A 137,639-nucleotide genomic window follows, 5' to 3' on the forward strand; every position below is an offset into this window, starting at 1 on the left:
CTGTGTTTTCTAGGGGGAGATGCTGTAGGACTCTTGCAGGAGGAAGCGAGTGTGAGTAATAACAGAGTTGCTTATGTAATAGGAAACCACACTGTCTAGGCACACGGACTTCTCTGGGATCCAGGGAGCCAGAATCCCAAGGTTCTCTTCCAAGTTCACCCACACTTGGGGCTGTCTTTTTGAGCAAGTCACCTCCCCTTCTCCAGTTTCCTGCTGTGCAGCCTTGACACAGTGATGTTCTTTTTCACCCTTTTCCATGATGAGACCCCCCAAAGAATGACTGTGCATAGCGACCACTGGAGCTGCATGGCACTCTGAGCAACATCCTTTGGTTTCTACCCCCAGCCAATGCCCCTCTCACCTCCAGGTGCTCACTTTTCTACGGCATCCCTCTGGGGACATGACCCCCATTTATCTCTCAAATGTCTTCAGCCTTCTTTGATATGCCTAAGACGATTTCTCCCTGCAACCCCCCCAAGGGGCCCAGTGAGGTTATCATGGCTTCTAACTGTCTAGTTGTGAACAGAGGAGAGACACTGGCAGCTTCTACTTAAAATAAAATGTCTCAGCCTGTATGCCTGTTTTCCATTTCCACTCCTTCCACTAATGATATCTGTGTTCTGAGAATGTCATTGACCTCTCTGGACCACAGTCTTTTCCTTTGTAACAAAAGGGGACTGAACCAGATGTCTCCAGGAATCTTGTAGTTTCCTGATTTTGAACCCCGTACATCCTTTCATTTCATCATCTTAAAAATGACAAGGCTCAACAGGTTTATTGAAATGGACACATGGAAATGTGTACACAAATCCAGGCCCTTCCCAACCATGCACCTAGTTAGACCCCTAGTGTGGGTTCTCTGAGACGCAGCATTCCAGCCACTGCAGTCAGGAGGTGTCTTCAACTAGGGCTCTGTTCTCTCCCCGACCCTTGCACCTTCTCCCTGGCACACAGTCCTCTGTCCCAGTCCAGCCCAGTGAGGGTTCCCTCTGCATAGCAGGTGGCTGCCCACCAGCCAGTCCCTCTTGGAAGCTGGAAGGGCCAAGCTGTACGAGAAGACATTTTCCTTACCCCAGCCACCCGCATCCCAGCCTCAGGACAGTTTTGCTCTGCTCCACACGCCCTGCGTGGGTTGGCTCCTGTTGCTAGGAGAACCTGACCATTTGCATTTCCTGCTGTTTTTATTTTAGATTAGCAGCCGCACTGCTGCAGGAACACAGGGTATTTTAAGAAAGACAAAAAAGGGAAGGGTGAGGGGAGAGCCTAGCATGGGCCCTCCTTCCCACAGGCCCCCAAAACACTCAGACCAAGGTGACAACCATCCCAGACCCTGTCCCCGCCCAGGCCTCTTGCCTCCTCTTCCCTGAATGGCACCGTCACCCAGTCCTGACACTTTCACAAACACCTTCAATCCATACAGGAACAAATGGCCCAGTCTTCTTACACAAAAAGCAGATGAAGGTCAAGTCTTCAAATTGACCTAACACACACACAGCACCAGCTTCCCCATGTTTTAAAAAAAACCCAACAAATAGAAATACTCCCAGATTCCCATGTGGATTATCCAACCCCAAAACACCTGATCTCCAGAGATGACTCCTGCTTTTTCCTTTGTCCTTGCCCTTTCTTTGCCTTAAAGATAGGGATGTGACTTTTCCTTCAAAGCCTTAGCACAAATCAGCATCACCTTCCCAGAACCCCTCGGTTCTGTTAATCTCTCCCTCCCCTGTTCTAAAGATCCCTGTACCTTATCATGGTTACCGTTTTATCAGATCCGTAATCTACACATCTATCTCCCCCACTAGACTGCGAACTCCTAGAAGCCAGTGTCTTCATCATTTTTTTTCATCATTTTTTTCATCTTTTTTTTTTTTGAAACAAGGTCTCACTCTGTTGCCCAGGCTGGAGTGGAGTGGTGTGATCATAGCTTACTGCAGTCTCGACCTTCTGGGCTCAAGTGATCCTCCTGCCTCAGCCTCCCGAGTAGCTGAGACTACAGGCATGTGCCGTGATGCTCATTTAATTTTTAATTTTTTGTGTAGAGGTGGAGTCTCATTATGTTGCCCAGGCTGCTCTCGAACTCCAGGACTCAAGCGATCCTCCCACTTCAGTCTCCCAAAGTGCTGGGATTACAGGCATGAGCCACCATGCCTGACTGTCTTTGTCATTTTTAATGTTAATCCCCTTCTTATCTCCAGTGCATTTTGCTCACAGCAGATGTTCATTAACACTTTGTAAAGTTTGCTCATCCCCATCGAACACTTTGCAAGTCATATGCCATAGATGGTCCAAAACATTTTCTACCATGAAGGAGCTCTTAGCGCTGTGGAGGAAAGCAAGTCGATAGTTTTAAACGATGTGACAGGTGTGGTTGTGAAGATCACAGAGGATTACAGAATCACAAGAAGGTTCCTGGGGCAGGGGTGGGGGATAGAGAGAATGGTCAAGAAAAATAGGAATAGCTTCATGGACCTGACTCTTAGAGAGGGATTAAGAGTCCACCAATGGGTAACCATTCCAATCAGATGGAACAGCTTGTGCAAAGGCTCAAAGATCTAAGAGAAATGGACTGAGGAAAATATACCATCCAAGTCCCAAACAAGCAGAATCTCAGACTGGCCCAGCTCACCCCTCCCACACCCACACCCCAGAGCCTTCCTCACTTCATCTTTCCTTAAGAAGCGAGAATGTCTTCCCTCTCCTCAGCCACCTGTTCCAGGCTGTAGGGAGCAAAGTATTGCCAGGAAGAAGATAATTATCAGAGACCAAACAAAACTGTTCCCACGCATATGCTGCAAAGCCCCCCACAAGGCTATGGTCCTCAATGGAACAAGCATCTCCTTTTTAGCCTCCTTTCTAATAACCAAGCCCTGGTCAGAGAATAACTCTGCCAACCTCACTCAGGAGAACCAGTTTCTGAGGACCAATTGTGAGCTTAGGAATCCATACCAAGGTAGGCATTTGCATGGTAGGCTTTTTCCTCCAGTCAGCTTTGTCTGAGCAGTGGGCACAGAGACCCTTGAGAGATGGTAGCATCTCCTCCCCCAAATCCGAGGTTCTTGACCTTTTGTGAGACAGACACTGCAGCAGAAATTCCTAGTTGTCTACCATTCTCTCCTTTTCTTTCCTACAAACACAAACACTGCTATTACATGGAGATGTCCCATGTCAGCGAAACTATCATATTTTCCCAGCCTCTCTTGCAGGTAGGTATGGACAGTAAGATGGAAATGGATTTCTAAGAAAGCTCTTTAAAAGAGGGACAGAAAACTAGAGTGGAACTTTTTGGTCTTTCCTGCCCACCAACTTTTTCCTGCTTCCTGCCTAGAATCTAGGTGTTCAGCTGAGGCTCCAGCAGCCATCTCAAACCATAAGCTGACCTCATAGTGGCACCACATGCTGAGGATGACACTGTGGATCACATACCAGCCCTGCTGGAAACTCTGTCTCCAAAAAAACTGGTGATGTGCACAGGAACAGTTTTGCAAACAACTCCCAGGTTTGATGAGCCCCGAAACCAATGCACAGACCCAAGATTAAGAACTCAATCTTAGGGAAGTGGGGAGACCCAGCCCTACCTCAACTTCTTAGGTGATTATTGTTAAAGTGGGAAGAGCTTAGGATTGTGCCGTGATGGTGTCCTCTGTGACTGGATATGTCCTGTCTTCCCTCTGGAATCCCAGCACAAACACCTTCCTTGCCTAATCAGTCTTAATAGTTCTGACGCAGGGCTGCTGCCACTGCCACCCATCTCTCCCTGCTGCCTCTCCTCCCCTCTCCCCAGCTATTCCCCCTGCGCTGCCAATCCCACTCCAAAGTCACTTTCTACAGGGGAGGAAATTAGCATTTGTGTTGGGACAGAAAGTGACACTGCTCAGCTCTCACTGTCATTCTGCTCTTAATTAATATTTAACCTCAGAGAGATTGTGTAGCAGACGGAAGTGGCTGATGGGAGAACAAAGCCCTGGCTGGCTCTCCTTTTCAACACTGCCTCCCCTACTTGCAGCTCCTCCCCCTGCACCTTCAGGCCCTGAAGGACCCAGAGGCCCGGGGGGAATAGAGGGGAGTGGAAGGGGACACCCCTGGGGACCCCTGACTGTACTGTATGGATTTTCTCCTTCGGACCTCTTGACTAGAGAGCGCTTCTGCAGCAAAATGAGAGCAGCCAGTGCCCGGAACCTGATTCCCAGTGCCTAGAGTGAGACCTGGGCCTGGCCTGCCAGGAAGGATGAAGAGATAGGCGAGGGGGAAAGAAAAGCAATGCAAATGTGCCCCTCAACAGATTATATTTAATGCACTATTTTTAGTTGCCTTCAATCCCTCGGGGCTGTCAGGGCGGTTGCAGCCCCACTCCCCCGGGAGAGGAAATGACAGGCATTATTACCCAGCCCAGGAACACTGGTGCAGTGCGTGGTGGGTGGGGGAGGTGCTGCCTTGCCAGCTCCAAAATTTGGGAACTTAACTTCCAACGGGAAATCGAGGACACAGAGAAAGATGCAGCCTCAGGACCTCCTCCTCCCTTCCCAGCCAGTCAGCCAGATCACCCCACATGCACGTCCACTGGGCTCAGACCAGGCGTGTGGGAGTCTCCTCAGTCCCCAAGTTGTCTCAAAAACTAGGTTATACAACATCCTTCACTGCCAAGTTCTTCCTTCTCTCTAATCTTAGCCCTGCCTTCGGTCTAAGCCCATTTCCCCTTGCTCTGCAAGCAGAGGCAAAGGAGGACAGCTGGCCATCATCTCCCAGCAAGAGAGCCCTTCTTTGTCTTGGAAATGATTCAGTTTCCTCTCGGTCTTCTCTTCTCCAACCTGAGTCATTCCCGTTCCGTGAACCTTTCCACACATCGTGTTTTTTTAGTTCATCTTGTTGTGACTCCTGTAACCTTGCTCTGAATATATCCCCAGTTCCTCCTTGCAACCCCAAACAGACACTGGACTTTGGCCAGGAAGCACCTGAGCATCGATTTGAGTGGAAGAACTTACTATGTATCATCTGAAAGAGGTTTTCTAATGATCTTGATTGTCTTGCCTCTCCATAAGACCAAACACTTTGTACAGACTGTGTCCTCTACGTTGCGAACTTCCCTCGCCCTCACCCAGTCCAGTGCAAGGCTGATAAGAAGTGGCACATAACTTTCCATGGTGTTTAGGTTTAAATGAGATTAATACATAAAATTTGTTGGCCAAGTACCTATAATTTACTTTGTAAATTATGCAATGGCATCTAAATGGTAGTTTTTTTTACTACTGTGGTGCATACCAGATCTTTGGAGAATGCTTGTTTTCTTAACCATAGCATTGTAAATTATATAAACCATAGCATTATATTATATTCATTCATTCATTAAATATTTATGGAGCTCCTACCATGTGTCAGACACTATGCTAGATGCTGGGATGTCAAAATGAAAGGACAGGCTGGGCGCGGTGGCTCATGCCTGTAATCGCAGCACTTTGGGAGGCCGAGGCAGGTGGATCACCTGAGGTCAGGAGTTCAAGACCAGTATAGCCTACAGAGTGAAACCCTGTCTCTACTAAAAATACAAAAAATTAGCCAGGCATAGTGGCAGGTGTCTGTAGTCCCAGCTACTTAGGAGGCTGAGGCAGGAAAACTGCTTGAACTGGGAGGCAGAGGTTGCGGTGAGTCGAGATCGCACTGTTGCACTGCAGCCTGGGCAACAGAGCAAGACTCCATCTCAAAAAAAAAAAAGGAAGGCCAAATCCTGGTTCTACAGGCAGTCACAGCCTAATGAGGAAGGTAAGACAGAAATGACAAGGTAGTGTCACAGCTGCCAATAAGGCACCCACTTAGCAAGAGGGCATATAGGGAAAGGGGGAGCTGATCACAGCTCTTTACTCTGGAATGACTGTGCCTTGCTAGGCGTCAACATGGCCATGTTTTTGACTGCCAGGGTCCCTTCATGGGGCTGGCTCACCCCTCCCCCAGTGTGTGTGCTCCTGGAGTGTTTGTCAGTAACATAAGCAAATGCCCAAGAGAGGTTGCTTAGAGCCCTTTCACAAAATTTTATATACAGATACACAGAGAGAGACAGTTTCTTTTTCTCTTGAGAGTTTGGAGATGATAATAACCTTCCTTTCTCCACCACCATAAAAGGCCAGTCTGAGGGTAAATCTAACACAGAGAGACCCTGAGGGAGGCACTGCTGAAAAATGGAAAGGGAGACAGAAACCTGACGGCATTGTTCTAAGCCCCTGGTCCAGCCACGTCAGCCCAGTTAAGTGGCTTCATAACATCCCCAGTTTTGTTTGAGCTAGTTATTCCAGAAGAAAGCAGAACCCTGGGAGAGCCCTCAGTGCCAAAATGACCTTTCACAGAGGGGAGCAGAGCGGGAGAATGTTGCTTAATATGCAAATTTAGTCTTCTGTCTTAATGGCTTCATCACTCTAAGTAAGATACACAGATTGAGGAGAAATTCATCCAGGCAGGAGAGGTGGCCAAATAGTGGGGACAGCTTTGGAGTCAAACAGACTTGAATAGAAGCCCAGCTTTACTGCCTACCAGCTGTATGGCCTTGTTCAAGTTACTTAACCTTTCTTTTCCCCGTATATGTATATTTTTTACCTATAAAACATGGGGAATGGTATTTCTTCACCAATGGCATTTGCTCAGATTATTGTGGGCATGACACAACATAAGGTATTGAGATGCATGTGCATTCTTTAGTCATCCAGTCCAAAACACCCTTTTCTTTTGTGGAACTGCTCTTCCCCCACTCTTACCAAATGGTTCTGCAGGGCCCTGCCAGTTACAGAATCCAGTTGGCCACACGGTTGTGCCACAGGCTGGGTCAATTATAATACTTCCCTCACCTAGCCACAAGGGTTGGTGCTAGGCTAGGCATAAGGCTCAAATCTGGTTTATCAGCGATCTCCTCTGGGAATTTTACAATTACTATTAATGAGGTTGGAATTGAAGAATTCTATTTCTTCCTTGGTCCCAAGGCTATAATGGCTTAAGTTCAGAGCTGCCTGCAGCCACCGTTCCAGCATTATGGAAATGTCAGCATTATGCAGAAGGAAGCAGAAACAAGAAACATAAAGGGAGGAAGAGAGTCTTAATAAGATTTTACATTCCTGGAACTCCACCTCTGCCCTTTCAGTGAGTCAGTGCTTATGTTAATGTAAGTTGAGTTTCTATCCTTTTCCACCCAAAGAGTCTTGATCAATACAGTATGTAATGCACTTAGTATAAAGCAGATGGCACATAATAAATGCTCATAATAAAGATTTGGCACAGAAAGTGCTTCCCGGAAAATGGTTTAAGACCTTCTAAATTTGTAGAATCTGCTTTAGTTTAAGATAAATTATTTTTATTTTTCTATTTTTAGAGGCAGGGTCTCACTCTGTTGCCCAGGCTAGAATGCAGTGGTGTGATCCTAGCTCACTGCAGCCTTGAACTTTTGGGCTCAAGCCATCCTCCTGCTGCAGCCTTCTGAGTAGCTGGGATTACAGGCGTGTGCCACCATGCCCAGCTAACTTTTTCATTTTTTGTAAAGACAGGGTCTCACTTTGTTGCCCAGGCTGATCTGGAACTCCTGGGCTGAAGCGATTCTTCCACCTTGCCCTCCCAAAGTGCTGGGATTACAAGCGTGAGCCACAGTGCCCAGCCTAAGATAAATTTTTATGCCCTTGTATATATGTATATATACATTGGTTGACAATAATAAAAATGTATAATAAAAAGAAGTGCCCTACCAGTGTCCCAGAGGTTTCTGCTTGTCAGTATATGCCATTTCCATCTAATAATTAAAAGTAAGTAATACTCATTTTAAGGGAGACAAGAACTTTCAGTGAGTCCTTGTGCTAAGGGTATCTAATTAATCTTTCAGAATATCCGAAAAACTAGATTGGCAACTGTTATGGACTACCGAGTGCTGTCTGCAGGAATGGCAGGGAGCCACCCACTGAAGGAGCTCCAAAGGCTGCACAAATGAGGGACTCTAGATGAACATTCACTCTGTCTTTAACTGATCTTCTCCCAGTGCTAACCTTGGAGGGTTTTGTTTTTATTGAAAGAGATGAGAAGTTTCCTCATTGGGTTGTCTGACGCGGTTGATTCTAATTCCCTTGACAACGTTCGTGGGTTAATGACTACTGCCTACCAGGCCAAACCAGTGGCCAGCTGGGTGGAATGAGGACCAGCCATTCACTGCCATTCATAAGGGAGTAAGGGCCTACCACTTATCACTTTTTTAAAACCAATATACGCCAGGTGCGGTGGCTCAAGCCTGTAATCCCAGCACTTTGGGAGGCCGAGGCGGGCGGATCACGAGGTCAGGAGATCGAGACCATCCTGGCTAGCACCGTGAAACCACATCTCTACTAAAAATACAAAAAATTAGCCGGGTGTGGTTGTGGGCGTCTGTAGTGCCGGCTACTCAGAAGGCCGAGGCAGGACAATGGCCTGAACTCAGGAAGCGGAGCTTGCAGTGAGCCACCATCGCGCCACTGCACTCCCGCCTGGGTGACAGAGCAAGACTCCATCTAAAAAAAAAAAACCAATATACATCGGCCATTTGGCTAAGAGATAAAATGCCTAAACCCATCCAGTTCTCATCTATCTCCGGGTCCTCATCTTTGTCTTAAAGGAATTTCCTTAGTTACTAGTAATTCAAATTATAGCAAGCCCATACTCCAGACATGGGACCACTGGGAGACGTTGACATGATAGAAATAATGAGACAGACCGGGGGACAAAAGCTTGAGTGTGACTACGGGAACAACAAACAGTCACTTGGAATCCTGCAATGGTTCTTTCAGCTAAGCAAAGCCAAGCTAGAAAAACCCATTAGGAAATCAAGGTTGCACAAGATTGCATAAATTTATGTCTGAATTACAAAGTGTCCCAACTTAGACATTTCAGGGTCTGTTATCAAAGAATCCTTGGAAACAACTTCCACATGCTGTCCTATCTTGTCAAAAACATAGGTGCATTGATCTGATGCATTCGAACATCTCTTGTATTATTGTGGCATATTAGGGAGTCATTCACAGAAATCTGTGCTTTGTTTCTTTGAGACAGTCTCGCTTTCTCTCCCAGGCTGGAGGGCAGTGGCACAGTCTCAGCTTGCTGCAAACTTTGCCTCCTGGGTTCAAGCGATTCTCCTGCCTCAGCCTCCTGAGTAGCTGGGATTACAAGCACCTGCCACCACACCTGGCTAATTTTTCTATTTTTATTAGAGACAAGGGTTTCACCATGTTGGCCAGACTGGTCTTGAACTCCTGACCTCAAGCGATTTGCCTGCCTCAGCCTCCCAAGTGCTGGGATTACAGGGGTGAGCCACCAAGTCCAGCCTCATTCATATAAATGTTATAGAAAGACTGAATGATAGTGGCTTAAGTCTATAGGATTATGAGGGGTTCTTCCTCATGATGTTATCATATTGACATTTTGCTTCATGGTCATAAGACAGCTGATACAGCTCCAGACTTCAGCTCTGTATTGAGGGAATAAGAAACAGAGACTGGTAATACCATGTGCCCTCTCCTATCTGGGAAGTAGGAGCTTTTTCAGATTTCTCAGCAGAAATCAGCTTGTATATCACTGGCTATATCTGTGTCTCGTGACTAGCCCTAAACAGGCTTAGACTATGGCCCATTGTCACGTCTGGATCCATAACCACCCCAACAAAACTGCAGTTGTGTTATCAAGCAAGAACAGGGAGTGCATGGATATTGACTAGGTAAGCAACAGTGTCTGCCATGATGGTTTCATTAAGGTCTATACAACCCCACTTATTATCCAAAGTGCAGGACCTTCTTGTTGTCATGATCTGACATGTGTTTAGCAAATAGTAAAGTAGCATAGCTCCACCATCCTGTGGAGTGGAGTGGAACAGAAAGTGTTTTCTCTTCTTCAGGCTGGGCGCAGTGGCTCACACCTGTAAGAGGCTGAGGCAAGTGGATCACTTGAGGTCAGGAATTCAAGACCAGCCTGAAACATGGCGAAACGCCGTCTCTACTAAAAATACAAAAATGAGCCAGGAGTGGTGGCAGGTGACTGTAGTCCCAGCTATTTAGGAGGCTGAGGCAGGAGAATCGCTTGAAGCTGGGAGGCAGAGGTTGCAGTGAGCTGAGATCTCACCACTGCACTCCAACCTGAGTGACAGAGTGAGACTTCAGATTAAAAGAAAAAAAAGGAAGTATTGTCTCTCCTTTAAGGATCAAGCTTTATATTCTTCCTCTTTTGAAGAACATCTACTAGATAGGATTGTGTCCAGTACAAACCTTTGACTCTCTCTACTAGGTATATACGAAAGCTGAACATCTATGGAAGAGTTATCTTAAGACCCCAGGGTCAAAAGGAAGTGTAGTTTTTACTTTCATTTCCTTCTCTCTAAACATGCCTTTTCTCTAAGCAGAGAGAACATTTCCACTAACAACCCAATCCAAAAACAGCTCACGTTCCAGCTCTCCCCTCAGTCACCCCACTCCAACACACAATCCCATGAAGACAAAGCAAAAATAACACAAATACAGCAACCCAAATAACTATCAGTACCTATCTCATTAAACTTAAATGTCCCACCCAAACTACAGAATAACAAAAACTTGTAGTTAATAATCCTTTACCTTTCAGTGCTTCAGTCTGACCAAAAAGAAGAAAAAAAGTCAAAACAATCATCACTTTCCAGGATTAGAGCCAGGGTTTATCTGGGTAAGAGAACTCTCATTTTTACATCAAGAAAGACATTTGTTCATATGACCAATTCCTGTGTCATGATCCAAGTCCAGGGTATGTGAAGTATCTTTCACTTTGGGAATACCCTTGAAGACGCTTTGGCTTGCACATGGCCTGCTACCAAGGCCTTGCAAAGGCTGACTTCTAATATCTGCTCATCTATATCTTGGCCATAGTGGATGACAGTCCACTGGAACAATCCTGTCAATGTCTTCTTTCTTCTGAAGTCCAAAACTTCAGAACATGCCAACACTTACTATGAGAAGCTCATATGAAAACTCAGTGAAGATGACTATTGGTAACACCATCTTCACCCAGATGGCTGACTTGGATTGGTTTAGAGAAGATGATAGGTGTTAGGCCCTTAATTCCTTATAAACAGCAGTGAAAATGTGGTCTTCGTCTACTCAACAGGCTGCTGCTTTGACCTGGTAGGCAGAAGTCATTAGCCTATGAGCTTATTTAAGCAATTGGGATCTGCTATGTCAGACCACCCAATGAAAGAAATATTTCATCTTTTTAAATAAAAATAAAACCCTCCAAGATTAGCACTGGAAACAAATCTCCACATGCAACAGGACACTAAGGCCACGAAGGCTGAAAGTCGCTTCCTCTTGTGATGCCTCCATAAAGACTGCTGCCACCAGGCTGACTGCCCCACCCTGGCCTCTCTGGCCCAAGGCCAAGTATATAACTCTTCTTTGAATGTCCCCTAGCACAGCTAAGACAAAGTAGAATGGCTTAACCAAGTTAAAGAAAGGAAATAACAAAATGGAACTAGACAGAGAGTGACATTAAACTAGACACATTGGAACAGACGTGGCTCCTTCCTGGCTTTCAGGCTGGTCTTGTTCTGTCTCCCAAATGCTCCCCAAAAGAGGCCACCTCAGCATCAACTTTCTGTCTGTCTCCGCTCCTCAAAATGGAAGCGTCAACACCAAATCTCAGAGAGATGAAGAGTTACCTCCCTATTTAAAGCCTAACTCTGAGTTCTTGCTGAAGACATACCTGGACCTCTAAGAGAATCATGGCCTGCTACAAAGAAGGTCATGCCTGACCACAGCAATATACTTTTCTTTACTGCTTGCTTTCTCTGACATATATTCATTCATTCTCCTGCTTATTCATTCAATTATCCAAAAACTGTTTATTGAGTATCCACTATGTTCTGGATATTGTGCTAAGGCTACAGTGGTAAAGACAACATCTCTAATCTCTTTCCTTATTTTTTCTCTACATTTTTGTATTTTTCTTTCTTCCTTTCTTTCTTTTTTTTTGACAGAGTCTTTCTCTATCAGGCTAGAGTGCAGTGGCACAATCAGCCTTGACTTCCCAGGCTCAGGTGACCCTCCACCTCAGCCACCCAAGTAGCTGAGACTACAGGCATGCACCACCATGCCTGGCTAATTTTTGCATTTTTTTTAGAGATGGGGTTTCACCATGTTGCCCAGGTTGGTCTCAAACTCCTGGGCTCAGTTGATCTGCCTGCCTCAGCCTCCCAAAGTGCTGGGATTACAGGCATGAGCCACCATGCCCAGCCTTCATTTTATATTTTTCAAGCTTTATTGAGGTATAATTGACAAATAAAAATTATATATATTCAAAATGTACAGTGGGATGATTTGAAATACGTATACATTGTGAAATGATTACCACATCAAATTAGTTAACACATCCATCACTACACAGAGGTGCCATTTTTGGTGTACGTGTGTGTGGTGAGCACACTTAAGATCTACTCTCCTAGCAAATTTCGAGTAAACAATATAGTATTATTAACTGTAGCTGCCATATTGTACATTGGAGCCTCAGAATCTAATCTGTTTCCCCGCAGAACTTATATAAGGCTAATGAACAGATGCTTTAAAAATAAGTATGGAAGTGTCCTTATTTTTCAGAGAGACGTACTTAGATATGTATCAATGAAATGATAATGGGGGAATCGGAAGGCATATGAATTAAAGAAGTTTGATGATAAGTTGAGAATTATTGAATGTGGATGATGTGTACAGGGGAGTTCATTACTTTATTTAATTTTGCCTACGTTTAAGTTTTTCTAACATAAAAAAAGTTTTTTAAGTGTTAATATGAAGCAATAAATACTAGATGTCAAATTAATGACATAGCCATAGCCAGTGGATCCAGATTAGAACCATCAGTCCAAGCTGTCAGACCAGAGAGCATCAGCATGGAAAAGCGTGAGCCTGGGATGCTGACCAGATACACGCAGGCAAGAGCCACTCATTCTGGATGATTTTACGAAGGTATCCCTGTCCTGGATAAGAGTGCCCCCTTCCTTCTACCTAGAGGTAGACAATGATGGGGAGAATGGCCTGAACCTCACTTGGTCCAGCGGGCATGCATTGCTGGTTAAACCAGGAACTTCTTGTATCTGACTATCCAGCAGAACCACAAAAGGAGCAAACATCCTTAAATGGACTAGGAAATAAGGTAAAAACTACATCTCATGTAAGTCTTTTTGCAGAAATCAATTAAAACAGGCCTTTGTCTGGACCAACACTGAAATGCTTATTATTAGGTTTGTTCTAGAATTTGTTCTTCAAATGGTTGGTGCCTTGTTATTAAAAAGTTGTGCTGGTCTAATGCTTGCAGGCAAGATGTGCAGGCCCAGCAGGGACACACATTGCTTAGCCATCAGGAGCTTTCACACATTAGGAGAGGTGGGGAAGCAGGCTGAGGAAAGGGAGGTGGAAAGATAAGAACAAGTAGGTATTTGGAGCAAAATAGGAATAAGGAGCTAACACATCCAGGGCTTTGAACTACATCTGAGGCCTAGAAAAAATAGGATGAAGGCAGAGGAGCCAGACACCTGGCACTTCTATAGAAGCAAGGGGCAGGTGTGCATTAGAGCTCTGAGGAAGAGCAGGGCTATGGTACTATAGATGAATTCAGAGCACTGAGCTTTGGACATAAAACCCTGGGTGAGAGGAAAGAGACTGGGACTGCTGTCCTCAGGGCCCTTCTGGGCTGGGGTGGCATGCACTCACAAGGACACTAAGTGTGGTGCATGGCTCACATTTGCTCCTGCCTCAAATGCTCTTCTGCCCACTACTGGCCCTCTTCACTTATCTACATCGTATTTTTGTGTAAGCCAAAAATAAAATTCTAAGGCCCCCCCATCCATCTGAACAAGCGCCTCCTTTCAACCAAGGGCATTCCAAAGTTAACCTGACTAGTTCAGGCCATGATGGGAAGGCAGTGGGTCTGACATGCTTCATTATACCCTCCTCTCTTTTGGAATTCAGGAACAGCCGACCAGCATTAACATCAACACAGATCTTAAGTCTGATAAGAAACATTTACCATCTATGCTCTCTGCAGCCTGCTACCTGGAGGCTTTGTCTGCATGATAAAACTCTGCTTATCAATGTAAGCCAGACATTTCCTTTCTATTGATTCCAAGTCTTTAGATAATAACTCTTTCAACTGATTGCCAATCAGAAAAATTTTAAATCTACCTATAACTCAGTAGCCACCACCCTCCACCATAGCTTCAAGTTGTCCCATCTCTCCAGATCAAACCAATGTACATCTTACAAGTATTGATTGATGTATTATGTCTTCCTAAAAAGTATAAAAGCAAGCTGTACCCCTTGTACAAGCTTGTAAAGCAAGCTTATACCCAACTACCTTGGGCACACATCATCTGCACCTCTTGAGGATATGTCAACAGGTGCTTCCTTAACTTGGCAAAATGAACTCTCCAAATTGATTGATAACTGTCTCAGATACTTTTGGATTCACATTTGCTTCAAACCATCATCCAGGAGCCTTCCTTGACCATTCAAATTCTCAGTCATTTCTCCCACACCTCAACTCGCATAACATGTACTGCCAGCTTAATTCCTTTGGTATCTATCATTCATTACTTTATTTTACACACACACATGCACACACATATGTACTTTTTCCATCAGATTACAACATCCAAGAGAAAAGAGATTATGTCTGATTTGTTTAGCATATGCTAGGAGCACTGTAGAGGAGAAACACAGAATTCGAAGTCAGAGCTCCTGGGTTTTAGTCCTAGTTCTGCATTTCACCAGAGATCTAATGCTGGACAAATAGCAAGCCACTTAACCTCTCCCAGCCTCAGTTTCCTCCTCAGAAAAAGAGGTTAGAAATAACAGTACCTCCTAGACTGGGCATGGTGGCTCACTCCTGTAATCCCAGCACTTTGGGAGGCTGAGGCAGGCAGATCACTTGAGACCAAGAGTTCGAGACGAACCTGGCAAACATGACAAAACCCCCTCTCTACTAAAAGTACAAAAAAATTAACCAGGCGTTGTGGTGGGCGCCTGTAATCCCAGCTACTCAGGAGGCTGAGGCAGGAGAATCACTTGAACCTGGGAGGTGGAGGTTGATTAAGACTGTGCCACTGCACTCCAACATGGGTGACGGCGTGTGACTCTGTCTCAGAAAAAAAAAGAAGAAAGAGAAAGAAGAGAAAGAAAAGAAAGAAAAGAAAAAGAAAGAAAGAAAGGAAGGAAGGAAGGAAGGAAGGAAGGAAGGAAGACTAATACCTCCTCACACTGTTCTCAAGAACACCACTTTAAATAATGGATGTGGTAGCACTTTGTAAAGTGCTATTCAGATTTAGCCTAGAACTCACTCTGGAATAGTGGTTCTTTCCCCATCTTAGCAAATATATTATATCAAGCCTTCCATATTGCCTCCCTAGCAGCACCCTGAACATATCAGAAGTTCAATAAATATTTACTCCTCTTGATAATGCCAGTAACAATCATGATGCTGACAATGACTGAACAAAATGACTACTGGTGAAAATGACTTAACGGTCACCTAATGTCCAGCAAACCTGATTTCTACCTTTGAATGGACCCCTTAAACCACGTGTTTTCTCCCCCTCTCCTTTCTGACATGTGGGGTGAGGGTGGGAAGAGGCCTCCAGCCTGGCAGAGGCCCCTTTAAAAATGTACCCGGGCTCCTCCTCTGCCAACCAGGTTGCTAAAAATACTACAACAGCAAAAGCTGAAATATTTGCAGAGAAAACTGAATTTCCTGCTACCTCCACCTCCTCCACTCAAATGGGTAAAATCCTGACCTAAGAAGCCCCCAGATCAGCTCCACCAAAGGCACAGGCCTCTTACTTTCTAGCCCCCTTTTGATTATGAGTCCCTCCATGGGCTTGAGCCGGGATGTGATGTTCAGAAGGTGCCCACTCCGAGAAGGGGAAGCCACAAGTTATTGGCAAATAGATTGTCACATGCCTTGGCTTTTCTCCCTGCTCACTAGGACCAACCCTCTCCAAATCTCCTTCCATCTGTCCCAGGAAGAATCTGTATTGGACCACAGGAGCTTCCCGCTAATCCACCTTTTATCCTCTCTTTCGTCTATCCCTCACCTACCCCTCTCACCTCCATGCTTCCTGCTGGTTCCATCCCATGGCACCCAACAACATGCCCCAGCTGCCTCTCTAACCTGACCCTTCCCTTCCAGAGCTCATCTAGGCCAGCAGTTCTCCTTCAGTAGCTATGGGGGCTGCACACTGTAGATGAGAAGCTTTAAAATTCGAAAAATCAAGAACAACTACGAGTCGAAGCCCATCTGGCCAGTAGGTCATACTCCAAATGTTGACCAGTGGCACCCAGGCCCTAAGCCAGGCAGGTTACCATGGGGAGTATAACTTGGCATCATTCTGCCAAAGACCAGAGCCTGCAGAGGCAGACCCAGCCATCCCTTACTGCATCTGTCCTTTCTCCTAGCTCATCTATTTGAGTATCACAGGCTGAGTCCTACCAGTCCACCTTGCTGACAAACCCCAGCCACCTAGAGGCTCAGAGGAGGACTTTTCACTAGGGCTAGTGGATGCCCCGGCCCCACAGTGGTTAAGGGGCCCACGCTGAGCATGTCTTTGGATGTCAGTGGGTGACAACGCGTGCAGGGTGTGTGTCTCTGGGTGTGTGGGCAGTGTGTGTGTCTGCATCTGTGGGTCTGTGTGTGTGTGTAATTTCTATGAGGCCATATGTGTTGCTGCTCCTGGTATCCGAGTTTGTGAGTATCTGTCTTCTCATCTCAGGCTCTGCCTTCCTCTCTGTCTTTTCTTCACCTCAGAGCCTTCTTCCCATCCCCCAGGGCCAGCACTGTGGCCAGTTCTGCGTAGGCGCCCTGAGTGGGCTGTTGCTGAAATGGTTGCTTTGCGGATGGAACTGACAGTTGCCGTATTTGTTCTCCTATGGGCCCTCCAGTGTTCAGAGACACCCTCACCCCACACAAAGGTGTCCTTCAGGAAGAGGGAAGGGCTGTGTTGCCTGTGTGGGAGTTGGTGGGGGGGGGTGTTGTAAAGATACCCCCCCTTCAGTTCTGACCAGCAGGAGGAAGGGCCCAGAGGCAGTGCAGTCTGCAGAGGGATGTTGCCTAGCAACTTGGGAGACTTTACTGCAAACTCACCAAATCCCGAATTCCTCAGCTCTAATTTGGGAAGAGAAAAGCACAGAGTCTAGGCCTGGTATCCACTCTGTCCCCTAATTTCCCCCTTTCCTCTCCTCTCTGGATTCTGGAGTTGAAGTCCAGCAGGAATTGGCACAACCTAAGGTCACAGATGTGCCCATCATTTAGGCAAGGGCCTGAGTTCCCAGGACATCTGGCTATTTGGTGGAGGTGGGGAGATGGAGGATGTGCCAGAGACAGATTGGGGAACAGATTTTTCATTACAAAAGTGGGTGGGTCCCAAACATGCTGGGAGAGACACCCCTACACCCCAAGCCCTGGAATCCCGGCTAGCATCCAGCTCAGCCTGGGACCGCAAGCTGGCTAAACTTATCCCCACCCTGAATGGACACAGGCATTTCCCTCCCACTCATTTTTCCCTTGGCAAGCAGAGCCTCGGGCCCAAACATCTAGGTGGGAAGGAAGCATGTCACTGCCATGTGGTTCCTGGTCATGGCCAGGGGCTGGGGATGCACAGTAGACCTGTCTCAGGATCTGCTGTCCCACCCGAAGCCACAGGGCATTTCCCACCTTTGCTCCCAGCAGCAGCCATCCTTTCCTCCTTCCCTTCCCTGGGACCTTAGCTGAGAAAGACTTTCTAGTTTTCTCAGAGAAGGCCTACCCTACCCACATAACAAGCCACACTGCCAGCTCTTGTACCCTGCCGAGTTGGGGGAGGCTGACGACCACAACAGTGGCAGGCTGTCCCTCCCAGATGCTCTTTCCATAGCTCCCCTTCCCAGCCTCTCACGAAGCCCACATCCTGCCTCATCTTGGACCCAAGAGCCAATTACTTCGAATTCTCTATACTTGGGTTTAGGGTATTTTTCTTCTTCCCAGGAGCAAGGGCGAGTATGGCCAGCTTTTGTCTTATTCTGAGGCAGTAGATCAAAAGGTTAGGCCGAGTCTGGTATGAAAGGGAGGAGGATACTTCTTCCAAGTCGGTTCCCATATATAAATGCATAAAAAATAGGTGTTGTGCATATATGATTTTGTTTGCTGCAGCTCATATAGACAGATCAATAATAGATATGTCATGCTGACAGCTTGAGTTGGGTGACTGTCCGTGTGTGTGCGTGAGCGCGCGGGCGCCCACAACAGGGTGTTCACATTTACCTGAAACTGAAGGGCTGCGTAGTTATTTTTGCAGGTTGTGTCTGCAGTGTCTGTATGTTGGAAGAAGGCCTGGGAAAATCATATGTGGACATGTGGGGCTTGTGAGCCTTTGTGTGGACGCATGCCCATCGCCAGGTTGTACCAACAGGTTTCTCCGTCTGTAGCAGGAGTGATGATGAGACCTTTTTACCGCACGTCTTAGGGAGCCTTTCTTTGCGGACTGAGGGGGAGTGAAGTTAGAGGGAGCCATATTTGGGACTCCTGCTAGGTTGTGGAAGTGTGGTGGGGTGGGTGAGGGGTGCGTGGTTTTCTATAAGCGGGAGGGGGTGCTGTACCCAGATGTGGGTGTTTGTGCTCGGGGTGTCGGGGTCCTGCTTCTGCCTACTCCGGCGTACATCTGCCTGGCAGTCTGCCGCCTAGCAAGCCAGGGGATTGCGCCCGGGAGGATGGAGTGTGTAGGAGGCTTGGATACAAGCGTGTAGGCGGAGGGGCTGGGGCAGGAGCGGGAGCGCGGCGGAGACAGCCGCGAGAGGGCGTGGTCCTCCCTCCACTTTTCCCCGCCCACCCTGCCGGAGGCTGCTCCTGATTGGCTTCCCGGCCGCGGGGCTCAGGTTACATTCGCGAGCGGAGCCGAGCGCGGGAGACCGGACCCGAGAGCTGAGCTGCAGGTTCGGCGCGGGTCGGCTGGCGGCCGACTGCCCCAGAGCCCCCACCCGGCACCACACAGACCCCACCCCCGCCCTGCGCCAGCCTTCGTCCCCGCCGAGGACCCCAGACACCAGCATGGACTGCTGCACCGTAAGTTAGAGGGCCCGGGGGAGGGGCACTTGGCGGGGTCTGCTGCGAGAGGCGCCTGAGAAAGCCCTGAAGGGCGAGTGAGGAATGGAAGTGGATGCGAAAGACCTAGGAGCAAAAAGAAAAGGGGTCCTTGCCGAGACGTGGGTGGTGGATGGTGGAAGGCGCCCGCCCGACTTGGAAGCCGTAGGAAAAATGCTCCTCAACTCGCGGGGGCGTCTGAGCGCCCATCCGCCAGGCAGCCTAGGCTGGACTGGGAGCTCGGCAGGGCTCTGCAACAGGGGAACTGCAGGTTGGGTGACAGGAGGAACTTCCTCCCCAGTGGAACGCCGGAAACCATCGCCTGGAGACACTGCGGCGACTCCTTTCTCCTGTCATTTGGCCCCCAACCCGTTCCCCATCCCCTGCCGCCGTCGGTGGGCGGACAGGCTGATTCTCATGACCCTCCAACGATCGCCTAAGCTCCCTGTGCAGCGCAGGCTGGTCCATATTGGTTAGTGATGCTTGCTGCAAAGAGCCTAGTCAGGGTGGTTCTAGGGAGGGGTTGTCCCGGCCCCCAAGGCCTTCTCGCTCGGAAGGGGCTGGGTGAAGTGACCGCGAGAGAGCCCTGCTGGCGAGGGAAGGAAGTGTCTGCAATTTGTCAGCGCCCACGCGGAAACCGGGGTACTGCGAGTGCCCAGCGCCCGAGAGGGTTGCTGTTAAGGTGACTCGGTATGAAAGCGCCTGGCACAGGCCCTGGCTCCTGCCTCACTGGAAGAGTACAGTGATCATACGTATATGAAATTTATTTGTTTGCGTATTTCTTTTTTGCCTCTGCACTCGGAGAAAGACTATTCCAAAGTCCTTGTATTTTCAGTCATTCAGCCAACCAGCTAATAATACACGAGGTTACTGACTTTGCCACCTTATGGCACAGTAAAGGGAAAAAAAGTGAGCTTTGGAAGGAAAGGATAGCCCAGTACTATAATAAATGAGACTTTCCCATGTCCGGGTACAAAGAGGCAGAGAAAACTTAGGGGCAAGTGGTGGTTGCTGCGATTTTAACTCCTATCAGTTTCAATAATAGTTGCCAGTTTGTGGACGCCTGCCCTGTAGTCAGCACTTTATATTTAATCATCGCAACAACGCTATGAGGTGGGTATTATTTCACAGATATGCCAACTGAGGTTTAGAAAGTTAGATTTTTCCAAGGAAGCATGACTCCTAAGTGTGGAGGCAGGATTCAAACATAGCCCTGTCTTCGAAGAGCTGTGCTTTAACCTCTCCTCTGAACATTTAATTGATTATAAAAGTAACCTGCTCATAACAGAAAACGTAAAAACTAGAGAAAAGTATGAAACAGAAGTATGTCAGTCACCTACCGTCCCACCCCCTGAAGAACACCCCGATAACATATCTCCTTCCAGCCTTTTCCCTCTGCTTGTTATTCTACAGGAAGCAATTTTTGGGTTGTGAAGGGAGAAATGGGCTCCTCATGGAGGTTCCTGGGCTCCACTGAGGAAGAGCCCCTCCTCCCAGCAGTGTTGTGTAAAGTAGAGAAGATAAATGGATGGTGGGTTCTGGGAAATGAGCTGGGGGGAGGGGAGAGGTGAGGATGAGAGGGGAGTGTTGCTGGGAAAGGGGAAGTGGGAGACATGGTCACTGGAAAGAGGTGAGTAAACAAAGAATCCAAGAGGCCAGGGAAGGAATGGAATTGGTCTCCTCTGTGTCTGCAGTAGTAATTAGAGTAGGATGTGGGGGTCCCTTCCTGGAACTATTGCTCTTGAGTGCCCAGGGAACCATACTGAAGGATTAGTAGACATGGTTCGAGTCAGTGTCCCTTAAAAAAGGAAAGGCTACCCACCCAAAAGATAAAGAAGAAGCAGATACACAATTATCTCCATGGCCCAGGGCCTGGGGCACCTCCTCCAGTGCACCCTGTACAAAGGAGCCTTCCCAAGTCATGCCCTGTCCTAGAGATCTGCAGGGCTTAGGGCTGAGCAAGAGAGAGCACCAATATCAGACTGTGCAGGAGGACAGGAAGAAGAAGAAAGGGTGATGGATGGAGGGTTGGGGAAGGGCAGGGCTTGGGGGGGGGCATTTTCTTCCCCTTTCTGTGGAGGGCGGAACTCAGTGCTGGGAGGGAGCTGAGATGTGTAGGAAGAACAGCACACCTCCTGGGGTCTAGAGGCAGGTCCCTCTTCCTCTTTGATTCTGGAGCTCTCCTCACTGACCGCATCACCTGGTGTTTGGGAAGAATCTAGTCCTGCCTTATTCTCATTTCTCCTTGGTACAGAGGCTCAAATAGAAATGAGGAAGAAGAAAACAGATCTGCCTATTTTTTTTAAGAGACAGAGGAATGGTTTTTTATTCCTGTTGATTCAAATATTGCAGTTGCTGATTTACATAGCCATATATATATGACTTTCCCTGCATTCACTGCGCATGAAAAAGCACATGAGCTAAACATTTTTTTTTTGATCCTACTCATTTCTTTTGCTTAGTCTAGTTGGCTTGGCCCTGCTGAATTCATAGAAATAATTACCTGCCCTGAGGCAATGGCTAGCAGCAGAGGCTACTGAATCGATCACTTCACTATTTGTCAACTGAGTGACCTTAGGTAAGTTACAAAATGTCTCAGAGGCTGTTTCCTGACTTCTCAAAATGGGGATTAAATGAGGTAATATGTGCAAAGCACTTAGTACAGGGCCTGACATACAACAAGCAGCAAGCAGGGGAAATCCTTAAAGCTATTCGGATTTGGGAGCTGAAGGAGACTTTATTCATTAGTTGTGGCTGAAGAAAATGAGACTCTCAGAAATGTGCCCAGTTGGGACTAGAAGCCTTGGCTCCTGCTTTGCTGACCAGGGCCCCTTCCATCTCCTCCTCCCTCCCAGAAGTCCCTAGTTCCTACGGAACTCTCAGGCACACACCAACAACCGTAGCTTTGAAAGGCACCAGCCAGACACCATGACCAATGAACCTCTTCCCAGGTCCTTTTAATCCCCTTCCTCTTCCACCTGTGGACTGCCAACCTGGCAGCTCTGTCCTGAAACTTCAGCTGAAGGAGAGGGAGCTGCTTCTGGGGCGGAACATGGAGTGTCGGGGGTGGCTTTGCCTGCTGTTCCAGGTTTCCATTCTGGATCCAGCTGGGGCGGGTGGTGACAGCAGGTCGGGTCTAGCGTGGTTGGAGACAGATATCCCTTCCTCCACTCAACCTTCCCACTCCTCCACAGCTGCGAGGCCAAGGAGGAGAGGTAGGTCAGGAATGCTTTTTTATGGTTGTCACCCTCTTTTGAGAAGAAGCCTTACTGTTCCCTGAGGATATCCCAAGAAAGACTTGAGCTCTAAGAATAAAACATTCCAAAGGAGTCTTATCTGAGCACTCTAGACCTGTGTTGGGCCCCTCCACAACCATACCTGCCTTTTTGTAACTTTTGTTTTTTTGGCTCTTCTACCAAAATGTAACTCCTTTTACCTGTGTTTAAATCGACTGTGGGCATCTTGAGCACAAATGGAAGAATGTGAAGCCCAGGAAATGAGGCTAACCTGGGGAAACATGGCGAGGGGAGCCATTTTTAAGCCGGGGCTTGGGCATCTGGAGTTTAATCTTGTGCCCCTGGGGCAGAATCTGGCTAGGACAGTGATCACTGAAGCCTTGCTCATATCCTGTCCACTTCTATGAACTGGATGGATAATGGCAGGGAGAGCAAATGTGCAGAACTGAATTACCATTATTATGTGAAACCTTGGTCATCTCGTGTCCTAGAAGAAAAAGATAGTCAAAGCAGTGGAAGACTTCATGAAAAAAAGAAGAAGAAGAAGGAGGAGGCAAATTCCTAGAAGCCAGAGAGCCAGATCAAAGAAGAAATGTCCTTCCAACGTCATAGTAACCATCCCCATCCTGACCCACGCTAATACTGCAAGTAATGTTAAGCAACAAAGGGGCTCAGAGGCTGAATTCTTCTCCATTCCGTAGCCTTTCTTCTGCAATCTATACCATCAATCCCCCAACCCCTTCTACTTTCAGCCAGGGCAGGCTCTCAGAGAAACAGAAACCTAGTTTGAAGCATAGAGGTGGGCCTAATTATTAGTAGGTTGAACCATATGAAATTGTTATTATATGACCACTTTTGGCCTGCAAAAACAACGATTTCACATTAACTTAATGTTATCTTTAAGACAATCATAAGAGCTACCATTTATTGAGCAGCTAGGTTGTGCAAGACACTTTATGCATATCATGCTGTTTATTCTTCCCCACAACCCATAGAGGTGGATAATATTATCCTGATATTTTAGAGGAAGGAGCTGAGATAGGAAACGATGAGATAACTTGCCGAAGGCCACACACCTATAGCAAATGGTAGACCTTGGTTGGTTGACTGGGCTGCATTTGCTTGTCCTAAAAAGTAGGGGTAAAAATATATTCTGGACTCTGAAATACAAAGGTTTGAATCTTGGGTCCACTGGTAACTGTCTGTATGACCCAGGTAGGTTTTTAAACAGTCTAATCATTAGTTTTATTAGGGGTAATCATAAAAAGGTACGTAATAGCTTTATTTTGAGGGACTAAATAAAATAATGCCTGTAAAACACTGTTACTGCACCTGGAACAAGATAAGTGCTTAAGTGGTAGTTACCACCATAATTCCTTTCTTCGTCAGAAGCACACCCTGGGAAGGGCTTCTTGCTCCTGCTGGTCTTTTCCTTTCCTTTCCTTTTCTTTTCTTTCTTTCTTTTTTTTTTTTCTTGGAGTGAAGACTTTTCTCTATCACTTCATCCAAATCATCTCCTATCTCCTGTGTCTGAGTTCATCCTTGGGCAGTGGAAAATCAAGAGTCAATAGGAAAACAATCTCTGGGCCTCTAGTCTTAGGTCGGGGGAGGCTGACTCACTGACTAGTATCCCCAACTTCTCCCTAATTCCAGCTGTGAGATTCCTGCATTTCTACTGGGGAGAGGGCTGGCGGACTGAGGCTTCTCCACCCTCTCCATGGAAAACCCTGGACTCAGACTGGGTCCTTCTGAGCTGGAGTTACCCTCTGAGAGCAGGGGGACAGGCGGCCACTCCAGGAGTGCCTGCCGCTGTTTTCCTTGCTCCTCCAAACCACTCTCCAATCAGCTCTGCAGACCCCTAACTCGGTGCTGGTGATGGGCCTGGCTCTTCCGCACCCAGTCCTGCCTGCACTTCTCTTTCCTGAATTAAGACACAACTGTCCACCTGGCTCTGAACCTTCTTCGCCTGTCGCTGCCCATGCCCCAATGCGTGTCCCTGCCATAGCCCTGCTCCAGGCTCGACACCCCTCTCTGCACCTCCCACCCCCGTATCGCCATAGTCCCAGTCCCTCAGGGCTCTTCCTACCCCACTCCCGCGGATCAAGACACAGTGACCCCACAAGAACCCTCCTGCTCCGCCCCCAGGAGAACGCCTGCTCCAAGCCGGACGACGACATTCTAGACATCCCGCTGGACGATCCCGGCGCCAACGCGGCCGCCGCCAAAATCCAGGCGAGTTTTCGGGGCCACATGGCTCGGAAGAAGATAAAGAGCGGAGAGCGCGGCCGGAAGGGCCCGGGCCCTGGGGGGCCTGGCGGAGCTGGGGTGGCCCGGGGAGGCGCGGGCGGCGGCCCCAGCGGAGACTAGGCCAGGTGAGGCGGGCGGCGCGCCGGCAGGCTGACAGCTGCCCTTCCCAGCCCTCCCCAGAAGGAGCAGGGGGAGAATAAGGGCGGGCTGGGGGTGCAGGAGGCGTGGAGGGAGCCAAGGGTTGGGGGATAGAAATCCGAGATGGGAGGTGGGTGGGTGGTTAGAGGCTGAGGGTTGGGCGGATTCCAGGAGCTCACCTGTTTCTCCCTCTGTATCCTCCTTTCTGCCCCGCCCTGGACCGAAGAAGAACTGAGCATTTTCAAAGGTAATGAACACGGCCCCTAGGCGGCGGGGTGGGACACATGAGTAGGAGAAAAGGATCGAATCCCAAGCCCTTTCCTCTGCCCGTCCTCAGCCCTCCCAGCCGGGGAAAATGCACCCTGCCCCTGCAGGTTTTCTGATACATCCAGACCCCTGAGGCTGCGACGGGGACATACATATGCAAAACCCCATTTGGCTGCACAAGCCCGGCCGAGGGGCCGAAATACAACGCGGCTCGCACACGTACCTGCCGCGGGGCTCATTTCAGCGCTTTGACTCGGGGTGGGGGGTTCTGGGTGACTGAGGCCCCCTGGCACTCCCCGCCCAAAGAATCCTGGTACTGAAAGGGGAAAAGGAGGCGGAAGAGGAAGTGGCGGGAGAGGGCAGGTTCTCAGACCTTTTCTCTCCTCAGTTCTCGAGGAGAGATGGATGCCGCGTTCCCTTCGCAGCGACGAGACTTCCCTGCCGTGTTTGTGACCCCCTCCTGCCCAGCAACCTGCCAGCTACAGGAGCCCCCTGCGTCCCAGAGACTCCCTCACCCAGGCAGGCTCCGTCGCGGAGTCGCTGAGTCCGTGCCCTTTTAGTTAGTTCTGCAGTCTAGTATGGTCCCCATTTGCCCTTCCACTCCACCCCACCCTAAACCATGCGTTCCCAAATCTTCCTTCTTTTGCTTCTCGCCCACCTCTCCCCGCACCCAGCATGCAGCTCTGCCTCCGCAGCCTCAGTGCGCTTTCCTGCGCGCACTGCGGAGGGCGCCCTAAGCGTCACCCAAGTACACTCACTTAAAGAAAAAACAAGTTCTTTCGTTCTGTGCGCAGCTAAAAGGGGCGCCCTACATCTCCATGCCACTCCCGCCCCAGCCTAGCCTCAGGACTTTGGATCTGGGGTGAGATGAAGGGAAAGTGTTTTTATGGTTTCGGACGCCCCTTGCTCTGACCGGAAGAGAAGTCCCTATCCCACACCTGCCTGTCACGTTCCCTCCCCTTTCCCCAGCGCACTGTTGAGGGCAGCCTCTCCAGCTCTCTTGTTTATGCAAACGCCGAGCGCCTGGGAGGCTCGGTAGGAGGAGTCTTCCACGGCCCCGCCCCGCCCCTGTCGGCCCCGCCCCCCGCCACCCCCCCCCCCCCCCCACCGCCGGGCTCCTGGGGCTGTGGCCGAAAGGTTTTTAATCTCCGTGTGTGCATGTGACTGTGCTGGTTGGAATGTGAACAATAAAGAGGAATGTCCAAGTGTTCAGAGGGTGCCGGGGGAGGGAGTTTGGGTGCACAAGGCCTCCGCGTGGAACTTTTACAGGTCTCCTTGGGCCAAACCAAAAATTGGGAGCTGGTGGGGGGAAGTGGAGAGGCACCTAGGTTGAAACCTACCCCTTTGACCCAACCAAACTTCCTGCCTACCTTTTCTCGGACTTCAAGCCCATTCCTTCTCTTACTGTTAATACTCTTTGAGCCGCCTAGAGGAATTCGCCATACCAGCAGAAAGAAGGAGACAGTATGGTACCATAGGCTTTAATTATTGATATTCCCCCTCACCGCCCTCCCAGGGATCGGGAGAAGTCACACAATCATAGGGAGCTTGGACTTGGTGGTTGTCACGGTGCTGGCAGACGAGGGTCTTTCCAGGAACCCCTTGCTAGAATCAGCCCTCATAGAAGTGTGCTCAGAGATCCCAGGAGCGATGGCATCCTCCCTGATGGGTATAGACAAGTTCTTGGTGAAGAGCAGAAGCCTCCTGCAGAGGAGGGCCATCCTCTAACCTGGGGACTTTTAGATTTCACTGTGCTTGAGAATCATCTGCGGAACTTTGGTTAAAATGAAGTTTCTGGGCCTCATCACTCCCTAACACACAGCTCTAGGAAGGCTAGGAGTGGCCTGAATCCGAATGTGTAACTAGTTCCCGGTGATTTCTGTCCAGGTAATCTGAGGACTCCACCTGGAGAAACATTGCTCTGATCTCTATCCTAGACCCTGACGGGCAGCTAAAGTGGATGACAGAGGCAGCTTCTCCTCCCCTTTCCTGATTTCCTCCACAGAAGAACTGAACTCAGCTGACTGCTCAGGACAAATTCAGCTCCCGGCATCTACAAGCCACTACTACTCCCAGGTGGTTCAGAACAGAAAAGTAAACTTGGTTAAATATGAGGAGGGGCAGGGCAGTCCTGCAAACTGAGCTTCCCTGCCACAGCTTTTACCAGCCACTCCACCCTGTGCTGCTTGCCTGCACCCTCAAATACACAGGTTATACTGCTGCCACCAGCAAATCCCAGGGCCGAACAACACCTCCTACCCCTAAACACACTGAACGATGTTGGAGTTTGAGGACTGCAGGCACCTGCTTTTAACCCAAGCCCCTTCCTCCCTCCTTGCACCATCCCCCAGCCCTCCTGCTCACCGAAGGTCACTACCCCCATATGTCTCCTTGGGCTTCTTTCCCCTCTCTTTGTGGAACCTGATCAGACAGAACGCAGCAACTGACAGCAGCAGCATGACCAGGAGCACCCCAATCAGAGCTCCGGCCACTCGGCCTTGGGAGGGTTCTAAGGAGATACAGGACCTTCAGAGTTGCAGGCTTTCCTCGGCCCACCAGCCAACAGTTTCCCCAACACAAGGCTGCTGGCCTGGCCTCCACCCAGCATCCCTACCGGTCACAGAGAGGGTCAGCTCACAGGATGCACTGCCCATCTGGTTGGTGGCCACACAGCGGTAGGTGCCCGAGGAGGTCAGGGAGAGGTTGGTGAGAATGAGCTGGCCAGACACCTCATCTAGAGGATGAAGAGGAAGTGTTCCACGGCCCATTCAACTCAGTGAGCACCTCTATGAGGACAGCACATTTCATTTCATCCTTACAACAATCCTGTCAGGGAGGAACTCATATTTTTTTATTGGTGGGGAAACCAGTTCAGAAAAAGGAAGTAGTGTATCTGAGGAGACCCAGAGAGGAATTCCAAAGCTGCTACAACTTACCTGTTCTTTCCACCCTACATAGCTGCCTTTTTGGGAGGAGGAGGACTGTACACTCATGAAGGATTCAGAAACTGGCAATGGAGTCAGGGTGGGGTGCTTACTAGCTGATGTCAGGTTCCTGGTTTGGGGTAAAAGGCTTGATTGCTAGAAACTGCATCCTGTAGGGTGGCTCTAAGCGGGCACAAATGCTTTTCTAAACTGTTTACCTTTGCCTGAGAAGGCAAAGCACATACCAGGAGGTGATCTGGGGGTGGGTCATTCGTTTCTGGATTGATAAAGGAGTTTGCTGGGGCTGGAGAGAACAACTGAATCCAGGAAGAGGAAGCTGAGAAACAGGCTCCTCCAAAGAAACTGGTTAAAAGATTCAAGACAGTCCGTGCTACTCGGCCTCAGTTTCCTCTCTAGGAAGTTTGGAAGTGATCCATGACCCTTAGGAAACCTAAAAGAAATCTCCCCAAGGCAGATGGGTGGGCACCAACAGAATGCTCCCTGCCCTCTACTTTCTTCCAGGATATCAGTAATATATTCAGCTTGAGAAATACTCCCAGGATCACCCAGCCACACACTGTGCAGGAAGACAGGCAGGAGGGAATAATACAGGAAGCCAAGGAAGAGGCAGATTTGCCCAGGTCTCCCATCCCCTCTTCCTAATGCCCTGGGCCCTTACCTTGAACCATGCTGCCAGGAAAAGGTGTAGGAAAAGATCCAAGACGCACCCAGTTGTACACTGGCTTAGGAGCCCCCTCAGAAGAGCTGCATCTCAGTGCAGTAGAGCCTCCCACAGAGGTCCGTCCACTCTGACTGCATAAGGGATTACTGGGGGGAACTGCAAAAAACAGAAAGTTCCTCAGCAATCTTCCAACCCCACTCCCAACTTCATTAGGTGCTACATTCTCTACTTCAATACCCCTATCTAACAGTGGTCCTCCTGTGTCCACACACCACTGCATCCCCAGGAACTGAGAGATTTCCACTATTGGAAATTCTGATTGTTAGAGAAAACTCTTCCTCATGTTGAGCCAAAATGTGTGTTAACATAATATCCACCCATTGGTTTCAGTTCCTGCCCTTTGGGCCCACAAAGAGAAATTAAAATCTCTCCTCCACATGACAGCCCTTCAGATAGTTGAATCCAGCAGTCATATACCCATCCTAGGCCTTCTCTTTTCCATCTAAACACTGCCAGCCTCTGATAGTTTGTGTGGTTGCTCATCTCTGAACAGGCTCTAGTTTGGGGTGAGACAGAAGCACTGAGCACAAAGTTGCTGCTCAGTAATATCGGCCGTTGTTCCTTTGATGGCCACTCCCCTTCTCTGCCACTGACCTTGGGAGGGACAGAATCCAGCTACCAGTGAGAGGCTCCCCCATGCTGGAGCTTCTGAGAGCAGACTCAGATCCCCACGTACGGGAAGGGCTTTCTCTCCCCCACTCTGGTATTAGGCTCTGATGGAGGAGATGCTCTCAGTGGAGGGTGGAATTGGAGTATGACCATCTGGATTAGAAGACTGAAAGAGAGAGTATTTTCGCTTGGGGCCCCCAGTGCAGTTGTGTGCTTGGGCCAAAAGTCAGAAACCAGAGATTTAGCAGGACCAGTGCAAACCCCCCAAGTGTGTGAAAGGGTATGTGGCTCGTGGATCCCCAGCCTGGCTTACCCAGCACAGTAAGGTTGATTAGCCCCAACCCATTGGTGTAGAAATCTGGTGGGTTGTTGACTTGGCAGAGGTAGGTTCCCGTATCTGACGGGTGGACGTCAGTCAGTTTCAGTGTGGCCACCCCCGCTGTGGGGGGGTTCTGAAGCAGGCTGACCCGCTTTGACTTAGAACCAGTTGGATATAGTTGGCCATTGGTGAAGTACAGGATCTGGGGAGAGGCAGAAGACACACATATGTGCCTTTTTCTGCCTGGCATCAACTCTACAGTCCTTCCTCATCAAAGTGGGTATAAGAGGCCCCTGACTTACATCAGCCAGGGAGCTGACACCCTGTAGCTGGAACCTCAAAGGTCTCTCTGTTCCCAAACACCACCCCCTTTTAAGTGCTAAATGAACCTGATCCATTGGTCTCTCTCCACCCCCCCAACAGAGAGGCAGCATATTATCTTAGTATCAGTCACAACACCTTAGTGTCAATGGATACACTAAAGCAGGGGAGTTGGAAATAGGATCTATGGGAGAGGAAAGGAAGATACAGGGTCAGGCAGACTGCAGCTCTGAAAAGATCTTGGGAGAGCCCACTTACCTTTTCATCCAAGTATACTGATCCCCAAACGCCCCCTCCCGACCCCATGCCCTCTTCCTGGGCTCCTGTCCCTCCAGGCCAACCCAGCTTCATGCAGTTGCTCATAGCTCACTGGATGGGACTCAGAGATGGGCTTCCCAGGCTGCACAAAGCTCCACTCCAGGGCGAAGCTGTCTCCCACCGACGTGCTGTAGGTGCAGGTCAGCTCGGCTGTCTTCCCCAGGGGCGTGCTCAGCGGCTCCGTGGGTACCTTCACCTCCACGGCCAGCCCTGGGGCCGGGGACCAGAGGGAGGTAGCAACCCCAATTCCAGTGATCTGGAGGGTCGGGCCCACCCCGGGGCATCTACATTGGAAGCTGGGGGCTCCCTCCCCAGAGCACAACGCTCTCCCCTCAATCCAACCCCTCCCTTCCCAAAACCTGAGGTTTCCGGGAGGGGCCGGGTCTCTGTGGGTAAAAGAGCCGGAACCGGGCCAGGTAAGACGGTGTGTGTGTTTAGCAGAGAAAGGAAAACACTAACCCTTCGGTGGGGGTGGTTCAGGCCTGTGCCGCGGAGAGGCCGAACTCGCCCGCCGGCCTGGGGGCCTCTTTCCTCCCCACTCTGGGCCTTCGACACCCCCTCCCCGGCCTCACCCCAGGCGCCTTAGGGCCCCTGAGGCCCACGGCGGCCTCATCTGGCCGGGCGGGGACAGAGTGGGTCCCAAGGAGCCCGGGAAGCCAGGCCTATGCCCCCCAGTTCTCGCCGTGGTCATGCCTGGCCCCTCCTCACCACTCAGGCACAGGAAGCCTAGCAGGGCCCCGCAGAGAAAGGGCCCCGGGAGCTCGGCCATGGCCGCGTCCATCCGTCCTGTCCTGCTCCTGCCAGGTGGGCGATCAAGGTCGGTCTGGGTGTCGGGGAGGGAAGGGAGCACCCAAGGGTAGCCGCCCGGGCTGGGCAGGAGCGAGACTGGTATCTCAGAGCAAACAGGGGAGAGGCCGGCCCCGCAGGTTAAAAAACAAAACAAACAAAAAAAAAAGTGGGCCTCCCTCCTCTCCTCCAGCCCCAATTCTGCAATCTCTCTATCCCTGCTCCCTCCTTCCTTCCTCTTCTCCCCAAAGTCTGAAGCTGTCAGGCCTTGGGAAAAGGGCTGGGCTTGGTGTGGGCCTTCTGCAGAGAAGGGCTCAGCACTGGAGCTCAGGGAGGAAAGCTGACTTTGGAAGGTGTCCTGATACCCCAGAGCTGGCAAGTGGGGTCCCCACCTCGGAGCCTCACTATCAGTGTGAGCCCCAGGCCGCAGACCCTTTCTGTCCACACCCCTTTTCATTTCACCACTTACTGAGGTAGGAGTCTCTGTGGAAATGAGCACCTCTCCATTTCCACAGCCACTCCATTTTAGGGGCAGAGAAACTGAGACCTAAAGGAGACCCCACCCTTGGTAGGAAAAAACATGGCAGAATTTGGACACAGACCTGCACCCCATACTATGCCGAGCTCTCCCTCACTAACAACAGAGATCTCTTCCAGATGGGCAAGAAGTGTTTTTGTTAAGAATTCCGTGGTGTGGGAGAGGAGCCCTCCTGAGCTTCCTCTCCCCTGTCCCTGAAGAGGAAGCAGATGAGGTACACACACCCCCTAGCTGGGAGCACTCAAGCTCCAGCAGAAAGCTACCAGCTCCATCCCTCTGCTGTTCAGAGTAGCTCAGAGTCTCCTCCTCTTCTCCACGTGACAAACAAGGACCCTTCTAAACTAGAAGAGCTGCTCTGAGCCTGTGGGGAGAAGCCCTCCCGGGTACACAGCTTGGGAAGGGGTCCGCTTTGCATGCTCCTGAAGCTTAATTTCTAGAATTCTTAGTTTGAAAAGGCAACTTGTGTCTTACCCCATACGTACATTACGTGTCTTTATTGAAATTTGCAAATGAAAACAACACATATTTCATGTTAGTTTTAAAAATACATTCCCTATCCTCTACCCCAGTAAAACCTAACCAAGCCAGCCTGACAGGTTATATCAATACAGGGAGCTGGAGTGGGAGCAAAGGGTGGTGTTAGATAGGGGTGGGGTACAGATCAAGGGGGCCTGGGACTCAGTGACTGGAAGTCTCTGCCACTCACTCTTGGTGAGTAGTTAATTTCAGCAGCTGGCTTCACAGGAGGAGTCAGGGGTGGGTGGAAGCTCCTCCAATTCCAGATCCACTTCCTCTTCTTCTATCTCCTGGACACTTAGGTCTTACTGAGACAGTTTTCCCACAGTAAAGAGAGGTGGGGGCAGAGTACTAAGGGTCTGGAGTGTGATTACTCTCCCATGACTCAGGCCTCTGTGCTAGAGGTGACCCCTACAGGAAGGAGAGACTCCAAATCCTTTAGCCAATGAGTGGCGGGGTCATCACACCAGAGAGCCAGCTTGACTCTGGGCGGGCACCATCACAGGCACAGCACCCATGCGGCTCAAGCCAGAGGAAGAAACCCCACCAGGGATGGGAGATATTGGTTGAGGGTTGGCCCCGTCTGTTGTGGGCAGTCTTGGTGAGGGCAGGGCCTGGCTGGAGAGACTGGGTGTGGGGGTCAATGCACCAGGCCTGGGAGGGCCGTGGGGTGGCCGGAGGGCTCGTGCGGAGGTGACAGAGGAAAGGGTCCCATTCTTGGAGATTGTGTCTGAGCTCTTGGGCCAGGGCAGGGTCCGGGGAGCAATGGCATCCTCCCTAGTCATCAAAGAAATAACAAGAGGTCAGAAGTGGGAGGGGGAAGGAGGAGAGAGTTTCTACATGCTTGGTCTTATATGCCACCTCTCCCTGCACACTTCAATACTCCTTTCCCTCTCCCTTAAAATCTGCCCATAGGAATGATGTTTCAGCCACTGACCCCATTCCAATAGATGAGAGGGGCCTGAATTCCTAGACTCTGTGAGGAGAGCAGGGAGAGCCCCCACTGCAGCAGAGACCAGGGACACTTACTTGATATCATTGGCTGGCTCCTCCAGGGCCTTGCCCCGGCGGTGGTACAAAAGGACCAGCCCAGCCAGCAACCCCAGTCCAACCAGGGTACCCACAACAGCTCCAGCAACCACCGCAGCTCCAGGCCCTGGAAAAAGCGTTGTGTTAGAAAGGGACACCCAGCTGAGGGGTTCCCACCCCTCTCCAGTCCCACTCCCCGAACCCAACTGCCACCATACACATTCCCTCTTTTTCCCTGTCAAGGAGAGGGGTGGCTGTTGAGCAGGAAATGACCAGTCACTGACCAACCATTTGTACAAACATTTGATCAGGGCAAGCTCCATGCCCTGTTACAATGAGAGGCCTCAGCAGACAGGCCTCCTCCCCACTTGCAACCCCTCCCCCACCACTGACCACTCTTCTTAACCACACTTACCCCTCACTGACCTGTGCTCACTTCCAGGGTCACATTACACTGGGCAGTGCCCACCTCATTGTGGGCCTTGCAGACATAGACTCCAGCCATGGAAGAGGAAAGGTTCGTGAGACTTAAAGACCCACGGATGACATCTGTGGACACAATTTAGCCATCAGTCCAGGGACCCTCTTCCCATTAAAAAAAAAAAAAAAAAAAAATATATATATATATTTTCCCTCCTCTGGAATGTCCCCTTTGACCCTCTGGGAGTCATGCTTGTCTATTCCCTGATTGGGGGAGAGGTGTGACAGCTGGGCTCGGCTCCTAGCTGCAGACTGGCTAGTGCAATAACCTCCATTCCCACTCCTCAGTCAGAGCTCCCAGTGGATATCTGACAGGAGGCCGCAGAGAAAGTGGTGCAAAGAGCAACCAAAGCACCATTTTACTTTTATTCCGGCAAGACAGCGTGATGAGAGAGAAAGAACACTGGGGTAGGAACTGGTAAACATGGGTTCCAGAACAGGCCATGTGACTGACTTTAAGCAAGGTAGTTGATATCTGAGGGTCTCCATCTCTTCATCTGCAAAATGGGGACAATATGACCTACCTAATGGTGTTGAAAGGACAATGTGAACTAATCATTGTAACAGTGAATGTTTATTGGCTGCTTACTCTGTGCCAAAGACTACTCTAGATTCTTTACGTGTATGCACTTACCACAATTTCCCAACAAACTTGTGAGGTAATAAAGATTATTTTTTAAAAAGAAAAAGCTACTGTTATAAAAATGGTCATGTGAAAAGAAAAGTAGAAACAGAGGCAAAATGAAAATCCACATTTCCACAACCTAGATCCAACAGTTGCTAACTTTTTGCCATATTTATTTGATTTCTTTCTTTTACTTAGACATTTTAAAGTAAACACTTCAGCATAAATCTCCAAAAAAGAAGTACGCTCTCCCATATAACCACAATAGCATTGCCATGCCTAGGAAATTAATAAAATAACTATCTAAAATCATCGAATACTTCATATTAAAAATGTTTCAGTTATCCCTAAAATATTTTTTTATAACTGGTGTGTTCAGGTCACACTAATGAGTTCAAGCTGATGCGTGTAAAATCCGCATTTTACAAATTTGGGAATGAAGGCACCGAGTCACACTGCTAGTCACTAGAAGAGCTGGAATTTGAACACAGAGACTCCAGCTATAGAGCCCCTTTCTTGACAGTATACACAGTGAACGCACCTAACACAATATCTGCCCTGGCAGGGCATCTTTCTCTGCCTCCATCCTCCCCACATCCTCCTCCTGCTCCCCAGTGCTTGTCAGCATTGGTTCCCCTTTTCACCCCAGTCCCTGTGGTACCTCCCATCTTTCCCCTTCCCCAGCCACTGTCTCGGCTGTTTCCAGAAGTGTCCTCACCTAACACTGGTGCAAAGAAAGTCTGGAAGGATGGAAGCTGCCGATCCCACTGGTATTGGACAGCGGGCTTACTCCTTGGAGACTGGCAACTCAGGGTCACGTTGGCCCCCACACGGGGCACACCCTGGAGACGGCAGGATGGAGGAGCTGGAGGAACTGGGCAGGGGGAGACAGATTAAAACCACAACCAGGAGACCCACAGATCCTCTCCCTCTGCCCTGCATCCTTCTGTCACTTCATTTGTCCCTCCTCCAACGCTTGCCCTTTAGGAGAGAGACTCACCAGACCTCCCAGCGCGGGTGGGGAGGGGTCCGGAAGTCTGTGCTTCTCACTCACCCAGCACATTGAGTTCTAAGGTTTTGATGCTATGGCCGCTAGGGTTGCCTTTTTTGTCTTGCACATTCACGGAGCAGGTGTAGGGGCCCGAGTCTTTCTCCTGGAGACCCTCCAGTCGCAGGGACAGGTTTCGGGAGGGCATGGAGTAGACCAAGGATACTCCAGGTTTGCTTGTTGTGACCCCATTGATGTAGGACAACACCTGGTGTGGGGCATAATACATCCCTACCGTTACTACATGTGTATACTGTGCCTACAGGCTCAGCCAATCTCCCTCCCCCAACTGGCATTCTCCACATGCCCCTCACATGCACCCATTCTTCTAACCTGAACCAGCTCCCCCTTCACCTTTTGTCCCTAGCCCCTCTCACTGCCCCGGACCCTCTTCACCAGAACAGTTCTTGGTTCCCATGCATTGTCTCATCTCCCAGTTGCGGTGTTTAGAAAGGTGACATAATAATGGGAGGAGGGACAATGTCAATAGGAGGTATGTATGCATGCAACTCGGACTGCTGGGGTGCATCCAGGTTTGTAAGACCTGAAACTTACACAACGAGGGGAGGCATCTTTGAGGAAAAAAATATTAAAAATATATTTTAAAAGTATCAAATGAGGCTGGGCACATTGGCTCATGCCTGTGAGCACTTTGGGAGGCCGAGGCAGGTGGATTGCTTGAGTCCAAGAGTTCAAGACCAGCCTGGGCAATACGGTGAAACAGTCTCTACAAAAAATACAAAAATTAGCCTAGCATGGTGACGTGTGCTTGTAGTCCCAGTTACTCAGGGGGCTGAGGTGGAAGGATTACTTGAGCAGGAGAGGTAAAGGCTGTAGTAAGCCAAGACTGCACCATTGCACTCCAGCCTGGGCAACAGAATGAGATCCCTGTCTCAAAAAAATCCAAATGACTTCCTTGAACACAGTTTTCAGGAGTTCTGAACATTGTTTCGTTCTCTTCTGGGTAAATCTGTATTTGGATGTAAACCTGGTGTCAAGACAGATGGGTGGGAGACTGTGAGAGGAGATGGTCTCTTGGTTCTTGAGGTGATATAAAGGGGGGCAAGGTGACAGATGAGAATCATTTGGAAAGAGAAGTGGCCTGTGACTCGACAGTATTCAAAGCAGAGAATGTGAAAGCAGAAATATGCTCTTTTTTTTTTTTTCAGACAGAATCTCACTCTGTCGCCCAGGCTGAAGTGCAGTGGCTGGATTTTGGTTCACTGCAACCTCTGCCTGTGGATTCAAGTGATTCTCCTGCCTCAGCCTCCCAAGTAGCTGGAATTACAGGCAGGTGCCACCATGTCCGACAAATTTTTGTATTTTTAGCAGAGACGGGGTTTCACCATGTTGGCCAGGCTGCTCTCCAACTCTTGGCCTCAAGTGATGTGCCCACCTCGGCCTCCCAAAGTGCTGGGATTACAGGTGTGAGCCACCGCGCCAGGCCAGAAATATGCTTTTACAAGTCGTGTGTGTTACTTCCCCTAAGCGTTTCCCAGTCCTCAACTTCCATTTTTTCCCTCCTCCTCTCCACCCCCATAACCAAGTAAAATGCCTCTCCACTTTCACAGTATTTTGTGTGCTGGATTTTTAGGGAAAGTCGGCAAAAGATAATTGTTTGGGAAGTCTCCCATATCAGAACAAAAACTGAACTGGTGAAGACTTCTGCTCTTCCCTGAAACTCCTTCCGCGGCCCCCATTCCCCAGCCCCGGTTCCCGGCCCCCATTCCCCGGCCTCCATTCCCTCTCTACCCCTCCCACCCCTACCAGCTCTTTGCTTACAACCCCCGCTGGGCGCAACTTGCCGCTGGTTGAGAGGCGTTCCTCCCTCACCTGATCCTCCTTTTCTTTATCTTTGAAGAACCACATCACAAAGGGCACCTCCCCTGGCTGGGCTGAAGACACCTCCGCGTGCAAGGTGTACCACGCTGGAAGCACCACTTCCCCTCCCTCCACCGCCTGCAACTGGTTGGCGGGCAAGTGCAGCTGCAGCTCGGCCCGCGAGGGGAGCGCTGGAGACAAGAGCGAGGCGTGAGTGCCCAGGACCGGCTCCCAGCTCCGCACGCGGACCCTGCCCGACGCGGCTCCACGAGAGAGTGAGGAAAGTCGCTCTAACAGGAAAGAGGAACCTTGCGGGGTCCGGCCCCTGGAGGCCTCAAGGGGTACCCAGGGACCACTGGTTCAGTGTCCTGCTTCCCACTTCATCACGACTTCTTCTCTCCACCGCCAGCCTCTGCGGTTGTAGCGGGGATGGGGACGCATTTCTATGCATTTATTCGTATCCACAGGCGTAGATTTCTGAGCATCAAAGGAAGGGGGCAGATTTCCAGCGAGAAGGGGAAGATATCAGGAGAAAGGGCAGATCGACTGTTTCTGTTGTACCTTCCACGTAGCCCACTTGCTTCCCTAGTTTTCCTGAGCGAGAGCCAAGGGAGAGTAGCGATGCTGCTCAGGGCCGCCAGGGTCCCTCACTCCCGAGTTCCCGACGGGAGGCTGCCTGGTTACCTGTTAACCCTGCGGCTCCTTCTGAACTTGCCAGGAGGTGGAGAGAGCGGAGCGGCCCAGCGCCCAAGCCTGACCCCGTGAATGCGATGCTCCTCGCCCTCCCACGCAATCCCAGAGGCGGGCTTCCCTTGGAAAACGGAGAGTTGAAACCCAGAAATCTCCTCGGAGCCCTTCTGGGGTCCGGGCGATCTGGGCAGAGAACTCTCGGGTGGCAAGGAATTAAGGGCAGCGCGAACGACGGTCTCCGGACAAGTATAAAGCCTCCCCTGAGTGTGTCCGGCACTCGGGGTGGACCGGGGTGTTGCTTTCGAGGAGGGGGCTATTGCTTGCACCACGGCGTCCTGAAATACTCATCCTTTGCCCTTTGGGGAGGCAACAGAGCAGTCAACTGGTAAGCCCTTTGGGGAATAACCCTGGGCTTGCACACGGCCAGGCCTGAGGATGCTGGCTGCTCTAGTCCCGGGCCCTCCTCCTTCCAGGCCTCGGCCCTCTGCCTCGGAGCAGAAGACGCCACCTCTGCGTGGCGAGCAGGCGGCCAAGGCCGCGGGAAGAGGCCGCAGCCAGGCCCCGCTCTCCACCCTCACCCTCGGAGAGCCAGGCTGAAGGCCTCTAAGGCCTGGGAGCCGATCCGGCCAGGATGCAAGCCACCCCCACCGCTTCCCGGCTGCGCCGTACAGAACCCCCACCTCTGTTACTTGGCCTTCGCAGCATCCCCCTTCTCATTTCCTGGAGGATCTCTGTGGTCTGGGCAGGAAATTTGTACCCAGTGATAAGGCAGAAGACAATGAAGGGGGGGGCCCTAGACCGGAGGCTCTACGGGAGGAAACAGTCCCCGCCTCAAGGAGCTGGACGCCCCCTGGGGACCCGGCCCGCTGCTATTCCGCCGAGGCCGGGCACGCCTGGAGCCTGCAGGTGCTGCCGGCTCTTCCCCAGCCTTTCTACAACGCACACCGAGCGGCCAGAAGCGGTTTCCGCCAGGAAACTGCCTGAGGCCCAAAAGAGGCACGCCTTCCTTCACCTTGCGGACCACCAGCGACCTCCCCAAGTCCCACATTTATAATTCCACTTTCCAGAAGGTAGAGGAGAGATAAAAGAGATAGTAACGGACACACTGGGGTCTGGGCACATGCTTCTGGCCCTTCGCCCTGTCAGAAACTAGGAACAGAAGAGGGCCTGAGACTTTTCTGCTCTCTGTCCTGGGTGTCTGCTGGCTCGGAAGTCACCCAACTGGCTCGTTTTCTTCGGTCCCAGGGTCCACGGAGCCACTGGGAGAGAAATGGAGGCTGGTTGGGTCTGAGAGGACACTGGGACAGCCCAAGAAGGGGACCCTTTCGGCCCACAGCCTTCTCCGAGGCCAGCGTGAGGGAGCCGGCAGGGGCCTAAGGAGAGCGAAATGGGCCCGCTCCCCAGGGCAACTATTTTTAGTCTCCGTCTTTCTCTGAGAAACTCCCCCCGCGGGCTTCTCACGCCCCAGGGGCAGCAGCGCTGAGCCGCGGAGGAGCGTGCTGAGGCGGAGAGCCTCCTGGAGAGCCCACAAGAGCGGAGCCGGGCGCCTGCCCGTTGCCCCGCGGTCACCAGTGCCATTTAACCCTCGAGTGGCTGGCGGGAACTGGGCAACCCCCAGGGGGGCCGATAGGAACTTTTGAGCCCAGGTCTTCAATATGACGAATTGAGGCCCAAAGCTGGGGTAGGACAGAGGGTTGCAGATGAGCAGCAGGTGAAGCCTGGGACACTCAGGCAGCCAACTTGAACTGTCCTCCCTCGCTTCAGAGATTCCTCCAGCCCCCACCCCCCACAAGGAAGGGGGATAGAGTTGGGGTGGAGTGCAGAAGGAACAGAGCTGAAGTTGAAGTTGGGAAAGCCGGGATGAGAAGTTTGAGGGATCCTGGAGCAGGCCCACCAAGCCCGGAGGGACAGAAGACTACTGCTGGCTTTGGTGTGGCCTGGGGGGCTGTACTTGAGACCCCCTTTATCCAAGGACTGTAATATTGCATGCCCCAACAACTGTGGAGCACAGAACAGGCAAAAGGGGACACTGGTGATCCTCATCTCAGTCCTCATCATTGTGGCTGAATTTCACTCTACAGCTTTCCAGGCCTTATTTGTCCTAACATCCTCCAACCTGAGAAATGAGTTAAAGTCAATATAGCTAAACGCACCCTTCACTCCCATTCGAGATCCTTGAAGGGGGATGGCAAGAAAGCTGAAGGATAGCAAGTGAAGCAGCTTAAAAGGGCCTAGTCCTGCCGGGTCCTTCTCTCCCAGGTGGAGTTCTGAGCCACCCCAGCTTCAGCTGAAGCCAGCACCCCTGGAGGCCTCCAACGCTTCCCAAACACTTGCTCCAAGGAGGTTCCCTTCCTGACCTTTGGCCACCCTCCTCTCAATTTCCCCGCATCCCTTTGGCTCTGGGAACCAATAGGGGTGGTGGGCCTGGAGAGGGGGAGGGGGTCAAAATTCTATTTCTCTGTGCGTTTGAACCCCTCCCCCATTTCCTGTGTCCCAAATGACCTCACGGTCGTCCTTTTGGGGCACCTCCCTTGATTCCCAGGGCAGGAAGCAGGAGGGAGCGAGAGAGAGGATCTGCGCTGGGGAATTGACACAAAGTGCGTGTGTCAAGCCTGGGGACCAGAGGTATTTCCCCGGGGGATCTTCCTCCTCAGCTTGTATGTGGGGTCGGGGATGAGAGGGGGCTAGAGTTAAGTCCTTAAGCTCTTTAGCCAGTGCCTCATCTAGCGGCTCAGCTCATCCGGCTGTGCTGGGTGGGGGGTGGGGAGTCGACACGGTGAGCAATGGTTCCGATAATTCACCCCAGAGATATCCAGGTCTTGCGAGAGATGCCCTTACCTCCCCCAGCCATCCGCCCCCACACCCTAACTGGGGGCTGTCCCCGCCAAAGCGAGAAGTCAGCGCCAGCCAGTGATGCCCTGGAGTGGGATTAGGAGGTCAGGGGAGGAGGGCGAGTCGTGGGACCCAGTTCCGCAGCAGTGGCCAAAGTTCTCCCTCAGGGTCGCACTCACCCCATCCCGCATCCCAAGTCCCCTCCAGGTCCGGGTTTCACTCACCGAGGGCACTCAGCCCCAGGAACAGAAACCGCAGCAAGTTGGTCACCAGGGGCCCCGGGAGGGAAATCATGGTCCTCCCTGGCCCGGACGGAGTCAGAGGTGCCAGCTGCGGGACGCACGGACCCGCAGGTGTCGAGGCTGCGCAGCGGCCGGAGCGTGCGCGGGAGCCGGGTCGCCGACACCCAGGGCGGCTCCAGCCCAAGTCTGCGCGCCTGTGTGCCGGTGGCGGGGTGGGGACCGACGGCGACAGCGGGGCGGGGCATTCGAGGGGGCGGAGAGGTCGCCGTCCTCCCGGGCGGGGCGCGCGGGGTCCGCCGCCCGGGGGCGCCGCCAGCGCGCGGACGGCGGGACCCCGCGGCCTCTTCCAGGTCTGAACGCAGGGAGGGGTGAGGTAAGCTGTGATGCCCCACGAACCACCCAGGGAGTGGAGGGGGAAGAGAAGTCTCCAGAACTATCCTGAGCCGTAACCTCCCCTTCCGCCGGGGTGGGATAGGAAGGGTGACCAGGAAGGGTGGGAAATTTGGGGACTATCCGAAGTCGGAACCACCCGTAACCCCTGACACGTAAACGCTCCTGGGCTCTGGCTCCAACAACCCGCTCCAAGCTTGGGGGTGCCGCATTCCCGGCCCAATCAGGGCGGCCTTCCTGAAGGAGGAAGAGGGGAGCAGCATTTTCCAGCTGCAGGGAGAGACCGGAGCGCCGGCCGCGCGGGCTCCTTTGTACCGCGGGAATCTGTGGCTTTCCTGGAGGCGGGGCCTGAGCGGCCACCGGAGCGCTGCAGCGAGGGCGACGGCGGAGGCCGCGCGGGAGCCCAGGGCGCGCGGGGAATCTTCACCTGCGGGCAGGAAAAAGCGCTCCGCGAGTTCCGCAGACCCCAACCCAGGGTGCAGGATTACCCCGGCCTGTGCCTCATTCCGAACAGGGAAGGTTGCCACAAAGTAGTCCCAGGAGCTGAGCGGGAAACTGAGGCAGTGTGCATGCTGCTCCCAGCTTAGCCCTTGAAATGAGCGGCGTACAGGCCTGATGTTGACTAGGGAGGAGGGGCGGCTGCAAGGAGGAAGACAGGACAGGCCCTCCGTTTCTTCTTTATACCCCGAATCTTCAGTGCCTCCCATTCCCGCAGTGAAAGGCTCAGGCGCGCGCGCTGATCCTTTAATTCCCGAGACTAGATCTTGTTCGTTGTGAATTGAATTTAACGCCCCCCTCCCCGCGCTATTCGGTCAAAAGGCACCTCTGCGCCCTCTGGCGGCCGCCGCTCCCTTACAGAAAGGCACGCACCTGTTCTTGCTTTTCTGTCCAAAAGCCAAAAAAAAAAAAGAAAAAAGAAAAAGATGCTTCAAACATCCCAGCACAGCTCAACCACCCAGCAAAGGTCAGTGAGGGCAGAAAGCACAACAACGATTTCCTGGCGCTGCCCGCGGCTGTCTGGGAAGAAAAGCAGCCAGGCCTGCGGGATTCCATTTACTGCACATAGTTCTGTTGTTTTAACAGAGTGTAGTCCCTGGGCCCACACCTCACACGAGGTCTTTTTCTACACAGTGCCCCATACGCCCTCTCAGCTGCTTCTTCCTAGTGTGATATGCCTGGCTCCTCTTCAAATACCTGCCATGCAGTGACTTTGAGAAATCCCTATGCAAACACAAAATTGCTCATGCAAACCCTGGAATCCAGTACTTGGCAGCTCAGTGGAGGCAAAGACAACAGGAAGAGATACCTGCCAGTCTCACACTCTTGTGTAGTGAGCTACAAACTTGGACTTGGCCAAGCAGATTGTGTGGTGGGGTTGGGGGCTGTTGTTTGGTTTTCCTATTCCATCACACTCAAATTTTTCTTGGCTTTAGTCTGCATTGCAAACCATCTCTTGTAAACATCCCTCCTTTGTTTCCAGACAAGTCACCCCAAATAAGTAACTCCTTCCAAGAGAGGAAGTACAAAGTCTTTTGGTTCTAACCTAGAAACACCAAGTATCTAATCACACAGGCTGTGCTTATCCTGATCGAGTGATACATAAGGTGTAGCCTCCACATTCATTCCCTGTAGCTAACTTTTCCTTCAGAATCCAGATCCCAAATTACTTCTGACATGGGAAGTAAAGCTGCAACCAATGATTTGTAGTCAGTGAATGTCTCCATGCGACACACGGGCAGTCTCTTCAAGATTCTTTGACCCTAGAGAATTGTCCTCACTATCTCCTGTCTCCTATTTCAGCAATTTCTTTCCTCTGACCCTGAGGCAGTCAAGTAGTAGAAGTTAGCAGAGTAGCTCCATTACTTTGTGAAAGTTTTCGCCAAGATTCATTTTAGGGCGGACTGCTCTCCACCCTGATGTAAATGACACAGATGATCTATGTGTGACCTGGAAACTGCTTACATAAACATGTGTGCAAGAGCTAAGTTCACAGTTTCTTATGTTAGAGACTTGCAGGTCATTCGTGTTTCTTCCGATCACATCTCATCTTAGATTTCAAAAGTAATTCCTAATATTTACCTTTACATTTGAATATACTTTCTCTGTCCCCCTTGAATCAGTTATAAAGCTTCATCAAGGTCTAAATAGTCCATTTCTTATTTTTGGCAATGCTCATAGTTATCTGACATCTTGCTATCTTCTTTTCTAGACTGTTCTGGCCAGAGACTGGAGATCCAGTATCAGCAAGGTACTTTCTTGGTAAACCTCCATTTCCCAATGCTCATCTTTGCCCTCTACCCCCCACCCATCCCAAGGCAAATGGTGAAAACATCTATTGGATCCAGCCTTTGCTATCTTCTCCATGCCGCTCATAGTGGGTCTAGCAATGTCCCATTCTCGGTAATGTTCAGTAGGTCTAAAACATCCTTGCGAAATGTTCCCCAAGTGTTCTGCCCCAGCTAAGCAACTAAAAACAATGGGAAGACGCAGAAAAAAAAAAATGCATAGAGCATAATGTTAGTTTTGGGGCTGGTCAGTGGCAACATTTTAGAGATGCCATGAAGTATTCCTGGTAATAATGCTTGTTCCTACAGCATTTAGCACTGAATACTATGAGATTATGGCTAAAAGATGGTCAAGACTGCCTCAGCCTTTAGGATCAGAATTCTAAGTTCCAAAGAAGAGCAAATTCAAGAGGATTTCCTCAGGCCTCTGCCTATAGATGCTGCCTGGGGAGAACAGGTGCTACACTCAAAACATTCTCAAGATATTTATATTCTCCCTGAACTAGTACCCAACTCCATAACCCCAGACTCAAATAACAGAAATAAAAGCCATCTCATTGATTATAAGCTCTCTAGTTATTACAAATATAAGCATCAACCAACCAACAGGCATCAGAATGAGAAAATCACTGATCTGAGAACATTCCGGCTGCAGGAAAAGAACACTTTTTGTTAATATGCAACTATATCTTCAGTAGTATAGAAAAACGAGAAGAATGAGAGTTCTTACCTGGATTTGCAGCCCACTTTAAGTAGAGTACCTGAGAGATGCTGGGAAATCATAAAGATAAATAACCAATCCAACAAGTTCCTGCCATGAGACCAAAGTGATCCTTGACTACTCTATTAGTAAGCGATTCTCAGCCAAGAGTACTAACCTGTAAGTGGAGTGGTGGTTGGCCCATCAGAAATCTCTGAAAGATCTAAACGTGACAGTTACCTTCCTAATGGACTTATACCTGTCAATTCCCTCTCCTAAAAAAATACTTTTGGGCTGGCCCCACTGGCTCACACCTGTAATCCCAGCACTTTGGGAAGCCAAGGTGGGAGGATTGCTTGAGGACAAAAGTTTGAGACTAGCTCGGTGGAAACATAGCACAATCCCTGTCTCTACCAAAAAAAGAAAAAAAACAAGTGAAAACATTGCTGGTGTGGTGGCACTCGAGCCTGTAGCCTCAGCTGCTCAGGAAGCCTTGAGGCAGGAGGATTACTTGAGCCCAGGAGTTCAAGGCTGCAGTGAGCTATGATTGCATTCCTGCACTCCACCCTAGATGACAGAGCAAGACCCTGGGTGACATAGCAAGACCTTATCTAAAAAAAAAAAAAGATCTTCCTTCCTTTTGAGAGACAGCAAGATTATATCAATTTTCCAGTTGTACTCCTTGAGAGCTGCCCCTGAGTACTGAGTGTAAAAGATGAGGAATGAGTCTTTACAAATTCATGTACTTAGGGTCAAAAGGATTATCCTAGTCATTTTTAAAAGAATCACAAAATGAGATGTCCAGTGACCTTTGGTATTCTGACAATAATGACATTGGTCAGTGAGGTATAGAGAATGAAAGGATGTGAAGATACCCTGCTCTGTTTGTTCTCTTCATTCTTAGCAGTAAAGTCAGAGCACAGCCCCCACTGCCAGTGCGGCCACACTCTGCTACAAAAAGCTCAACTACTACGCCAAGGGGCCAGGAATTACTTTAATTTTTTTTTTTTTTAAAAAGGTTTAAATGGCAACACAACTGTAAAGTTGGTACATCACAGAAACAAAGGTCTTTGCAGGCAACACTGATTGGAAATAGCAAAACACTTGGTTGGTGAAAAAAATGAAACTCTAAATTATATACAATAGTAGCTAAGGGTGATATTGAAAAACAGTCTTTTTAACTGTGAATCAAGATTTAACTTGCCATTATCTATTGCTTATTTATTCAGGGTTGTAAATATTACTTATATAGAGACACAGAGATGTGTAAAAATGAAACATTGTGAAAAAAATACAATTTTTCAATTTCATATGAAACTCAAAGTATAAGTTTTGTCCAATATGGAATGTACCTACATTTGTTTATATTAGGGCTCTAAAATCCATTTAAAAATTGTTTTTCTGTTTTTAAAAAAGAAATAGCTGACCCACCATGCAAGTTCGCTATATATCTTGCTTGCTCAAAATGAGCATTTTCAGGTGAGGTCTGTTTTTTTCTGGCCCAAGTCTACTATGATTCCTTAGAAGTCGTACTGGCCCAACTGAAGAAAGGGTTTCCATGAAGAGTCTGATGGTGGCATCTGGATGAGGGGTGGTCCAGGTAATGGGAAGTGAGTAGAGAAGAAGGAGCTAAGAGCCCAAATCCTTATGAAGGATGACATTCAGTTGTTAAATTTTAAGGGGTATCCAATGGCTTTTTCCAGGCACTCAACTAAAGAGCCTGCAGAAAGAAAATCCCTCTCTACTTCTACAAATTTGATGTAGATGGATTTGGGAGAAACTCCGGGATCCACAATACAGTTCTGAGACAAAAACCCATTAATACCAACCCAATCTTTGCTGAAGGTTTTGGTATTTGCTTGGAAATGTAAAAATAAGCACTGCTGCAGAGTCCTGACCTCAGCAATCCCGAGGTAGCAATAGATAATTCGGGTGGGTTCTATTTCCACCTGTAATGAGGTTTGTGCTGAAAGGGTTTCCAGGTCAACCCGGCCCTCTTTTCCTGGGTCCAGGGAACGCTGCTCCATGGGTGGTGAGAGGGGCCTCTCAATACATTCTTCATAGCCAATGGCATAAAGGCCTGGGCTTTTAGGAATACCCCCAGGCAATAAATATTGAACAACATTCCCACCAGTTGGTTTGGAGTGGGCAATGGGTATCCAGTCAATTTCCATGTGCAGCTCCAAGCACCTAGCTTCGCTAATAGTGATCTCTAAAAATTTGTAGTAAACATTTTTCCAGTTCATTTTCTGCACTCGGGTCATAATGATCCGTCCTTCAGGCTTCTCAGAGTTGAAGTACTCCCGAAGTCGCTTGCCAAGGGGCACCTGGGAGCTGATCTCAGCATAATGGTAACGGATATCCTCTTTCCAACGGGTGTTATAACCAATTCCAAAAATGGCCAGTTTATTAGAAAGATGGAGCCTTGAAAAGTCTGTCCAGCTCTGGAAAAGTTCCCATTTCAACTGTACAGATTCCAAAATCTGCACAATATTCTGCATGATGTCTCTCTTCCTGGAAAGAGAAATAGAAGTCAAATTCCCTAAGTATCTAGAACAGCAGTGTCAGATAGAACTGTCTGTGATGATGGAAATGTTCTGTATCTGCTCTTCAATGTGGTGGCCACTAGAACATAAAATGTGGCTGAGGTATTACATTTTTAATTATATTTAGTTTAAAATTACATTTAAATAGCCACATGTGACTAGTAGCTACTGTCCTGGGCAGTGTAAGTCTAGATAATCAACCTATTAAAACGAAAGAAACCCACCCCTAGCAAGTTTCTAAGAATTAATGATAAACTGCTTTCCGTGACTTCCATAGCCTCACTGTATAGTCAGAATCCATACCTTAGACTCTAGGATTTCAGAAATCTATGGATCATAACATTTTAAAGTGGCTATTATGTCTACGAGGGCCTTCAGACCTAACTACTTACCAAAATAAGGTGAAAAATGCTGTATTTAGAAAAGAAAAGTATCTGGCGTCACTTAAAATAATTAACAGCTTAATTTCTAACCTGGAAATTCAGAAAGTCCAATAATGGGGTTTGTGTGTGCTGTGGGAAAATATACAACTGATTATGACTAATGACCTTTTGAAAGTGACATTTTCGCCGGGCGCGGTGGCTCAAGCCTGTAATCCCAGCACTTTGGGAGGCTGAGACGGGCGGATCACGAGGTCGGGAGATCGAGACCATCCTGGCTAATACGGTGAAACCCTGTCTCTACTTAAAAATACAAAAAAAACTAGCCGGGCGACGAGGTGGGCGCCTGTAGTCCCAGCTACTCGGGAGGCTGAGGCAGGAGAATGGCGTAAACCCGGGAGGCGGAGCTTGCAGTGAGCTGAGATCCGGCCACCGCACTCCAGCCTGGGTGGCAGAGAAAGACTCCGTCTCAAAAAAAAAAAAATGAAAGTGACATTTTCTATTCGTCTGAAATTCATTACTAATCCCAAAATTAAAAGAAGTCAGGTTAGCACAGAATTAAGATCTGGGAATTCAGACAGAAAAGGCTCACATTAGGCTTAGATTTCAAGAGAGTAACATTCAAGATAATAAATTGAGACTGTGCTAGAAAACCCTTTATAAAAAACAAAAGAATTATTTCAATTTTGACTAGTATACTTAACAGAATAAGACAAGAAAATGCTGGAATTTTTTTTTATTTCACAGGTTGCCTAAATCATGTAATTTGTATACATATGAAGCTATAAAGTCTGTTTCTCAAGTACAGCGAAACTTTGATACTGGAAGATTGGCTTGTTAGATATTAACTTGGAAACGAACCATTACCCTCCACATCAATTACAGGTTTAACCTACAAAAACACTCAACCGCCACACTTACATACAATCACACACAGGCAAGAAAAGGGTGTGTGTGTGCTAATAGGTTCTTGAAAAAACGCTCTGCAAGGAGCTCCATCCTTGAGACTTTTCCTGTTACATTCTCATACCTTGTAGGGGAGGAGCTTTGGGAACATTCTGGGGAGGCTTCACATGGCCATTCTCAGTCTGTCCTCTCGCTCTCCTTGACTTCCTTTGCAAGATGGCAAAGAATTAATATTTTGCTATCAGCTGCTTCTTGGAGCTAAGACTGCCCTGAATTTACCATCTATCCTTTAGTTTGTCTTGAAAGCTTTCAAGTATGAGAGTGGTTATCTAGATGAAATCACTACATTCTCGGGGAATCATTCCCCTTCTCAGAAGACACAAAAGCACTTGGTCACTTTTATGATGTCTGACTGTGGTCCTTATGAGGCTAAGACATAGATCATATTTCTGCATAAGTCGATGCTTTAAAGGAAAATTATCTCTCATAGCTACCATCTTTCCCTGCCCTCCTTTGAAATGTTTTATTGATCTTACAGAGGACTATGCTAAGGAGTTGGGATGGAGAGCAGAGATTTTTGTCTGTTATGCTCAGTGAAGTATCCCAATGCCTGACATATAGTAGGCACTTGAGAAACGTGTTGAATAAATGAGCAGACTAGGAGATTAGCTAGGTTCAGCTAATCCCACCTATACCTAAGGAAAAAAAGCAATCCCATGCCCAAATCACGTTATTTTATTCAGCATTCTCATGGCACTAATGCTATAGTCAGACCCTGCAAAGAACCGTTTTAAAGAAACTCTTGGCCTACCCAGACCTTGTTCAGAATCTCTCACCCCGAGAGCTGAAACCTGGAGGAGAGGCAGCACAGGCTGGATATTTCTGCAAAGCCTGTCAGTTTCCTGCCCTGCTGATCTGAGCCTGAAGCTGATTTGGACTCAAGATTCATACCAGCATTTCAAAGCTCTGGAGCACAATAAGAACTAGACTCATTAATTGTTATTTAGGCCGGGCGCGGTGGCTCACGCCTGTAATCCCAGCACTTTGGGAGGCCGAGACGGGCGGATCACGAGGTCAGGAGATCGAGACCATCCTGGCGAACACAGTGAAACCCCGTCTCTACTAAAAAATACAAAAAAACTAGCCGGGCGAGGTGGCGGGCGCCTGTAGTCCCAGCTACTCGGGAGGCTGAGGCAGGAGAATGGCGGGAACCCGGGAGGTGGAGCTTGCCGTGAGCTGAGATCCGGCCACTGCACTCCAGCCTGGGCGGCAGAGCGAGACTCCGTCTCAAAAAAAAAAAAAAAAATTGTTATTTAAACATTTATAATTGTTACTTAAACTTTTAAATTACTCATTGTTATTTAAACAATTCCTGAGAACTGTCTGTTAGATTTCCTGGTTTTTGACGTTCCAATCACCAGAAACGTTTAAGTGGTTTGAGGCTGGTGATGCGAAATCCATAAAATTTGAGTTCATTCCTAGTTATATCAACTGGGCCTCCCGTGAAGGTCCTGAATGATCATAAGGAAGAGATAGGACACTTTAGTGAAAAAACCAGTGACTTTTTTTGGAGAATAAGGGTTTGAAAGTATAGATTTGTAATAACTTTTTTTTTGTTTTTTGGAGATAGGATCTTGCTCTGTCACCCAGGCTGGAATGCATGACTCACTGGAGCCCGGACTTCCCAGACTCAAGTAATCCTCCCGCCTCAGCCTTCTGAGTAGCTGGAACTACAGGCATATGCCACTATACCCAGCTAATTTAAAAAATTTTTGTAGAGATAGGGGTCTAGCTATGTTGCCCAGGCTGGTTTTGAATTCCTGGGCTCAAGCAATCCTCCTGTCTTGGCTGCCCAGGCTGCTGGCATTACAGGCATCAGCCACCACTCTTTGCCTTGTAATAACTCACTTTTTTTTTCGAGACAGAGTCTCACTCTGTTATCCGGGCTGGAGTGCAGTGGCACCATCTCGGCTCACTGCAACCTTTGCCTCTTGGGTTCAAGCAATTCTCGTGCCTCACCCTCACCAGTAGCTGGGATTACAGGCAACTGCTACCACGCCTGGCTAATTTTTTGTATTTTTAGTAGAGACAGGGTTTCACTATGTTGGCCAGGCTGGTCTTAAACTCCTGACCTCATGATCCGCCTGCACCAGCCTCCCAAAGTGCTGCAATTACCGGCATGAGCCACCGCACCAGGACTAATTTTTGTATTTTTACTAGAGACAGGGTTTCACCATGTTGGCCAGCTGGTCTCAAACTCCTGACCTCAAGTGATCCACCCACCTCGGCCTCCCAAAGTGCTGTGATTAAAGGCGGGAGCGGGAGCCATCATGCCCAACTTATTTTTTTTACAACAATAATCAGTTTCCCTTCCTTTGGTACACTTTGATGTCACACTCCTAAAAGACAACTACTTCCCAATAAGAAATGGCCTTAAACTTACTGATGTGGGTGATTAGCTTCTTTTTTGAGAAATGAAATAATGGCTACCATTTGGGGAAAAACTCCTCATCCCTGAACTCTCACCCTCTTCCCAGACATGGAATCAGATCACAACGGGAATTCTTTGATTCCAAAGAGAGACTCTGAAAAAGAAACGAGCATTTACAAAGGGGAGGTGATAGTGGTGGCTTGCTGAATAAAAACAACTAATGTGGCTGGACACTGGCTCACGCCTGTAATCCCAACACTTTGGGAGGCCGAGGCAGGTGGATTACTTGAGGTCAGGAGCTCGAGATCAACCTGGCCAACATGGCAAAACCCCATCTCTACTAAAAATATGAAAATTAGTCGGGCATGGTGACGCGCCTGTAGTCCCAGCTACTCGGGCTGGAATTACAGGTGCTCACAGTGAGCTGAGACTGCACCACTGCGCTCCAGCCTGGGTGATGGGGTAAGACTCTGTCTCAAACAAACAAACAAACAAAAAACAACTAGTGCTTTCTTGTTGTGCTGCCTGTCACCTATCACAGCCCTTTTTGCCTCTTCTCTGCCATCTCTCAGACATCAAGATCACATGTGTGTGATGAAGCACCCAAGAATAAGTGGGTGCTATCAATACTCCAAGGTTAACAGGTGAAAAAAAGCAATGGTGTTCCTTACTTTCCCTATAAATTTTCTGTCAGTATATTCCCCTCAGTAATTGTATTTAATCAGGGACTCACTTAAAGCTATTAAAAAGAACCACAATATAATGTCACTGGTAATTCCAAGAACTACGATGTCCTTGCACAAAAGATAATGCTAAACTCAGGGAAGATCAAGTTGTGTGGACCAGGGAGGACCCTGTCCCTGGACTTTCTTAGACTTTCCTCTAGCAACTGCTTTCTTCTCCAAATGTATAATAGGTCATCTAAGAGCTTTCTTTTTGATTCCCAAAATACTTCAGGTGTCCCTCTGGTCTGCCTCTCATTTCACCTAACCTCAGATAAACTCAGGCTCCTGTGACTCATCTTTGTGCCTTAATTAAACATCCAGATGTCCACATCCACACACAGGCAAACACCATAAACACGCCTGTTTTCCTGTAACACACTTACTTCTTCTTCTATACAAAATTATCAACATTTTAGCTAATCACTGAAAGAGTTAAGCTAAGATGTGAAGGAATGTATAGACATCTGGCTGGGCACGGTGGGTGGCTCACGCATGTAATCCCAGCACTTTGGGAGGCTGAGGCGGGCGGATCACCAGGTCAGGAGATTGAAACCATCCTGGTTAACACGTTGAAACCCCGTCTCTACTAAATATACAAAAAATTAGCTGGGTGTGTTGGCGGGCACCGACCAACTACATGGCTGCGTAGTCCCAGCTATGCAGGAGGCTGAGTCAGGAGAATGGCGTGAACCCTGGAGGTGGAGCTTGCAGTGAGCAGAGATCGCACCACTGCACTCCAGCCTGGGTAACCGAGCGAGACACAAAAAAACAAAAGAAGAATGTATAGACATCACAGTTCTTGGAATTACCAGTGATGCTATGTTTGCGATGCTTTCTAATAGCTTTAAGTGAGTCCCTGATTAAATCTAAAGAATGAACAGACATGCCTCCTTGGTGAATGGCTGGAACTTTCATAACATGTCTAAATATTTTCTGATCTTCCCAATGGTCATTAAACTCAGGCAGACACACTTTCTGGAAAGGTGAAGCATCTACTTACTGTGCTTCTTCAGAAGACTCTTGTTTTATTTTTAATGTTCTCTTTGTGACAGGTATTTCATCTGAAAAGCAAATATTTTGAAACAAGTTATATTTTCCTAAGTGGTGGCATGCATGTATGTAGATAAGTAGCTATGTTTACTGATCATCCCATACTTTCCAAAACCAGGCTTTTATTCTAGCGTCAAACACTGTCCAATATCAGATTTATAAATATAGCTCTTATATAATGAGATGCATACATTCATATGCAAGATCAGAAACCAGCTCGACAAGTATAAAATTCTTCAAGGTCACCAATGGATTTCCAGCTAGGAGCTTAAAGCTTAATTTCACTGCAGACATGATTTTAAAAGGACAAGAATAAAAATAATTCTGTTCTATTTAGATTTTCTATGTAGGTTTTACAAAGCAATTATTCCCCCAATATCAGGATCAACACATTCTGCATATTGCTTTTTTCCCAAAGGTTTGAGTGACTTAACTCTCTACGGCAAAACCAGTGTTATGGAATGCCAAAGTAATTTAGACCTTATTACTCCTTTGAAATTAATCGGTAGTGATCGCTTACCATCTACCCCTTTTATTCTTCTAATCGTTAAGGCCATCTTATATGCTGTTAGTCTTATAGTTTTATAACCTCTTTCTTCTTTCACTGTCTTCCAATATTTGAGGAATATTTTTAAAACAACATTGCTAAGAAACATATTAGCATTTAGTCCTTTTTCTTTGGAATTAACATTTTTCTATCATCAAGAATTTGGTAAAAAAACAGAGCCCATGGACTTTTATCTAAACCTCAGGGAGCATGTTTATACTGCCAATCCGACTTATACTTCCTTGGGGGTTGCCTGAGCACCAAGGGCTGGGAGCAAGAACATATCCTTCTAAGTGAGCACTCATTACACAACCTGCTCTTAATATATAATGGCTGATTGATCAGTACTTCCAAATTATGAAAATAAAAATTGCAGCATGTAATGCGCAAAGAAACAGAACAACCCCACAACTACATATACACTCTTAGTTAGGCCTTACAAGTTTAGATTTCATGACCAGGAATTTTATTTTCCATTTCTAATGCCTATGACTATATAAATCATTCCAGCTACTGTTGGAATGGGATCCCTTAACAAGTGTGAAGGAACACGATCACACAGTTCAAATATCAGCTCTATTGAAGATAAATGGAGGCTTCCCCTCAATTTTTGTTCAGGCTCAAGTCTGGGAGAAACCTTTTCCAAATCATAAACAGAAAAGAAAAATGTATTTGGGATAAAGGAAGGAATTCCTAAGAACTACATCTAGAGCACTTGGGCCAAGAGTCATTATCTTAGCAGTCATCTTAGAACTAGAAGGTACAGGATACTTAGAATTGCATAGGATGTTACCTGTCACGGAGGGTACTTGTATAGCTCAGAATTAGAAATTCTTCTGTGTCTTTGGGAATCTTGCTGGTAAATAACTTGCCAAATGAACAACACCAAGCACCAGTTGGCAGTTTAAGGCTAAACCAAGGATGCCCATATTGCCCCAGATAGACTGGGACATGCAAATTCATAAAAGACATACAAGGCAGAGATGCCCTTTATGCTTCGTGCTGGCCACTATAAGGAACAGTACCGAAGATATTTACAGATAAGAAGTACTGGTGCACATACATAAAGGTATATAAATACACACAAATGTAAGTATCATATATGTTGGCTTTCTTACCCAATTCCTGATCTGTTGGATAGCCATGGAGATCCTGACTGTGGTTTCCCCAGTCCTCCTGTGAATAGTCCTCCATAGTGCTGCCATCTGACTCCAGCTCCTGGTACAAGCCACTACTGTTAATAAGTACAGGCTGGCAGGGCTGAGCATCCCATCCTCCCTGACCAAACACCTGTTCCAACTGTTCAAATGTGTAACTGCTCTTTCTTTTCCCAACACCATGTTCTTTCACCCGACTGTAACACCTGCGAAGGGTCTAAGACACAAAGTCTTTCGTTATTCCTTTAAAGCTGTACTTCCTCTTCCAGGTACGGACCACAGATATTAATTACTATTAGACAGACACAGACAGACAAACATAGACACATTGTTACAGGAATGCTAGATTTCAAATTCATTATTATATTAGAAAAAAATACTAATTTAGCATTTACTCAAACATGTTATAATTAAAACAATTATTTTGCAATTAATTATCCATTAAACAACAAGAAACATTACAACATTATTGCATGTACCCCATACACATATTTTTATACCCCCACCCCCATTTAAAAAGAATAAGGGGGGGGAAAAAAAACAAGAAATACCAGCCAGCCAATAGGATGCACACCTGCCACAGAAGAGAGAGAGTTGCTATTGTGCCCAGAATTTGGAAAAAGTGAGGGAAGGGAGGACAGAAAGAAGAATTTCCCAAAGCAAAGAATACCTAACTTACTCTTGATTAAGAAGGAATGAATATGGGGTAAAAATAATTGCCTAAACAAATTAGCTAGTAAAACATATTACTTACATAGTTGTATTCCTTACTAACTCAGTCTTTGTGGAAGCCGCTAAAATTTGAAACAGAGGTCAAATCAATAACGCTACAAATTCCAGGTCTCAAACATCAATGATCAAGCAACAGTACACTAATACCTACGTCTAAAACTAGACAATCTACTAGTCTGTTCTACCAACTCCAGCTGCCAGATAAACAAACCAACAAATGAAGCCAGTGATTTCTTTTTTGGGGGAAGGACAGGGCAGAGCGGTGTTATTCACTTCCTTTTCTGCCATGTGACACACAGCAAATAAATATCATTATGCAAGTCCACAGATAGAACCTGAATAATTTTATTCTCTTGTACAACCCTTCCATTTTTACCATGGTCTTTATTTCTAACACATATTTCTGATTATTAGCCCAGTTTCTTGAGTTTAATGGTACATCTTATGCTATATTATATGGCATTTCAAAAGATAAATCAAGGGCTTAATCCCAGCTTCCAAATTTAGTTAAGTTGCAACCAGTCTCTATCCCATCTCTGCCTCCCTTTGTTCCTTCTAATCTCCCTTCTCATTTACTGAGTTTCACTAAGCATTTTCTTGAAATAAGATCTCTTTTCCCTGGTGGCTACCAAATACTTTCTAACTCAACTGTTCAAAAGTAGTTCACCTCAGACTTAATTTATAGGCATTGCCAGACTAAATTTCTCCTAAACGTGAGATTGCAATCGATAAGCCAATATGTTAATTATTTTCACCAAACTAAAACAACTCTTAATAATCTTTATAGAGCCTCCAAGGAAGTTCAGTCTCTTTATTTATTTATTTTTTGAGACGGTATTTCGCTCTTGTTGCCCAGGCTGGAGTGCAATGGCACCATCTCGGCTCACCGCAACCTCCGCCTTCTGGGTTCAAGCGATTCTCCTGCCTCAGCCTCCCGGGTAGCTGGGATTACAGGCATGAGCCACAATGCCCAGCTTATTTTGTATTTTTAGTAGAGACAGGGTTTCTCCATATTGGTCAGGCTGGTCTCGAACTCCTGACCTCAGGTGATCCACCCGCCTTGGCCTCCCAAAGTGCTGGGATTACAGGCGTGAGCCACCGCACCTGGCCAGGAAGTTCAGTATCTTTAATTCACAGTTGACAATCTATAAGATACTCTGTCAGATACTTTAAAAATTTGTCCCTTGAAGCCAGAAATCTAGATGGGTAAAAGGAATAATAAAAGCACGACATGTGTGATGATCTTCGTCACACAAAAACAGAGCAACAATTAAGAGTCTCCCACCCTAAAGCCAGCCGGCCTGCCCCTGCACAAGCACCTGCCTCATTCTCCCTTTCTTGAGATCTCTTCTGGAGCCTCAAACGATGCCTTAGAGAACTGACGTTTCCAACAATACACTCTTTATTAGTGTTCCTTCTTCCTCTTTGTAAAAGATAGTCACAATTACATAAGACAAAACTTTCTAGAACAATATAGGCAAATATGTGTCATGGGCAAACCTTCCAGTGGAAGGAGACAAATGCCTGCAGCAGAGCTCATTTGACTTGCTACACACTCCCCCTTTCCCAGCGCCCTCTGCCCTCCTTGCAGGGATTGGAATTTGAATTCCAAACATCCCTTGCCAATTTATTTTTATCTCACAATGTCTAGTTTCTGCCTCTAAGAACACCCCAACCACTCTTTTCAACTCCTCCAAGGACCGTAAATGGAGAGTCCCAACCATGTCCCTTTCACCCTTCCAAGGCCATAAATGGAGAAGGAAACCATGCCACTACTCACTACTTACTGACTGCCTGGAGAAAAGCATTCAGCACACACAACAGCCCAGTTGGCTCTGTTGCTGAGGGTTATTTCAGAAGTCAAGGAATAAAACTAACATTCCTTTGAAGAAAGGTGCCACACTTATCAGGAAGTGACACGAGCATAAGCAAAGCCACCAATCTCTGGCAACAGACATGGGAGGAAACCACAGAAAAGACTTACTCTCTTTGGAACCACCAAATTGAGCTTGGCTTATGTAATTGTGAATAAGAAACTAGCAGTATCTAATGGTTACAGATATGGAAGAAAAGTCAGGTGATACATTTTACAATTTATCAAAAGACACTAACAGATCTTGCTACCTCTTACTTTGTAGTGTACTTCTGTAATACACAAATAGTGCAATATGCTAGTATGTAAAATATCTATCAGGGGCCTGAAGGAAAGATGTTTGGTAACTTTTAAAACCATGATAGGAATTTGATGTATTGAAATCATGTTAAAAAAGATTTCCCAGCTGATTTTAACACTCTCAAGATATAAATGCACTTAGGAGGTAACTTCTGGGTTCAGTAAAGACCACAGATCCAAGGAGAGGCTATTTAAATCAACTAAGAAAAAAAAGAGTAAGAACTTAAACTTCGGCTTGACTGGTACTATAAGAAGCACCAGGATTTAGTTAAACTTGAGGGAGTTTAGAGATGGATAAAAAGGAACTGTGGAGACCTTCCAATTATCACCCATAATAAAGCAAAAAAGGTTACACTTTCCATACTCTAAATTAGCTAAAGTATGTAATTAAGACTATGTATGTCAACAGTCCTACATAAGCCAACTTAAAAACCTATTCTAGAGCTGAGATTACAATGCTCAGAAAAACGAAGCCTCAATTCCCATTTCAGACAGCTCTCAAATCCAATAAGAATCTCAGTTTGGCTTTCTTGGGAGAACCATGTCCTATTCAACACAAAAACCTTGCTTCCCTTCCTTCTTCCTTTATTTTACTCATCCTAGAAAGTCGTAGTAACTTAAGCTTAATCGTTTCTAAAAATCAAGGTCTGGGGTGGGGGCAGAAATGTGCTTAAAATTATTAAAAACAATTCTATTCACAATTAGAGACTGTAATTTTCCTTACTGTCGGAAATCTCCCCGGTAAACTGACATGATGCTGTTGTCTCCCCCTGGAGGAAGAGTTGTGAGAGAATACTGTATCCTGAATGAAGCTGTAGGGATAGAGGTCAGGAGGAGTCAGGAAAACCTGGACTGAAGAACTAAAGCACAGGTAACAACTTGATAGGTGGTCAACCCAGGAGTTCATGGTATTTGATTTGGAAGCAATGGCAAGAGAATGCTTACTGAATTCACCGTGCCAAGTGCTTCATGACTACAAAGGGAAAAGAACCAGAGAAAAGACTTGAAAGACGTCCCATTACCAAAGCAGGGAGAAAAATAAGATGGCTGACAACTGACAATTTATAGGACAGAGTGAAAGTTTTGCCAAAGTTTAAGATTAGAGTAAAAGGAAATGAGAGAATAAAAAGATGACATTCATTGCGGATGAATGTATGGGGAGTCTATGGGGGAGGGGGAAGGTAAACAAAGGCAGGAGTTTTAGATTGGCAGGATTGGGGGTTTAACGGCAGCAATGCAGAGAAAGACCCAGGGTTACAGTACACGTAACATTAAATACAGTGCACAATGCAGCTATCTTGCCAAAGTAAGTAAATCCAGTATTGGGTTGTATAAGCAGAGGAATCACATGTAAGCTATGAAGGTGGCTCTTCCTCTCTATTCAGCACCGGTGAGGCCACAGCTGGAGCACAGCATTCAGTTCTGGGCATCGAACCAGCTACAAGAGAGGGAAATTGTAGAGTTCAGAAAAGGGCAAATAAAATATTGAAAGGCTTGGAAAATAAGATCTATAAGCAGGGACAGTGGTTTCATCAAAGCCCTTCCTGACATTATCTAAGCTCCTTTTGAGGTGAGATTAAGGTTTATTTTGCTTCAGTGTCCTCCAATCCTTTGACTTTCAGGAAATGGGAAGAATTAAATTCTTCCCTGGTAGGGCAAAGTAGAAAACAAACTAAATAAATCATAAAGGCATATGCCAACCAATTCCAGTACTGGCTTAATAATTTTCTCAAAGTTTGCCCCATTTCATACAATCATAAAATATTCACCAGGACAAAACCACTGTTCTAGCTAACTGACCATACGTGGAATGGAGCACTATAATGTGGAGGAACAGAAATAAGGCATAACAGCTATATAAATGTATTGTTTAGAACACATTGGCTTGGTCAGTCTAAGATGTCAGATGAAAAATAAAGTCAATCTGCAGGGAGGACAGCTTAGTTATAATAGCAGGAAACAATGTTACAAGAAAAAACAAGCAGTGAAACAGATTTTCAAATGTAGTTGTCAAGCTGGCCACACTAGAAATGGATTACATAGTTATCTTAATCCACTGCCAAGTACACATGATAAATTTCAGATTCCTTTTACCCAAATGATTAAAGAGCACGCTTATTCACAAACAAGGCCTTAAAAATCACATATCATGCTCCACAAGAGATGAGGACATTTACGCTGGGAGTGAATTTCCAGTGACTGATTTTCTTATAAAATTGTTAAAAATGATACCTCAGACTAAAGCAGATTTGTATTTTGAAGCAACAAAGGTCTTTGAGAAAAAGATCTTATTCCTTTAACATTACTGCTATTGTAACTGTTAAAACTAGTTGCTCTTAGTTAATTGAGGCAACAAAACAAAACAACACCATTTAATATCTTTAAGAAAAACATTAATTTCTTCAGCTATATTTTGTTACTGTGAGCATAAAAGTAGGAAACAAAATTTCTTACGTAGCATACATAAATAAAAAAAAATTTCTGCACACAGTAAGAAAGATGTTAAGAATCTAGCATAAATTTCTATATACATCTTTTAACACAGAGCTGTAACTAATGATTAGGAAATTACCTAAGGCAAAATCCATCTGGGGCCAGCAGAACTTTTGCTACCTTTTTTCTTAGGTATTCTGTTCACTGACATCTGACAAACTGACTTGCCAATCCCCTAAATCCTTTAAAACCAACCAAACAAAAAAGCCCCAACAAAGTAAAACCAAAAAGAAAAACGTAGCAAACCTGTTTCAGACTTACTGCTACAGAGCAAGTTCTGGCAAATACAAAATGTTTTTATTTTTCAAAATGTCTTTATTCTATCTTTTGCTTTTCCTTTCCAGGGCAGAAGTTCTTAACCTTTTTGAGTCATGGATCCACTCCTCAGAAAAATGCACACATACACAACCTGTCCCATACAATTTCAGGGGGTACGTGGACTCACTAAAGAGCTCATACAAGAACCTCTTGTTAAAAAACTCTGCTCTACATACGTAGTTCTTTCCTCCATAAAATAGAACATATATTAGTTTGAAACCCTAAAATAAGGTGAACTTGTATCTTAAGGTTTTATAGGAGATTCTAAAGATTGGAACAACTATTTTAAGTACAATTCTCCAGTTCACTCACTCTCCTGTTCATTTCGATGAAGCAGCACTAATATTTCCTTTAAGAGGTAAATTAGCCAAATCCCCGTTTCTTGAAAGAAATACTTTCTATCAGTAAAAGCATACAAGGGCCGGGTACGGTGGCTCATGCCTGTAATCCCAGCACTTTGGGAGGCCGAGGTGGGCGGATCGCCTGAGGTCAGGAGTTTGAGACCAGCCTGGCCAATATGGTATAACCCTGTCTCTACTAAAAAGACAAAAATCAGCCGGGCGTGGTGTTGGGCACCTGTAGTCCCAGCTACTTGGGAAGCTGAGGCAGGAGAATCACTTGAACCTGGGAGCTGGAGGTTGCAGTGAGTCAAGGTCACACCACCGCACTCCAGCCTGGGTGATAAGAGAGAGACTCTGTCTCAAAAAAAAAAAAAAAAAGAAAAAAAAAAAAGTAAAAGCATACAAGGATAGTACTTTACTCTTCTAAAAAATATAGCACTTCTTTTACCTGCTGGGCAAGAAATCTTTTTTTCTAAAGTGATAATTAAGCAATATTAAATGATTCATTAGTTATGCTGATTATCTGTTCCAACTGCATCACACAGTACTTGATCATTCATTATCTGATTATCAATACAGATGCCAGATAAACTACCTCAAGTAACAACTTAAAACAGAAAAACACACATCCAGAAACATGTACAGTAAAGTAAGTCTTGACTATGTTCCTTAGTAGTCTCCATGGTGAAGCTCTCACGCCTTAACACGCCTAATGTCTAAAGGGTCTCACAGGAATAGGCAATGTCTACAGTAATTCAATCGTCAACCCAAGGGGATTGCAGTCTAATGTATGACTCTATTAAAACTGTTCCTATTGTGATCATCAACGTCTATTTTTTTTTTTTGAGACAGAGTCTCGCTCTGTCACCTAGGCTGGAGTGCGATGGTACAATCTGGGCTCACTGCAACCTCCATCTCCTGGGTTCAAATGATTCTCCTGCCTCAGCCTCCCGAGTAGCTGGGATTACAGGCACCCACCACCATGCTTGGCTAATTTTTATATTTTTAGTAGAGACGAGGTTTCACTATATTGGCCAGGTTGGTCTCAAACTCCTGACCTCAGGTGATCCGCCTGTCTTGGCCTCCCAAAGTGCTGGGATTACAGGCGTGAGCCATTGCGCCTGACCAATGTATTCTTAATAACTGAATGGTCCTCAAACTTTGTCCTTAACTCATTTGACTTGCCTGCAGCATTTGATACTCTCCATCACCTATTGATATCACTGTCTTTGGCAAATGTCTCTTTATAACACTTCTTTCAATACACTGATCCACTGAAGGTGGGTGGAATTGCCTAAGGTTCTAATTACAAACCAGGCTCCATCTTCTAAACATTATGGAGCTGGACTCAGTGGCTCATGCCTATAATTCCAGCATTCTGGGAGGCCAAGGCTGGAGGACGCTTCAAGGCCAGGAGTCAAGACCAGCCTGGTCAATATAGCAAGACTTTGTCTCTACTTTAAAAAAAAAAAAAAAATTAGTCTGGCTGTGGTGGTGTGCACCTGCAGTCTCGGCTACTGAGGAGGCTGAGGCAGGAAGATCCCTTGGGCTTAGCATGTAGAGACTGCACTGAGCCATGATCACGCCATTGCACTCCAGCTTGGGCAACAGAGTGAGACCCCTCTCTCTAAAAAAAAATAAAAAAATAAAAACAAATACAAGTTCTGAATGGAAAAGAACCTTAGAGATCTTCCAATTTATCTTCCTCACTTAACAAATGAGGAACCAAGGCCCAAAGATAAATAAGTATTCCTTTAAGAGGAGTTTGGCATATGAAAATTATCAAATGGCACTTAAGAAACTTTAATGTTTCCTAAGAAGTTATTTCACTAGATTGTAAGCTCCATGAGGTAAGGATGTTGTCCACCTTGGTTGTCTCTATTCCCCAAGCCTGGAACAGTGCCTATCACATGAGGCTTATTCAAAATACATATTTATTCAATACATAAATTAACCTAATTTTAAAGTAGTAAATCACTAGCAAGAGGATAAAATTTTTCTTAGCAAAGAACTTCAGAAAATTCATTGCTTAACTAAAACAAATTATAAAGTCAATGAATCTTGATGGGCAGGGCTCCTGAAACCTTTTGAAAATAGCTGGGCAAGGCTATTTTAAAAATATCTATCATTCTTGTTGTTACAGCTTTCTTTGGGCGGGCAGGCCACGTGCCAAAGGGAGCTCTGCAGCCCTGTCTAAATTTTTTCTTATGCCTTACAAAGTAAACAAGCAAATGAAATATTCAAGAATATAAGATAGTTCTGTCAAAGACAGGAAGGGGGAAAGACTCGATTGTTTCCTGATTTTAATAGGGTCAAACAGAATGACCGCCACAAACAGATCTTACCTCTCTGGAGCCTCAGTCTTTGTGGGGAACTGTCCAGGATTGAATCCTATCAGCTTGCACTTCATTCTGAATCTGGCTATCAACGACTCACTCACTTTGTGTTTATAACTGGTCAGTACTGCCTCCATGAGAAGAGATTCTTGCCTGGAATATATATTAATAACTCAGGGCCAGGTGCAGTGGCTCAAGCCTATAATCCCAGCACTTTGGGAGGCCAAGGCAGGCAGATCACTTGAGGCCAGGAGTTCCAGACCAGCCTGGTCAACAGGAGAAACCGTCTCTACTAAAAATACAAAAATTAGCTGAGTGTGGTGATGCAAACCTGTAGTCCCAGCTACTTGGGAGGCTGAGGCATGAGAATTACTTGAACCCAGGAGGGAGAGGTTGCAGTGAGCTAAGACTGTGCCACTGCACTCCAGCCTGAGTGACAGAGTGAGACTCTGTCTCAAAAATAAAAATAAAAATAAAAAATAAAAGAAAGTAAAAACAACATTTTAAAAAAATATAAAATTCAGAAAATTTTGATTGTCAATGAATATCAAGTTCTAAGTTTTCTAGGTTCCTTCATGCTAGCAGCTGAGGGTCATGCCCATTCAAATGACTAAGAAAAAAACCCTAAAGAAGGACAATACTAATTGTTAAAAACAAACATCTTCCATGACTCAAGGAACTCAATTCATGTGACCATAAAGCTTCTAACCCTATGCTACGTGTGCTTCTCGTGGACACTCATACGATGATCTCAGATGAGCAGTAACATTTGATGCAAGTCACACCTAGCATGCATGTTCATGTATAAGGGCTTCTTTAGGGTACAAGAATCCGTCAAGACACGGAATTCTCAAGTGCTTTTCTAGTTAGAACAATACAGGTCAAAAAAGTAGGGTATACTGAACTATTTCAGTATATAAGCAGCAATAGGTAGCTACAGTCACCAAAGAGAGCAGATAACACTATTTGTCTAGAACTTCCTCCTCACCTGAAAGGGAAAAAAAAAAAAAAAATCAGTTGTTGGCAAAGAACTGACTGGGATTAGAGGTTATTTTCATGTGACCTCCTACATCACCTCTGAAGCTGCTACGTCAGCACCTCTTTGAATCTTTTTCTCAGTTCACACCTTGGGGGACTACATCAAGAGGTATTCAGATACACTAACAATGATACTTGTCTTAGTATGTGATATCTAAAACACATTCAAGAAAATTATCTAAAATATTTCTGGCATAGCGGGGGAGAACCAGTCTTCGTTAAAGTACTCCCAAACAACCTCCACTACGAACTAATTATTCCATGGACAACCGTGTCTAAAAATGAAACCCCCCACGCCACCTCAAAAATCCGCACACAGCTTGACCATTACAACATCGTACTGCTTCCCAAATACGAAGCTGTTTCCATTAATGAGACCAATGTTTCAAAGGGACACTGTGCAGAGCAGGCTTCCCCGGAAGCAGTAGGCCGCTTTATTCCTTTCATCTGTTGACCATGTGATTCTCTCAGTTCTGTTGTTATTTTCTTACTAAAAACTACCATCTATAGTGCAAAGATAACCTACAATAGAGATGTTTCCATTAGTAAATTTTACACATTTGGGTTATGAGAAAAAGAATCCTGACAGGCAGATAAAATCATACAAAAACGAAGGTTATCTGAAATCTTCCCTCAAGACCTCTGGGTACAAACATTAAATCCAGATTCATTTACTTGTGAAAATGTAAACATTCAGAAAATATATCTTTTTTGCATTTACAGTGTAAACTACAGGTTATCAATGTACGAAAAGAATACATCTTCATATCCTGACACATATCCTTTCTAAGAAAAACCTGAAAATAAGCATGTTTTATTATAAGCAACTATCCTGGGTGACCTGAACTTATTTAGGAAGTTGTTAGAAATACATTCAGGCAATCATAACTACTTTTATAGCTCATTTGGTAGAATTTTTATATTCTATTCTTAGCTTTATGAAGATTGCTAAGAGAAACAGCCACATGAACAAATATCTCTGTACCTTCTAAAAAACCAAACATTTTCCTTACGTGGCTCAACGTGCCATGTAATGAAGGTAAATCATAGCTACCATTTCCTGAGTGCTAACTGTGTGCTGAGATTTGGGCGAAGCAATTTACATTATCATTCCTGCTTAACAATAATGTTAACAGAGTGTCCCAGGAAACAGAGTCTGAGGAGACTGTGCAGGTTTGCTGGGGAAGGCTCTTGGGAACCATGCATGTGAGAGACTGAGAAGCAGGGCTGGGCACAGAAAGAAGTTAAAGTAGACAGAGCTGCAACAGCAGCCTCTGCTAATCCTAAAATGAGGTATGGAACTCAGGTTATCCTTCAGAGTTACACCGAATTGAGGCAAGGAGGCTGGACCTTTGTATTTCAGCACTGACCAGTTATTGGATTCAGGCTGCCACCACAGAGTGGGGGCCTCATCTTGGGTGAGACAGTTCCCTTGGGTGGAGTGAAATTCTGAAGAAATCAACCAGAAGCCACCAGCAGCCAGCATTCCAGACAGCTAGGGGGGGACCAGCATCTCAGTCCTGGAAGAGGGATCTGGGTATCACATTACATATATATTAAGAGATATATGGTGCACCCCTATTTTACAGACAAGAAAATAAGACAGAGAAAGGTTAAGAGCTTATCTGAGGTCACTTTCAGTGTCCTTAATGCAAGTTCATCTTTGGTTTCAAAACTAAGACCTGGTATACGTCTCTTCAGAAAACACTGAAAATTATGGCAAGGCACTGTGTTTACTTTTGCCACAGTTGCCAGGAAGCTCATAGATCATTTTAATATTTAGCTTAAGCAAACATATTTACCTAGGTTACTGCTATTTGCCCTGCATCCTGATTTCTTTTCTTCTTTTCTTTCTTCTTTTTTTTAATATGGGGTCTGTGTTGCCCAGGCTGGAGTGCAGTGACTATTTGCAGGGGCAATCATTATGCACAACAGCCTCAAACTCCTGGGCTCAAGTGATCCTCCTGCCTCAGTCTCCCGAGTAGGTGGGACTATAGGCGTGCACCACCACACCAAGCTGGCATTCTCTGCTTTCTTATTTCTTCATTCTACTTTTAGCTTTCTCAATATGCTGATATGTTTTGTTTGGTATATCATATATGAAAAAGCAGTCCATCTCATCCCCACCATCTATCTCTACGAAGTACACAAACCATTTACACATTAGGTAAACAATGGCAGGCATAAGGTAGTGGACATTCCATAGCCTCCTTTGATAAGCCACATCCTTACCTGCTTTTACTGTCAAAAAGTAATTCTACATTGTGTTTCTGCTCGTATAATTCAAACTTACTTCTTTTTGGAGGAGTTGGTCATCCAATAAATGCCATCATTTATCTGAGATCTTGAACGAATGACTGAATGAATCTTCTACAATTAAGTCTTACTTACTAGGTTTCAATACTTATTTTAAATTCTTCCTTAGGACTTCCAAATGTCATTGTGTTTCTGATCTTAGGAAACCATAAATTATCTCCAAGAATTTAAAAAATTCTTTTCATTTCAATGACAAGAAATATCAGCATAATGCTGTCCATCTAGGTGTTACTATACGATTTTGGTATTGTATTTATGACTGTTGATAATCGCATTGTTGCCAAAAACATGACTTCGATTGTCAAAATTTAATAAACATGGGCTGATTCAGAAGGAGGTGACATAAGCAAGTGGTTAAGAAGAGCATGGTGGCTAGGCGCGGTGGCTCAAGCCTGTAATCCCAGCACTTTGGGAGGCTGAGACGGGCGGATCACGAGGTCAGGTGATCGAGACCATCCTGGCTAACACGGTGAAACCCCGTCTCTACTAAAAATACAAAAACTAGCCGGGCAAGGTGGCGGGCGCCTGTAGTCCCAGCTACTCGGGAGGCTGAGGCAGGAGAATGGCGTAAACCCGGGAGGCGGAGCTTGCAGTGAGCTGAGATCTGGCCACTGCACTCCAGTCCGGGCGACAGAGCGAGACTCCGCCTCAAAAAAAAAAAAAAGAAGAGCATGGATTACAGAGAAACACTGCTTAGTCTAGTGTCACCACCTGCAAGCTTTGTGACAAATTAATCTCTCTGTGCCTTAATTTCTTCACCTATATGGTGGGGCTGGTAACAGTACCTCCATCATAGATTTACTGTATTAAATGAGAAAACACAGCATTTAAGAGTGTCTGCTTAATTGCTTGCACTCAGTAAATATTTGCATTATTATTATAATTATTACAAAAATGATACAGTCACACCATATGGAGACCAAGGGGCCTTATGAATTGAGGTTAGTTCAAGTAAAGTAGTGCAGCAAAGTGTGGTATCACGAGGCGCAACATGGGCAGGAGTAACACACAGGAGTAACATACTCAAAAGAACCCTTACCCTAGCAATCAGTGTCAGAGCCATGTCAAGAAAAGCAAGCTTCAGCTAAACCACATCATCTAAAGCATCATTAAATGAATGCCAGCTTGGGTTTTTTTTGTTTTGTTTTGGAGACGGAGTCTTGCTGTCGCCCAGGCTGGATGGAGTGCAGTGGCGCAATCTTGGCTCACTGCAACCTCCCCTTTCTGGGTTCAAGCTATTGTTCTACCTCAGCCTCCCGAGTAGCTGGGACTATAGGCATGCACCACCAAGCCCGGCTAATTTTTGTATTTTTAGTAGATACGGGGTTTCACCATACTGACCAGGCTGGTCTCAAAGACTTTTTTGATTTTTCGTTTTATTCAAAGTATTTCACACAACTGTTTAACATGTGAACTCTATAGGTAAAAGGAGTTTATATCTAGGAGTACCTATGTAAATAAACATCTTTTTGCCCATACATTATTCGAGTTTCACAAACATCTGGCTATACTGCCATAGTTTCTTTGACTTTTTTCTCAGTTCTTCTTTTATAGATAAAAGCCAATTAGTGCTGGGGGCTGTGGCTCCCAGCACTTTCGGAGGCCAAGGTGGGCAGACTGCCTGAGCCCAGGAGTTAAGAGACCAGCCTGGGCAACATAGTAAAACCCCATCTCTACAAAAAAATACAACAATTAGCTGGGCTTGGTGCCGCTGTAGGCCCAGCTACCAGGAGGCCGAGGTGCAAGGATCACCTGAGCCTGGGGAGGTTGAGGCTGCAGTAAACCGTGATCGTGCCGCTGCACTCTAGCCTGGGCAACAGAGCAAGACCCTGTCTCAAAAAAAAAAAAAGCCAATTAATTAATCATTTTGAAAGATTTATAATATTGGCAAGAATATGGTGACTAACACACTGACATATAAACCAATGGGGAAAAAGGAATCCTAACTACCCATACAGAGTGAGGATTAGGCCTCACTCACTGGGCAACCTGTTTACAAGAAGCAGAAGGCAGGCAAAATTCAGCATGAATAGAAATATGAATAACCCACAAATGCTCTTGGAGTTAAACAAAATAAAAAGCATGTAGATCTTTCATTCCTTTTTTGGTGCATAGAAATTTACTGGAATTAAAATCAGACTTACCACTACTGTTTCTTGAAAAATAACAAAAGGTTTCATGGATATATGGTTACGCTGCAGTGAAGAAGTTAGAATTTTTTTCCTGATTTTTCCTCTTAATTGTATAGTGTGCTTATATTACTTATATAAGGAAAAAAGTAATTATTTGTACTGTTCTCAAATTGGCACAACTCTGATTGCTCAAGGCCCAACTATTAGCCATGTTTTCTAAACTGTACAACAGAGAAGGGCTCTCTCCTGGTTTTGCTTAAGACTGACTCTTCAGGGCTCCACATAGTGCCTGGCACAATAGCAGATGCTCATGAACTGATGGTTGAATGAGTAAGAATGTAGCACTTTGCTGCTTGGTGGTACAAACCTCAATGACAACTGGATGTACATAAGACAAAGGAATGATATAAAATCATGTAAATCATTCTTAATAAAACAATAGCAAATGAACTGCTTTCGTAAGCATAATGAGAAGTATACAGCTCAACTTCAATGATTCATCCAGGAATACCATATTTGAGGGTCTTTTTCCCTAACTGTGTTAATTGCTTAATTACATATTTTAAACATCACATTATTTTCTACCAAAATGTAAGCTCTTTGAAGGCAGGGGTTTTTGTGTCAGTTTTGTTCACCGAGGTATTCCCAGAGCCCAAATCAATGCCTAACATGTAAATGGGGTGCAATACATTTTTGTTGAATGAATGAATGGAAAATTCCTTAAGATGGTGTACAGGTAGTGGAGATACCAAGTATTAGGTTGAAGCGCTTTTTGACCTATCCTATTCTTTCTAAATTATAAACCAGCTATTTCCCTTTAGAGAAAAGTATTTGTAAATTAAAAAAATAATAAAAGCAGTTTTGGGTACATATGAACTTTTATTCTGGTTTTATTAATATCAATTACAAACATAATTGGTTTATTTGAATCAAGTAATCTGAAGATAGTAGAGAGACAGTACTGTAAACTTCAAAGGCTATTACAACAAAGTAGTCTTACATAGGCTGAGAAAATGCAACTAGAAAGCATATCTAAGTAAACAACTTCTACTATTGTTATTTATATTGAATGAAGTAATATTTGACAGCCCAAAATATATAATTTATGAATACAGCCAAGAACACACACATAAAATGATGGCTGTTATTTCTAAAATACCTGAGAATAAACACAGGTTTGTATTTTACTCGAGTAATAACACATCCTACTAAGTGAAAAGGTAACACTCACTTGATTAGTGCCAAGGAAAAAAAAAAAAGAAGTATTTCCATTGGCTTTCAAGGACTTTTCCCAACTAAAAATAGTTGAGAATTATACAGATTTAAACGCATGTCTTTTTCCACAGCAGACATCTTTCAATTATTTAGAACAATCGGAGGGGAGGGGAACTCTGCATTGATTATGAACTCCAGATAATTTGTAACATATGCATAGAAGGCACAGATCCACTAAGCATTCATTTTCAACACTGAATGAAGCGTCCGCAATGGTAAATATTAATAGCACACAGAACACAGTGGAGGAACCCCACATCAGAAACAGAATTAAATAATATCTAGTCATAACTGCAATCCTAACAGTTAATTGTTTAAAAAAGTTCTTTAGAGTACTGGTCTGTTGTTTTTGAAACTCAAAAGGTTTTCCTCCTATTTTATTTCATTTGTTTTAACATTACACAGATATAATTTTCCACAGAAAAAAACTGCTGGTTCTACATTAACGTAACACTAGGAGCACAAATCCAGGTATCTATCTACGTAACACTTAACATTTGAAATATTGGATCTGAATTTTAGTTCTTACTCTCCGGTAATTCTGTGAAAAAGTTGGGGGGAAAGCAGGATAATCACTTCTGAAGACTGGGAAGCAGAACTGAAGAGTCTGTAGAGACTATATGCTAGAGGCCATATGGACAGGACTGTCTTCATCTGGTATTGTAGTTGGTTTTCCTTGGGTTCTTATAAATCAAGCCTAAAAACTTCAGCTATGAAATATTGTTATGGTCTTTGATGACCGCAGCCAAGAATCCTCTGTGTAAGTTGGTAGAGAAGTAGACACTGAGTTGTCTCACAGGTTAGGATCTAACAAATTCTGGAAATTAAAATTCCCAGATTCTTCGAATAGGTCCTTGGTTTTGATGTATATAAAATTTATTCTTGTGTCTCCATCTTCATTACCACTGCTTTATTTCACTTTCCATCTAGCTTGCTGCAAGAAGCCTCTAAATGACCTTTGTGCTTCCAGTCTTACCCTTTTGATTCTCCACATTACAGTCAGTGACAGTTTTAAAATTTAAGACTAACCATGTCATTGCCTGGCTTAAAATCCTTTGATGATTAGAATAAAGTCCAAACACTTTAGCACATCACCTGACCTCTTGTTTAAGTCTCCAGTCTCATTTCTTACTACTTCCCACTCCCCGCGTCACCCTTTATCTCAAACCCTAGGCTCAAACTACATCTATCTAAAACTACATAATGTAATTTCACCAGAATATCTAGGACAGGAACTGTTGCAAATTAATGTTTCTGGAGTTTCAATATCTTAAGTCTAAAAGAACACAACGAATGAAAAAATAACTATTGATCTCACTGTATTATCTTCTAGTCCTCTTTTAACTGTAGCTTATGGCCCATTAGTGGGTTGCACAATTAATTTTTAGCAAGTTGTGACCACCTCGGTCAAAAGAATGGCAGCTCCCATCCTTCCAGACTTTCTTTGCACCAGCATTTGGTAAGGGCGTCTCTGGAGACAGCCAAGACTGTGGCTGGGGAAGGGGAAAGATGGGAGGTACCACAGGGACTGGGGTGAAAAGGGGAGCCAATGCTGACAAGCACTGGGGAGGAGGAGGAGGATGTGGGGAGGATGGGGGCAGAGAAAGATGCCCTGCCAGGGCAGGCATTGTGTTAGGTGCATTCACATGTGTATACTGTTATGAAAGAGGCTCTACAGCTGGAGTGTCTGCCTTCAACTAGAACAGAACATATCAGAGTATATTACATGTAGTTAAGTATAGCGCCATTATGTAGATTAAGTTAATATTTACAAAGCACTTAGAATAGTGCATGGCACATAGAAAATACTATGTAAGTGTTGGTTATAATCACTGTTTTGTGAAATTTGTTTCAGTTATACATATATGTTATGCGACTACTAAGTCCCAGGATAAAATATATTTCTTCTTCCTGCGAATTGTGGTCAAAAAAAGATGCACTGCAGTTGGTTTTACTTTCTAGCATACACATTAAGAAATGAGATATATAATGGATATTTACCCAACTGCAATTCAACGCCATGAAAAAGTTATTACTCATCACAACATATAAATGACCTGGAATTGGTATGTTCACTACAATGTCATCCCAAAACTATTGGCTCCACCATTCTATGTGGTTATGACACCATCAAGGCATCATTTATGACTCCTACATCACTCTTTCACCACGTGCCATGCAATACTGGCAAATTATTCTCCAATTGAAAAGCATGACTTTTTAAACAGCTGAACACTTAAAGATTTTTGAAAGTATATGACTGTTTGGATACTTCCAGTTTTACATTCTTTGGTAAGTATATCTCACTATATTTGCAGTTTGCACTATTCTAGGTTATGCTGCTTCTGAGCTTTTACAACAACTATTCATCTACCTTTGAGTCCACTTTCATCTTCAGGATCCACCTTTTGAAAGCCTAGGATGTGTGTGCTCCTATAGCACCATGAGCATAACATTAACATGACAACACAAGACCTTGCTCACAATATTGTAATTTATTCTTTAGTAATCTGACTCCTTTATTAGAAGACGGACATCTTGAAGGTGATGGTATACTACCGTAATTCTTGGACCTACTGCACTAGGCACTCAAATATCTGTTGATGAATAATGAAAAAAATAAAGAACTTATTTCAGACCTTAGCATTTAAAGAAACCTTGTGATGAATCCGTCAGTTGAATCTGATGACAGGGAATGAGCAAAATATCTAAATCCCGCCCCCCCCTCCACCTGCCAGATACCTGAACTTTAGCCAAGAGTTAAGCCCCACACTTTCTCCTGTAACCTTTCCCTGTTTTCCTCTGGCTTTCTAATGGCAAGGGAATTCAGGAGCCCAGCACCGCTACATCAGCCAAGAAAGATATCAAAAGGATACTGAGTTCTAAAGCAGCAGTATTTAACTGGGGTAGCCTCCTTTAATAACTGACGGAGGCAATTTGAAACCTTAGGGATTCCTGTCATTCCCCCTCTTATTTATATTGTTTAAGTTATCAATCCTGGCCCCTGAATTTAGAATAACCAAAACAGGCCGGGCGCGGTGGCTCAAGCTTGTAATCCCAGCACTTTGGGAGGCCGAGACGGGCGGATCACAAGGTCAGGAGATCGAGACCATCCTGGCTAATACGGTGAAACCCCGTCTCTACTAAAGAATACAAAAAACTAGCCGGGCGACGAGGCGGGCGCCTGTAGTCCCAGCTACTTGGGAGGCTGAGGCAGGAGAATGGCGTGAACCCGGGAGGCGGAGCTTGCAGTGAGCTGAGATCTGGCCACTGCACTCCAGCCTGGGTGACAGAGCGAGACTCCGTCTCAAAAAAAAAAAAAAAAAAAAAAAAAAAAATAACCAAAACAATATAGGCTAGTGATATTGTTTCTTTTAAATGTAACTTGAATATTTCCTTAACACCAAAATTTTCAAGAGACAGTTGATAAAACTCACAAATAATGATTTAATGTGTATTTTTCAGATTCAGTTTGCTATTCAGTACATTTTATCGCCAATTCTCATCACAGTCATCTCACACCAGACATAACATTTTCTATGTCCTGCTAACTTCCTATAGATTTCCAAACACATGATGAAAAATTTTCATGTCAGCTTAAAAATCTTCCAGAGGATACATGGATTTCAAAGTCTTTTGGGAGTACACAAGCAAAAAGTTTGAATACTCATTATTCAAAAGCTGTTCTGGCCAACAAAACAGTCAAAATAGGTGGCTATTTAAATGTAAATTAGATAAAATTAAAATTCAATGTTGCAGTCACACGCTAGCCACATTTCAAGTCCTCAATAGCCACCTGTGGCTAGTAATGCCGTACTGGACAGTGCAAATTCAGAACACTTCCACTGTCACAGTCAATTCTACTGGACAGGGCTCAGCTAGGGAACCTAAAATATGTACCGTTTGCCCCAGTGAGTTGAAGTTACAAGACTTTTACTCCTGGCACCTCCTGGAATGGTGGGCCATTTTTCTTGACTTTTATCAAGGTTCCTTCTACACAGGGGTAAAGTGACAGAAAGGTCAAGAAGGAACCTTGAGCTCCCCCTAGAGGTTTGAGTAGGTGGCCACGAGAATCCTTTTACAAAGATGAATTTAATACTGTGAATAACAACTTTTTACCTGACACTGTTCAATATGGTAGCCACTAGTCACATATGCCTATTTATAATTTAAAATTGAATTAATTAAATATAATTTAATATTATGTTTCTCAGGCACAATGCCTCACATTTTAAGGGCTGAACAGCCACATGTGACCAGTGGCTATCATACTGAACTGAGGTAGACAGAGAATATTTCCATCATCACAAAATTTTATGGAACAGTACTATTCGTACTACATGCTTTCTAAATTATTTTTTCCTTTAACGTGTCCTCTTAATGAAGTAACCAGAATATTTAATTCCACCCTTCACTATATTTCCAAAAATGCCAGAAAAGAAACCCAGAATCCTACTCATGCACAGTTTTAACATGTGCTTGTTAGCTCCTTTCCTTCTAAAACTGAACATTTAAGTATAAGCATATGATTGGTAGTCAGAGATGGTCTGTTCTTTGAGGATACACATCAAACCTCTGTCAAATTCATAAGCAGATAAGCAAACAGGAAGGCACAAGAGTTCAGATAACACTGGGATGGTAACAACAGAGACTAAATATATCAAAATAACAGAAAATAAATCTAAATCTTCCTTATGAACTATTTGAGTAGCTTATCATATTTCTTAGAAATCTTTCGATGAGAAGGCAGAAGAAATGTCTTGTATGCAAACACCAAAAAGAAGTCCTCAGAGATGGGCAGAGTCTATTAAAATGCTTATCAGGGACAATGGTAGTTTTTTGCTCCAAGTTAGTTATCTTTGCCCTGTTGGTTCGTACAAATAAATAATTGCAAGGCTTCAGAGCTAAAATGAAAGACCAAATATACTATATGGTGATTTTCCTGTTAAAGTACAAAATTTGTTCCAAAGATGATGACAATTACTGATGAATAAATCTAAGCAATGTCCCTAGAAAATTAATCATTTTGTTTTCTGAGCAGAAGGCTCTTTTATCTTTTATTTATTATTTATGTATTTTGAGACAGGGTCTCACTCTGTCACCCAGGCTGAAGTTCAGTGGCGCAATCTCGGCTCTGCAACCTCCACCTCCCAAGCTCAAGCGATCCTCCCACTTCAGCCTTCTCAGGAGTTATAACTACAAGTGTGTGCCACCACGCCCGGCTAATTTTTTGTATTTTTGGTAGAGATGGGTTTCACCATGTTGTCCACGCTGGTCTCCAACTCCTGAGCTCACATGATCTGCCCACCTCAGCTTCCCAAAGTACTGGGATTACAGGCATGAACCACCATGCCCGGCCTCTTCTGCCATTTTAAAATTTGTCTGATGAGCGACCAGCACTGATTCAGGAAAGGCAAATCTTTTAGGACACATACAATCACCCTGCATTTCATCTTGAGGCACAGCTAGAAGTACACATCTGTTTCAAAGACACAAAGCCAACATTCAAGAGGCAAATTTTTGGAGAACACCCAAAAATATGGGACTCGAGAATGAGTTTTGCAGTGCATCAGATTAACTGACTAAAGTGTGAATGTAGCATCTGGCTCAGAGTGAATGCTTTCACGAATTCCAGGTCTAGATAGGTCTTTCAACTACTACAGTATGGCCAGCGATGAGATTGCCCCCTCCTTTTAAGTCATGACGCTTACCGTCTGCTTTAGGCAAATAACACTAAATCAAGTACCGCCTTGCATTCCATCCCTTGTGTTGTCTTGTCCAGCTTTTTAACTCATTGATGTATGTATACAAGCTTCAACTGGATTTTATGCTCATGCTCTTGGGCTACAGGAATTGTACATTATACTTCTTTTCTTTATTTATTTTTATTTTTAAAGCTACAGTTCTTATATTCATCCTAACACCTAGCAGACAGTCCTCCACATAGTAAGTACTTAAGTATTTGGTGACTGGAGATATGAAGAAAAGGCCTATAGTAAAAGAGAAAAATCATGCAATCACTAGACAAAAAACTACCTAGATTTGTGTATCTGACTCCAAAATTGGGCTGGAATTGTTAGCAGACAAATTTTCTTCTGCAAACAAACAAAAATGCAACAAAACTTCAAGATAAACAATCTATGTAGTAAGGCAGTGTCAAATACATCCATTTTACCCAAACGACACAGCAAATACCAATAAGATGACAGACATCAAAATCAAACTTTGCAGCAATAAACAAATGTTTATATCTGACTGTAAATTAAAATCTTGTGTGCTTAGAAATATGTTCATTTAGACAGTATTAAAAAGTAGGATGTTAGTGTCAAAATCCAAGAGTTAAATTACTAATTCAATTTCACTATTTATAATTTTAGTACTTTTACTGTATAGATAAGAGGACCAAGGCACAGTTCAGAGAAGGTAAGTGACATGCTTTAAGGTGATTCAGGAAGGTGGTCAGAAAAGGGTACAATAAGACTCAGCTTCCTGATCCTTTATATAGTGTGAGGAAGGCTGCTAATCAGAAATTATCTGACTAAAGGAAGGTTTGCATGGAAAAATTAAAGTTGCTATATATCTCTTCCTTTTAAAGTTAGAAGAAATTATTTACTGGGTTTCATAGTTGAATTCTTTTTTTTTAAGAGACCACGTCTCACTATGTTGCCCAAGCTGGAGAACAGTGGTTATTTACAGGTACTGTGATCACGGCACACTGCAGCCTCAAATTCATGAGCTCAAGCCATCCTCCCACCTCACCCTCTAAAGTAGCTGGGACAACAGGGAAGCGCTACTGTACCCGGCTCATAACTGAATTTTTGACAGGAATTTCAAATATATTAGACCAGAAATGTAATTGATTCACACATATTCCTTCTCTGAGAGCCTCTGACACTGAGTTCACCCATACTTTACTCTGCATAAGAAGTTCCTCCTTTTCCTTTTCCACATCTTACTACTTTGTTTCTATTTTGTAAAATATAAAGCAAAAAGTATTACTAAGTTTCTTTTTGTAGTTCTCATCAACACAACAAAGTGAAAGATTTTTGAACTACTTGTTTTAAATCTGCATTTCTGAAACTGGGATCTAATGACTTGTTTTCAGAGGTTTGAGATTCTCTGAGATTTTAAGGTAGTAGTTTTATTTTCACAAGCATAATCTTGAGTTACTTGAACATCCACTTCATAATTGTGTAGGAATATGATTTCAGTGACCACATTTGCTTCTGTGCTGAAAATTACATTCATACTAAATCTCCTCAAATGCAGTATTCTTCAGACTGGGTTCCAGAGTCTGTTTTTGCGTTAAACAGCAGTATTATTGAATTATACTGCTGCAGATTTTTATATTTTCCAAAATTCTCTTTCTAGATTTCATTTGGTGAATTAATTAAATAAGGCTGGGTGTGGTGGCTATCGCCTATAATCCCAGCACTTTGGGAGGCCAAGGTAGGAGGATCACTTGATCCTAGGAGTTTGAAATCAGTCTAGGCAACACAGTGAGATCCTGTTTCTAAAAAAATTAAAATACACAATTCAAAACTTAGCTGGGTGTTGTAGTAAATGCCTATAGTCCTAGCTACTCAGGAAGCTGAGGCGGGAGGATCACTTAGGTCCAGGAGCTCAAGGCTGCAGTGAGCTATGATCACGCTACTGCACTCCAGCTTAGGCAACAGAGCAAAGCCCTGTCTCCATTAAAAATAAACTTAAAACAAATTTTAAAAATGTAGTGTCTACTATATGCTAGTACAGCAGTGAATAAGAGAGACCAGAACCTGTCCTTAGCTTATCAATCTGGCAGGAAAACTCAACTAATGAAAACTTACTAATGAAAAAGTCTGGGTTGATTGAAATCACATAAAGAGTAGAGCACTTTAAAACACAAAACAGTTATCTGCCCTCCTTGTTAACAGCTACAATGGATCAGAGAACCCATACTCATCAGCACATTCTCAAAATATCCTAAGAGCTTGAGGTCAACTTGGTTTTACCTGTTTGGACACAGGTAAGTCGATCCTCTTTTAAAAATTATTCAAAATTATTCAAGTAAGATAAATCTCCTTTTCTTGCTTTAAGTTATCCTTCTCATAACTGGACAATGAAACAACCCAATTAGATACTCCCTGGTTGAGAAACAATTTTATGGAGAGATTTCTATTCAGTGACGTTTTGACAATACACTTTTTCTGTGTGATTGGGAAGTTTCTACGGACAGAAATTAATCGAGCTAAAACAGTTTAAAATGCCTAAAGTGCACTTCTTTTTTTTTTTTTTTTTTTTTTGAGACGGAGTCTCGCTCTGTCGCCCAGGCTGGAGTGCAGTGGCTGGATCTCAGCTCACTGCAAACTCCGCCTCCCGGGTTTCCTGCCTCAGCCTCCCGAGTAGTTGGGACTACAGGCACCCGCCACCTCGCCCGGCTAGTTTTTTTGTATTTTTTTTAGTAGAGACGGGGTTTCACCGTGTTAGCCAGGATGGTCTGGATCTCCTGACCTCGTGATCCGCCCGTCTCGGCCTCCCAAAGTGCTGGGATTACAGGCTTGAGCCACCGCACCCGGCCTAAAGTGCACTTCTAACTCAAGAAAAGGTCATGGATAGACGCTAACCAAGACAGTACAAAAACTCTCCCAAAAATTAAACCTTGGCTGGGCACAGTGGCTCACGCCTGTAATCCTAGTGCTTTGGGAGACTGAGGCAGGACAGCTTGAGACCAGGGAGCTAAAACCAGCCTGAGCAACGTAGAAGACCCTGTCTCTAAAAAAAAAAAAAAAATTTTAAGGAGCCAGGTGTGGTGGGGCATGCCTGTAGTCCTTGCTACTGGGGAGGATTGTTCCAGCCCAGGAGTTCTTCAGGTTGGGCAAGAAAGAGAGAGTCTGAGCCCAGGAGGACTTCAGCTTGGGCAAGAGAGGGAGACCCTGTCTCTAAATATACATAAATAAAAGTTAAAATTTAACCTTAATGACTCTGAACAAATGAGATTCAGAGAAGAGCAGCCTTGTCCCGTTAGCTACTATTTTAATGCCCTTGTCAAAAAAAAAAGGGAGAGCTTAAGAAGTCCCAAAGATACATGTTATCAAATACACTAATTTAAATTAGTAATGGAGTAATTAATGGGTGGCAAATTGCTTGAACAATAGAAGGTTTTAAATATCTTAGTTTCTGGACCAAGTTTTCTAAGCAACAACATCCCCAAAGAAATACTACTGGAGCCAAGACCTGGAGAACTTTGGTGCAATTTCCCTCCTTTAGCTTACTCTAACTCATGATTGCGACTATTAGACTTTACTCTTGTTCTTTAGTGTGATCATTCTTATTTATGATTGTTCTTGGTGGCTTTTGTCCCCCCTCAAGAAGTTCCCAGAAAAAGTGCCAGCTGTATCAGAAAAGAAGTGCACAGATAATAGGACTAAGTAGTATAAGCAGTTCAGTTAAACCTGGGAGAATCCTACCACAATCTTTTTAGCAGCCACTACAATGAGGAAATGAGCTTAACTAAAATACAACTCCTTATCTGCCAATAATACAAATATGAACGCCTGAAGTCAGTAGTAGTAGCAAAATCTTAACCTGGCTAAGATTTCTAGCCCAAATTAAGCCTCTGCATTTAAACATGCAGGTACACAAGGATGGCCAGATGCACACTGAGAGTTCTACTTGTCACCACATCCGGCACAGTAACTGAAGCAGGGAAAAACTGGCTTTCCTGAAGGAGTTACCTACGAAACCGCAGGGCCTCAAGCCAATCTTAACTCTGGAGGCATCGACAATCCAAATTCCAGACCAACTCTTGGCCAAGCTAACTTTGATGGTGTCAACTAACTCCACGGTAACAATACACAATCCGGCTACAATCAAGCCTTTCCAATTCTCCGAAGCATCTCTAGTCTTACTCGTCCTTCGTAGCTCAACATAGAAGCAAAGCGACTGACACAAAGGCCAGTCGTCCCAAGGCGCTTTTTCTATGGCTCCGCTACGGCCACTTATTAAATATTCCTAAACTGGGGACTCAATGCCCCCTCTTCTGCCCTTCCTCAATCCCACCCCGGCCGGTAAGCCTCTGACTGGGAGCCCCTCCGCCTGAAACAAAGCGAGGAGCCCCGGCGGTGGGGCAAGAGGCGCCCGCGGCACGGGGACTGCCGCACCGCGCACAATGAGAAACTACCAACTTCAGAGCGCAGGAACATCCTCAATTGGCAAGAAAGAGGGGCGGCGGCAGGCACGCCCAACTTCAAACTCAGGAAACCTACGGGCTGGCGGCCATCTGGGAAAAAGCCCCCTTCCCAGGGAGAGAAGAAAAAGGCGGAGGAGATGCGGATCGCCCACCGGGCCCCGGAGGGGAGCCCTGCCCTCAGACCGGCCCCTGCCCCGAGGCCCGCTTCCCCGCCTTCTCTCTGTCTCTGGTTCGCTGCCCCAGGCCGGGCGGCCGGTTACCTTGATGCGCTCCCGGCACTGGGACGGGGTCCGCTCGTAGCCCAGCTCGGCCAGGGCCCGGGACACGCGCTCGTACATGGCTGGCCCGGGGGCCTTGCTGCCGAACACCGTGCCGGCTCCCTCCAGCTGCTGGTACCGCGCCTCCACCAGCCGCTCGTTGCCCCACACTGCGATGAGCGCGTTCGTCTCGGCCGGCGTCCACGACATGCCCCGGCAAGCGGCGGCGGCGGCTGCCGCAGCCCCGCCACCGCCGCCACCAGGGGAGAAGGAGACCGAGGACGAGGCGGCGCTGCGGCCCCCCAGCCCCAGCCCGAGACCCCCGGACGCCGCTGCCCCCGAGCCCGCCGCACTGCCCGGCCCGAGCGGGGAGGCACCCCGAGGCGTGGAAGGGTCGGACAGCGATGGATTTCCGTCGCTCAGGCCACCAGGAGAAGCCGGGGAGAGCACCTCCATCTTCGGGATTTTTAGCGGCGAGTTGGCGGGCAGCTCCGAGCCACAGGGCGCAGCCATCTTCCAAGCGGCCGCCGCTGCACCGCCCGGAAGTGACGTGCCCGCGCATCCGGCCACCGCGGTCTCCGGGGCTGCCCTCGGGCCTGGCTCGCCCGCGGGCGGATGGCTCTGGGTCCCTACTGCCCAGGAAGTGGCTGCCGGAGGGAGGTCGTCTACCCCTCTGGGCCTTTCTCCGCGAGCCCTCCCACGCCGCCCGCTCCTCTCCCGGGGCGTAGGGCGGGGACGAGGCGCGCCGAAGCCCCGAGCTGAAGAGAAGGGTGGGGGCATGAGGGCGCTGGAGTGAGGAACAGATTGGAACCTTCCCACTTCCTCTCCAATCTCAGCCCCCGGGAGGAGGGGTGAGGCCCGCGAGGGGGCCCGGAGTTAAGGAGGAATTGACCATTTCTCTTTCCTGTCTCCCCCGCCTCTGCCGGTCTTCCCTCTAAGCCGGCCTCTAGGTGCAGAGGCTGACGTCCAGGATGGGGACCAGGGAAACCTCTGGAGGGTATATCCGGGAAGGCACCAAGGCTGAAGGGACAGCGGTTCTGGGGAGGGCTTCAAAAAGCAGATATGGACCAGGGTAGAGTTCGTACGCTGTAGCTTTTCAAGAACCCCAATCTCATTAATTAAAGAACAGAAACTGTTTAATTCCAGTTATAAACTACTGTTTTCCAGTTAGTTTGGGCAGATGTGACCGTTTGTAGAATAGTTAGATCACGTAGTCTTTATTGTGTTGGTACAGTTGTCTATAGCTTGAACATGTAAAAACTCCTGAGCCCAGCAGAAAAGTTACTTTCCAATACCATTCTCCATCCTCCTTCGTTTGGAAGTTGCATCGTTTTCCCGGTTTTTCATACTCAAGGAACACTGTCAATTATGACAGCTCAGTGACCTCTGGGAATGAATTAGTGTATTAGTCAGTCCTGAACGTTCCTTAAAGTGCTGGAACGTAACAGTAGCATGCCACATCCAGTACACGGCTGTACCGTATTTCCATATTTTTCAAAGCTGAAAATCTTAATTATATATCCTGGATCATTAACTTAAAACCCTCAGCGGATTTTTCTTTCAAAGCAGACATAACTGAGGATGCTGACCAATGAGTGCGAATAAACTCATATATATGCAATATTTTTAAAAATAACAAATGTATGTTAGGTTTTTTTAAAGCTGAGGTCAGCTACGTTTTGGGGGGTTATGTGCTTTTTTAAATTATTGTTTTATTTCAGTCGATTTTTGAGGATAACAAGTGGCATTTGGTTACATGAATAAGGTTTTTAGTGGTGATTTGTGAGATTTTGGTGCACCCGAGCAATGTACACTGTACCCAATGTGTAGTCTTTTGTCCCTCACTACCCCCCTTACCCCCGAGCCCCCGAGTCCCCAAAGTCCAATGTATCATTGAGACCAGCTAAATTTTTTAACTCTGAGACTCACTGGAGAGAATGACTACCACTGGGTGTTGCTAAAAAGCCAAAGGGTTAAGCAATAGGGATAAAGTAGAGGAGGAGGTAATTGTCTTCGTATGTCATATGAAAATGCAACCATAGTTTATAAGCTAACAGAAGAAGCCTAAGGAAGTTCCTGAATTTATGATATCCTCTTCCGTTTTTTCCAAAGAAATATGCAATCTAGCACCTCAGTTAATATGGACTCTAAAGTCAGATTGCCTGGCTTCAAATTCCAGTTTTGTGACCTTAGCAAAGTTACTTAACCAAGCTCTCAGTACCTTGTTTTCTTCATCTATAAAATGAGGATTACGTCACAGCATTGTAGAGAGAACTGAGTTAATACAGGTAAAGTCCCTAGAATGGTGCCTGGTTCACAGTAAACATTGTGTGAGGACTGTAATAGAATCTGAAACATCTATCAAAACAAAATTAACTCTCATTCAGCCCAGTGATAAAATTTTTAATGTCATAAGGTATTTGCTGTGTATGAAAGGGAGAGTTGTGCCTAAATCATATACTAAATCAGAGATTCCAAAGAGTTGTATGTGAGACAGGGTCTCACTCTGTCACCCACGCTAGAGTGCAGTGGTGTGATCTCAGCTCACTGCAACTTCTGCTCCTAGGCTCAAGCGATCCTCCCACCTCAGCCTTCCAAGTGGCTGGGACCACAGGTATGTGCCACCACTCCTGGCTGATTTATGTATTTTTTGTAGAGGCAGGCTTTCACCATGTTGTCCGGGCTGGTCTCAAACTCCTGGACTCAAGTGATCCCCCACCTCAGCCTCCCAAAGTGCTGGGATTACAGACATGAGCCACTGCACCCAGCCCTCCAAAGAGTTTTTAAATTACCACTTTAACCTTATCTCGTTGTCCCACAAGTCTGGAAAAAACAAACAAACAAACAAACAAAAAACCCTCCTCCTATTATCATGGGATCCTTGGGATGTCGCTTTGCCAGCCAGAAATCTCTGTGGCTGGTGGTGCCTTTGCCCAAGTTTTGCTTGGGCCCACTGGGCTCCTTCTGCCCACTCAGCCTGGCAGGCTGCACTTAGCTCATGCTATCAGCCCGGATCCCATGCCTGCCAAGGGTAAGCCAGGCACAGACAGCAAGGGGTGCATGAGTGAGCGAGTGTGGGGTGTGGCCACTGCACATAGCCAGGCACATCAGCTAGGGCAGGTTGGGCAGCTCCAGGAGCCAGCATGGGCACTGGCTCCCTGTGAGGCTGCAGCTGGACCAGGCATACCGCAAGCAGCTTCCACTGCTGGTACCAGGGAATGTGGTGGTTCCCAGAAGCTTGGAGACACCAGGAACTGCAGAGTCCCAAAGAGGGTGTCACAGCCCTGGCTTGGGGAGTTCCTAGGTCTGGGCTACCCAAAGAGCCACAGCTCTTCTCTCCTCTCTTCTCTGCTTGTCATCCACAGCATGGCAAATGAGATGTGTATTTCAGCCCTATTTATGTTACAGCTCTTTCACTTCCACCATTCAGCAGTTCCCAAATTCTTGTCCCTCATCCAGGAAGAATGAGGTATGCAGACAATTGGAGGGTGAGCAAGGCAAAGAGGTGCTTTATTGAGTGACAGTACAGCTCTCAGAAGACCCAAAGTGGATGACTCCTTTCTGCAGGCAGATTGTCCCAATGAGTGCAGCTCTCAGTAGAGAGGAGAACTGGAGTGGGTAGCTCCTATCTGCAAGCAGGTCATCCTGTTGTCTGCCTGAGTCTGGCTGAGTCCTTGGTTTATATGGGCTTCAGAGGGGAGAAAGTGCATGCTGATTGATCCATTGGTAGCCATAGGTGGGCCCAGAAAAAGCGTGATAACTTCTCACTCTGGTCCACAGAACTGGCAGCCCAGCCCCCAGGCTTCAGGTCATCCCTGGTTTGAAGGTGGGGGCTTCATCAAGACCTACCCCTTTCTACCCAGGAGACTACCTCCTGCCACTGTCAACCTGCTGTCTGCAGCACCCATGGCACCCAGGCTGTTTGTGTTGAGGGGTGTCTGTAGGCCCACACTGAGCTGCCCTCAGCCTCCCTCCCATGCTTGTTGGTGTCCAAAGTCCAAAGGGGGCTGAGGCAGTAGGGGGCTGGCATGTCAGCACTGCCCTGAGCGCAAGCACGCCTGGCCAGGTCGCAACAGCATCTGGGCTCGGCCTCAACTTTGCTCCAAAATCAGAGTGGGCGTGGGGAGTGGGGAGAGGCTAGGCAGTGGCATCAGGCACTTCTGAGCCTGCAGGGGCAGGAGCTTCCTAGGTCTTTGAGAGTACAGGGATGCCCAGGTCTGCAGCTGTGGCTGGGTGGCTCCTGCCCTGCCATCTTGGAAGCAGGCAGGGCTCCCGCCTGTTCCCTGCTCCAGCTGGTTCTCTGGAGCACACAGCCTGGCCGCAGCTGGCGTCTTTGCAGCAGCCACTCCAGACAGGACATTGCTGTCATCACAATTGCCTAGTTTTGGATGATTCTCAAATCAACCCTGAATCATACAGGAAGACTTCCTAAATAACATGGCTTGATTGAGAAGTCTCCCTTCCCACAAACTTGTTTCTAATCATTATTTCTGTATTACCCCTTCCCCATCTCATTCCCATACCCATCAGTCTATGTAATGATAAAAAGTTGTAACAAAAATGAAATTTCCAGCAACATCCTAAAGTTAAAACGAAGCGAATACTGTAAAAGCTATTAGTATTTATTGCATACTATATAGGCACTGCCAAATAGCCACGATCATGTATTTGTCGTATTCGCTTACCATGGCTGATCCTGGATTTTGGGGGATGTGTGAGGTGCCTGCTCAAGACTTCACAGCCCAGTCAATTTATGGATTGCCTACTGTGTTTGAAGTAGTGTGGTACGCCTTTAATTGTGGATCTAAATGATATAAGTAAACAAACATCTATTTGAGAAGTAATGTATGAAATGTCTTGAAAATAATGTGCAAAAGAGAATAAAACAATACATACTCATCTTCAACCTGTAAACTGTCAACTACTCCCTTTAATTATGTCACCCTTCGTTCATTTCCTGCACAATCTGTGTCAAGGGTTGGTTTTTCCAGCTTTTCTACGTCTTCCCTGAGGTCGTTGGACAGAAGTCCTCCATCTAATACCTACTCACACAACCTAGCACCTCACATTCATGTTTTCTGTTTTAAAAGCTTTGTTAATTTTGTTGCGTGCTCTAGCCTTCTGTTTTATGAGTCAGTGTATTTGTTTTGTTATTTCCTTCACATTCCACATCAAGTCCTATTACTTCTATCTCTGAAATATTTCCTACATCTGACCACTTCTCAACCCTAGTCCAAGCCTCCACCCTGTCTTTACTCAACAACTGGACTTCCTGCCTATACACTTTCCTGCCTACACAGTAGCCACAGTGAACTTGGTTTTTAAAAACTTTTTTTTGTGAAATATGCATATAGAGGAGTACATAAAACATATATGTACAATTATATGAATTATTATAAAGCAAATGCCACATAAGCACCATCCAGATCAAGAAACAGAATATTTCCAAAACTCTAGAGGTCTTGCCCCACTCACCCCTTCCCAATATTACCCTCATCTCCCTTATAAAGATAACCACACTCCTGACTTGTCTTTCTTTATAGTTTTATTATTTTATAATGCATTGCTAAATACTAAAGTTTTCCCTGATCTTGAACTTTTATAAATGAAATTTTGTAATATGTATTGTGTCTGCTTAATTAAATATTGTTTTTAAAAATTAAGGTTCAGGCCAGGCACGGTGGCTCACGCCTGTAATCCCAGCACTTTGGAAGGTGGAGACAGGCAGATTACCTGAGGTCAGGAGTTCGAGACCAGCCTAGCCAACATGGTGAAACCCCATCCCTACTAAAAATACAAAAATTAGCCAGGTGTGGTGGCGGGCACCTGTAATCCCAGTTACTCAGGAGGCTGAGGCAGGAGAATTGCTTGAACCTGAGGGCAGAGGTTGCAGTGAGCAGAGATCGTACCATTGCATTCCAGCCTGGGTGACAAGAGCAAAACTCCATCTCAAAAAAAAAAAAAAAGTATGTGTATGAGGCTGTAGGTTATTCATTTTTTTCCCTATAAAATGCTCTTTTGTGGATATGTCACTTCTTTTTTCTTTTGAGACAGTGTCTCATTCTGTCACCCAGGTTGGAGTGCAGTGGCACAGTCACGACTCACTGCAGCCTCAACCTCCCTGGCCTCAAGTGATCTTCCCAGCTCAGCCTCCCAAGTAGCTGGGACTACAGGTGTGCACCACCACACCTGGCTAATTTTTAACATTTTTGTAAGGCAGGATCTTACTATGTTGCCTAGGCTGAACTCCTGGGCTCAAGCAATCCTCCCACCTCCACTTCCCAAAGTACTGGGATTATAGGTGTGAGCCACTATGTCCAGCCAGATATACCACATTTTATTTATCCATTCTACTGTTGAATTTTTGGGTTGTCTCAAATTTGGGATATTATGAATAATGCTGCTATGAACATTCTTGTACACATCTCCCAGGTCATATGTCCAAGTATTTCTATAGCTCTCTCCCTCTTTCCCTCCTTCCCTCTGTTCCTCCCTCCCTCCCTCCCTCCCTCACTTCTTTCATTCCTTCCATCCATGTGAATACAAAATTATTCCAACTCCATTTATTGGAAAGACTATCCTTTCCTTCCCTTTTTTGTAATGTCATCTTTGACATAAACCAAGTGGCTGGGCCAGGCACAGTGGCTCACGCCTGTAATCCCAGCACTTTGGGAGGCCGAGGCAAGTGGATCACCTGAGGTTGGGAGTTCAAGACCAGCCTGACCAACATGGAGAAACCCCATCACTACTAAAAATACAAAAACTTAGCTGGGCATGGTGGCACATGCCTGTAATCCCAGTTACTCAGGAGGCTGAGGCAGGAGAATTGCTTGAACCTGGGAGGCAGAGGTTGCAGTGAGCTGGGATAGCACCGTTATACTCCAGCCTGGGCAATAAGAGCAAAACTCCATCTCAAAACAAACAAACAAATGAAAAAAAACAAAAACAAAAACAAAAAAATAAAACAAGTATCTCTATATGCAGGAGTGTGTTTCTGGGCTCTTTCTTCTATTACATTGGTCTATTTGTCTATCCATTTTTCTGTTTGTGTTGCTTGTGATAATATCACACTGCTTTAATTACTGTGAGTTTATAATAAGTCTTATGTCAAGTACAGCAAGTGCTTCCTTCTCACCCTCTTGCTTTTCCTCCTCCTCCTCCAAGAGTAGCTTGCTATTCTTAATCCTTTGCATTCTCATATACATTTTAGAATTAGTTTGTCAAGTTCTGCAGAAAAAACTGTGGTTATTTTGAATGGTATTGCCTTGAATCTATGGACCAATTTGAGAACTGACATTTGTACAGTAATCACCCTTAGAGTCCTTGGAAATGGTATAAACCTTCATTTATTTAGTCTGTAGTCTCTCAATAAAGTTACATAATTTATTTCTTAAAGGTCTTACACATTTTTGTTCAGTTTATTCCTAGGTAGTTGAGTTTTTAAAAATGTTTTTATAAGTGGTATCATTTTTAAATTTTCTTTTCTTTCTTTTTTTTTCCTTTTGAGATAAGGTCTTGCCCTGTCACCCAGGCTGGAGTGCAGTGGTGTGAACTTGGCTCACTTCAGCCTCAACCTCCAGGGGCTCAAGCAAACCTCCTGCCTCAACCTCCCAAGTAGCTGGGTCTACAGGCATGCACCAATACATCTGACTAATTTCTAATTGTTTTTGCTGGTATATAAAAATACTAATTGATTACCTTATTTTGTATCTAGTAATCCTGATGGAGCAGTTGATTAAAATTGTATATCATTGCATGTCATTATCTTTTTAAAAATCCAAGCCTAGTGAGACCCTGTCTCTACAAAAAGTTTTTTTTAAAAAAAAAAATAGCTGGGCATGGTGGTACACATCTGTACTTGCAGCTACTCGGGAGGCTGAGGTGGGAGGATTGCTTGGGCCTGGGAGGTTGAAGCTGCAGTGAGCCATGATTGAGTCACTACACTCCAGCTTAGGTGACAGAGCAAGACCCTGTTTCAAAAAAAAAAAAAAAATCCACCAATGGCTTTCCCTTGGAATGATATAATCCAAACTCTTTGCCATGACTGTGGTGGCTTTAAAACATGTCTGCACACTGTTTGACATTCTCCCAGGAAGAAATTAATTGAGTCTATACTTCCTCCCCTTGAATGTGGGTGGGTCTTGGTGACTACCTTGATAAACCGAATGTGATACAGGTGACACGGTGACTTTCAAGGCTAGATTTGAAAATACCCTGCAGCTTCTGGCAGTTTCTCTTGAGAGACTTGCTGGAAAAGATTTCATCCACCATGTAAGAAGTTAGGCTATCCTACATGTACGTGGAGAGACCACAAAGAGAACAAAGAAGATAGCCAATGAGCCAGAAATATTCCAGCCTCCAGTTGTTTTTCTACCTACTCCAGGCTCCAGACTTGTGAGTGTTGAGATGACCCCAGCCCCAGCCACCACCTGAAGACTACCATATCAGAGATCCTAAGAGCTGCCTAGCTGACACCAAGCACCCCCCAGATTTACGAGCAAAATGAATTATTGTTGTATGTTCTAACCCATTAAATTCTGGGATATTTGTATGTAGCAATGGATATTTGGAACAACAATCTGTAAGGCCCTTTTTACTCTGAGCTTAACTTACTGTGCAAACTTCATCTACCACCTCAACTATGCTCCACCCACCCTGACCTCATCTACCCCATCAAGCGAGCCAGACTTATTTCTGTTTTGGAGCATTTGGAGTTGTCATATCTCCTTATCTTAGAACACTCTTATCTTAGCTCTTCCAGTGACAATTCCCTTCTTGTAATTCATCTCCTCAAATGTCACCTCCCCAGAGAGGCCTGTTACCATTTTGTCAACAGCACTTATTTTCAGAAAACATTCATTTATGCATATTAATTTTTTTCATGTATTTATTGTCTGCATTTTCTTTCTAGAATGTAAGCCGTTTGAAGCCGAGGACTTTGTCCATTTTGTTCACTTCCAATAGATCCAGCACTTAGAAGTATGCCAGGCAGGCTTTCCCCACCAACCAAGATGGAATAACAGGGAAAAGACATACCCTTCTATCTTCAATAATTGGAAACCCAGACAAAGTTTATGAAACCCGGTTTTCAAGACACAGGACATCAGACAATCAAGGACAGTAGACACTGAGTTGGGAAACAAACAAGGTGAGTACTGCAATTGCCCAACATTACTAGCTAGAAAGAGTTTCCCCACCATGGCAGAGGGCGGAGGATCCTGGGAGATTCTGTGGTGTCCCTGAGTTGAGGAGACAAAATTGAAATTCCAGAGTGGCCAAGGCAGCTGGAGTTTGTAGAGCAGAGTATCAGAGAGAAAACAGATGCACAGAGAAAACCTCAGAGATCTGCAAAAGATCTCAGCCCTTCAGCTGTGCACGTATCAGTACATGCATGTGACAAAGCCCCCCAAGGCCAGGGGAAGAATCACCTGAAAGTATGAAGAGAAGAATACGTGGAGCACGTACAAACCAGGAATAATTTCTGTTTTCACCAAATTGGAAGACCCCATAGATAAGGGGCATTAGGCAGAGCAGGGGTCCCCAACCTCCAGGGGCACTGACCAGTACTGTCCACGGCCTGTTAGGAACTGGGCCACACAGCAGGCGGTGAGTGGCAGGCTAGCCAGCAAACCTTCATCTGTATTTATATCTCCCATCACTTGCATTGCTCCCCATCACTTGCATTACCACCTGATCTCCACCTCCTCTCAGATCAGCAGCAGCATTCGATTCTCATAGGAGCACGAACCCTACTGTGAACTGCACGTGCAAGGGATCTAGGTTGTGCACTTTTTATGAGAATGTAATGCCTGATGATCTGAGGTGGAGCTGACCCAGCATTGCTAGGAGGTAGGTATTTTGTTGCTGGGGAGTGACCGCAAATACAGATTAACAGCAGAGAGGGTTGATTGCACAGAGACCAAAATAAAACAGTTGCCTGCAGACTCATATCAAAACCCTATCAGTGACCGGCAAGTGACAATTAAGCTGTATCTGGTGGCAGACTTTATAGAGGCAAGTGAGTCGATGTATTTCAATTGCACAGCTCTATCTGGTGGCAAGTTTTAAGTCAGAATCCGACACTTAATTTAGTCTGTGCATGGCCTGCCCATTATTTTATTTACCACTTCTGTCTGTGTCTCCTTCCTGCACTGCACACTTGTCTCAGTCACAGTTTTGGTAAGCCACAAGCTAACCCTAGCTAAAATGAGTAAAAGCAAACATCACTGGAGAGCTTCTTTGAAAAGTCAGAGAGACCCAATGATGAGCAGAAGACTCTAAGACTGCCAGCAAAAAAGCTGCACTTAAAAGAAAATACCAGGCTAGGTGTGGTTGCTCACACCTGTAACCCCAGCACTTTGGAGGCTAAGGCAAGTGGATCACTTGAGGCCAGGAGTTTGAGACCAGCCTAGCCAACATGGTGAAACCCATGTTTCCAAAAAAAAAAAAAAGTTAGCCAGGCATGGTGGTGCATGCCTGTCATCTCAGCTAATCAGGAGGCTGAGGCAGTAGAATCTCTTAAACCCAGGAGGCAGAGGTCATAGTGAGCCGAGACTGTGCCACTGCACTCCAGCCTAGGTGACAGACCAAGACTGTGTCTCAAAAAAAAAAAAAAAAGAAATGCCAAAAGTTCTACTTAAATTATGGGTTAATTGCAACAGGTGATTCACATTCTTTAAGCCCACTTTGTATGTTATGTGATCACCCGCTATTCAAGGAAGCGTGAAAACTTCAAAACTGCTTCACCACCTGGAGACCAAGCACCCTGCATTACAAGACAAGTCTTTGAGGCGGGCGCGGTGCTCAAGCCTGTAATCCCAGCACTTTGGGAGGCCGAGACGGCGGATCATGAGGTCAGGAGATCGAGACCCTCCTGGCTATACAGTGAAACCCCGTTCTACTAAATACAAAAACTAGCCGGGCGAGGTGGCGGGCGCCTGTAGTCCCAGCTACTCGGGAGGCTGAGCAGGAGAATGGCGTAACCCGGGAGGCGGAGCTTGCAGTGAGCTGAGATCCGGCCACTGCACTCCAGCCTGGCGACAGAGCGAGACTGCCTCAAAAAAAAAAAAAAAAGACAAGTCTTTGGCGTTTTCTAAAGAAAAACTGAACACGGAGAACAGAAGTAATTATTGAAGGCCACCCTCGTTAAGTGTGTCTGTACTGACAGCATCGTCTTAGTGGCTAACCACGTTATTAAAGCTAAGAAGCCCTTTAGTATTGGTGAAGAGTTGATCCTGCCTGCTGCTAAGGACATTTGTCATGAACTTTTAGGAGAGGCTGCTATTCAAAAGGTGGTACATGTTCCTCTTTCAGCTAACACCATAACTAGAAGAATGGATGAAACAGCAGAGAATATTGAGGCACAAGTGTTAGAGAGGATTAATGAGCCTCCGTGCTACACAATCCTCAAAAGGGTTTTGTCTCAGAAATAGATTCATACATATATGATCAATTATTTTCAACAATGGTACAAAGGCAAGTCAGTGCAGGAAAAATAATCTCTTCAACAAATAGTGCAGGAACAATTGGATATCCATAAAGTGAACTCGGATCCACGGTTTGCACCATATGCAATAATTGACTCAAAATAAGTGTAGGTCCTAGATCTAAATGTAAAAACCTAAAACTCTAAAATGTATCAGAAAAAAATGGGGTAAAATCTTTGTCGTCTTGGATTAGGCAAAGATATTTTCTTGTGTTTGTGGGTAAAGAAACCTTTAATGAGAGTTCAAGGTGTAAGAGGAGGACCTTGTAGAGAGCCAGCACTTAGCCCCAGACTCCTCATATGTACATGGCTCTGTAGAGGTTCTCCAGACAGTGCTGCTGCTGCTGTTTTGAGCCTTATCTCCTCTGTACTCCTCACGAGTGTCGTTAATCAGCGGACAGCTCCTGGCAGCATAAGGGACAGAGATCTGGCTTGCTTAGCCAGGGCACATTGCAGTTAGAATGGAAAAGTTAATGGCAAGGCATCCCAACGACAGTCGCCTCCTCCTCAAGCACATGGGGCACTTGTGTGTGTCTCTCAGCCTGAGAGCTCCTGATAACTGTCCTGCGGAGGTTCCCAACCACACTGTCTTGGCAGCTGGTGGAGGCAGGTGGTGATTCCTATCTACTACCATCCCCAAGTCTTCAAAATCCGTCCTATTGAAAAGTGATCTTGTGAGCTCCAGCATCATGTGGGTCAGGGTCTCCCACTTGGGGTTCAACAGCTTGCAGTCTTGTTCATTGAAATAGGCTGTCATGGCTGCTCAGCTCTGTGACATAGCTCTCGGACCAGCAAAGATATTAGGTCTGACACCAAAAGCACAATCCATAGAAGAAAAAGGATGGATACATTGGACTTCATTAAAATTAAGAATGTTTTCTCCTTGAAAAACAGTGTTAAGAGAATAAAAAGACAAGCCACAAACTTGGAAAAAAAGTAACTGTAAATTACATACCTGATAAAGTGCTTGTACCCAAAATATGCACAGGAATCTCAAAACTCAATAATAAGAAGACAATCCAATTTAAGAAATCATTTTAACATGCATTTTACAAAAGAAGATATACAGATAGCAAATAAGCCCACAAAAAGATATTGAATATTATTGACCATTGGGAAAATGCAAATTAAAACAAAATGAGATACCCTATACACCTATTAGAATGTCTAATATTAAGAAGACTAACCCATACTAACTGATGAGGATTTGGAGCAACTGGAATTCTCACACCCTGCTGGTAGATAAATGCACAACCACTTTGGAACACAGTTTGGCAGTTTTTAAAAAAGTTAAACATACATCTGCCTTATGCCCCAGCCAGACAATTTTTAGACATTTCTCAAGGGAAATGAAAGCATATGTTCATTCAAAGATACACATGCATATTCATTGCAGCTTTATTTGTAATAGCCAAAAACTGGAAACAGCCCAAATGTCCAGCAACAAAAGAATGGATGAACAAATTGTGTTATGTTTACTACCTGGCAGTTGAAAGAAATAAACCACTGACACACACAAGCTGGATTAAAAAAGAAGAGGGAATGAATTATTGATACATGTAATAAGGATTACTCTCAAAATAATTATGCTAAGTCAAAGAAGTCAGACCCTGCTCTCTGAGAGATGTACTTCATGATTCAACTTATATACAATTCTATAAAATGCAAATTAATATACGATAATAAAAAGTGATTGCCTAGAAATGGTGAGAGGCCAGAGGGGCCAGAATCAGCTAGGATTACAAAGATGCACAAGGAAACTTTTGAGGGTGGTGGATATCTTGAGGGTGGTGATGGTTTTACAGTTGTATGCCTATGTTAGAAGTTATCAAATTGTATACTTTAAGTATGTATGTATACTTTGTTGTATATTAATTATGCCTTAATAAAGTTATTATAAAAAGTAGTTCCAGGCAATAGTAGGCACTCAATAAACATTTGTAAACTGGTCGTTGACTTTCTTGGACTGTGACTTGTTAGCAGTTAGGGATTGATTATTCCGTACATGTTTATGTAATACCTGGCAAAATACCATGCTGGAGTAAGTGCTCAATAAATGCTATTTGAAGAATGTTATCAGCCAAGCATGGTGGCTCATGCCTATAATCCCAGCACTTTGGGAGGCTGAGGTGGGTGGATCCCCTGAGGTCAGGAGTTCGAGACCAGCCTGGCCAACATGGTGAAATCCTGTCTCTACTAAAAATATAAAAAATTAGCTAGGCATGGTGGTACACGCTGTAATCCCAGCTACTTGGGAGGCTGAGGCAGGAGAATCACTTGAACCCGGGAGGCGGAGGTCGCAGTGAGCTGAGGTAGCACCACTGTACTCCAGCCTGGTAAACAAGAGCAAAACTCCATCTCAAACAAAAAAAAAAAAAAGAAAAAAAAAAGAATGTTATCATCTGTTACATATCCATCAAATTCATGTCATTTAAGTGACACTAAAGATAACATATTTTTTTCTGACAAAATGTTTGGCTTCATTAGCAATTTAAAAATACAAATTAAAATAATGAAATACTGTTTTTAATCTTTCAGTTTGCAAATAATTTTAAATGATAGAATAAGCATGTTATTTTATATTTGGAAGAACAAAAGAAGTCATTTCCATTTCTAAAGCATGTTATGGCCAGGTACGGTGACTCACGCCTGTAATCCCAGCACTTTGGGAGGCGGAGGTGGGTGGATCACTTGAGGTCAGGAGTTCGAAACCAGCCTGGCCAACATGGTGAAACCCCATCTCTACTAAAAATACGAAAAAATTAGCCAGACATGGTGGCGTGCACCTGTAATCCCAGCTACTTGGGAGGGTGAGACATGAGAATCACTTGAACCTGAGGGGACAGAGGTTGTAGTGAGCCTTTGATGCCACCACTGTAGTCCAGCCTGGGCAACAGAGCAAGACTCCATCTCAATAAATAAATAGAGCATGTTATCATACCTACTTGACAAGAGATTGGGAAAATAGCTGCTCTCCCTTACTCTACTAATAAGATGTAAACTGGGAGAAATTTTCTGTTGGACAATTTTAATAAATATCAAAAGCTTCAACAACATAAAAACCCTTTGATCCAACTGTCCCACTTCTAGAAATGTATGCTAAGAAAACAAGACTGCACACAAAGATTTTAGTCACAAGATTGTTCATCACGTTACTGTTGATAATATCAAAAATTAGAATTGACCTACAAAGCCAGCAGTAAGAGACTGGTTAATAAACACTGCTATATTCATTCCATGAAATATTATTCTGACATAAAAAATGGTTTAGTAAATGAACTAACTTAGTTCAAAATAACAGGTTTGTTTAAGCCAGTTGTAGTCTGTAGTCTCAGCTATTCAGGAGGCCAGCCTGGGCAACATAGTGAGACCATGTTTCTAAATAATAATAATAATAATAATAATAATAATAATAATAGACTTGTTAAAAGAATGAAAAGACAAGCCACAGGCTGGGAGAAAATATATGCAAAATACAAATCCGATAAAGGACTTGCATGCAAATTATACAACGAACTCTTAAAACTCAACAATAAGCATTACAAACAATTCAATTTCTTAATATAAGCAAAAGATCTATACAAAGATGATAAACAGATGAAAAATACGAACATGGAAAGATGTCATTAGGGACTGGTATACTGAAACAACAATGAATTACCACTATACACCTATTAAAATGAGTAAAATGCAAAACATTTTACTCATTTTGCATATGACAACACCCAACACTGACAAAACCCAATGCTTTACATTTTACTCATTTTGCACTGACAACACCCAATGCTGGTGAGGATGTGGAGCAACAGGAACTCTCATTCACGGCTGGTAGAAATGCAAAATGTACAGTCACAAAGCTAAACATGGTCTTGCCATGTGATCCAGCACAATAGTGCTTATGTCCACACAAAAACCTGTACATGAATTTTCGAAACAACTTTATTCATAGTTACCAAAACCAGAAAGGAAGGAAGATGCCCCTTAATAGAAGAGTGCATAAACAAACTGTGGTATACTCACACAATGGAATAGTATTTGATAAAAAGAAATGAGCTAACAAGCCGTGAGAAAACATGAGAGAAACTTACATACATATTCCTAAGTGAGAGAAGCCAGCCTGAAAGACTATGTTTCCTACTAGATGACATTCTGGAAGAGGTAAAACTATAAGGACAGTAAAAAGACCAGTGGTTACCATGGGGGAGGAGGAGAGGAATTAATGGATGGAGCACAGGGGACTTTTAGGGCAGTAAACCTCTTTTGTATGATACTGTAATGGTGGATATGAAACATACATTTGTTAAATCCCATAGCATAGAACTATACAATCCAAAAAGTGAACCCTAATGTAAATGATAGACCTTAGTTAATACTAATTTGTCAATATTGGTTCATCAATTGTAACAAAGGTACTACGCACTAAAGCAATATGTTAATAATAGGGGAAACTGTGTGGGATGCCGGCCGGGGAGTGTCGGGGGGGGACTCTCGGTACTGCTGCTCAATTTTTCTATAAACTCAAAACTGCTCCAAGAAATAAAGCTTATTAAAATGTTTTTTTTTAAATAGGCCTACATTTGTTAATTTGAAAAAGGGCTGAAATAAATACGCAACTGGTTTTAGTATTGGCTAGACTGAATGCTGGTTTTTGTGTTGTTGTTTATCTTTGTTTTCTTACACAGAAAGAAGTGACGGTCTTGTGATTTTTAAGAAAGGAAAATCAATTGTTTAAAAAAGAAGTATTGGAAGAAATCACGCAATAGTGTTTCCTCTCTTCCATGGCTGCAGCCCACCCTGGGCCACTATAACACTGAAGGTAGTCTGTGTCACATTTGTTGCCCAATGGGGACATAATGCCTACCTCACAGGAAAGAATGAGGCATAAATAAGGTAATTCATGAAGGGTATTTTGCATGGAGCCCAGTACTACTAAACACAATAAAAGATCACTGATGCTATTTCCTCTTATCTGCATAGCAGGGCTCCCATCCCCAAACCCACTGCTATCCAACATGACAGCCTCGTCACCCTATCTGACTTGGAACCACCAGTACTAATCTCATCATGCCCTTTTACCTGCTGAAGAGACTCACCATGAGAAGCCCAGGATTCTGAGGACATTCTAAATGTTCGAGACTCTGCAAATTCTCTTTTCTGATTCTGTTACTCACTCATTCCAAAATCCTCTGGTATTCAGGATTGATGGTGGGAAAAAAAAAAAAAAAATCCCTATGTCCACAATCTCTTATCTGACCATTCTTTACACTTTCTGGCTCTTACTCAGACTTGGCTGTCTCACTTCCTCCTCAGCTCTTGTAAGTGAGGGCTATGACTTCTCAGCTCACTGGTCCTTCTTCTCTTCGTAGTATCCTTTTGGCAAAACCACAATCCTGTTTAAATCCAACTGTCTGCCTATGTCATGCCTGCACCATGTAACTGCTTATGGCTAGAAAAAAACCACAAAACTATGCTGAGTGGTCTTCCTTTCAATTAAATGTGACCACAGATTTCAAGTGAGCTCTTAATGTGGCTCAGCAGCCATTTCGTTTCTTGTATTAATTCATTCTCTCACTCGCCTATAGAACTATGTTATGCCTTTGGCCATCTCAAACTTCGAAAATCTTTCTCCAGTCTTCATTCTTAGCTCATCGTCTTTCTTTCTGTTTCACTGAAAAAGAAATGGAAAGGATTAGAATCGAAGCTCCCAACACATTTACTTACCTGCATGATGTACCTCTAGCTGGTACTAGTTAGTAGTCTTGACTTTTAGCTAAGATCAATTCCTCTGCTTAAGCACTAAATGCTATCACCTCTACCTACAAGGACATTGTTCCAGAAATTTTCTCTTCTAACTCCTTCAGCAGCAATGTTTTCCCCTTGTATTGGATCATTCTTTTCAGTATATCATGCTTTCATTATTTTTGTCTCATTAAAAAAATCTGAAAACCTACCCTCTTCCTCCAGTTACTGTCCAATTTCTCTCCCTTTGAAAAAAGATATAGCATGGCTGGGTGCAGTGGCTCACATCTGTAATCCCAGGACTTTGGGAGGCCGAGGCTGGAGGATCACTTGAGGTCAGGAGTTGGAGACCAGCCTGACCAACATGGCAAAACCTCATCTCTACTAAAAATACAAAAATGAGCCAGGTGTGGTGGTGCTCACCTGTAATCCTAGCTACCTGGGAGGCTGAGGCAGGAGAATTGCTTGAACCCGGGAAGCAGAGGTTGCAGTGAGCTGAGATCATGCTGCTGCACTCCAGCCTGGGCGATACAGCAAGACTCCATCTAAAGAAAAAAAAAAGATACAGTTACTTTATTGAGATATAGTTCACATACCATATAATTTGCCAATTTAAAGTGTACATTTTGATGATTTTTAATGCCTTCACAGTTATACAACCATCATCACAATCAACTTTAGAACATTTTCATCATCATGCAAAAAAAATGCCATACCACTCCCCATTTAGCAACCACTCCCCATTTCCTCCAAACCACCCCGGACTTAAGCAACAACTAATACATTTGCTCTCCCTATAGATTTGCCAATCCTGAACATTTGATATGAATGGAATCATACAATATGTTGGTTATTGTGACTGCCTTCTTTTATTTAGCATAATGTTTTCAAGGATCATTCATATTGTAGCATAAATTAGCAATTCATCCTTTTGTATTGCCAATGAATACTCCATTGTATGGATAAACACATTTTATCTGTTCATCAGTTGATGGTCATTTGGGTTGTTTCTTCTTTTTGGCTATTATGAATAATATTGCTATGAATATTCATGTAGGAGAAAAATTTCTGAGACAGGGTCTCTCTCTGTTGCCCATGCTGGAGTTCAGTGGCATGATCATAGCTCACTGCAACCAATAAACTTCTAGGCTCAAGCTATCCTCCCACCTCATTCTCCTGAGTAGCCAAGACTATAGGAACATGTCACCACACCTGGCTAATCTTTAAATTTTTTTTGTAGAAACGCGTCTCATTAAGTTGTCCAGGCTGGTCTCAAACTCCTGACCTCAAGAGATTCTCCCACCCCATCCTCCCTGAGTTGCTGGAATTACAAGTGTGAGCCACCATGCCTGGCTGTCTTTCATTTTCTTGATAACATCACTTGAAGCATAACAAGTTTTAAATTTTGATGAAGTTCAAGTCACCTAATTATTTAATTTGTCATTTGTGCTTTTGCTGTCAAATCTTGGAAGTCTATGACTAACCCAAAGTCACAAAGACTTACTCCTATATTTTCTTTGAAGACTTTTAGAATTTTAGCTCTTACATTTAGGTTTATAATTCATTTTGGGTTAGTATTTGTGTATGGTATGAGGGAGATATCCAACTTTCTGTTTTGTGCATTTGGATATCCAGTTGATCCATCACTGTTCATGAAAAAGACCATTCTTACTCAATTGAATTGACACCCTTGTCAAATATCAATTGATTGTAACTGTGAGGATTTACTTCTAGACTCTCATCTGGTCCATCAATGTACATCTATCCCTATGCCAATACTACACTATCTTCATTACTATAGCTTTGTAGTAAGTTTTCAAATTATGAAGAATGAGTTATCTAACTTTGCTCTTTTTCAAGACTTTTGGCTATTCTGGGTGCCTTGCATTTCCATAGAAATTTTAGCGTCAGCTTATTAATTGTCCAAAAAAAAAAAAAAAAAAAAGCCAGCTAGGATTTTGATGGGATTGCATTGAATCTGTAGATCAGTTTGTAGATGGGGAGTACTGACATCTGCTATGGTTTGAATATGTGTGTTTTCCTAAAATTCATATGCTAGAACCTAAGATCCAGTGTGATTATATCAAGAGGTGGATGGCCGGGCATGGTGGCTCATGCCTGTAATCAAAGCACTTTGGAAGGCCAAAGCAGGTGAATCACCTGAGGTCAAGAGTACCAGACCAGGCTGGCCAACATAGTGAAACCTCGTCTCCACTAGTAATACAAAAAAAATTAGCTAGGCGTGGTGGTGGGCTCCTGTAACCCCAGCTACCTGGGAGGCTGGGGCAGGAGAATAGCTTGAACCCAGGAGGTGTAGGTTGCAGTGAGTTGAGATTGTGCTACTGTACTCCAGCCTGGGCAACAAGAGCGAAACTCTGTCTGAAAAAAAAGAAAAAAAAAGAAAAAAAAGGCTGGGTGCGGTGACTCACGCCTGTAATCCTAGCACTTTGGGAGGCCAAGGTGGGAGGACTGCCTGAGCTCAGGAGTTCGAGACCAGCCTGGGCAACATGGTGAAATCCCGTCTCTACTAAAACACAAAAAATTGGCTGGGCACGGTGGCTCACGCCTGTAATCCCAGCACTTTGGGAGGCCAGGGAGGACAGATCACAAGGTCAAGAGAACGAGACCAGCCTGGCCAACATGGTGAAACCCCATCTCTACTAAAAATACAAAAATTAGCTAGGCATTATGGCGTGCACCTGTAGTCCCATCTACTCAGGAGGCTAAGGCAGGAGAATCACTTCAACCCAGGAGGCAGAGGTTGCAGTGAGCCGAGATCAGGCCACTGCACTCCAGCCTGGTGACAGAGTGAGACTCTATCTCAAAAAATAAATAAATAAAATAAAATAAAATACAAAAAATTAGTCAAGTGTGGCAGCATACACCTGTAGTCCCAGCTGCTCTGGAGCCTAAGGCAGGAGAATTGCTCGAACCTGGGAGGTGGAGGTTGCAGTGAGCCGAGCCAGCACCACTGCACTCCAGTCTGGGCAACAGAGCGAGACTCCATCTCTAACAAACAAACAAACAAATGAAAGAACAAACAAACAAACAAACAAAAAGAGGTGGATGTGGAGTCCTGATAAGTAAGCAACAACGAGGAAGGGTCCCCAGGTTGGGGAGAATAATTGCTCTGAGAAATGGCTAACCACAAACAACCCACTGCATCCTGTTCCCAAATATCTTGCTCCACATATAGCCCTAGCAGCATGAGCTTATCTGCACACCTTATCCACATGTAGTCCCCTCCAGCATGACCCTTTAAAACTTCCCTCCAGACTCTGCCTCTTGGCAGAGAGCCCCTTCTCTGCTGTGCTGCCCGTTGCACTCTTGCAATGCATCTTCATGCTTTCTCTAATAAATCTGCCTTCTTTTACTCACAACTGTCTTGGTAAATTATTTTATCACCTTGGATTCCAGCCCCAGCCAGTCACAACCCACGATATTTTGGTGGCCCATATAGGGAACTCTCCCCTTTTCCCCCTTCAACCCTAACCTCTTGGCAAAGAGGGTCTGGGCCTGGAGACAACTGACAGTCCTAGCTGGGGCCACTCCCTGGCAGAGCAGAAGGTCCTGGTGGAAAGACATCTGACCGCTGCTCGGTTGGATGAGAGTTTAGAGTTTTCTTTTCAGTCTTCTAGCTGACATTCTCTAGTATCCCTCCAGCAAGTGATGGCAACTGGCCAGGGCGACTCCCTGGTGTAGCCTGAAGCCCAGGGGGTGAACAGGTTTGGCACCTTGCCTGAAAGAGAGGAAGGCTCTCTCCTATCCTTTCTGGTCAAAAGTTCCCTATCCCTATGCGGGGCATGATTGGTGGTGGCGGCTTGACCAGGATGAATCCACACATGTTTTGGGGAACTCAAACCCCCTCTTTCTCACCCTAAATTCTTCCATGAAGACAGCCACCAGCCAGCTCCAGATGTGTTAGGCCAGCTGATCCCAAACAGCACTGGGATGGTGAGTTTTCTTTCAGTCTTTTCCCTTGGCACCTGGATCGAGCACTCAGTGTAGTTTGTACCTGCATTGACCTGGGGTTGCTCACCCAGTGTTCATCTAACATAAAGCCCTAATGCCAGGAGATCCTTTCCAGTAGGTGGGCCTCCCCTTTGGAAAGTGCATCTCAGAGTCCTTCAGCAAACGTAGGGGAGCCCTTTTCCCTCAGTGGGATGCTCCCAAGAAAACTGTGGTTTGTGTCCCCAGCAGAGACTCTTTCCTGAACCCACTATGGGACAAAGCCCTTCCATTCCCTCAGACTGGGCTGCATTTTAAAGCATTGGGATAAATTTGACCCTCAGACTCTCAAAAAGAAACATCTAATTTTCTCTTGTAATACAAAATGGCCACTTTATAAATTTCCAGACCAGGAGGCCTGGCCTCTGGGTGGAACCCTTGTCTCAAATACTGTGTTACAGCTTGACCTCTTCTGACATGATTTCTCTAAATGGTCTGAAGTTCTTCATGTCCAAGCTTTTCTGACTGTTTCTCGGATCCCAATCTCTGCCAAACCTGTCAGATGTGCTTGGCCAAATTCTCTGGCCCCACTGACTCTTCTGACATTGTAAACCAGCCTTCCTCTACTCTCTTCCATTCTCTCCAACCCGGGGGACTGATTGAGGCCACACATTCTTCCCCTGACAAAGCACTTTTATATTCTATTACACTTACTCCATCTGCTCCTTCATCCTCACCTTCCCCGACCTCTCAACCTCGGATGTCATTTTTCAGTGCCTCCTCATTATGAGGAGCCCTTCTCCTTTTCAGCATTTGCATCTCAACTTACTTGTCAAGTTTGTGTCTTCTAGAATTCAGCTGTTTCACCTTCAAATGCTGCAAACAGTATATCGGTCTGTTCCTAAATATGTCTGCTACCTTCTCTGCTGTGCTGCCTGCTGCACTCTTGTAATGTATCTTCGTACTTTCTCTAAAATATCTGCTTCTTTTTTATTTTTTTTGAGGCAGAGTCTTGCTCTGTCGCCCAGGCTGGAGTGCAGTGGCACAATCTCGGCTCACTGCAACCTCTGCCTTCTGGTTTCAAGAGATTCTCCTACCTCAGCCTCCCAAGCAGCTGGGATTACAGGCATGCACCACCATGCCCGGCTAATTTTTGTATTTTTAGTAGAGACAGGGTTTCACTATGTTGGCCAGGCTGGTCTTGAACTCCTGACCTCATGATCCGCGCACGTCGGCCTCCCAAAGTGCTGGGATTACAGGCATAAGCCACCATGCCTGGCCCAAAATCTGCCTTCCTTTACCCACAACTGTCTTGGTAAATTCTTTTATCACCTGTGACAACAGCCCCAGCCAGTCTCAACCTGCAACACTGGAGCCTTTAGGAGGTCATTAAGTCACGAGAGCAGTGGGATTAGTACCCTTATAAAAAGGCTGGAGGGAACTAGCTAGATTCTTTTGCCCTTTCACCTTTGCCATGTGAGGACACGGCAGTCACTCTTTGCTTTCAAGAAGTTTTGGTTAAAAGAGAAGAAGAATCATTTCTGGAAAGGCAATGTTATTGTAGGACTTTCTCCTTAGTTCAGGTAAAAACGGGATCCTTGTCACATGACCATTCCATCATTCTGTCAATCCAGCTGCTTTGGGATGATGGGGAACATAGTAAGACCAGTGAATTCCATGAGCATGAGCCCACTGCCACACTTCTCTAGTTGTAAAGTGAGTACCTTGGTCAGAGGCAATGCTATGTGGAATACCATAACAGTGGATAGGCATTTCGTGAGTCCACAGATGGTAGTCTTGGCAGAAGCATTGTGTGCGGGATAGGCAAACCCACATCCGGAGTGTCTGTTTCAGTGAGGACAAACCTATGCACTTTCCACGACAGAAGAGGTCCAATATAATCAACCTGCCACTAAGTAGCGGGCTGATCACCCCAGGGAATGGTGCCACATCGAGGGCACAAGTCTCCCAGTTCTCAGTACTCATCCACATGCTAATTGCTTCCAAATTTATATCTCCAGGCCAAGCCTCTCTTCCAAACTGCACACATACAACGTGCCACCTCCCGGACAGCTCCACATTGCCTAACAGGATTCTTAAACTATGTGCACAAAACAGCTCCTGGTCTTCCCCTCCAAATCTGCTCCTTCCCATCCTCCTCATCATTCCAGCTGCTCAGACTAAAAACCATGGAGTTGTCATTGACTCTTTCTCACTCTATGTCCAATATATCAGCAAATTCTGCTGGCTCTACCTTCAAAATTTATTCTAAACTGGATTTCTCACAGCATCCACTGCTGTTTCAAGTCACCACTACCATTATTGCCCCCACTCCCTTTTTTTTTTTGTCACCCAGCCTGGAGTGCAGTGGCCCGATCTTGGCAACCGCTGCCTCCCAGGTTCAAGTGATTCTTGTGCCTTAGCCCCTGAGTAGCTGGGATTACAGGCACGCACCATCACACCCAGCTAATTTTTGTATTTTTAGTAGAGATGGGGTTTCACCATGTTGGCCAGGCTGGTTTCGAACTCCTGACCTCAAGTGATCCACCCACCTCCGCCTCCCAAAGTGCTGGGATTACAGGCATGAGCCACCACCTCTGGCCACCATTTTCTCTTGATTAGATTATTCTGAGAGCCAACTAACTGATCTTTCTGTGCAAAACAGCTTCAGTCTACTTTCTTCTACATCTTCAGTCTACATCGTCTACATTTGCAGTCTACTTTCACCCAAACAATCAGAATAATCCAGCTGCCTCTCTGACCTCATCTATTGCCGCCTCCCTTGCTCTAGCCACCCTGGCCTGCTTGTTGATTCTAGAGTATATAAAGCACACGTTTGCCTCAGAACCCTGGCACTTGCTATTCTCTCTGCCTGGAACACCTTTCCCCAAATATCCACATAGTTCACTCCCTCATCAGGACCTCTGTCAAATATATCTTCCCCTCTGGCCTGAAATTCTGCAATCAGAATTTCATCCCCATGTGCTTTACAAAAATCATCCCCATGTGCTTTACAAAAATTTCTTTTTCAAAATCAAATATACCTGAAAGGGAGAACACACTAAATCTTTATCAGACTTCAATAGTCTAACATTAAGAGTTTACTATATTGGGCCGGGCATGGTGGCTCACGTCTGTAATCCCAGCAGTTTGGGAGGCTGAGGTGGGCGGATCACCTGAGGTCAGGAGTTTGAGACCAGCCTGGCCAACATGGTGAAACCCCATCTCTCCTAAAAATACAAAAATTAGCCAGGCATGGTAGTGGGCCTGTAATCCCAGCTACTAGGGAGGCTAGGGCAGGAGAATCACTTGAACCTGGGAGGTGGAGGTTGCAGTGAGTTGAGATTATGTCACTGCACTCCAGCCTGGGCAACAGAGCAAGACTCCGCCTCAAAAAAAAAAAAAAAAGAGTTTGCTATATTGTTTTTTCATGCAGATAACTAGTTGAGAGTAGGGCGAAAATGGTAACCCAGTAAAGTTTGAACGGTGCTCTCCCCAGCAAGGGCTAAGAGTGAAAAGCAGCAGCAGAAGACCTGGCGACAGTGAACAAAGTGCACAGGGCACGAGGAAGGCGCTTGGGTTATTGGAAATTGCAGAAAAGGAAGGTGGAGAGGATATGAAAGACACTCTGTCCCTTCCAAGACTTTGTACGCCATCACATTAGCACAGGGAAAATGAAGGGGACCTTCCATGGGAGGTGTATATGCCCCAGTCCTTTAAGGAAAAAGATACAACTCAGAAATGGACCAAAACATATCAAAAGTACATGGGATTGGCCACACAAGTTGTGAAAGGCAAGTGTCGGCTGTTTTTTATGCTACTATGTAAGAAAACTACATTTTATTTTTATTTTTATTTTTAATTTTTTTTGAGACAGAGTGTCACTCTGTCACCCAGGCTGGAGTGCAGTGGCATGATCTTGGCTCACTGCAACCTCTGCCTCCCAGGTTCAAGCGATTCTTGTGCCTCAGTCTCTGAAGGATTATAGCTGGGATATGGGTGCACCACCACACTGGGCTAATTTTTGTAGAAAAATACATTTTAAATTAAGATTTAAAAACCAAAACAAAGAAAAACTACTGGTATTTGTGTAGTGAAGAATTACCACTATGCAAAGAAAGGTCTGACCTTTGTTTCCGCTTCTGGAAATTTCCCTTGAATCCCTTGAAATTTCCTGAGTTACAGGAGTGAAATCAGCCTGACCTCCAGGGAGGGAAGGTGGTGGGAAATTGTGTTCAGCCAATTCCAGCCACCCTCAATTATACCCATGTAATAATTGAGTTATTATCTGCTGAAGCCTCAATAGAGAGTCTGGACATCAAAACTAGAATGAGCTTTTTGGGTTGCCACACATTCCTGAGGACACTCTTAGCTCTGGATTCTGCCATATGTGTCTCTTTCTTCAGCTTGTTCTAATTTGTATCCTGTCATTATAATAAAACTAAAATTGTCAGCCCCAAGTTCTGTGAGTCATTCTAGAAAATTATTGAACCTGAGGGTGATCATGGGAACTTCTTATTTTGTAGTGAGCTGGTCTGAAGTAAGTAAACTTTGCATACAATGAGTGAAATTGTCCATATTTTATTTAATTAAGCTACTATATTCTCCTCATACTGTTGGCCTTTCCCAGGGGAAGAGAGAATTTGTTGACCTCAGCGAGACTAAAACTGGTTATCTTAGGAAACTTTTAGTCCAGAGTCTTGAGAGCCTGTCCCAGAATTGGTATCCAGAGATATCCCTCTCCTAACATATGCTAGTTCTTGAGTGCATGGAAAGATAACAAGCCAATAAAATAAATAGAAAATGGCAAACTTATGAGTAGCCAGTTTTGAGAAAAAATATGTAATTGGCTCTTAATTAAACAAAAGATGCCCAATCTCACTCATAATATGAGAAAGACAAGTTAAAATTACAGGGAGATGCCGTTCCTCCCTGTCATATGGGCAGAGGGAAAGCTCTGTATTCTGGATAACACACCATGTTGTGAGATCTGGGGAAACGTCATCTGGCACGCCCATATATTGGTAGTAAAATTCAAAATTGGTAGAACCTCTGTGAAGGGTGACTTGGCAATACATTACAAAATTACAAATACATATTTGCATTTGAATCAGCAAGTTCACTTTTAGGAATTTATTCTATAGATCTATCCATATTTTAGTGAAAAGATGTCTAGTGCAAATTGAAAAACATTGTTCCATTATTTTACAACTCTTTTCATAAAGAGTTGGGTCAATTTCCCCACTCCTGGAATCTGGAGAGGCCCTGTGTCTTGCTTTGACCAATAAAGTGTGGCAGAAGTTGATGTTGTTCCAGAGCCTAACCTCAAGAGGCTTGTAGCTTCCACTCTCCTTCTCTTGGAATTCTGCCCTTGGACCAGTTGGTGGTTAGAGGCTGGAAAAGCACCAAGTAAGCTGTGAGCAGAGGCTGGAGAAATGGCGAACCAACAGCTGCTGGAGCTGGAAAGGCAGTGAGAAAATAGTTACTGCAGGCTGAAGAAAGGGCAACTTGTGTTATGCCGTCATTAGAATAACTGGCAAAATGTTGTCTGGGGAAACTTGAAAGATAAAAAAAAGTACCTAATAACGTTTTAAAAACATGATTAAGGAGATCTCCAGGAAGAATGTTGAAAGTGCCACTTGGCTTCTCCTGTGTATGATAACACACAGGAAAAGAGAGATGAGCAAAGGAAGGAACCATTCAGCTTACAAGCAAAGTTTAAAGGATTTACAGAAGCCCAGGGATTTGCTAGTTTGGAAAACATAACTGTCTCTTAACCTCTGTTTTCCCAGCTGGTAAAAAATTAGTCTAAGTTGGCCAGCCATGGTGGCTTACGCCTGTAATGGCAGTGCTTTGGGAGGCTGAGGCAGGAAGGTTGCCTGAGGCCAGGAGTTTGAGACAAGACTGGGCAACATAGGGAGACCCCATTTCCAAAAAAAAAAAAAAAATATCAGTGGTGGTATGTGCCTGTAGTCCCAACTACTCGGGAGACTGAGGCAGGAGGATTGCATGAGCCCAGGTGTTTGAGGCTACAGTGAGCCATGATGAGTCACTGCATTCCAACCTGGGCAAGAGAGCAAAACCTCGACTTCCTGAAAGTTAAAACCAAAAATCATATCAAGGGAATGGTTGTAAGAACCCCTGTGAAAACCTCTGAATGATTTAAGGCAATGTCTGAAGGAACCTTGCAGTCACGGCTTCTGAGAATCTTAAAGGCCTTTTCCAAGAGCAGCCTCAAAATAATGCCTGAAACACCTTGCTTCTCTTGATATTTACCCCAGAACTCCATGCAGTTTCCCTATTTTGATGGCATTATGTCAATTGTATCACCAGAGGTGAGAAAATAAACCCTAAAATGACTCAGGGCCTACCATATCAGTGAAGTTTTTAGGGGTCCAGTTGTCTGGGGTATGCCAAGACATCCCCGGGTGAGGACAAGTTCTTGTACCTTGCTTTTCTACCACTGAGAGGTATGGTACTGCTGGAATTTTGGATTTTGGAGATAGCAACACACCTCTTTGAATACTGCTCCCACCCATGTATTGGGTAACTCTGAAGGCTACAGATTTTGAGGGAGGCCCAGAGCAAGACTACACTCCACAGCAGGTTCTAGCTGCAGTTTAAGTGGCCTTGCTGCTGGGGCCATGTGCCTGGCAATTCCATGGTGCTAGAGGTACTTGTTGCAGGCATGTAGGCCACACAGAGTCTCTTGCAAGCTCTGTTAGGAAAGCTGCAGTACTGGCCTCTAGGGTTTTGTGGCAAGGCCATGCCTGCAACAGTTAATGCTCCTAGAAGCAGATCTTAACAAATGATGGATAGAGAGTTGGTAGATAAATATCCCAACTTCCTTGCCCCTCAGGTAGGAAAACTGTGAGGTGCATCCTAAACCATCTCTCCCAGAGTCCCTTGAAGGAATGAAGCCCCAGATATCCACAGTTTACCCTCCATTGGCTTCTTTCCCTTCTCACACCTTTATTTTCCTATGGGTGATCTTCCTCAGAGAAACTCCTTGCACTCAAATGCTTGTCTCAGTGTCCGTCTCTGAAAGGATCCAACTCAACTGACCAATAATTAGAGAAAGGCAAAGGATCTTGGTCATCTTTTATCCTGCTCAAAACACAGCTTTTTCCCAGAAAAGTAAGTCCTATGATGCAGTATCCTGGTTTTGGTGGTTCAATGAGATTTCTCCCTTTCCTTCCTTCTTTCCTTCCTTCCTTCCTTCTTTCCTTCCTTCCTTCCTTCCTTCGTGGCTCAATGAGATTTCTCCTCTTCCTTCCTTCCTTTCTCTTTCTTCCTTTCATTTCCTTCCTTCTTTTCTGCCTCCCTTCCTTTCTCCCTTTCCTTCCTTCCTTTCTTCCCTTCCTTTCCACTCCCCCTTCTCTCTTTCTCACCCTCTTTCTTTCTTTTGATGGGGTCTTGCTCTGTCACCAGGCTGAAGTGCAATGGTGCGATCATGGCTCATTGCGGCCTGGAATTTCTGGGCTCAAGTGATCCTCCTGCCTCAGCCTCCTGAGTAGCTGGTACTACAGTCATGCGCTGCCATACCTGGCTGATTTAAAAAAAAAAAAAAAATTAAAGAGACTGGGTCTTTCCTTCTGTGTTGCTCAGGTTGATCTCAAGCTCCTAGCCTCAAACAATCCTCCCGCTTCAGTCTCCCAAAGTGTTGAGATTACGGGTGCCAACCACTGTGCTTAGCTATCAATGAGTTTTCTGTTGTATTTGCACATGCATACTACAGAGGCAAGAAAAAACAAAAAACTGAAGATACCAGCTGTACGTCCTCCAGTTCAATTCTAACTCCAGCAGATATCAGCTGTGCGTCCTCCAATTCAATTCTAACACCTTCCACCTGGAGACAGGCTCCGTCAGATCCCACAGGTTGCGGGCTCAGTCTCACAAGACTGCCCCACTTCAAATGCCAGTCATAAGCACAGGTTGTAACCTGTGCTTCTGACCAAGCAGCTATAAATTGAGGTTTTCAGGGCCCTCACCTTGGGTTTGATTAATTTGCTAGAGTGACTCACAGACCTCAGGGAGACACTTTACTTACACTTACCCATTTATTAAAAGGATGTTATAAAGGACACAGATGAAGAGTTAGCTGGAAGAGATGCACAGGGAAGGGGCGCGGAGCTCCCATGCCCTCTCCAGGGTACCAGCCTTCGGTCACCTCCATGTGTTCAGCTATCTGGAAGCTCCCCAAACTCTGTCCTTTTGGGATTTCATGGAAGCTTCATTATGTAGGCATGAATAATTACATCATTGACCACTGGTGACCAACCCAAACTTCAGATCCTTTCCCTTCCCTAGAGGTGGGAGGGTGGGGCTGAAAGTCCCAGCCCTCTAATCACAGCTGGGCCACCAGTTATCTTATTAGCATATAAAAGACTCCTGTTGCTTTAGAGATTCCAAGCATTTGGGGAGCTATATGTCAGGAAACAGGAGAAGACCAAATATATATTTCACAGTATCACACACACGTACTGTCTTCATCACAGGTGAAGTTTCGCCCAAAGCAACAGAAGTGAAGCAGGCTTCTCTTCTCACAGAGGTTTGGGTCTGGTAGATACTAATAACTTCTATTCTCTGATGCTTTGTAGCAGGGCAGACATTAAACATTTCATGTGCTTTTGTTTTTTTTTTTGAGACAGGGTCTCACTCTATCTCCCAGGCTAGAGTGCAGTGGCACTATCACGGCTCACTGCAGTCTCAATCTCCAGGGCTCAAGCAATCCTCCCACCTCAGCCTCCTGAATAGCTGGGATTACAGGCATGTACTACCATGACCAGCATATTTGTATTTTTTGTAGAGACGGGTTTTCACTATGTTGCTCAGGCTAGTCTTGAACTCCCGACCTCAGCCTCCCAAGTAGCTAGGAATACAGGCACATGCCATCACAGCCAGCATATTTTTGTATTTTTTGTAGAGACAGCGTATTGCTATGTTGCTTAGGCTGGTCTTGAACTCCTGAGCTCAAGGGCTCCACAGGCCTTAGCCTCCCAAAGTGCAAGGACTAAGGTGCAGCTGCCGCACCCAGCCTTTCACATGTATTATTTAAGCTTCACTTTACAAGTGAGAAGGGCAGCCTTGGCTCAGAGAAGTTAAGTGACTTGCAGCAAATCACATAATTGCTAAGTGATGAATCTAAGCGTTGGCCCCAGGACTATCTGACCTTGGGTCTAAACTTATACTACTGTATTTTTCTTAAGTCAGTCAGAGTTCTATCGTTTGACGGAAAGTATATCCTTCTTTTAAGGCAGAATAAGACCCTCTGCCAAACCCTGCTCTTTCTTTCTCCTCCTGCACTAAGAAGACAGGGAGTACAGTAGAGGGTTTGGGATTGGGAGAGTGGTTGCAGAAAGATCTGGAACTAAAAATATGGACTGGGGTAGAAATGGTGGTGATTCCACTAAACTTGGAAACACTTAACAAGACCCCATAACATGCAAGATTTGCAAGAAATGGGGTACATTTTCTATACCAGTGCTTTAAGTAAGTAATAACAATTCTTTGTTAAACAAATGATTTAGCGAAGACAGAACCAACTATATATACATATATGTATTCTAATAAAGGTTGTTAAAGTATTAAAAGTTAGAGGTAGGAGAAAACAATAAAAAAATGAAATCTCCCTATGTTTATAAACTAATTTCAAACACCAAAGGTTGGTTTTCGGTTGGATGAGTCTGTTTTTGCCTTGATTAAAAAGAAGTGATTTTTTTTTCAGCCTAGTTTTCCTGGTATGAAAGGCAAGAAGGAATGACATTCCGTAACTGTCATAGAGGTGAAAACAGTTTTATTTATTGGTGGTCATTGCCGGCCTATAACCAGGGCACAACCTTCTTGGTAAACATTTACCAAGCATTAGTAGAAGATGATTCACTAACTTTTAAAACTCTTCTTCCCTTATATGCATATTAATACCATGATGTCTTTGGCTTTTAAGTCCATCTATACAGGCACAGGTGCAAATAAATTCAAACATATCATTTGTAGTAGTTTACATAAGGGCTTGCTAGTTCAAATGGAGTTGTTAGTTTTGCATCTTAAATTAGTTCCTGTCAACCCAGCAACTAAAGAAAATTCCTTTGTGGAAAAAGTTTCCAAGCATGACCCAGTAATTGTTTTAATGGATTTTCAATGAAGGGTGAAGTACCATGCTATGTAGCCTGTGGGCATTCCATAAATATATTTTTTGACTGATTCTGTTAACAAACTACATAGAAAAAACCAAACACTTACTATTCAATCCTCTTGTATTGTTTCCCATAGGCTCTGTCTGTTAGTGTATTTATAAGCATTTATTTATTTATTTATTTATTTATTTTTGAGGCGGAGTCTCGCTCTGTCGCCCAGGCTGGAGTGCAGTGGCCAGATCTCAGCTCACTGCAAGCTCCACCTCCCGGGTTTACGCCATTCTCCTGCCTCAGCCTCCCGAGTAGCTGGGACTACAGGCGCCCATCACCTCGCCCGGCTAGTTTTTGTATTTTTAGTAGAGACGGGGTTTCACCGTGTTAGCCAGGATGGTCTCGATCTCCTGACCTCGTGATCCGCCCGTCTCGGCCTCCCAAAGTGCTGGGATTACAGGCTTGAGCCACCGCGCCCGGCCTTATAAGCATTTAAAGTGTATAAAGCAGCTGTGGCAGTGAAAGTGAATTGCCCAATGCAGAGAAGCACTCTGGGCTGGAGGGTTTTACTTAGTTAAGATTTTCCATGTGCACCTGAGATTTGCCCTCTCCAAAATGAGGAAGAGGCCTAAAGCCAATCAGCTGAAAGAAGTACTAAGCCCTGCAGGCTAAAAAGGTAATGTCCCACCTATGCTAGAGGACCTGATGTTGGTATAGTCAATTTTCTGTCTTCTGTGTAAGGTATAGATCTGCTCTGACCTTGACATTGTGGAGAAAGCTACTATACTGTCAGTACCTGCTGTAACATAGACCTGAGATGAGAAAGGCGTGTAGAACAGAAATCTTCACTGCCCTTCTCCCAAAACATTCATTGACCCCTCCTGTAAGAGAGAGAGATATATATATAATCTATATATGTGTATATATATGCATATATATAATCTATATATGTGTATATATATTTTTGTATATATATGTAAATTTTTTGTATATATTTGTATATATGTGTAAATATATATATGTATATATATATTTTTTTCTAGACAGAGTCTCACTCTGTTGCCCAGGCTGGAGTGCAGTGGTGCAGTCTTGGCTCACTGCAATCTCAGCCTTCCAAGTTCTAGGTTCCCAGGTTCCCAGGCAGATTCTCGTGTCTCAGCCTCTTGAGCAGCTGGGACTACAGGCACATGCCACCACACCTGGCTAATTTTTATATTTCTAGTAGAGATGGAGTTTCGCCATGTTGGCCATGCTGGTCTTGAACTCTTGATCTCAGGTGATCCGCCCACCTTGGCCTCCCAAAGTGCTGGGATTACAGGCATGAGCCACCTTGCCCGTCCTGCATTCTTGCTGTGTGTGTGTAACCCTTGCTATAGTTATTGTATGATTTAGGTTAAATTTAATTTATACATTGACTATGATCTGAAGGTCAAGATCATTTGGGATAAAGAGAGATCAACCACATGTCCATAGACTGCAAGTTAAATTTAGTAAGAAGGCCCTGAGTAGATTCCAGAATTAGAATAAAGCTTTCATTTTTAGTTTGAGGAAATTTCAATATGGGCGACAGAACAAAGAACTCGGGTGGTTGGAATTCAGTTGGTAGGAATTAAGAGGGTGACTGCCAGAGGGTCTGCAAGGGAAGGAAGCCACGTGGCTGTAAAGCTGTTTAGGGCTGCCATGTGTTTATGCGGTGGTGGCAGAAACCTCTGGTTAGTTCGATTCCTTGCATTTTTCTTAGGTAACCAATTTTGTTACATCTACATCTTTTCCCTCTTCTCAGAAGGAAAAAAAGTTTCAGCGAGCCCTTCCTTCCTCACGGATCAGGAAGTTCAAGGGATTATTCAAGTACAGTGGCAGCAGTTACAAAGATATTTTCAAGCATTGTTCTCCCTACCCCAATTTCTGAGTCATTTAAGTAAAGGAACAGCTCTTTTTGCCCTGGCTCATATGTGAAAAAAGTAGAATACAGGCCAAGCTTTAAATCTAGAGATGATTCTCATTAATGAGGTTAGGTCTGCCACCTGGTGGTGAAAAATAAAATGCCACCTGATTTTCTCATCTAATATATCCATATACCACACTTAAAAATTCCACTTTGCAAATCCAACCTTAACCTCTGACTTGGGTTGTGCTTGCCACCAGCCAAAAGTTCCCGACTAATGACAATGGCACCGACACCTTGGGGAGAATTTTTAAGCAACCATCTGGAACTCAATCCCTTAAATCACATTTGAAGTGTTTTAGAACACTGGTAGAACCACCTACAACACTTCAAATGTGACTTAAGGGAGATTTTAGGAGAATAAGATTCTCCTAAAGAGGAAAGAAAGCACTAATTCATTCATTAGTACACAAACTACTGTGCAAAAAAATCTATGCTCATCAATTTCAAACAAATGTGTAAGACAATGCACCTGCTCCATCAGTGACAAAGAGATGGGAGTGGATAACCAAGTTAGGCTGGGAAAATAAGAGTAATTCTTGCTTCCCGTTGAAAGGCTGAGGAGAGTGCAGAATCATCTGAGGCCATTAGGGGGAGTGCTAAGTCTCCAGAAACAACCCCCCCTCAAATTTTGGAATAGGAATTCTGGAATCTGTCCACAATTATTTGTGGATTTGGACCATGGATCCCTCACAGAGGGTGAAGATACCCCAGTACCCTGGAGAGCTTCAGCTTCCAGTAACCTTCTCCATCACTGAAGACTTCATCTCCTTCCTTTTTTCGCCTACTCCTATTTTCCTTTCCTTGTAGGCCGGTACTCTCAATGTGTGGCCCCCAGTATCACCACTGTCACCACCTAGAAAACTTTCAGAAATGCAAAATCTCTGTCTCTATTCCAGACCAAAGGAATCAGAAACTGTAGGGCAGGGTTAATAAGGCCTCCAGGTGATGTTCATGCAAGCTGTGAACCTCTAGTCCAGGGGTGTTCAATCTTTAGGCTTCCCTGCCACATTGGAAGAAGAATTGTCTTGGGCCACACATAAAATACACTAGTTAAAAATGTGTTTTCGCAAAAAACCTCATCACGTTTTACAAACATTTGTGAATTTGTGTTGAGCTGCATTCAAAGGTGTTCTGGTCTGCCTGCCGCCTCTGGGCCGTGGGTTGCACAAGCTTGCTCTAGTCTTCGGGTGATCCTGGGGGCATAGACCAGGGAGACTTGTCGGAGTGGGAGCTAAGGGGAGAGGCAATGGATCCTAGAAGCCAATCTAGTTACCCAGCCCAGAGTGTTAGAGGGAGCAGAGAAGAGCCACAAAGGGAGGTTGCAGAGGTTTTTGCCAACTCAGCACCAGCTTTGTGGACACTGACCCCTCAATCACCCTTGGTCACAAGATCTTCAGATGGGAGACTCAGTCTTCGATTCAAGCGACACTAGAGAAGGATCTCTACAGTACCCAGAGCAAGTAAGATAAACAGGGCTGTGTCCACCCCACCTGGGCGCAGCTCCAACTCTCTTCACTCCCTTCCAGATCCGTGGAAAGCACCCCGACACACGCATATTTGTGGATGGGATACCTGGATTGAGGACGAACTCCATCAACCCCCAAGACACTGCACCCCGCTCCGTCTTCTGCTGGAGGAAACGCTACTTCCTAAAGGAAAATACTATTTAAATGTGCAGAATTACAGTACACACAATACTTACAGAACGGCAAGTATTAGTCCTTGGTATTTTTTCTGCCACCTTTTGCCATCTCCCCCATCCTGTCTGCTTGTGCTTCCTTACCTTTCTAGCACAAAACAGGCACTTAATAAATAGTGCAGAATGAACAGCTGAAGCTTGCTTCTACTATCTTCCATATTTTTCTTTGGTTGCTGTCAAAAAGCACCAACTCAGAGCCAGGGTGGCCGACTTTGTCCCAGTCTCTACTGAAAAACGACTCTTTTTAGGGAGAAAGTCATGAGCGAATGCGGGCATGTCTCTGCCCCCTATTCCTTCTCCCTGCATGTGGGCACACAATGGGCGGTCGGCAGAGGTGGGGGCGTGAGGAGCACAGGCTCCCTGTGTCCAAAGTCCCGAGTCACCTCGGCCTGGAATCCACCTAACTCAGCTGCAAACCAGAAGACGCGGCCTGGGAGGGGCGCAGAGCCCTCCCCCACCTCCCCGGGCTGGGTGACTGTCAGGCCGCATCTGCTCCAAATTTATGGCTCCTCCTCGGGCCGCCGGCGGCCTCTCCACGGCCTCTTTACCAAGTGCAGCCCCAGCTGAGACCCCTCCCGCGGGGAGGGAGGGAACCCGACGCGCGGCCGGGGCTGGGGGCGGGGAGCAGGTGTGAAGCGGGGTGGCAGCGGCGCGCGGTCACCCTCCACCGCGCCGTGGAGACCCGGCGTCACCCCCACGCGCACACAGTACCGCGGGGGCCAGGCCGAGGGCGGCCCATTAGCGGCTGATGGAGGAGGCGGGAGCCGGGCGGGCCGCCTAATCGGCGCACGCGGACACCTGGGTCGGAGCGCTGGCGAGTGGAGGGATGCGCCTGCACGCAGGAGCCCGGGCGGGGCAGCGGCCGAGACCGACTCTAGCCAAATCCCCCACGCCAGCGCCAGTCAGACGAACAGGAGCTGGTCCAGCGAACAATAAGAGGCCCCGGGGCTGGCGAGGAACGGAAGCGTCCTTGGAGCGCGCAGGCTGCTGGAGCCCCTGGCAGCGCCCCTGGCGGCGCCCCCGGCAGCGCCCCAGCGCCCTCCCCGCCCGCCCAGCGGCCGCTGATTGCCTATTGTGCGTCCCCTCTGCGGCCGCCCGCGCGATGCACTCGAGCTGGTCCCTTGGTTTCTAAATGAGCAGCCAGCGCCGCAGACACGTGCCAGGGTTGTTCACTGCGTGGGGCTGGGGGCATGCAATAAGACAAGAGACCGCACGGAAACAGCTCCGTGCCCGTCTGCAGCATTGTCCTTCTCACGTGCCTTCGGATAAGGGGACTTTCACTCTTTCCCCTCCTCTGTCCCAATCGTTCTGTCTCCCCGACATTGACCACCCTCTTCTCTAACCCGAAATCCGCAGGGGAGGCTTCAGTCTTTTATTATTATTATTATTATTTTCCTGGGTAGTAGAAGCCTTTGCCTTGCCTGGGCTCTGGAATGCTCAGATAAAAAGTGGGTCTGGCCGGATGCAGTGTATATCTTTAACATGGAGGCGAGAGAACTGGACAGAGGAGCGGCGCTAGTCTGTGACAGCTCCAGACGTCCTGCTCCAAGCATCCCAGTCCTAAGCACCCCAATCCTCTGATGTCTTGTGTCCCAGGGAACTCTGGCAGCCGTCGTGGCTTTTGTTTAATGCTCTGCAACACGATCGCGTTCCCTGGGGGATGGGAACCTCTGGGAAAGGACCTGAAAAGGGACCAGAAAAAGGTTTGGGAAATCAAAGTCTAGTAATATGGAGTCCCACCACTGATGGTTTGGACTCACGGGCAATTTACAGTTGGATGGAAGCTGAAGTGTCGTCAGATTTAGAGGCCACAGTCTGGCAGCCTGTGGACCAAATCCAGGTCACCAACACATTTTGGTCCATAAAGTGTTTTTTACATTTTCTATCATGAATAATAGCATATCATGGATCATAAACATATATAAATTAGTGAGAATGCTATAATGAACCCCCATAGTCCCACCACCCAATTTCAGCACTTAATCTATTCAAAGGCAATCTTCCTTCATCTATTCTCCCACGCTCCTCCAGAATTTGAGGCAAATCTCAGAAATCCTATCATTTCTTCTGTAAGTACTAAAAAGTAGTCCTAAAAGATAAGAATTCTTTTAAATAGCGTAATAATAATGTCACTATCAAACCTAAAATAATAATTCCTTGTCCTCAAATATATCGTCAATGTTCCAACTTCCCCAATTGTCTTATTTTTCTTTATTGTTGTTCAAATTGGGATCCAAATGAATCTCCACAGTGCATTCTCTCCTTTAATCTGATAATCCCCCAGTTAATCTCTTTTTTCCTTGAAATTTATTTGTTAAATAAACCAGATCATTTGGTCTGTAGAATTTTCCACAGTCTGAATTTTGTTAAATGTATCCCCATGGTGCCATTTAACATGTTCTTCTACCTCTATATTTCCTGTAAATTGGTTGTTAGATATAGAGGCTTGATCAATTAATGCTTGATTTTTTTCAAGAATACTTCATAGACCATAGTTTAATTCGATCAGAAGTAATGTCTGCTTGTCAGTAACGACCATTGTCTAGATCCATTATTTCATTAGGGATTGCCAAGTTGTGACAGTCTAGTTATATGATTCACTCTTCATTTATGAGCTTGAATACTTCTTTAAAGAGAATCTGTCATCAATGATTTCTTTATGCAGAGGTACATGTCAAATAGGAAAGGCAGAATAAATGCTTGATTCTTCCCCTTATTATTTATCAAAGTAATGAGGTTATTCCTCAGATTCCCCTAATGGTAACCAATGATTTTTTTTAAAGCACTTGTGAACTAATGGATTTAAATCTATCTCATGTGTTTCAAACCAAGTATATTTTGATGGGGCATTTTAAAATTAGGAGATGTCATATTAAAAACATTGACCTCTGGCTTCTATTGTAGAACATCTGGCAACCTCAAACCCTTTTCCAGCAAAACTAGAGCAGACTTTGGCTGAGGAGCACTGCCTCCTTCAGTAGGCATTCATTCTTGCCTTGGCATGCTTTGATCTTCTTAGACCCTGAACCCTCTGCCCTGCAGGAGTAAGTCTGTAAACCAGATCCCATCCAAGTCATCTTGTAGATGAGAGAGCTGATGAAGTAGCTTACCTACTTGAGACTGGAAGACAAGTCTCCTGGCTGCCTACCAAGACGAGGGTAAAGCAAACAGGGAAAACCAGCTGGTCTCTGCCTCACCTGCAAGTTGAACTGAGGACCTGGGACCACTTCAGGATAACCTTCCTCCCCATTTCCAAACACATCTTGCAGAGGAAACTTGGGAATATTCCAAACTCCACTCCCTCTTTTGCCTCCCACATCCAATCAGCCACCTAACCTGCTAATTAGCCTCCCTTCCTCCATTCCTGTCCCCCTGTAACTCATCCTCCTCACTTGCCATGAGGATTTCCAAAACATATGTCTAACCGTGTCACTCTCTGGCTTTAAATATCCGTCACTAACTGCTCATTGCCTTTAGGTTACATCTAAGTCAACATTAGCACGGTACACAAGGCTTCTCATGTCCTGGGCTCTACCATGGCTAGCTCCTTACCTCATGCTGTCTCCTTGTCACAACCCTGATCTCCAGCTGGACAGAATACCCACAGGGCTCTGTGCACACAGTTTGTCTATGTTATGTCCTGTCTGTATTTGCTATTTACTCCTTTAAACATCCACGGCTTCACTGGCTGGCTCCCACTTACAGCTTAAGTACCACTCCAGGCTTTGATCTTAGGAAAAGCCTTTTTGGCAAGCCTTGACTGCATTCCGTATCCTACTCTGCACTTCCATAGCATTGTGTGCTCTCTTTAAGATGAGGACCTTGTTCTTTGTTTGGTTTGTTTTTTCATTTGTTTCCCTCCTGGCCGGTGTGGGAGCTTCTTGAGGCCTGACAGGGGCTATGTCTGTATCTCCAACTCCTAGACCATGTTCCCGACCATGTTTCCAATGCACAAAGTAGGTGCAGGCCAGTAAGGATTTGGTTAGTCAGTGAAGTTAAACAAAAGAGATGAAGGTTTGTGGACTGTTGGAGAGAAAGAAGATCCCTGCAAGGGAAGGGACTTGATGCAAATGACCGCCTGGCAGTAGGCTCGCTGGGCAGATGCCCGGGAGACATTAGGGCTGCCTGGGGCTGAGGTAATATCCTGGGAGGCCAGCAGGATCTGCAGCCCTGGCTGGGTCACGACCCGGGCTCTGCCTATCTCGGCCATCCGCGGACCTGTGCATGCATGTGTGCGTGTGTGTGTGTACCCGCGCGCGCACGCACACACACACACACACACACACACACACACAGAGCCTCGCCAACCCCGCCTCCTCCCGCTGGGAGGATAATTAAAGCGCCAAACTGCGGAGCGGGCGGGCAGCGTTCCCGGGGGCGCATTTCATCGGGGCTGATTAATGAGGCCGGGGAGTTAATGAGGAGAAAGCTAAACGCAGGGAGCTGAGCCGCGGAAGGCCTCTCCGAGGCCCTGGAGGGGGCCCTCCGAAGGCATCTCCCGCCTTCTCTTTCTAGTAGCAGCTTAGCGCAAGCCACATGGTGCCCCTGGCTCCTCTTGCCGCCTCAAGCCAGGAGGCCGGGGGAAGAGGAGTCGCCCCAAGTCACGCCGGCCGCAGTGAAGTCCGTCTCCTCCGCGTGTGGCTAAGCCGGCTAAACAGCAAAAGAGCCTGCCTTGCCATCTAAAACACAACAAAGGGCCTCAGGAGACCGCCCCTTTCTTTTTCTCCTCAGGGAACTTTGGGCACGGGTCCCAGACCACCTGCAGATTGCATTCCAGACCCGAATTAAGGATCAGCTCTGCCATGCCAACCGAGTAACCTTAGACAAGTTACTTAGTCCCTTGAGCCTCAGCTTCTGCGTCTGTAAGATGGGATCACACTCCTTACCCGCCCTAAAAATGACTTTTAGTGAGTGCCAGACACTACTCTAAGCACTTGGTGAGTATAATCTTATTGATTCTTCCCAACAACTCTAGGAAGTAGGCTCTGTTATTATCGTCTTTACTTCGGAGATAAGGACATTGAGGCAGGGAGCTGGGACTTAACTTGCCTGAGGTCACACTGCTGCTTACCAGGAACGACCCAGCAAATAAGCAGTTGTGCCGGGAAGTGAACACACACAGGCTGATCCCAGAACCTGCGTCCTGTCCTTAGCATAATGCTGTGGTTCTAGTTCTCAAGGGGGGGGGGGGGGGGGTTGAGCATCACATCATATCCCCAAATCCAGAGAGGGGCTTTGTTTTTGTTTTTGAGACAGTCTCACTCTGTCACCCAGGCTGAAGTGCAGTGTCACAATCTTGGCTCACTGCAACCTCTGTCTCCCAGGTTCAAGTGATTCTCTTGCCTCAGCTTCCCAAGTAGCTGGGACTACAGGTGGCTACCACCTATGCCCAGCTAATTTTTTGTATTTTTAGTAGAGACGGGGTTTTGCAGTGTTGGTCAGGGTGGTCTTGAACTCCTGACCTCAAGTGTTCTGCCCGCCTTGGCCTCCCAAAGTGCTGGGGTTACAGGCATGAGCCACCGCGCCCAGCCCAGAGAGGGACTTTGTACACTGTAAAGTACTAAGCAAATGTGAGAAGAAGCAATTATTATTGCTATTAACATTAACCTGCCGGGCTCTGTGGCTTATGCCTATAATCCCAGCTACTTGGAAGACTGAGTTAGGATGATCATTTGAGGTTGGGAGCTCAAGACTCTTGTGATTCACATTCATTCCCAGTTTTGAACCCAGAGTACAGACAACGCAGTGAAGGATGGAGCCACTGAACAAAGAGAACAGGCAGGGTGATGGCTTTTCCAGCAGCCCGTGTCCTCGTGTCCTAACTGCAGCAGTAGAGTAGAGCTGACAGTGACCTCTGCCTGACCTGACCCCCACGCCTTCAACGCACACCCTCAATGCACACTTTTCTGTGGTCAAAACACTGACACACCAAATGGTCTCCATCTCCCTACAAGTAGCAGAGGAGTAGTAGCCTGAATTTTAAGAGAGAGCATGGTGCAAAGGGAGGAGGGTGAGTTTGGACTCAGATGACCCATGTTACCATACGAATCTGTCATCTACCAGCTGTGTGAGCCTGGGTGAGTTGCGTATCCACTCTGAGCCTCATCCTGCCAGTTGGGAATGGTAGCTGCTCTCCTTATGTTGCAGGACTGCTGTGAAATGGCAAACAGGAAGTTCTGGATGTGAAAGGACATTGTCACTTTTTGTCCTTGGTTGGAGTGTGCAGGTCACTCCCCTGGGACATGCCAGGAGTTTCTAGCAATGGGCAACAGGGCAAAGAGCCTGAGCTCTCCAGTGAATACCCTTCCCCTCCCCTAGTAATCTGATTTTGGGATCTACAACTCCATATTGATCTCCAGTCAAGAATGATTTGAGACCAGAAGTCAATCAGCTCCAACCAAGTCTTGATGAGTTTGAAATGAGCCAGTTTCCTCTGGATGAGTTTATTCTGCTGAATCAGGGAAACTGAGGCTGCCCAGGCCAACTGAAAACAAATCAGTCTACCCCTGTGGAAATCAGACACTTCCACCTTGCCACCAGTCTGACTCTAAATCCCCCAGCCCTCAGTAATACTTTGCACCATCCCCCCTTACACTGTGGGGGCCACCAGTATTGGCAAAAGGGGGAGCATTAATAATTTTCTCCAAAGGAGCTTGTGTCTAGAGAAACCAATATTTAACATCCCCATTTACATCAAAAGCGTGATTCTGATTATGAGATGGTAATGAGAGGATTAGGCAGAGGAGAGGGCCCCCCTGCCTGCCGCCCCCTCCTGTTCTTCCCTCCATCACCCTGCATCGCACAGGGTCTTACTCCTGGAGGAGGACGTGGGGGAGGGATTGGGGCACTCCCACTGGGAGAGCATCAGAGATGCCAGAGCAGGGCAGGGGTCCTTCAAGACCCCAAATGAGAGCCCCTTATTCATGTCTGGAATCAGTTAGCCTCAGAGGGGGTGACGGGTGAGATGCGAGACACCTGACTCTGATCCTTCCCATGCCTCTCCCCTAGACTGAGCCCCTCTGCTCCCAGATTCTGCCTGGTATTCCCGACAGGTGTGTTTCTTATGTCGTTCTTTGTTTCTGAGGTGGACGGCTGAAGTCAAAAAGTATGTTGGGAGAACTTCTGCTTGGCTCCTGGCTTCTCTGGCTGAAACTCAAATCCCACTCCTCTCCCCTAAATTCCTTGTCTCTCTGGAATGGCATCCTTGTCCTCCTTGCCCCAAACCCTGTTTTTTAACCAGGCAGTAGTTTATCTCTGGCTTTTCCTATGGGGCATCCCGTACGGAGATGGGGGATGAAGAGAACCCAAGGGGGTCACCATCCCGGGGCCCCGTTTGTTGGTGGACAATTGCGCTCAGACGGGATAATTCAGTGTGTGATTGTGGTCACGCCCCCCGCCTTTTGTGCCCCTTTCAGAGCCAATCTCCCAGGCCCAGATGGGTTAATCCATAATGCAGACGAGCAAGTAACTGGCTGTCAGCCCAGCCCCCAGAACCCCCTCCCTATTAGTGCCACTGCCCTAATGAAGCCCAGCTTGGAGAGCCCCCTTCTCAATGAGGTGCCGGCCCCAACCCAGCCCGGCACACATGTGTCTCCGCTGCTCTGCCTGAAGCCTAGCTCCCTTTAGGGACCCCAAGCCCAGCCTCCCCGGGGTGACCCAGCTGCCAGGGCTGTGGAGGCCCGGGGGGAGGCTGTGATGGATGGGAGGGAGATAGTTAATAGAGCCCAAAACACATGGGCCCTGTCTCCAACCTCCACACACAGACACTTTCACAGCTTCCGCTGACAGCATCCCTGGTCTTTCTGAAACAACCCCATGGAATAGTCCCCGCTCCCATCTCCAATGTAAGTTGTGCTGAAATAGGATTTAAATGGGGATTATGCAGCTGCTTTTCTGGATACTGGCCCAAGTCATTGCTACACAGCCAACCCCCCCAATTCTGTCAGCCTCAGTCCTCTTGTAGATTTTGAGCAGAAACGGCTCAAGGCAAGTTAAACAATGAGCTTGACCTTCAGCCTTTGGTGTTTCAACCAATATGTGAATCTTATACCAAGAGATGTTCTTTTCCTTATATCTTGCCTTCCACTTCTGCTCTCTCTTCTCATCCCCTCTTTTTTTTTGAGACAGAGTTTTGCTCTGTCACCTAGTCTGGAGTGCAGTAGTGTAATCTCTGCTAACTGCAACCTCTGTCTCCTGGGTTCAAGCGATTCTCCTGCCTCAGCCTCTCAAGTAGCTGGGACTACAGGTGCATGCCACTATGCCCAGCTATTTTTTTTTTTTTTTTTTGGTAGAGACGGGGTTTCACCATGTTGCCCAGGCTGGTCTCAAACTCCTGACCTCAAGTGATCCATCTGTCTTAGCTTCCCAAAGTGCTGAGACTACAGGTATGAGCCACTGTGCCCGGTCTCTCTTCCTATTCATTTCTGAACCAATTATTTAGAGGCAGGACTAGCCCAACAGATGAGGCAGGTATCTGTAGAGAAGACCTGCTCTTTGTGGGAGCTGCCTTACCTTGTCCTCGGCACCCCCCATCAGGTTCTGAGCTCCCTGCCTCTGGAAGGATTCGAGCCAAACCTGGATGACATCTGTTTAAAACATCATAGAACAGAGGTTTGGGGAGGATGTTTGCAAAGAAACCACACTTGTCTGTTTCTCTGCATTTACTTCCTATTCCTACCTCTTTGTTCCCTCTTTCATCCTAATACAAACAACTGGCCTTGCTGGCTCTGGTGCCAAACCAGTGGGGGAAAAGAGGCTCTGGCCTCTGTGGCCTTGGGCTGCTCTACAACGCCCACAGAGGCAGGAGCTTGGGGTGCTAAGGGGAGCCAGCCATAATCTGCCTGCCCACTTTCCTCTACTTCACCCTCTCTAAATGATAACTGTATATTTTTCCATTACTAATTAGGATGACAAAATATTCAAAAATGGAGGAAAGATGGAAAAGTTGTATACATTCTCTCACACCTGATTCCACCATTGCTTATACTTTGGTTTATCTTTCATTCCATCTTTTTCATAGGCACATTGGAAATCATTCAGCATAATTGAAATATTTACTGAATATCTTCTATGTGCCAGGCACAGTGCTTATAATTTTTCCACCTGGATTATAACTCTAGAGCCATTTCTATTTCCTTTCCTCTTCTAATGTGAGAGTAATTGCCTTGGAATAGGTAAACTTTCTCACCATGGAATATCTGGAAGTTTTCACATTTAGAGATACAGGACCCTGAGATGATGGAGGTTAGAATCTATACCAGGCTCCAAAAGTCACAGTGAGGAATCTTTTTATGATTAAGACCATAAAGAGGAAAATAAAGCCCTCATCCTGATAAGAGGAGGGCTCAGGGGTTGAAGGCAAGTGACTCTGAGAAACATCTAGCCCCATTTCTGATTACAGGAGGGAACAACGCTGGGTGGTGATATACCGTTCAGAGGTTGCTCCTAGGAGATGCTGAATATTTATGAGCTATGCAATCAGGATTTAGGAGGTAAGGCTTAAAAAATAAACAGGCAGCAGGATGGGGGTAGGGGAGAGAGACATGGAAGGGAAGCCATAAAAAACGGAGAGGGACACATAAAAGGAAGGAAGGAGAGAGGGAGTATTTCCCATGACTTGTCAGAATGGTGACTTTTCTCTATGCCCTTAAAACCTAGATGCATCTCACTGTGTAGATGGGGAGTGAGGTTAGAGTGAGGCTGGACTTTCCCAGGGCAGACACTGCTTCTCTGTGGGAACCCAGGGAGATCTTGGAGTCATCTTTACTGAAAGGAATTGAGATCCAGAAGTCAGTAAAAAGGAGCCCCTTATGGGGCAAGAAACTAAAGATCAATGTGAGGCAGTGGAAGGAGGGACTTTACGGGCAAGGGATCCCTGCAGATAGTGGAGAAAGGTCCAATACTCAATGAATACAAACAAATCTAGGAACGCACACACAGGCACACAGAAACAGAACAATAAAGACTCAGTGATGTCAGGTGGAAAACCTTTCATATACGCATTTAACACAAAAGCATGTCCCTCTGAATGCAAATCATTAGAGGCATGGGAATATTCCTCTTTAATTGAAAAGTGGGACATCCTCTGTAGGATGTAGGGGATTTGAAGATCTTAATTGGTCCCTTCCTTTGTGAATTTGATCCTCACCTACAGAGAGAGAGAGAGAGAGAGAGAGAGAAATTGGTGTTGGGGAGGGATGTGGGAGAGAAAGGGAGAGAGAAGAGAGAGATTAAGACAGAGAGAAATAAAGAAGAGTGCATTTCTAACCTTCTTGAGACTGAAAAGTGTCAGGAATTAAAGAAATGGCAAATACAGTAATCCCTATCAAAATACCAATGACACGCTTCATAGAAATAAAAAAAATTCTAAAACTGTTATGGAACCACAGAAGATTTTGAATAGCCAAAACAATCCTGAGCAAAAAGAACAGGGCCGGGTGCCGTGGCTCATGTCTGTAATCTCAGTGCTTTGGAAGGTCAAAGCTGGAGGATCACTTGAGGCCAGGAATTTGAACTTGAGACCAGCCTGAGCAATATAGTGAGACCCGCTTTCTACAAAAAAGAAAAAAAAAAAAAACCCAGGCATGGTGGCACAAGCCTGTAGTCCCAGCCATTTGAGAGGCTGAGGCAGGAGGCTCCCTTGAGCCCAGGAGCTTGAGGCTGCAGTGATCCGTAATTGTGCCACCGCTCTCCAGCCTGGATGACAGGGACACAGATTCTAAAAACAACAACAAAGCTGGAGGCATTATACTACCATATTGGACTTCAAAGTTTACTACAGAGCTATGGTAACTAAAACAGCATAGTACTGGCATAAAAAAAGACACACAGACCAATGAAATAGCATAGAAAACCCCGATATAAATCCATGCGTTTATAACTAACTTATTTTCTACAAAGGTGCAAAGAACATACAATGGGGAAAGGACAGTTCTTTTAATAAATTGTGCTGGGGAGACTGGATATTTATATGCAGAAGAATGAAACTAGGCCCCTACCTCTCACCATATGTAAAAATCATACCAAAATTGATTAAAGACCTAAAACTATGAAACTACCAGAAGAAAACTTTGGGGAAATGCTCTAGGATATTGGTCTCAGCAAAGACTTTTTGTGTAAGACATCAAAAGCAAGGTCAACCAAAGCAAAAACAGACAACTGGGATTACATCAAGCTAAAAAGTTTTGCACAGCAAAGGAAACAATCAACAAAGTGAAAAGACAGCCCACAGAATTGGAGAAAATATTTGCAAACTAGCCAGCTGACAAGAGGTTACTAACCAGAATATATCAGGAGTTCGAAATCTCAATAGAAAAAGAAAACCAAATAATCTCATTTTCAAATGGGCAAAAGATCTGAACAGACACTTCTCAAAAGAAGACATACAAATGATCAATGGGTATATGAAAAAATGTTCAACATCACTAATCATCAGAGAAACACAAACTGAAACCACAATTCATTATCATCTTACCCCAGTTAAAATGGCCTGTATCAAAAAGACAAGCAATAACATACCGGTGAGGATATGGAGAAAGGGGAACACTCATATACTGTTGGTGGGAATGCAAATTAGTACAGCTACTATGGAGAACAGCATGGAAGTTCCTCACAAAACGAAAAATAGCACTACCCTGTGTGTGTGTGTGTGTGCATGTATATGTATATATATATATTCCAAAAGAAAGGAAAACAATACACAAAGAGATGCCTGCACTCCCATGTTTATTGCAGCACTATGCACAATAGCCAAATACGGAATCAACCTAAGTACCCTTCAGTGGATGAATGAATAAGGGAAATGTGGTACATATACACAATGGGGTATTATTCAGCCATAAAAAAGAATAAAACCCTGTCATTTGCAACAACATCTAGGGAACTGGAGGCCATGATATTAAGTGAAATAAGCCAAGTACAGAAAGACAAATCTCACATGTTCTTACTCATTTGTGGGAGCTAAAAAAGTTGATCTCATGAAGATACAGAGTGGATTGGTGGTTACCAGAGGCTGGGAAGCAGGCAGGAAGTGAATGAAAGGGGAAAAAAATGATATAAATATATTTATGACCACTGAACTGTACACTTAAAATGGTAAAGATGGTAAATTATGTATATTTTACCTCAGTTAAAAAAAAAAACTTCTGCCACACAAAAAGAGTTTGAAATTAAAGCTGTTTTTTTTTTTTTTTTAAAAAAAAGAGAGCAAAAGAGCAAGCACATAGAGTATCAGGTTTAATATGGGTAGGTGCAAGGGACTAAGGGATTTGGAAACTAAAAACAGAATGACAGAAAAAGATTCAGAGGTCTTAGTGGATTACACTCAGTAATATATTGGTAGGAGGCATTCTGTTACAAGAGACATACATAGAAGAAGAATGTGTATGGAAGGGGGAGTCGGAGAGTCTTCCTCCTGCTATACCTGCTATACAGATGCAGGTCTTTCACAGAGATGTGGTGTACGTTATTGAGTAAGCATGCAAGTGTACACTCAGCCTGAGTTTAAATCCTGGATGTTCTATGTCACAGCCAAGTAACTTTGGGCAAGTTATTTAACCACTCTGTGCCTAAGTCTCCTTATCTATGTAATGCGGATAATTTTTTGTTTTTGTTTTGTTTTGTTTTGGAGACAAAACAAAACAAAACAGAGTCTCACTCTGTTTCCCAGGCTGGAGTGCAGTGGCCTGATCTTAGCTCACTGCAACCTCCACCTCCCAGGTTCACGCAATTCTCCTGCCTCAGCCTCCGAAGTAGCTGAGATTACAGCTACTTCTATTTTTAGTAGAGATGAGGTTTCACCATGTCGGCCAGGCTGGTTTCGAACTCCTGACCTCAAGTGATCTGCCTACCTCGGCCTCCCAAAGTGCTGCGATTACAGGGGTGGGTCACCACGACTGGCCAAAATGTGGATAATAATTAGTCCTAGTCTTAGAGGTATTTGGAAAATTAAGTGCGTGTTAAATGAAATGTACAGGAGGCCATTGGTTTGGACTGAGCTCCTGCACTAGACCCAACAGACCAAACCAAAACTCAATTACTCAGGCTGAAGTTCCCCACAACCAGCCAAAAACTAAGGTCTTCATCTGACTTTCCAGGAAATCAGTGGGGAGAGAGAGACAGGTAATAGCCAAATCCCCAACTGACCAATTTTAGTAGATGTAATAAGGAAGTCCCCTCTGCTTTCACCTTTACAAGAAAAGTTATGTTGAAAAGATCAATCTGCTTTTTTATTCTCTGTTTCTGCTTTCCTCAGCCCTTTTCTGTCTATAAAATCAACCTCCTCTGCTTGGCTCATCAGAAGACTCATTCTATTTTACAGAATACATGTACAGCACTTGGAACAGCCCTCACAATAGCAGTTTCACACTCACGTTATATATGAAAATTCATGTCTTTGTTAATGTTAAATGAACACCTACTATAAACCACACATTGTGTTAGGCACCATGGATAAAAGACAAATAAGATACAATCCCTGCACTCTATGGGGAACTTGAAGCTTATGGGGAAAATATACATGTAAGCAAACAATCAAAACATTGCTTATCAAGTTGTATAGAAGGGAAATAAACCAAGTGGTCTGGGAAGACATGCAGTCGGAGAGGGTCAGGAAAGAGTCACTAGTTAGTCAACTGACGCTGGATTGCTGGAATAAAAGGAATTCAGAAAGTGGAGAATGGAGAGGAGAGGGCATTTCAGGAAGAGCGAGGAGAGAGTTGAGGCATAGAAGTGCAAAGAGTATCACACAGTCAAGAAAAAAGGTGGTTTGGTGCTGGAATACAGATACTCAACGGGGGGGTCAGTTGTGGTGGTTCACACTTGTAATCCCAGCACTTTGGAAGGTGGAGACTGGTCGATTACCTGAGGCCAGGAGTTTGAGACCAGCCTGGCCAACATGGTGGAACCCCGTCTCTACTAAAAATCCAAAAATTTGCTGGTCATGGTGACGGCACGCCTGCAGTCCCAGCTACTTGGGAGTTTGGGGCAGGAGAATCGCTTGAATCAGGGACATGGAGGTCGTAGTGAGCTGAGACTGCGCCACTGTATTCCAGCCTGAGTGAAAGAGTGAGACCCTGTCTTAAAAAAAAAATGGCCAAAGGGGTAGAGTTGGGATGGGGAGTAGTGGAGAAGATCTTGGAAAGGCAGTCAGCACCCAGACTATGGTGATAACTTGTATGCCAACTGTGTGGGTCTATCCTACAGGACGTAGAAAGAAGCCCTTATAATTTTTTTTTTTTTTTTTAGACGGAGTCTCGCTCAGTCGCCCAGACTGGAGTGCAGTGGCACGATCTCGGCTCACTGCAAGTTCTGCCTCCCAGGTTCACACCATTCTCCTGCCTCAGCCTCCCGAGTAGCTGGGACTACAGGCGCCCGCCGCCATGCCCGGCTAATTTTTTGTGTTTTTAGTAGAGACGGGCTTTCACCATGTTAGCCAGGATGGTCTAGATCTCCTGACCTTGTGATCCGCTCACCTTGGCCTCCCAAAGTGCTGGGATTACAGGCGTGAGCCACCGCGCCCGGCCACCCTTATAATTTTTAAGTAGGTGAGTGACATGATGAGATCTGAACATTACAGACAAGCATGTAGCTCAGTGTCTGGCACTTAGTAGGTGCTTAACTATGTGGGAGTTGAACAAATATATAGCAACTCCTTGCAGCTTCAGTGTAGTGGGTGGACTGCAGGCAGTTAGGAGGCTTTGGTGAGAACCTGGACTAAGACAGTCACAGTGGAGATGGGCAGAGGTACAGGGTTGATGAAATCCTTCTCAGCAATTCTGGAGTGGTATGTTCAGTTTGGGGTTCAGGACTTAAGAGGGGTATGGAGAAGCTAAAGACAGTACAAAAAAAGATCCTGTTTACAATTGTAACACAAAAATAATATTTATTATTATTGGAATAAACACAGCAAGAAATGATCTAGATCTAAATTATGAAAATTTAAAAAATATTAAAGACTATAAGAACAAGGTAGCTGTTTCATCTTTCATAACTGTGCTATTGGACTTAGTGGGATTGGCATCCTCCTTGCTCCTCATTGTTAAATCTGAACCATTCTCCCTTCACTCTCCCTAAAAACTTGCCATCTTTGAGTCTAATGTCGTAAAACACACTATCTGCTGTCTCAGTGCCTCTGACTACCTCCTCCTGGGGTCATTGTACCTCCTTCCCTGCAGAGTTTACCTCTCAGCTCATTTCACTCTCACCAACTCTTCCCCTGCTCTAATTCTTGATTATCTCAAAGCATACTATGATGATTCACCTAATATCATTGCTTCTTAGTTTTGTGACCTCCTCTCCTCCCACAATCTTGTTGTCTACTCTACCTTAGCTATTCATTCCTGCGATAATACCCTAGTAAACTGTCATAACCAGTAACTGAACTTCTACATGATGTCAGTTTCAAGCTAGTCACTATTTCATATTTTTTTCCAGTTCACTTCTTCTGGTGTTCCAATTCCAACAAATCTTAGGCCACACCAAAACAACCCATTGATCTCAATTTCTTTCTGCTGATTTAATTTTCTTTTCACTGCTGCTCCTTCAATTTATTGACTCATGGCTCCACTTATCTCTTTATTCAGTTTAGATTCCCATGGTCAATTATCAGAATCAGTTTCTTGCTTACAACTTCAACTTCCTTACCTGTCTCTCATGTCTTTGAGCTTGCCTGGCTAACCCACAACCTTGGGCAAATCGAACTCTCCACCTATTCTTCACTTGTACCCAAGCAACCGAATGTACCTGCAGAAAAGTGCAAAACCATGCATATTGGTCTCACTTTTAATTTATGATCACTAACCTGAAGCAGACCTCTAATGCTGCTTAGGAATATATATTTTAGAGACAGGATCTTGCTCCATCACCCAGAGTGGAGTGCAGTGGTGTGATCACAGCTCACTGCATCCTCGAACTCCTGGACTCGATCCTTTTGGCTTCAGCCTCCCGAGTAGCTAGGACTACAGGCACATGCCACCATGCCTAATGTTTTAATTTTCTGTAGAGATAGGATTTCACTATGTTGCCCAGACTGGTCTCAAACTCCTGGCCTCGAGTGATCCTCCCACCTTGGCCTCCCAAAGTGCTGGCATTATAGGTGTGAGCCACCATGCCCAGCCAATTTTACTATATTTCTATAGCTGTAAACTGTCCTGCTTTCCTTCCTGACTATCAGATATTTTCCTCTCTGCTCAAACAGTCATCACCTCTTCACCTATTCTTACTCTTAGCTGGTAATTTTGTTTCCTATTTCATAGAGAATAGAGATGCAATCAGGAGAGAACTCCCATTGGCTCCTAGCCCCACATCTTACCACCTCCTTGTGTCTGTATCCACACACCCTATCCTTTGTCCCATTACTGTGGATGAAATATCTGTGTCCTGGCTCACTGACTCCATTCATTTATGCTCTAGACCCCATCATCTGTCCTACACAGGCATATTGTTCCAGCAACTCTCCCGTTTCTTCTCTGTATCATAAGTTTTCCCTCTCAATGACCTAATTTTAGTTAGAATATAAACATGAGGTTGTTTTTCTCATTTTAATTCCCAATTACATTTCTTTTTCAACTATCTATTTGTAAATATCCTTCCCATTTCACCAAAACTCTAACTTCTGTGCCTCCATTTACTGTTAAGTCCACTCCAGTCAGATTTTGCTTTCACCAGTCTACCAAACATGCTTTTAACAAGGTCAACAGGGGCATCATGTTACTAAATTCAATAGTCAATGAGTCTTCATCTTAGCTGTCTCAGTCTACTTGGGCTGCTGTTACAACGCTAAAGACTGGTTGGCCAAAACAACAAATATATATTTTACATGGTTGTGGAGCCTGGGAAGTCAGACTCAAGGTGCCAGCAGATTCAGTGGCAGAAGGCCTGCTTCCTGGTTCATAGACGCTGTATTCTCCATGTGCTGTCATGTGGTAGAAGATGTGAGAGAGCTCTCTGGGGCCTCTTTTACAAGGGAACTAATCCCATATATGAGGGCTCAACCCCCATGACCTAATCACCTCCCAAAGGCCCCATCTCCAAATACCATCACTTTGAGGGTTAGGATTTCAACATCTGAATTTTGAGGGGACACTGACATCCAGTCGGTAACACTAGTTGGTCTTAGTCCACTTTACTATTGTTCACTCCCTCCTCCTTCACTTGCTTTCTCCTTCTTCACTGAGTTTCCAGGACGCCACACTCTCCCAGATTTTATTTTATTTATCTGGTCCCTTCTTAGTCTTCTTTATTCTTCCTCCTCAACTCCCTAAATTCAAAATGTTTGGGTACCCAAAGGTCCAGTCCTTGGACCTGTCAATTTTTTAAATTTTCTTTGATGATCTTACCTAGTTTTGTGGTTTCATATGTCATTTATATGATGAGGATGCTCCAATTTATATACCTGTAGCCAAGACTACTCCCTGGAACTTCAGACATCTCTAACTTAACATGCCCCCAACTGAGTTCCTAATATTATCCATTGAATCTACAGTGCTTTTAGCTTTCTCCATCTCACTAAATTTTGTCAGTTCTATTTTCAAAATATATCCAGAATCCAGGTACTTCCCATTTCTACTGGTGCCACCCTGATCTGAAACACCACCATCACTTACGTGTGTATTGCAAAAGTTTGCCAGAGTTTCCCAACTGCTTTCCCTGCTTCATCTTTTCAGATTTCTCTTCAGTCTGTTCTTAGCATAGCAGCCAGAGAAATTCTATTAAAATAAGTGAGGTTATGTCACTCTTCCTCTCAAATCTCTCCATGGAATCCCATTTCACCCAAAATAAGCTAGAGTTCTTATTATGTCATATAAGGTCCTACGTAATTACCCCAGTCTTGATATCTCTTTCTCTTATTCACCCTACTCCACCTCTGTTTTTCCCTCCAACTAACTTTTTATGCTCCTGTCTCGGGGCCTTTGCATTGGCTGTTCCATCTATCTGGGAGAACTCTTCCTTAAGGTAGCCACATGGCTAATTGTCTCACTTCCTTAAAGGCTTTATTCAAATGTCATTTTTTCAATGAGGCTGCTTCTGGGAATCCCATTTAAATGTAAGTTTCTCATGCCACTACCAAATAATTCTCAAGACTATTTAACTTATTATATGTTTGAGTTGTTTATCTTTTTTATTGTCTGCTAAATTGTAGTACCATTAGAATGTAAGCTCCATGAAGGAGTTTTTGTTTATTTTGATAACTCATGTATTCCCAGTGCCTTAAAAGAGTGCTTGGTACAGAGTAGATGTTCAATAAATAACTTGTCCTTTTTTTTTTTTTTGAGACGGAGTCTCTCTCTGTTGCCCAACCTTCAGTTCAGTGGTGCGATCTCAACTCACTGCAACCTTTGTCTCCTAGGTTCAAGTGATTCTCCTGCCTCAGCCTCCCGAGCACCTGGGATTACAGGCATGTGCCACCATGCCCAGCTAATTTTTTGTATTTTTAGTAGAGACAGGGTTTCACTATGCTGGCCTGGCTGATCTCGAACTCCTGACCCCGTGATCTGCCCTCCTCAGCCTCCCAAAGTGTTGGGGTTATAGGCATGAACCTCCATGCCCAGCCTATAATTTGTTCTTGAAAAGAATCAATATTGTAAACACGTCAAATTTCTCAATCTATGAATTCAATGTAACTCAATAAAAATATCAAAAATAGGCCAGACATGGTGGTTCATGCCTGTAATTCCAGCACTTTGGGAGGCCAAGGTGGGCGAATCACCTGAGGTTGGGAGTTTGAGACCAGCCCAGCCAACATGGTGAAACCCTGTCTCTACTAAAAATACAAAAATTAGCTGGCTGTGGTGGCAGGCACCTATAATCCAGCTACTCGGGAGGCTGAAGCAGGAGAATTGCTTGACCCTGGCAGGTGGAGTTTGCAGTGAGTTGAGATTTGGCCACTGCACTCCAGCCTGGTGACAGAGTGAGATTCTGTCTCAAAAATATATCTATATATATATCTATATATATATACATCTATATATATATCTATATATATCTATATATATACATCTATATATATCTATATACATCTATATATATATCTATATATATATATATATATATATATACACACACACACACATACATACACACACACATATATATTTCCTATAGCTTTGTTTATTATTACTATTTTTAAAATTTTACCTTGCAGCTCCAGCTCAAGGATCTAAAGCTTAATAGAAAAATAATTAAGGACATCTGAAAAAAAATGAGAATAGCCAAAGAACATCTAAACATTAAGAGTAATGAAGGGAAATTATCAGGTAGTAAACTATGTTACAGAGCTATAATAATTGAACAGTTAAGTACTGTCATGGGTAATAACATGCAGATCAACTAACAGAACAGAGATTCCTATTCACATTTAGGAATATAAATAGGAATTCAGCATATAAGAGAAGTGGTTCTGCAGATCAGTGAAGGAATCAGGGACAACCGCTTATCTAAGAAACAACCATATTTTTACCTTACTCTTCATACCAAAATAAATTCTAAATGCATCTAAGATCTGTATGCAAAATGTCAAACCTGAGAAATTATTAGAAGAAAGTAAAGATTCTATTTTTGTAATCTTAGCATGAGGAAAGTCTAAGCATGAAACAGACTGAAAAGCTATATTGAAATATATTAATACACTTGACTTTGTTTTTTAAAATCTGGTAAAATATTTTCAAGTCAAAAATTATATGACAAACTGCGGGGAATTTTCAACATATACACATGAGACAAATAACAAATTTTCCCCAGTGACACAAGAGGGCAAATCATGGAAAAAATGTGTAAGTGTCCATTAAACATATGAAAATGTGCTCAAGCTCAGTCAGAATTAACTATATAGATGTTACAGTAATTAAATACATATTTATTTAATTGTAAAAAATTAAAAAATAATATTTGGTCATGGCAAACAGACAGAGACTCTCATACACTGCTGTGGGACTGTCAATTGTGGCACCATTTGAAGGGCAATGTGATGATATATATGAAAAATTTAAATGGGGCTGGGATCGGTGGCTCACACCTGTAATCCCAGCACTTTGGGAGGCCAAGGGAAGTGGATCACTTGAGGTCAAGAGTTTGAGACCAGCCTGGCCAACATGGTGAAATCCCATTTCTACTAAAAATACAAAAATTAGCCAGGCACCGTGGCATGCACCTGTAATCCCAGCTGCTCAAAAGTCTGAGGCAAGAGAATCGCCTGAATCTGGGAGGCAGAGGTTGCAGTGAGTCGAGATTGAGCCACCGCAGCCTGGGCAACAGAGTGAGACTCCACCTCAAAAAAACATACACGTATATAAATGCACATACTTCTTGCTATATAACTTTAGGCAGTTACTTAAGTAAAGTTACTTTACTTGCTATCCTTCTTAGGCATAATTTTCTTACCTGAAAACTGGAAATAACAGTACCTGCCTCACAGGGTTCCTATGAACATTACATGAGATTATGCCTGTCAAGTGCTCAGATTTTTCTCATTCCCGATAGCCTGCACATCCAGAACTGTCCGGCACACAGTAGGTACCTGGTGAACATCTGCGGAATGAAGAAACGAATAGAACCACTCAATAAACATGAGCTGTTGTTAGCTATTCTTTGCCTTTATAATTTCATTTTAAAATTGATTCTACAACTCTAGATGTGTATGAAGATACAGGTGTAGGATGTTTATTGGGAGCATTGTTTGTAAAACAAAAAGCCAGAAACAACCTAAGCCTCCATAAATAGGGGACTGATTACAAATGTACAATAAGCCTATGGAATGGAATATTCGGCAGCCAGTCAAGTAAAAAAAGGTGGAGATACACGAACTGATGTAAAGAGATGCCCTAACAATATCAATGGGTTAAAAAAGGCAAGTTGCAGAACAGTACAAATAAACTGAAACAAAGGTCTCACTGTGTTGCCCAGGCTGGTCTTGAACTCCTGGGCTTAAGTGATTCTCCCGCCTCAGCCTCTCAAGTAGCTGGAACTACAAGCCTGTGCTACTATGCCTGGCTAATTTTACTTTAAAAGAATAGAGAGGACAGGCACAGTGGCTCACACCTGTAATTCCAGCACTTTGGGAGGCCAAGGCAGGTGGATTGCCCAAGCTGAGTTCAAGATCAGCCTGGGCAACATGGCAAAACCCCGTGTCTACCAAAAAAATAAGAAAAATTAGCTGGGTGTGGTGGTGCATGCCTATGGTGCCAGCTACTCGGGAGGCTGAGGTGGGAGGATCGCTTGCACCTGGGAAGTGGAGGTTGCAGTGAGCGGAGATCGTGCCACTGCACTCCAGCCTGGGTGACGGAGTGAGACCCTGTCTCAAAAAATATATTAATAAATAAAAATAGAAGGAATAGAGGTACATATGCTTATATATGCTTTTTAAAAAAAATCTGAAAGGACACACAAGAAACCAGTGGTAGCTACCCAGGCAACTGGATCTATAGGATAAAGAAGGACTTAATGATGGAGTGAGGACTTAGACTTTTCAACTTATAATTTCTTATACAGCTTGAATATGTTTGCCTGAGCATGCATTATGATTATCATTACAAGAATATTTTTAAAAACTCAAACAAATAGACCCCTGGAAGAGTATCAGAAATACGGAGAGAGCAGAAGAGGAAGGAAATACAGGAAAATAGGGTACACTAAGTTAAATGCGTTGCCCCCGCTAAAAAAATTCCTACTCACCCAAAACTTCAGAATGTGACTTCATTTGAAAGTGAGGGTTTTTGCTGATGTAATTAGTTAGGGTGAGGTCATGCTAGATTAAAGTGGACTCTAATCCAATGACTGGTGGCCTTGTAAGAAGGCGTAAGAGACACCGAGACACACACCCAGGGAAGGCCATGAGAAGACAGAGGCAAAGATGGAGTGATGAATCCTCAAGACGAGAAAGGCCAAGCACTGCTGGTAATTAGCAGACGCTGGAGGAGGCAAGAATAGATCCCTCCCTGGAGCCTTCAGGGAGAGCACGGCCCAGCTGACACCTTGATTTCAGGCTTCTAACCTGTGAGAGGATAAATTTCTGTTGTTTTAGGCCACCTAGTGTTTGGTACTTTCTTACAGCAGCTGTAATGCAAAAGGAGGGACAGAGAAGTCTAGTGGGCTCTGCAGGGGCAGTTGTGAGGACTAACCATTTAATCAGGTATAGTCACCAAACGTGTACTTATGGAAGCTTGCTCTGTATCTAGTTTTATAAAAACCAAGAAAGCTCTTGTTCTCCCTGGCCTTTGTCATATCTGTATCAGGATGTGAACATTTCTGCCCAGTTGCCTCCAGATTTCCAGACTTGGTAGCGTGTGTTGCAAAGTGTCTCCCCATAGTCTCCTCCACTGGAACCCTGTGGGGAAAGGGGTACTCTCATGCAGGGGGCCTTGGCTTATTATCTCAGCAGCTACAGGGGTTGAGCCAACACACTCTGGCTCCTGCCAGGGGCAGGCTCCTGCTGTCTGCTTTCCAGTTGGGTGCCTGCTCTTTGCTCTCTGATTCCCCCTCCTGTTTGGTTCTCTGGCCCCTGCTGGCTGGGTCACTGCCCCCTGGCATCATGACTCTGAAGCCAGCAGCCCTGCTGAGCCATTCACAGGCATACCCTAGTAGGGGTAAGGGGCAGATGTTATTTCCTTGTCCCCCTCCCAGCGCGCGCACACACACACACACACACACACACTCACACTCAATATTTATTAATGCCCTGGGAAGGGGTCCAGGCAGAGAGTGATGAGAGGCTACAGGCTCTGGGGGGATGAAAATGGACTGGACAGTGTGTGTGTGCATTGGGGGGAGGCAGTGGTAGTAATGGGGGGTTGTCTTCAGACTGCCCTCCTGGGCAATTACATGCCAGCAGCTTCATCCACTACCAGCTGGCATGCAGGCTTTAGACCACCAAGAGAAGCCTCCCCATATGGCCCCAGCTTGGCCACTGAAAATTCCCAGCCACATTCTCTGGCTGATACACTGGCACTAGGCCAAGGAAGTTAGCCTGGGGTAGCTATTCTTTGCCCTAGCACGTGAATGCACACACACAGACACACACACACCGGTGGGGGGGTGGGATGGAGAGTCCTTTTAGAGGCTCATGATTCCCAAAACACCACTCTTGTGTAGGGTTCCTGCCTTACTCATAATCACTTGCCCTTCCCATTTCCCATGTTCCTCTGCAAATCCACCCACCCAAAATACCACTGTAG

General features: G+C 45.3%; 5 protein-coding genes across 18 annotated transcripts; 2 read left to right on the forward strand and 3 right to left on the reverse strand.

The window, feature by feature from the left end:
• Nucleotides 1-18,898: 18,898 nt before the first annotated feature.
• NRGN (neurogranin) lies at nucleotides 18,899-26,204 on the forward strand. 5 transcript variants are annotated; one of them, XR_004436078.1, is made up of 5 exons: nucleotides 18,911-19,086; nucleotides 24,486-24,712; nucleotides 24,952-24,972; nucleotides 25,063-25,211; nucleotides 25,381-26,204. XR_004436078.1 is itself a non-coding variant. In XM_033206686.1 (4 exons), exons 1-2 carry the CDS (start codon nucleotides 19,072-19,074, stop codon nucleotides 24,705-24,707), a joined length of 237 nt encoding a protein of 78 aa, XP_033062577.1. In that variant the 5' UTR covers nucleotides 18,899-19,071; the 3' UTR covers nucleotides 24,708-24,712; nucleotides 24,955-24,972; nucleotides 25,381-26,204. The 5 variants fall into 5 exon arrangements, 3 of the variants coding, with proteins under 3 accessions (XP_033062577.1, XP_033062579.1, XP_033062578.1); XR_004436079.1 differs by having other exon boundaries at nucleotides 18,926-19,086; nucleotides 24,955-24,972; XM_033206686.1 differs by lacking the exon at nucleotides 25,063-25,211 and having other exon boundaries at nucleotides 18,899-19,086; nucleotides 24,955-24,972.
• A 253-nt stretch (nucleotides 26,205-26,457) lies between these two features.
• Nucleotides 26,458-31,878, reverse strand: VSIG2 (V-set and immunoglobulin domain containing 2). The gene is made up of 7 exons (XM_033206683.1): nucleotides 30,934-31,878; nucleotides 30,278-30,435; nucleotides 29,581-29,788; nucleotides 28,596-28,754; nucleotides 27,607-27,726; nucleotides 27,357-27,501; nucleotides 26,458-26,654 (listed from the first exon to the last, which is right to left on the reverse strand). Exons 1-7 carry the CDS (start codon nucleotides 31,466-31,468, stop codon nucleotides 26,522-26,524), a joined length of 1,458 nt encoding a protein of 485 aa, XP_033062574.1. The 5' UTR covers nucleotides 31,469-31,878; the 3' UTR covers nucleotides 26,458-26,521.
• Nucleotides 31,879-32,014: 136 nt separating this feature from the next.
• ESAM (endothelial cell adhesion molecule) lies at nucleotides 32,015-41,052 on the reverse strand. Of its 2 annotated transcripts, none has more exons than XM_033206684.1 (7): nucleotides 40,815-41,052; nucleotides 37,081-37,259; nucleotides 35,254-35,455; nucleotides 34,918-35,073; nucleotides 33,521-33,643; nucleotides 33,095-33,221; nucleotides 32,015-32,842 (listed from the first exon to the last, which is right to left on the reverse strand). In XM_033206684.1, exons 1-7 carry the CDS (start codon nucleotides 40,882-40,884, stop codon nucleotides 32,527-32,529), a joined length of 1,173 nt encoding a protein of 390 aa, XP_033062575.1. In that variant the 5' UTR covers nucleotides 40,885-41,052; the 3' UTR covers nucleotides 32,015-32,526. The 2 variants fall into 2 exon arrangements, with proteins under 2 accessions (XP_033062575.1, XP_033062576.1); XM_033206685.1 differs by lacking the exon at nucleotides 40,815-41,052 and adding an exon at nucleotides 37,753-38,102 and having other exon boundaries at nucleotides 37,081-37,662.
• Nucleotides 40,883-44,166, forward strand: LOC117081386. The gene is made up of 4 exons (XM_033207202.1): nucleotides 40,883-40,970; nucleotides 41,012-41,205; nucleotides 43,432-43,470; nucleotides 43,817-44,166. Exons 1-4 carry the CDS (start codon nucleotides 40,883-40,885, stop codon nucleotides 43,877-43,879), a joined length of 384 nt encoding a protein of 127 aa, XP_033063093.1. The 3' UTR covers nucleotides 43,880-44,166.
• A 1,021-nt stretch (nucleotides 44,167-45,187) lies between these two features.
• On the reverse strand, nucleotides 45,188-80,831 carry MSANTD2 (Myb/SANT DNA binding domain containing 2). 9 transcript variants are annotated; one of them, XM_033206676.1, is made up of 5 exons: nucleotides 79,532-80,067; nucleotides 58,203-58,292; nucleotides 53,911-54,166; nucleotides 52,196-52,256; nucleotides 45,188-46,721 (listed from the first exon to the last, which is right to left on the reverse strand). In XM_033206676.1, exons 3-5 carry the CDS (start codon nucleotides 53,984-53,986, stop codon nucleotides 45,869-45,871), a joined length of 990 nt encoding a protein of 329 aa, XP_033062567.1. In that variant the 5' UTR covers nucleotides 53,987-54,166; nucleotides 58,203-58,292; nucleotides 79,532-80,067; the 3' UTR covers nucleotides 45,188-45,868. The 9 variants fall into 9 exon arrangements, with proteins under 9 accessions (XP_033062567.1, XP_033062566.1, XP_033062569.1 ...); XM_033206675.1 differs by lacking the exon at nucleotides 79,532-80,067 and adding an exon at nucleotides 62,352-62,582 and having other exon boundaries at nucleotides 53,911-54,010; nucleotides 57,579-58,292; XM_033206678.1 differs by lacking the exons at nucleotides 58,203-58,292; nucleotides 79,532-80,067 and adding exons at nucleotides 54,704-54,743; nucleotides 57,579-57,680 and having other exon boundaries at nucleotides 53,911-54,010.
• Between the last annotated feature and the right edge of the window lie 56,808 nt (nucleotides 80,832-137,639).

Source organism: Trachypithecus francoisi, unplaced genomic scaffold, assembly GCF_009764315.1.
Source record: "Trachypithecus francoisi isolate TF-2019V2 unplaced genomic scaffold, Tfra_2.0 Lachesis_group8, whole genome shotgun sequence".
Taxonomy (NCBI): domain Eukaryota; kingdom Metazoa; phylum Chordata; class Mammalia; order Primates; family Cercopithecidae; genus Trachypithecus; species Trachypithecus francoisi.

Bases quoted from the DNA above. Each gene is read 5' to 3' on its own strand.
- MSANTD2 (XM_033206673.1), bottom strand. From the start codon at position 80,308: ATGCCCCCACCCTTCTCTTCAGCTCGGGGCTTCGGCGCGCCTCGTCCC. The intron at 54,167-79,531 runs GTAACCGGCCGC...TTTGTGTCTTAG, and splicing joins AGTGCCGGGAGCGCATCAAG to ACCCTTCGCAGGTGTTACAG. The intron at 46,722-52,195 runs GTAAGTAGATGC...TTCTCTTTCCAG, and splicing joins GAGTCTTCTGAAGAAGCACA to GAAGAGAGACATCATGCAGA.
- VSIG2 (XM_033206683.1), bottom strand. From the start codon at position 31,468: ATGAAAAGGGGTGTGGACAGAAAGGGTCTGCGGCCTGGGGCTCACACT. The intron at 29,789-30,277 runs GTGAGCTATGAG...GCCTCTCCCCAG, and splicing joins CCATCTCTGAGTCCCATCCA to ATCCTGTACTTCACCAATGG. The intron at 26,655-27,356 runs GTGAGCAGGAGG...TATACCCATCAG, and splicing joins TATGGGGGTAGTGACCTTCG to GGAGGATGCCATCGCTCCTG.
- ESAM (XM_033206684.1), bottom strand. From the start codon at position 40,884: ATGATTTCCCTCCCGGGGCCCCTGGTGACCAACTTGCTGCGGTTTCTG. The intron at 35,074-35,253 runs GTGAGTGAGAAG...CCCCCTGCCCAG, and splicing joins CTTAGAACTCAATGTGCTGG to TTCCTCCAGCTCCTCCATCC. The intron at 33,644-34,917 runs GTGAGGACACTT...TTGTGTCCACAG, and splicing joins TTTCTTTGCACCAGTGTTAG to ATGTCATCCGTGGGTCTTTA.
- LOC117081386 (XM_033207202.1), top strand. From the start codon at position 40,883: ATGGTCCTCCCTGGCCCGGACGGAGTCAGAGGTGCCAGCTGCGGGACG. The intron at 40,971-41,011 runs GTGCGCGGGAGC...GGGCGGCTCCAG, and splicing joins GGCTGCGCAGCGGCCGGAGC to CCCAAGTCTGCGCGCCTGTG. The intron at 41,206-43,431 runs GTAAGCTGTGAT...CTTCTTTTCTAG, and splicing joins TGAACGCAGGGAGGGGTGAG to ACTGTTCTGGCCAGAGACTG.